The following is a 144,179-nucleotide window of genomic DNA, read 5'->3' as shown; positions in this document are numbered from 1 at the left end:
AGGCTAGTGACTCCTGATGAGGTTAGTTACTGACCGGTTCCTAAAAAGAGCTGGATGCAAAAATCACTGGGCAGAGCAACTGAAGAAGCAATATTTTATGCAGCATGTAAAGTCAGAGCCTTAACCCAGAGATCCTTTCGCCAGCTTTCACTGGTGCTGCTGCTAATTGCTCATCCGGCCCCTAAACCTTCTCCAAAGGATTGCCCAAGGGGCCACTTAAGAGCTCCCTGCAGCTGCAAGCCAGAGATCACCTGAAGCCATATTCTAGATTAGCTTCTTCCTCTTGTCTGTTGCTTGCCTCATTTCCCAGAAAAATTTCACCTGAAACCACCCTTAATCTATCACTTGCATCAGTCCCAGGCTCTGCTTCCAGGGAATCTAACCTAAAACATTCTGTGTCCTACTATTTCTGTCTCTTTCAGACTGCAAAGTTGTGGTTGTGTGGCTCAAGACAGGTTAGAGAGTCACAACCAGCACATTGAACAAACAAAAACAGAATAGGGCAGACTAGAAGAGAAAATATTAGACTGCATTGTGTTTAACAAATCATATGCATATATCATGGAACTTTCATTTCCATTGTGTGTGTGTAAATACGTGTGTATACATATATGTAAGATGTGTGTTTTTGAGTAGTGATGCAAAACTTCACAAACGGTTCTGACAACCACTCTCCCATCTCAGCTGATTCTGATTCTTTTACTTCATTAGATAGATCATACCCAAGGAGAGTAAAATAATTCAGTATAATTGATCATCCTCACAAATACAGACTTTCAGCTAATGAGGAAAAGGTCTTGTCTTGAAGAATAAAATTTGAAGAAAAGTTTGAGCAGCGCTTTCAGTCTTTAAAAAGTTACAGCCAAGAGTTCATTGCTTTCAGCAGCAGCAGCATTTTCCATTCTATGCTTCAGTTGGCTTCTATTCCAGTATCTCTGGGTAATGCTAACAGACTTACCTGAAATTCTTTATATTGATAACAAAGGCAGTTCTACCTAAGAATCTCCATATAAAATAAGATTATGGTTTTCAAGGATACATTGTTCTAATAATCATTGTCACTAAAGAGCACTTACTATGTGTCAGGCAATTTTTTAAGACTTTTTTCCATACATCAGATCCTTTAATGCTCTCAATGATCCTTCCAGTATTGTTTTTTCACATATTTCAGATGAGGCACACAGAAGTTAAATAACTTGTCTGGGGTCACACAGCTAGGAAGCAGTAGAACCATAATTCAAAACCAAGTAGAACTTCTCCAGAATTGCTGGACTTAACCACTTTGCCAAACTACCTGTAAATGTTATTTTTCTCAAAACAGCTCTTACTTTATCATGTAACAGAAAGTGCAAAGCCATAAAACAGCAAGTACCGAAGAGGAATGCACAAATCCCAGCAGGTGAAAAAAGTGATGCCCCTCAGGTTGTAGTTACACGGTGTTAGTTTTATCATTATTTATTAAACTAGACAAAAATGCTTTGTGCAGTTTCCATGTGGGTTATAGTCACCGGAAGGAAAAGGGGGGAAATCATGTTAGCTATTCCTTTACAAACTGGAATTAAGAAGTTCTCAGTTTTTATTTGGCTTCTTAATATTTTGTTTTAGTTTTTTTTAGGATAAGGGGGTTATTCGAAAACATTTTCAAAATAGTTCTCTTAAGGTTACATCAACTTGCATGTCAGTACAGTTTCATTTAAGTTATTGAAATCGAAGTATATGTACTTGAGAATTCATGAAGAGTAACCGCCGTGACTTTCAGACAGTTGGTTCTCACAGAAACCACACATGCAACCATAAATTGTAAATTTCTTAGGAACACTCAGTATAAAACTTGGTGTGTCACATTAATATTTGTGACAGTGTCAGTTGTGCTCACCAAACATTCCATCTGTTCATTCATATTTTCTAGCTCCTCTTGCTGTTAAGTGATGCCATGTGGCAAGTTCTGGCCTCGTGAACCAAACTGACAAAGGTTATTTCTAGACTTAGATGAAGGGCCTGTGTGTGCTCTCTCTGTCTCTGTCACGGGCACAAAGAAAGCCAGGTGTTCCTCATGCTACAGGCATGAGATGACATGCCATTGTCAACCAGGGTCCTGAGGGGTGGAGGCTGGACAGAGTCCCTGAAATGGACATGAAATATATGGGAGAAAGAAATGTTTGCCCTGTGAAGCCATTGGGTTGTTGGGGTTACTGTGTTACCTCAGCACAGCCTAGCCTAGCCTGACTAATGTGCTATTAAATTAATCCTGAATGTGCACTGGGGTTTAGTAATCATTTACTGTGTAATCCTTTTTCTTAGATGCTTCCAAACATACATGAAGGGAATTTTTCCAAACAAGATGAAATGATGATAGACTTAAGCATTCTGTCTTCCCCCAACTTCACACTCAAGATCCCTCTTGAAGAAAGTGCTGAGACTTCTAACTTCATTAGCTACATGCTGGAGAAAGCTGTGCAGCATTTTAAGAAACATTTTAAAACTTGGTAAGCAGAGTCACTGGTTAGACATGCCTTGTAGATAGGAATAGTCGATTCATAAAAGGAAAAGACAACAAAACCAGTTTTAAATACCTAGAAAATAGGGATGCCTGGCTGGCTCAATGGGAAGAGCATCTGACTCTTGATTTCAGGGTCATGAGTTCAGGCCCCCTGTTGGGGATGGAGCCAACTTAAAAAAAAAAATAAAAGACCTGGAAATATGTTCAACCTCATTAATAATCAAAGACATAAAAATGAAGACAAGATAGCAGTGTGTGCCTCTCAAATGTGTAAACTTTAAAAAATACAGGGACGCCTGGGTGGCTCAGTGGTTGAGTGTCTACCTTTGGCTCAAGTCATGATCCCAGGGTCCTGGGAACAAGTCCCACGTTGTGCTCCCCTCAGGAAGCCTGCTTCTCCCTCTGCCTCATTCAGTGTCTCTCATGAATAAACAATAAAATCTAAAAAATATATATATAAAAAATTATGATAGGAATGTGATGAAAGGGGAATTCTTATATGTTATTGGCAGGAACACAAACTGTTTTTGAAAATAGCTTTTTAAAAATATAATTTATTTATTCATGAGAGACAGAGAAGGCAGAGACATAGGCAGAGGGAGAAGCAGGTTCCTCCTAGGGAGTCTAATGCAGAACTCCATCCCAGGACCCCAGAATCACGGCCTCAGCCAAAGGCAGATGCTCAACCACTGAGATACTCAGGTGCCCCTGAAAATAGCTTTTTTTTTTTTTAAGATTTTATTTATTTATTCACGAGAGACACAGGCAGAGGGAGAAGCAGCCTCCATGCAGGAAGCCTGACATGGGACTTGATCCCGTGGCTCCAGGATCACGCCCTGGGCCGAAGGTGGCGCTAAACCACTGAGCCACCCCCGGCTGCCCCTGAAAATAAAAACTATTTGATTATGCATGTCAAGAGCCATAAAACTTCTTTTTGTTACAACAAATCAATTTCTGGAATTAATCCTAAGGAATAAATCTAAATTTGATTAAAAGGTGTGTGTCTATCATCTTCATCATTGTCCTCCCACTCCCCAGGGGTGCCTGGGTGGCTTAGTAGGCTAAGTGGACTCTTGATCTCAGCTCAGGTCTTGATCTCAGGGTCATAAGTTCCAGCCCTGTGTTGGGCTCCACCCTGGTCAGGGAGCTTTTTTTTTTTTAAAGTACCCTCAAGCCAAAATATATTATTTGCAAAATTATTTAAATTACTAAAAATTTTAAAACAATCTTAATGTCTAAAAGCAAGAGAACGGTTAATAGATTGTGGTTTAATATCTTCTGAATTAGTGGCACATTACTACTATATGTAACATTCTCTTTCAGTGACATGACCAATCTTAAATAATAATTAAATTTTAATTCATAAGGGACCTTGTTAGTAGGTCAATGTATAATTAAGCTAGATATTACATAATTTTCTGCCTGTCCCTTTACCTCTGAGTTTTGGAAAGCTTTTTTTCAAGTTGTTTTAGTCAAACAATCGATATCTTTTTAGTATCTCTTAAGTGAAGGCATAGAACCCAGGTATTGTAGTGGAGAAAATGATAAATTTGACAAGATTCTTTCCAAATAAGCTTCCTATCCAGCAGGGAATGGGGCAGAGGTTTATAAGACACACATATAACAGTGATGGAAGGTGGCATATAGCCAGTCCCAAGGCAGGGGGCCTCTGGGAAATGAGGAGGACACTTGACTTTCCAGAAAAGAATAAACTTCTCGACTGTATATATTTCCTTTTTCCTCTTCCTTTCCCACTGGCCTTCTATCTTCTTTCCTTTGTTCTTTCCCTACCCTCCTTCCCTCCCACCCTTTTTTTTTTCTTCTAAAAAAAATGGGTTTCCGGGATCCCTGGGTGGCGCAGCGGTTTGGCGCCTGTCTTTGGCCCAGGGCGCGATCCTGGAGACCCGGGATCGAATCCCACATCGGGCTCCCAGTGCATGGAGCCTGCTTCTCCCTCTGCCTGTGTCTCTGCCTCTCTCTCTCTCTCTGTGACTATCATAAATAAAATAAAAAAAAAAAATGGGTTTCCATCATTTTGGTAGTTTTTTTTTCAAAAGCCAAGAACATGTACTCTATTCTGAACTTTTACAAGGAAAAAATACTGTCTATAAAGAATTTATTAATATTTTGGTTTTTGCTGCTTTTTTTTTTTTAAGGTAAGATCTGAAGCATCCTATACCTGCCAAGTAGAATTATCTCTTCGGGTACCTCTGAGATCTGAAAATCCCAAATGTATAAGATAATGTAATAAATGAAATATCAGGGAAGCATGTCAGTTACATATTATGAACTACTGTTAATTTTCTTATGTTGAATGGCAGTTTCATAGCTATTGGAATTGAGTTAAAGTAAAATTCCTTTTTAAGAAAATCACATGTACACATTACTAAATTCTATGGTAGGTTAGTAGTTCTTTGTATATTAAATAAATCTAAAATTACCAACGTGACTGTTTTCTATCATTTCTACTACAAATATGCCAATTAACAAAGGACACTTCTTTCAATTTGCTTTTGAATTTACAATAATTGACATTTTGAAAAAAATCTATAATTCACTCCTTTGTTTAGTAAAAACCTGTAACTTCTGCATCTATTTTTTTTATTGTGGTAAAATATATAGAACAAACTGTATTATTTTAACCATTTTTAAGTGTACACTTCAGTAGCATTAAGTAAATTCACATTATTGTGCAGCTATCACTCCCATCCATCTCGAGCTGATTACATCTTCCCCAAACTAAACTCTATACCCATTAAACACTACTTCCCATTTATCTCTTCTCCCTTGTCCCTTTGAGCACTATTCTCCTTTCTGTGTCTATGAATTTGCCTCCTCTAGGCATTGTTTTTTAAAATTGGCACAACAGGGCAGCCTGGGTGGCTCAGCAGTTTAGCGCTGCCTTCAGCCCAGGGTGTGATCCTGGAGACCCTGGATCGAGTCCCAGAATCAAGTCCCGCATTGGGCTCCCTGCATGGAGCCTGCTTCTCCCTCTGTCTGTGTCTGTGCCTCTCTCTCTCTCTCATGTCTTTCATGAATAAATAAATACAATCTTTAAAAAAATAAATAGGGGGATCCCTCGGTGGCGCAGCGGTTTGGCGCCTGCCTTTGGCTCAGGGCGCAATCATGGAGACCCGGGATCGAATCCCATGTCGGGCTCACGGTGCATGGAGCTTGCTTCTCCCTCTGCCTATGTCTCTGCCTCTCTCTCTCTCTCATTGGATTTAAAAAAATAAATAAATACAAATAAAATAAAATTGGCACAACAGGGTTTCCTTAGAGCAAGGCCATACATATTTTATGGAAAATACAAGATGTCTTTGGGTGACACTTAACCTCATAATTTGAACCTTGGTGCAATATAATAATTGGAGAGTCATTTGCCAGTTTATGTCACTTAAGGTTACATTGGAAATATATTTATAGTCAGTCTTTCAAGTTATAGAAAGGAATACATATTGATCAAAATCACAAATATATCATACATTTCTATGACCATTAAACATATAAAATACAATTTTTAACAGAAATACATCTCTTAATGAGAAAGAAGAGCTTTTCCCCCTAATAAGTTAATGTATCCATTGATACAATTCTTTCCTAGAATAGCATAGGATTTAGCATCCATACTAGCCCTATTTTTTATTTTTTTTTATTTTTTTTCCAAAGATTTTATTTATTTATTCATGAGAGACACCGAGAGAGAGAGAGAAGCAGAGACACAGGCAGAGGGAGAAGCAGGCTCCACGCAGGGAGCCCAATGTTGGACTCAATCCCAGGTCTCCAGGATTACACCCTGGGCCGAAGGCAGGCACTAAACCGCTGGGCCACCCAGGGATCCCTATTTTTTATTTTCAAAGATGCAAGTGCTAGGAAACAGGCTAGCATGAATGCACTGGGGATTGGAATGTTTTTTCCCTCGGGGACCTAAAATAGTTCCTCTGTACAGTTATCTTGCTAAGCCCTGAATAATGTATAGAACTGTTGAAGCACTGTCTTGTAAACCTGAAACTAATATAACACAGTATGTTAACTATACTGGAATCAAAATTAAAACTAAAAAAAATTAAATAAAGTAGTTCCTCTGTACCTTCAGTAGCCCTTTACCGAGTTATGCAATCATCATAACACTTGTCACTATCTGCAGGTGTCTTGTTTGGGCACATATGCATTGTTTGTCTCTGCTAGAACATCAGTTTCTGTGAGAAGACCTTGTCTATTTTGCTCTATGTTGACATGCGGTAGGCATGTCATATGGGATATAAATTCTTCTTGGATGAATGAATAAATGATATGCTCATCTGAGAGGATCATTCACTTATGGAGCAGCCCCTGGGAAAGGAACCATTCTCTCTCTATTATCATCAAACCAGTACCCTCCAAGTACCACAGTAGAAGAGGCATCTCCACATGGGCAGGTGAACCTACTCTTATGTCTTGGGATTCTCCTTGTGGTACAACTGGTATTTATAACAAAAGAAGACTAAATACCGAGGGTAACATACAACTGGAAAATCTGGGATATTTTCAGCCCTGGGATCCTCCCCATGGCTGGAGATGTGTGGAGACACTTCTCAGTAGAGATTGGGTTGAAGGAATACCTGCAGTAAGCTGGCTTTCCACAGGCATGCCAAAGCCCTGCAATATGCAGGACAGTCCTGCCCAGCAAAGAACTCTGCATTTTCTGGCCCACCCAGGACCGTGCTTCCACATAGCATTTTAGCTTCTTATACCCAGGGGCACCCTCAAGATGGAGCAGACAACATGAGTCCCTGTTCCTGTCTAAAGTCTGTTTTCTGAGTTCAGGTTTTCTGACTAAGCACATCTTTTCCCAAATGCCCATCAAAAAGAATGCCGCCCCCCAAAAGAATGCCCACTGCCTCTGGTGCTACCCACCCTGTCCAAACAGAACAACACAACACAGGAGAGCCATCATTCCTAACAGAGGCAGGGGACTCTTTAAAACTATTAATACACTGGGATGGTCTAGGGTGGGAACCATGCTGCAAGAGAGGGAAATGAACTTAATGCTGGCCTATGAAAGACCAGCCTAGTACTGTGATGGATTAAATAGATTTAAAATATCTGCTATTCTGCAACCCAATGCAATTTTTACTGTGGCCTTTGTGAGGATGGCAAGAACGCACTTTCCAACTATGAGGCTTGTGAAATGTTCCCTGAAGCACTCCCTGAATCTCCTCATAGTATTTTCTCCCTCAATTAACCCAAAAGGCCAGGTATTTTATAAATTTTCTTTGAGAATTGATTTATTTTTTATAGGCTATATGTCACATAAAGGCGTGCAAGATTGTTCTCGCTGAGATTAATTTGAGCTGCAGATGAAAGATATTTACCTCTTCCTAGAATTTGTGTTACAGTTACAAAAATTTTAACCTTGATGTTGAAAGGTGCATCTTAGCAGAAAGAATCTTGCACAAATTCACTTGAGATAACCAGAAAACACAAACACATGTTGAATTTATTGAACAGCAAGAAATAGTGTTCGGTATGTTTCATTCAGAGCCAACATCGTATTTTTCACAATCCTAGGCCCAGTAACAAGAAATACATTGAACATCTACTGTGTGTTTAATAAACAGTTGTTGATTCAAAAGACTGCTTGTTGTATGTACATGTATTAGTACATTTTTAAAAGATTTTTATTTATTTATATGAGAGAGAGAGTGAGCAAGCACAAGTGGGTGGAGGGGCAGAAGGAGAAGCAGACTCCCTGCTGAGCAGGGAGCCTTACATGGGGTTCCATCCTGGGACCCTGGGACTGAGCCAAAGGCAGATGCTTAACCAACTGAGCCACTCATGCACCCCTATTTTATTTTTTAAAGATTTTATATATATATATATATATATATATATACTTTTTTAAAAAAAAGATTTTATTTATTTATTCATGAGAGACACACAGAGAGAGGGAGGCAGAGATACAGGCAGAGGGAGAAGCAGGCTCCGCGCAGGGAGCCTGATGCGGGACTGACTTCATCCTGGGTCTCCAGGATCACGCCCTGGGCCGAAGGGGGCGCTAAACCACTGAGCCACCTGGGCTGCCCTATATATACATTTTAAAAGGGGGTGTGGGAGGACTGGACAGAGGGAGAGTAGACAAAGAATCTCAAGCAGGCACCTCACTCAGCTCTGAGCCTATGCAGGCAGGGAGATCTTGACCTGAGCTGAGACCAAGAGTTAGAGGCTTAACCAAGTGAGCCACCCAGCCACCCGCCCCCCCCTCGCCCTTAACTTTAAGTCATCTCTACACCCAACATAGGGCTGGAACCTGCAACTCCTACATCAAGAGTCCCATGGTCTACTGACTGAGGGAGCCAAGAACCCCTAGCACATTTTAAACTCAGAGCTATCAAATAGCTCTGATCAGTGTTTTCGCTATAAACATCTCACAGTAAGTGCATATCTTAGTATTAAAAACTTGAAAATGGCTGGGTGTCATTAATCCAATATAAAAAGCTGCCTATTGGGCAGCCCAGGTGGGTCGGCGGTTTAGCGCCGCCTTTGGCCCAGGGCGTGACCCTGGAGACCCGGGATCGAGTCCCACCCAGGGCTCCCTGCAGGGAGCCTGCTTCTCCCTCTGCCTGTCTCTGCCTCTCTCTGTGTCTCTCATGAATAAAAATCTAAAAAAAAAAAAAAAAAAAAAAAAAAAACCTGCCCATTTCACTTGCTCCAGCTACTGGCCTTCGGTGAAGATGGCGAAAACAAATGCACACTGCTTGGCAGCATGACCCCCTTAGTTGCAGGGAACATACCTCAAAGAACAGAGTTTTGTTTTTAGGCTAATTAATTAATTAATTATTTACTCAGACACAGGGAGAGGCAGACACAGGCAGAGGGCGCCCACAGGGAGCCGGATGCGGGCCTCGATCCCAGGACCCCGGCATCACCACCTGAGCGGGAGGCTGACCCTCAACCATGGAGCCACCCAGGTGCCCCTGTTTTTAGATTTTCCGAGCACGTGGGGGCGTCGCAGGTTCCCCTTAGTGCTGAAAGGCGCGGCGGACCCGGACGCTTCCTAACCAGAGCAGCCTTTTTCAGCCAAGGCGCCGAGACCCAGGCTCAGGGCGACAGCGCTCAGGTCCCGCGAACCGCCGCCGCGCGGGAGCTCGGGGTGCGAGCGCGCGCCCGGCCCACCTGGGGCTCCGCCTCCGCCCGGGTCGCGGGGGGCGGCGCGGGGCCGACGTCACCAGGCCGGAAGGGGCGGAGTCGCCGCCACGGCGGCGGGAAAAGAGGCGCGCAGGAAGGCACGGCCCCGCGGCAGCCCGCCGCCCGCCGCCCGCCGCCCGCCGCCGCCGCCGCCGCCCGCGCCATGCCCGCCCCCGGCTCCGAGCTGCAGCGCCCGCCGTCGCCGCCCGCCGCGCAGAAGCCGCGCGCCCGGCCGCAGCCGCCTCCCCACGGGGAGCTGCAGTACCTGGGGCAGGTGGAGCACATCCTGAGCTGCGGGGCCCGGAAGCACGACCGCACGGGCACGGGCACGCTGTCGGTGTTCGGCATGCAGGCGCGCTACAGCCTGAGAGGTGACCGCGCGCGGCCGCTGGACTCGGGGCGGGCGCCGGAGGGGGCGGGCCGGGCCGGGCGCTGGGACCTCCGTAGCCCCGCTTTGCGGACCCCAAACCCGAGGCTCGCGTCAGGGAGCCGATTTGCGTAACGTCACGCGGACCGGGGTGACAGCAGTGGGAGGTGAAACCGGGTCCTTTGGCTCCGAGGCCTGTGCTCCAGATCATGCGTGGACACCGCGGACCACTGTGGCCCACGAGCGGACACGGTGTGGGGTTGTCTGCCTCCCACTAGAGACGGGGACGGGACCTGCCTGGGCTGGGCCACGGGCTTCGCTGCAGATCCCCCTTCTTTTTGTTATCGCTCCTCCTCCCGTCTCCCCGTCCTGGCCCTCGGTTTTGCAAAGTGTTTAAAAATTGGAGCGAACGAATAAGGTCGGGTCAGCGGCGCGCGGGAAGAGGGCGCGAACGGAGAGGGGCTGGGCCGGAACTTGCGGTTCCTGTCAGTTTTTCCGTCTGGGCCTCACGAACCAGCTCTCCGCTTAAACCCTGGAACAGGAACGCCAGAGTCCGACAAGTTCTTCTTCGCCCTTTCCATGCATACAGATGGCTCCGGGAAGCTTCTCGAGGGTTGTTAGAGTCCGGCTTCCAGGGGACACAGTGGGGGTGGGGCACAAGACAGGTACCCTTGACACAGGTCGGGGGTGGTGTTGAGGAGGGAAACTTTACTAATAGTATTTTTTAAAGATTTTATTTATTTATTTATTTATTTATTGATTGATTGATTGATTGATTGTACAGAGAAAGAGACCACCAGAGACACAGGCAGAGGGAGAAGCAGGCTCCACGCAGGAGGCCCGACGCGGGACTTGATCCCGGGACTCGGCCACCGGAGTGGGACGAAGGCCCTGGGACTAAGGCGGTGCTAAACCGCTGAGCCACCCGGGCTGCCCAGACTTTTCTATTAGTAAAGCTGATTCCCTCCACCCCAGGCCCATCCTGCATACCAGAGGCTGCCCAGGCCGCAGTGGCTGCTCGGCCTTAGACAGGGATCCACCTTCCTGCAGCTCCACACAGCCACCTGGGAGGAGCCACAGACCTCGATTTTCCTCCAGCCCATCTGCCTAGACCGTGGGCAAGTTACCTCTCTGGTCTTCAGCTTCCTCGTGTGCTTAAAATAGAGGAAATCAGGGATCCCTGGGTGGCACAGCGGTTTGGCGCCTGCCTTTGGCCCAGGGCGTGATCCTGGAGACCCGGGATCGAATCCCGCGTCAGGCTTCCGGTGCATGGAGCCTGTGTCTCTGCCTCTCTCTCTCTCTCTCTCTCTCTGTGACTATCATTAAAAAAAAAAAAATAGAGGAAATCAGCTCAGTAGGCAGTACTGATAAAAGTAGGTGCTTGAAAAGCACCTGTTACACAAATATCAGCCATAAAACCGATGAGGTGAACTGAATAGGTACCGAATTTAGAGAAAAGCTTTTACATTTTGATCTCTCTGTTGCTTGATGCAAATGTGTATCCCCCCCCCCCCCCCCCCCCCCCCCCCCCCCCGCCTGGAAGATGGAGATCTTAAGGATGTCTCAAGGAAGCTGGTTTTCAGGATTCAGTAGGGTCATGCATACCAAGTATTTAAGCAGTTACTATTTTACACTTAAATGATAGAGGTTAATTTGCCTTGCAAATAATGAAAACTGTTCTCTTTGGCTTTGGTTAGTGTGATATCTACTCTTCCCTGGACTTGAGCCAGTTTTCCTTGGCAGGATAATCATGGAATAGCCCTGGGAGCCTTCAGCCTTTGTCCTAGGGCGCATTTTGTTGTCTAAACACCTCCGCGAAGGAATCACATCAACTGGGAAATGGATGGTAGCTGTTTTCCTGTCCACATGGGCATGTGGCCAGCGCCCCATCTCACCGTGTGGAATTCTGTGGTGGTCAAGGATTGAGGAGGGCGGTCTCAGTCTGAATTGTGTCACTGAATTGCGCTGTAGCCTGGGAGCTCTACCCCATTCTGGGGCACCCATGTGATTGCAGTCACACTTTTCCAGTTGGTCCTGTGGCAGCTCAACAGCCTTAGGTCCCAGGACAGTCTTCCTCCACAGAGAAAGTTGGATGATGTGTTCTCTTTTCCCGTCTTGAAATTATCTTGCGAACTGTTTTTCAGATGAATTTCCTCTGCTGACAACCAAACGTGTATTCTGGAAGGGTGTTTTGGAGGAGTTGCTGTGGTTTATCAAGGTAAGGAAGCTGCTGCTATTGGAATCAGCAGTCTGTTCTCAACCCAGCTCCAGTGAAATCCTTTTACAAGCCCAACCATGTCACTCCTCACCTGTCGCCCTTAGTGGTTCCCATTTCATTCAGTAAGAGCTGGGGCCCTCACCTGAGGCCTTTGGCCTAGCTCTGGCTTCAGCAAAGTGGCACTCACTGTCCTCCACCCGTCTGGCCTCCTTGCTAATCTTTGAGTATGTCAGGACATTCCCACCTAGGTTCTGATGCTTGCCAGTCTTGCTCCCGAGAACCTTCCTCCCCTAGATGTAGCACGACTCACTCCCCTACCTTCAAGTCCCCACTGAATGAGCCTTCCCTCACCTCCCAATCTAAGACTGTGATTACCCCCCCCCCACACACACACACCCTACTCTTTGTTTTCTCCATAGAGAAACATCATCAGCTGATCTATAATGTCTACCCTCTCCCTTTCCCCATACAATGGGGAAGGTAGACAACAAGTAAACAAGTAAAATGTATTAGAAGCTTCATAAAGGCAGAAAATTTTGTTTTTTCTTCTTCATGTTTATATTCCCTGAGGCTAGAACACAGCCTACCATATAGTAGGTACTCAGCATAGATTGATCACTGAGTATAGATCCCAGCTATGTTCTCATATTTGTATAAGCTAGAAGGATCTGGAGTTACAAGCTGTACTTCTTCCAAAGGGCCAAGTAGGTACCTCAAGCAAAGGCTGGAGTGCTGTGACGATGGACAGCTTCCTCTCGCTCGGTCTCCCGGTCCAGATAAGTGATGTTCTGGCCAGTGCTGGTCAGAGGGTGCCTGAGGAAATGGGCCCAGTTGTGGGCCGTGTAGAAGCTGGGATCCCTCCTGCAGAGCATCAGTGTGGCTTATATGGCCTTTGGCCAAACCAGACCCAAGACTTCTTACTGCATTTTAGAAAGGGTTTATTTAGGTTTGAATCTAGTCTTCCTTACTTCCATGTCCTTGAGGTATTTCTTCTGTGTTATCTTACCTCAGCTGGCAGTGAGTATCTAGTTCAGGTGTGTCATCAGAAACCTCAGAAGAGGCCATTTGTAAACCAGCTAGAGCTCAGTCTGAATGGATGAAAGGGGAGGCATTAGAAGCAACATGGGAGGGAGCACTTAGATGGCTCAGTCAGTTAAGCATCCGACTCATGATTTCAGCTCAGGTCTTGATCTCAGGGTTGTGAATTCAAGTCTTACATTGGGCTCCACACTGGCCATGGAGCCTACTTTAAAAAAAAAAAAAGGAAGAAGGAGCAATATGAGAGAGATTGAAAAATTACTTATTGGAGGTGAAAAAAATAGTACAAACTCAGAAGGGTGGAAATGAGATGCTCAGAAATAAAATGCATTCACTGATTTTATCTTCATTTAGCTTGAATTCAGGATTCTAAGTACTCTTTACTCAGACTCACCTCTGGTAGAGTTGCTACCTGGGTAACTGGATGAAACACTGGGGTCAAGATGACCCCACACTGCATCTGGCATCTGTGGGCAAGATGGCAACGTGGGGCCTGTGCCGAGGTTCGGATCTGTCGAACACTGAGCACTTTGCTTGTGTTCTCTAACCCTCACAGTAAGATGTGTGGGGATAAGGCTGTGCTCTTCCACGGGTGGGGTAGCAAGGCTAGGGGGTCAGGGAGCTGTTAGGGGAGAGGGATGATGGAGGGCAGGCACGGTGTGTGTGCTTGCTTGCTTATCACCATTACAGCACATCATACCCAGAGGTTGCTGTGAGTTCTGTCTTTGACCTGGATGCATGATCAGGACACAGGTTAGGATGATATCAACCGAATCTAAGGAGATGACATAAAAGAAATAAACACAGGCTTATACTTGGGGAAAAAACAAAAGCCCACCTTAACTGCAAATACAGGTTGGAGTAAACATAATTTCACAGTGGTACACATGAGATAATATGACTGATAGATTTGTAAGAAAAGCCGATGCTGATTAGGCCAATTAAACATCCTATATACCAGATCTAAGATACATTGAACAGATTGTAGGTGAGGCCTTAAATGCATTTTGGGGGAATCACACTTAGACACAAAACACATTTGGTTGAAAAACAGAGCTGTTAGGTGAGGTGGGAATAATGAAAGGACTTGGAGGTGTTTGATCTAGAATGTTTGGTTGAGAGGAGTAGAAAAACGAGTTGAAAGGGTATTTCCAAGAATCACCTGTCCTGGAAGTGATTCTGGGAGACTGTCCTAGCGGCCTCCAAAAAGTTGGGGCCTTGACTGGCCCTTAAAGATAGGACACACTGTTCAGGACACGTTGAGTGCCTGTCTCTGGTATGTTAGCACAAGCCAGAGGGGAAATTGGTGGAGGCTCTTAGGGCGTCAACTCCTTATGGCTCAGTTCACTTGGATATCTCCTCTGCTCTCCTGTCTCTTCCAGGGATCCACAAACGCTAAGGAACTGTCTTCCAGGGGAGTGAAAATCTGGGATGCCAATGGGTCTCGAGACTTTTTGGACAGCCTGGGATTCGCCAACCGAGAAGAAGGGGATTTAGGCCCAATTTATGGCTTTCAGTGGAGGCATTTTGGGGCAGAATACAAAGATAAGGATTCAGGTGAGAAAACAAAAACGAAGCCTCAGATTTCCTGAGTACCCATCACAGCGTGAGTTTGCCCCATCGTTTTGAGTGAAGTTGCTTGCGGGTGGTAAGAAGCCTGTGTCTGGGGAGTTGATGTATAACTTTGACCTCGTGAGAGGCTGTTTCAAATTCAGGTAGAAGTCAGATCACACTCTTGGTTGTTAGCATTTATTGGGTGCTTGGTACTTTCCATACTGTGTTGTATTAGCAGATAGCAACATAGTTGGATGGTTGGATGCCATGCTGGAGGATAAGGTAGGGGAAGTTCATCTAGGGAACATAAAGCCTCGGGATTGCCTTATGGTGGCTTGATCTCCCTTTTTAAGACTGCGCCACCCAGCACATTTTAGCTGGTGTCTGTGTGATAGCGGTTTTTGGATCACCCTCTTCTCCCTGCCCTCCTGGGTTGGAAGAAGATGAAACATCTTATTCCTGGACGTCTACCTTCGTCAGTCACTTTGCTCTGGTTCTTTTCTGTCCTGCCTATCCATAGGTTGCAAAAGCTAATGCTTAGCTTCCTCAGGGTGTGTGTGTGTCTATGTGTGTGTACACACATGCATAGGAAGTATTAGCTTGCTGGTTAGATAGTAACCATTGCTAATTTTAGCACCTGTAGATTTATGTAAGCACCACAACCAAAAGCCAGAACTGTACTATCACAGTGCATCTTTTTCTTAATCTTTATTACTTTTTCTGAAGCTGTGATCGTGACAGGACTTTCTACCCCCCCCCCCCCCCCCCCGCCAAAGTTAAGAACTACTGGACAGAACATAGTCTGACACCAGTAAGAGGAGGTTTAACCTTCACATGAAGCTTCACATGAAGCTCTGCACTTCTCAGATGTTGCAGCTTTCCAGTTCCATTTCAGAAGGAAGGCGAGGAATTAAAGTCCAGAGACCAGAAATGGGAGAAAAGTACAAGGTGGTGTGAGAGTTACAGAGGTTTCTTGATGTTTATAAATCAGGTGTTTTGCTACTAGATTGTAATTTTAGAAGTGTTGGGAGAAGAGGATCTGGAGCATAGAAAGGAGTTCACAGTAAGATCCAGTACTTTCCGTGGCAGCAGAGTGTGACAAGAATGGTTGCTGGGCATAGAGATTGTCCAGTGGGAACCCCTGGAGGAAACTGATTGCTGGGATTAGAGAAAGTTAGCAATGGGGGAGGGGTGGCACGATGACAGATTAAATATTTAAGGGACTCTTTCACAGAAAAGAAAATAGACTTTGTTATGTCTCTAGAGGATAACAGCCTTACCCTACAAGATCTGAGGAATTTGTAGAGTACATTAAATATCCTGTAGCATGGCCACAGAGGGCTGTGGTAGGACAGTGATAGATGGCCTCTAAAGCCATCTCACAAGATTCTGTGATTGACATATAGGTGTGTCTTCTCTTTTTTGACAATTCTACAGATTATTCAGGTCAAGGAGTCGACCAGCTGCAAAAAGTGATTGACACAATCAAAACCAACCCTGACGACAGAAGGATTATTCTGTGTGGTTGGAATCCAAAAGGTTGAAACCATTCCAGTTATTCTCTTGTGTCCTAAATGTACCATTAGCACAAAGGGAAGTCATGTTGCCTTGCATGGAGGCCACTGCTAAGAGGCTGGACCCTGGGATCCACTCCCAGCCACATGGCTGGTGTGACCCTGGGCAAGTCCCACTTGGGCCCATTTTCAACTTCAGATGATGGAGCTGGGTGAAGATGATCTTAATGTGTGTATTTATACTTGTTTTACTTCAAGGGGCGGGGGGGGCTTTAAATTACCTATAAAAATATACCTAGGATTTTAAATACAGTTTAAACTGGGGCAGGTGAAGTTTCATATCTCCTCCATCTGGCTCTTAACCTTTTAACGTTATATTGTAAAATTAAACTCTACCAAGGTGTAATAAGTATTGGCCAGAGTGGAAGGTTTGCTTTAGGTTTGAATAGAGGAGGGTGTGCCAGTTTCCTGTGGCCCCTGGAAATGAATTCATTTCTCCCATACTGTAGTTTGGTGCCATGAAGGTGGCATTTGAGCTTGGATGATTGTTGCTTCAATTGTAAACATTATCTGCAGGAGTCTTCTGTTGATGGATGGGTCACTGTAGGCATTATACCATCCTCAGGATTGGAATGGGTGCTCTTGACATGGAGAGGGAGGTGTGGGTCATGGGGCAGTGGCCCAGGGGCTGTTTCTCATGATCTGCCCCGTATGACTTCGCTTCTGTTTCTCTCCTGTTTTAATTTGTGGGTAGCTGCATTCCTTAAAACCACGCATGCCTCATTTTCCTTTGTGCTGGCAGATCTTCCTCTGATGGCCCTACCTCCGTGCCATGCCCTCTGCCAGTTCTATGTGGTGAACGGTGAGCTGTCCTGCCAGCTATACCAGAGGTCAGGAGACATGGGGCTGGGCGTGCCCTTCAACATCGCCAGCTACGCCCTGCTCACCTACATGATCGCACACATCACAGGCCTGAAGGTGGGCTGCTCTCAGGAAAGAACGGCTGCTTCCAGCCGAAAGCGCTGAGCACTTAGATTATTTAATGTGGAAAGACTGATTGCAGAGAAGTCAGTGTCTGATTAATTTTAAAATGTGACGTTAGAAATCTAGTTGGTCACCTGGCAAGCTTCCAGGAAGCTATCCTGTCTTTGTGGTTTGTATAACAAACAGGTTTAGATAGGTTATTTATAACAAGACAACTTTTGTGAATATCAGCTTTTCTCAAAAGCTACACTGGTGAAATTATTTTCTGAAAAGCCTTGGAATGTCTGCATATCTACATAATGTGCTTTTTATTTTACATTAAAAGATTTTATTTCTTTATTCATGAGAGACACAGAAAGAGGCAGAGACATAGACAGAGGGAGAAGCAGGCCCCATGCAGGGAGCCTGATGCGGGATTCCATCCTAGGACCCCAGGATCATGACCTGAGCCAAAGGCAGACGCTCAACCCCTGAGCCACCCAGGCGCCCCCATAATGTGCTTTTAAATGATGTGTCTTAAATTGAAACTAAAACATTTACCATTTTGCTTGTTCTGGTGGGATCTAGCCAGGTGACTTCATACATACTTTGGGAGATGCGCATATTTACCTGAATCACATTGAGCCGCTGAAAATACAGGTAAGACTGTTATTTGTCACTATGGAGTTTGGTACCTTCTCTTGATAAAAGGCTCCCTTATAGAACATCCCTTGTGTAAACAGACTGCTCTGTGCTGGGGCAGAAATAAGATGCCCTGCTCTGGCTGCAGGGCTTCAGCTTAGGGGTGTGTGGTGGGCAGATGGGCAGGGACAAGGCAGACACATTTCAGCAACCACAGGCACTTAATGTGACAGTGCCCTGAGATACAAGAGACTACTGAGAGAGAGAGAGAGAGAGAGAGAGAGAAAGAGCCCGTAGTTAGACCGGTGGGTGTGGCACCTTCCCAAGGTAGCATCTCGACTTATTTTTACTTGGAGAATTTAAATGGTGATGTTTTCCCTTTATTATGTTAAATGCCATACACAGGTATTAACTTTCAAAAGTTTGTCCAAATCCCAAGTTAACAGCAGCCAACAAATGATTTGAAGTGGCAATTAAAATGTGTCTAATGCTTAATGAGTCCCCAGAAAAAAAAAAACTGAACCGAACCCTTTGAGCCCCTTCCAGATGAGATCCAGGTTTTGAAAGTTCCTCCTTTGTGTGGAGCTTGGCTGCTTTTGTGTAGAGGGTTACTTCAGGGTTTACCCAGTTGCTTCTCTGGCTGTCTGCTCCAGAGATGCTGGACGGAGTAATGTGAGGTTGGAACCCATGTCCACATCCTCATTGCCGCCATCTGTTCATGCCAGGAACCCTGGCTTGCATCCCTCTCTGTTGTCAACAGATGTCATCTTCCCTCACCCTCTTTGTCAGGGACAGTTGAGATAGGGATTATGGGACTCAAATAACCATACTTGAGTGCCTAATAGGAGTCACAAATATGAAAGTAAAGACTGTGTCCCATCCTTAATACATTTACCAAGAGCAGTCCATTATAAGATGAGCCAGTAGGCTCCTCAGCTGGTGTGCTACCACCCAGACATCCTTCATTCTCTACATGTGGTAAAGAAATCAGTTGGTTACATTCCAGAAGTGTTCCATAAGCAGGGGCAGGTGTCTGCACTATTACACTCCAGTGGAATAATATTTTGTTGATAAAATACTATGTACCTGTTTCACAAGGAGCAGAATTAAAGCAGGTTGTATGGATAATGGCAAAATAATGGTCTCCTATTGTTTTTAGCTGCAGCGAGAACCAAGGCCTTTCCCGAAGCTCAGAATCCTTCGAAGAGTTGAGACAATTGATGACTTCAAGGCTGAAGACTTTCAGATTGAGGGGTACAATCCTCACCCAACTATTAAAATGGAAATGGCTGTGTAAAGTGCTTTCAAAAGAGGTGATATTCAGTCTAGGGGTTGACTGAATGCCCAGGCTTTCACTGTTTGCCCTAGAGGGAGGAGGAGGAACTAGGTCAAAAATCTCTCGGTGACCAGCAGCTATTATTCATTAACTTGTAAGATTTTGCCACTGGCAAACATAATCTTGTGGCTTCTCTTAGTAACAAAAAGCTTTGAGTTTGGTTGACTCACTAAGGTGTGAAAGTGCCGAGTTTGGGAATAAAGTTAGGAAAGTGAACACTGAAATACACTTAAAACATGTACATGCATTTCAATCCGTTTTTATGAAGGTCTGCGAATTTCAAGAATTACACATCAGCTGTTCACCCCAAATTTAAGCAAGCTGAGTAACACCAGCATTCTTAATGTACAGTTGTGGCTATGAACATTTAAAGTTATTTGCTTTATATATTGCTATAATAAAGGTGTGTATTGCATTTGTGGTCTGCATTCATCTTTTTAAATTTTTTATTCTATATTGCCATTCTGCTCACTTCCTACCCTAAATAGATTTAACTGAACCCTCCTAAATAAACCTATGCTCTACTCTCATTTGGATACTGCTCAGAGGTTTAGTTTTTTTTTTTTTTAAAGGTATTTTTTTATTTATTCATGAGAGATGCAGAGACCAAGGCAGAGGGAGAAGCAGGGAGCCCCGAAATGGGTCTCAATCCTGAGACACTGAGACGGCAGCCGCTCAACTGCTGAGCCACCCAGGTGTCCCAAGATTTAGTATGTTTTTAAAATGCTAAGTATTTTGCCCTATATTTTTTCTGTGGTTCATCTAATTCTGGCTGCATTTATCATTAGCACATGATGATTATTTAGGATAAAGGTTTATTTAAAGATAATGGGAAAATAATGGATGAAATGCCATTTTCCTGCCCATTCCCGCTGCCATGGTTTCAGTATGGTATGAATCCTCTACTAACACACTTAGCCCTGGAGTAGTTTAGCCTTTCTCTTGCTCAGTCTAATCCTGTGAAAACCTTTTACCTTTGTTACACACCAGCTACCCCATGGTGCTGCAGAACTATTTTTACTATGCTAATTTTTGACAAGTGTTAGAATAAGGCATTGTTCCAATAATTGTGCAAGCTGCTGCTTATTTTCAAAGTACAGTTTAATGTCTAGGTACCAGCACTTGATAGAAATTTTGTTAACATCTTTCTAGACTTTGAATTCAATCTAAATTTGTTCAAGGATCAATTAGGAGAATATGTGTTTATTTGCTAAAAGAATCAAGGAATGACAACTGAGCTGATTTTTGAGGTTACGAGGACTTTTAGCTGAACTTGTTTTGATTGCTAGGATGATCCTTTCTCTTGTTTTCACAAAAGCATACCCAAAAAGTTTTTTAAGTTTTCACTTAGAAAAGAGTGTTAGGGCTGAACATTTAATTCTCTTGAGCAGCAAGGAGTTTCTTCCAGACTTCACCATCTGGATATTGGTGTTTCTTCACAGACTCCTCCTTCATTTCTGTTGAATAACCAGCATCCTATCAAACAAAGAGTTGAGTCGTGTCAATAACCACCTGGAACAAAACTCCTATATGTATCTCTGCTGCTCGTAGAAAGTTTTCAGATTGTTTGAAATGGAGAAGGATACACTTTACTGGCTACATCTTAAAGTATTAATCATACTTCCTTTGACAATTCAACTTCTGTGAGTGAAAATGACATCATGTCTTGGACATGATGAAGATAAATGGTCCAGATAACATCTGCAGTTAAGTGTTTCAGTTCAGTAACATGCTAGATGGTGTCAAGTTTTGTTTTTGTTGTTTGGGTTTTTTCGGGGGTCGGAGGCTTGCACAAGAAGTATACATTTTAATGCCTCAGCAGGTGTTGGGGAGAAAGGCTGGCATTAGAGAATCCTTTTCAGGGCAATTTCACCCTTGACCCCTGACCTTCAGGCCTTGGTTATTTGATATTGCTGTAATTTCTGATATTGCTGATATTCTGTAATTTCTAGATACTGAAAATTAGGAGATAGCTTTGCTCTAGTGTCCAACCTACAAGAACAAGTATACAGGGGCTGGTCCCTGGCCAAACTCACCTTAGGAGGCATGTAGGATGCCTTCTTGATTATCACAGGATACCTGAAATGTTCATGCAGGTGATCGACATACTCACACATCCTAGGAGGAAGGACTTGGATTAGGGCACTAATGTCCCGTTAGATCATTGGTGTGGCACTGTTAAAGCAAAGGGACAAGCAACACTAAAGAAAGGGCAGACTTCATCAGGCATGTGTTTCTATGCAAATCTTTCAACCTCTGCAGGTTCTTTCCCTCTGTAAAATAAAGCACTGTGAGGGGTCCGACGAAGTCTCGTGGGGGTAGGGGACCAAAGAGTTCTCTTGTAACCCTACAGATCATGCCTGACTTACCATGGTTTGACTTAAGATGTTTCGACTTCACGATGAAGCAAAAGCCATATGCATTCAGTAGAACCGTATTTCAAATTTGGAATTTGGATCTTTTCCCAGCTCGTCGTGATAGGCAAGCCGATCCTCCCTCTGATACTGGGCTGTGGCAGCAGTCCCATCAACCCACCAGCGTGAGGGTCGGCAGCCGATGCACTCGAGCGACTGTTTGAGCCACAACACCGTTCTGTCTCACACTCTCAGTATCCAGCAAATTACATGAGCTGTTCAACATTTTATTTATGTCAGATGATTCCGCCCAGACACAGGCTAATACGGGTATTCTTTTTTTCTCTTTTTAAAGATTTTATTTATTCATGAGAGAGAGGCAGAGACAGGCAGAGGGAGAAGCAGGCTCCATGCAGGGAGCTCGATGTGGGACTCGATCCCAGGACTCCAGGATTACGCCCTGGGCTGAAGGCAGGCGCTAAACCATCAAGCCACCCAAGGATCCCCTAATAACAGGTGTTCTGAGTATGTTTAAGGTGGGTTTGGCTAAGCTATGATGTTCAATAGGTTAGGTGCATTAAATACATCTTAAGGGATGCCTGGGTGGCTCAAGGATTGAGCATCTGGTTTCAGTGGACACAGATACTAAGTTACTGACTAGGATATGCGTTATGTATAATCTATAAAGGACAGGCTACAGAAGAGCCAACCCCATGGGAGAGGACATTCTGGCCCTAAAGAATGTGCAGGGACTGGGTGCTCCAGGCACAGAGCAGAGGTGCTCCGCTCACACGGTAGCAGCATTCCCGAGCAGAGCAGTGGCATGAGGCACCCTCGCCCACATGAGGGTGGTCACAGCACACCACGCTCTGGGTTTGCCCCTTTCTCAGCCCTCAAGACTTGCAGGACCTTGCAAGGTTGGACTGAACCTCCCCTTGGTCCCACCTTCAGGACTGAAGTGAGAAGGGGCAATAGCAGAATAACCCTGGAATGTTCACTTTTTATCATACATAGTATTTCCGAAATAAAAGCCAGCATCTACGTACTCAGCCTCCAACTTCAGAGAGAAACCATTACCTTATCACCGAGGCCCCCTACCAACCCTTACAGGTCCCATTTCTCTCCCATGGTCCCATACTTGGTATTTACTATTCCCATGCATGTATTAGTGCCTCCACCATATAAAGATCACGGCCAGTGATCTTTATGTGATACCACATTTAATTCTAGGAGGAAAGAAATGTGTAATTAAGCTGTATGTGGGGGTGTCCGGGTGGCTGAGTCGGTTAAGCAGCCAGCTCTTGATTTCAGCTCACCTCATGATCTCAGGGTCCTGGGGCCAAGCCCCATGTCCAGCTGGCTCTCGCTCACTCTCTCTCAATCTCTCCCCCTCTGCCCCTCCCCCTGCTCGCTCACTGTCTCTGAAATAAGTCAATCCTTAAAATAATGATAAAAATAAAGCCGTATGTGTGCAGATAACTGGAAGACTGTCTTAGAGTTCACCTGAGACACGTTGAGAAACAAGGTGGAACTAGATGCAGGCAGATTATAAAAGACTCCAGCACTGGCACCAGGACATTGGACAGAAGCAGAGAATATATGTATGATGAAAGCAAGGCTTTAAAAAGGAAAGAGTTCTGGGAGCTCAGTCGGTTGAGAGGCCGACTCGATCTCAGCTCAGGTCTTGATCTCAGGATCATGAGTTCAAACCCTGCACTGGGCTCCATGCTGGGTGTGGAGTCTACTTAAAAAAAGGAGTTCTGGTTTCCAAGGGTTCCTCTGTCCCACCCACCCACCATGTACTTAGAAGACAAAGGTGGCTCCCAAAAACCTGCCCCTCAAAGTTCTGTTCACTGCTGGGGCACCAGTGTAACTGCCCCATATGAGAAAGGGGAAGCAAAACCAGCTCGGCCTCTGAGTTCTAGGACATGGCAAAGGACAGAGCTCTCCTCGGGTCTCGAGAGCAGAGAGATGCAGAAGGTCTGGGTGGACTGCAAGACACTCCTGAAGTTCACTCCACATTACCTGTTCTGAAGGCTTGCAGAAACTGATATGAAGTCAAATATAATCAGGTGCTGAACCAGCTCACACAGGCCAACGCCACCAGCATGGGGGCAAACAGGAACTACAAGAAAGACAAATTTGTACTTAATGCCAAGCAGGGTGGGGGTGGGCGGATGAAAAGAAACCTGCGGGTTTTCTCATTGCCTGCAGGTGATTAGATCATTCTTTATTATTCAGGGATGAAATTCCAGGACCGAAATCATCAGTTTCCCTGATTAGGCTGAAAAGAGGGTCCCCACCAGCAGGCGTGCGGTGGGCGGGACGTGGAGCTTTGGTTTGGTGAGCAGCCCTTACTTTCAAATTTTTTGGCCATCAGCAACACTGAGAGGTTTTCATTGACACTTCCCAGCCTGCAGCTGTCAATCTGGAGAAACTGCAGGGCTTTTGCTTGTAGGAGTTGCTTAAATATCACTCTATTGTGGCACTGGAAACAGAAGTAAAATAAAACCAACAGAAGAGTCAGCTTTGGCTTTCAGGGCCTGCGAACCTGGCAATGCGCCAACGCCAAGGTGCTCAGCACGGGCCTTCAGGAAGCCGGGCATCTATCTATTCTTTGTTCTCACCTGGCACGAAGCAAGCCCTGACAGTACAGACCTTACTGCTCCCCGCTTCATCAATCTGCTAGTGGCGGGGTGTGAGTCACACCAAAGTCACGCCGGCCTGACATCTATTAAGGAATAACCGTCAGAGCGGCTGGCAAGTGGGAGGCGAAGCGGAGCATCAGGAAGAAATACGGCAACGGCGGATGAGCAGGTGGCTCAGATGCCAGAAAGCCACGGCTAAACAGCATTGCTCCTTTTGCTGGGAGAACCGAGAATCTGTTCCTTCACACTGCTCTGCTCGTGGGTGGACTGCCGCAGGTTTTGGCAGGCGTTGGGGCTTCGTTTATAAGCACAAAGAGTGAACGCAGTAATGTTTATTCAATTTGGAAGCTGGCTTTCCTAAAACCATTCAGTGCATCTTATGCCCTTGCAGGAGCAACTTTATTAAAGATTATTTATTTGAGAGAGAGAGAGAAAGAGAGAGAGAGAGAGAGAGAATGCAGGGGAAGAGGCAGAGGGAGAGAATCTTCAAGCAGACTATCTGCTGAGCGCAAAGCCCAATGTGGGGCTTGATCCAGGGACCCTGAGATCATGACCTGAGCCGAAATCAGACACTCAACCAGCCCAACCACCCAGGCGCCCCTGCAGAAGCAGCTTTAAATTGCTGCCTTGTAGATTTTAATTAGATACCTTGACAAAGATTAATGGCCTTACATCATATAAATCGTAGCAAAAAAATATAAACTTTTGACTGTATCTGACTCCAGGCTCTAATGATGTGCAGTAAAACATCCCAAGTTTGGAGATGAAAACTTCCCAACCCAAAGTAGCCCCGGTGACAGGGCTTAATGTACACTGGTGTCCTCAGTGGGTGGCCATGTGCACCGACCCCAAGGAGATGGCACTTACCTGTTCTCCTGTGGCAACACCAATTCCTAACGGGGCCAATGCCTATAAAATATAAGGCAACCTGGTGTTATTTTCCTAAGTCTTTGAACTGAAGCTCTCAATGTTTAAAAATATTTACAGTTGTTTAACTACTGAGAGCTGAAGAAGGAAACGTCCCTGCTGCGGGGCTGTGGGGCGTGTAAGGAATGACAGAAGGTCGGCCAGGGGCTGGGTGTGTCTGCCCGTGAGAAGGCCAGGGCCTGTTCAGGCGCTGCCATTAGCTCCTTCCTGGCCGTCCTTCTGCAGATTCTCCCCACCGCCCCCCTTCGGTGGTCCTTCTAGAACAATCTCCCTTCAAGCTCAGTGAGTGGCCTTAGATTCACTTTACAGGTCTGGCTGAGTTCACTCCTACAGGTGAAATCCTCACCTGGAGAATGCTGGAGTCTACCTGACACAGCACAGTTCTCTCTGTTTTCCCACCTCACCCCCTCCACCTAGGCTGGGGCTCTTCCCTTCCCGGCCCCACTGGGGATGCCACAGGCCCCTTCCTCAAGCACCTTCGGTTTCTGCCCAGCTTATCTCCCCATGTTTAGGGAGTAATAACAATGGCACCAACAGCTAACACCATCTGAGCTCTTACTGCCTGTCTGCTGGGGTTTGAAACCCTGACTGAATGACTCCCCGTCACAGCCCATCGGGATAGGGGCCACCATCGTCCCCATTTCACAGGTGAGAAACAGACGCAGGGCAAGTAAGCAGAGCTACAAAGGGTACAAAGCTACAAAGGTGTAGAACTGGGGATAGAACCCAGGCCAACACCATCGCCAGGGGAAGCATCTGAACCACTAGATAGGAAAACCTCCCTCTAGAAAAACCTTTAATTTGGGAGCCAGGTGTCCCCACCCCTGCTACCTGTCCTGCCTCTATGTGTGGACGGAGGTGAGTCATGGATCACCCAGAGCTTTGGCCTCCTTGTCCCCAGGTCAGGAGTTAAAGTGGATGGTCCCTGGGGCACCTTTTAGCTTCCTGGTATATGCTTCTTAGAAACCTCTAATTTAAATGAGTTCTCTATCTCAAAAAAACAGAGTGGGGAATACCAGCCTTATTCACTCTACCATTTTAGAGCATATGTTTCTGACACTAAATAGATATCAACTTTTATTTCTTCCTTTTAAATATTTCCTGAGGGCAGCCCTGGGTGGCCCAGCAGTTAGTTTAGCGCTGCCTACAGCCCAGGGCGTGATCCTGGAGACCCGGGATCGAGTCCCATGTCAGGCTCTCTGCATAGAACCTGCTTCTCCCTCTGCCTGTGTCTCTGCCTCTCTCTCTGTGTCTTTCATGAATAAATAAATAAAATCTTTAAAAAAATAAAAAATAAATATTTCCTGAACCTTCTATCGTCAGGCTGCTCTCTCCCTCACTGCCCACTCTCCGAGATCACTGGGAAAGCCTAGCTCTGCTTTCTGTCCGTACCACACTCCCCTGTTCTCCATCGCAATCCATCCGGCATGTTTTTTCCAGTCAAATCTTTAATCCCATCCTTTCCTTCAGAACAGTACAGTGGCTCACAGTGTTGGGCTGCGTCTTCTGCACAGATGGACTCATCCTCAGTCCCAGGGACCCGTGCTTCCCACAACCCCCCACGTATACCTCAACTGTGCTGGGTATCCCCACGGCCCCGCCTGTGCCTGCTGTCTCTGCAGCTTCCCCCTCCCCCCGCCCCGGTCTGTCTGTGCCCACTTCATGCAATGAGTGGATGGCCATCTCCACGGGCACAAAACCTCAGAGGGCTGAAGCCTGGATGAGCTTCCAAGGAGACTCGTCAGGTGGGGGTGGAGGGCAGGTGCAGGTCCTTGCTGTGTGGGCAAGCGGGCAGCACTAGGGCATGGCAACCCAGAAGAACCCCAAGGTGGAAGTCTTTGTCAAACTATGGCCTCTCACCAGATTCTCATTTCAGAACGACTCCTCAGAAGCTTTCAGGTCTGTTTAAGCCAACAGTCACCCCGACCTTGGTGCAATTCTGCTCAGGACCAGCTGTTGCCTTACCTCCCGAGGGCGCTCCACCGTCCTGGCCCACACCTGTGTCTCCCTTCAGTGACCTTCCTTCTACTCTCTCAGGACTCAGGGCCCCACCCAGCATGCCACCTATCTAGGATTCACATGTCTTCCTTTCTTTGCAGTGAGGCTGTGACATGGGAGGAACGGAGGGCATCCCTCGAACACAGGCTTCTGCGCAGGGCCTGACATCAGGAGCTCCTATGTTCATGGACTGAAAGGAATGGAGCAGGATGGCCCCAGGAGGACCCACAGCTTCACACAGGGCACACCAACGTGTCCCTCCCAGAACTTGGAACTGACTGTCCTCAGAGTGATCATTTTCAGAGTTGGGGAGAATATAGCAATGCAGAGTCAGCTCAGGGGGATCGTCTGCTCCCAGGCAGGCAGGAGTGGACTATAAGGCCAGCGAAGCTACGTAGGGGTGAGTGCTTCCCCGGGGAGGGGTGAGGCTTAAGACTCAGCACGCCCAGTGCCAGGGGCAGGCACATCCGCACTCTGTGGATGGATGCTTGGGGCCTCCTTGGATGACATGGTCGCATATTCACATCAACAACCTGCCCTGATTTCTCACTTATCCAAAAGCCTTTGGTTTAATGTGGCTCCTCAGGGATCTTGCTCTGGTCAGAGGATACAAAAATCTAGTGCTCCCAGAAGTTGGGAGTTCTCTTTATAAATTTATTACCTGGCATTCTGGCTTTATATACATCAGTGCCAGATACCTGGCTAAAGGGAGACGCTTCCTGAGAAAGGATGTTCCTCAGATATTCTGATGTATCCAGGTCTCCCTAAACCCGACAGGTAGGGAACCTGGGTGGATCTGTGATCTGTGCGGGAAGTGTCCCGGTGTGAGGGCTCTAGGCAGCCTTCTCTTGGGGCGGCCTGACCTTGGCCTTAGCTAAGCGAATCTCGTCTTTTGGGTCAACCAGAGGAATCTACACTTTTCATTCTGGGTGAGTAAAATATTTTAATATCAGTCAGATTTCTATAGTTACAAAGTATGGAGCCATGTCTATTAATCTTTGGATTGCTGGCAGCCTTTCAACTCTTAGCAATATACTATCTCTAAAATAAATAGAAATGTTAAAAGAAATAAGTGAAAGAATTTTAGATCTGTCATGGCCACTTCAGAAAACCAACCAACAACAACAAAAATTATCTATCTACCTATCTATCTCAGTAGTGTCAGGGGAAAGAGCAGTTTTTCTACCTTGGAAATGGCGGCATGTCCCAGAATGTCATCAGGGGAGGTGGGCTCCTCAATCCACAGTGGCTTGAACTCAGCCAGCTGTGACATCCACTTTACTGCCTCGGGCACATCCCAGCGCTGGTTGGCATCCATCATCTGCAAGAAGACAGAGAGAGACCCTTCACTGTGAGGTCTGCCTGGTGCTGACTTGTGACTATGGCTCTAAGCGAGGAAATGCCGTCACTTGGTGCCACTGACTACTGATAAGACTTCTGGAGGGAGCCTGACATTTCCTCCACGGAGGACCAGCATGCAGCCAGCACAAAGGTGGCCAAAGAGCAGCCACCAAGACTGGAACTGTGGCTCTTGGAGGAGATGCAAGTCACTCACAGAGCTACTGTGATGTCCTAAAGTGCCTTCTGGGCTAGACCCAGAAGTGCTCAATGGCCCTGGAGCTCTGGCCCAATCTTCACTTAGGTGGCACCCAATTACATTTGTCTTGCAGTATTCATTATTCTGGAAACCATTTTATCACATTCTGAATTATGCATCACCAATTCTGAATTTGATCACTGGTCATTTATCGACTACTGCTAACTATGAGTTTGGCACAATAATAAATAACCCAAACTCTACTATTAATGAAGCATCTACTTAACTGGCCATTTTACGGATTTTGCCCCCTTTAGTGTTTACAACAACTCTATGAAGCAGTTCATATTAACTCAGTTTACAGAAAAGAAAACTGACATGCAGAGCAGTTAAGGAATTGGTCAAGAACACTAAGTCACGTAAATGACCTTTGAACTCCTAGGTCCCGGCTCCCTGGAAGCCAGGTGCTGGGTGTGTAGACGCTAAGAAAGGGCCTCTCCATCCCTGACATTATCATGCTTACAGAAGACAGATATGGAGATGGACATGGTGGTGTGAGGTCCCTCAGGGGACACTATGAGGACCAGAGGACAATATATCTAGAATCAATCTGTATCACAAATTATTTGGATAACGATGGCCCCATAAGGCAAAAGTTGCAGTAACTCGTCTATAAATAGTAGCAGTTCTGATCCTAACTCAATGACTCGACTTTTATTTTTGTTAACTTATGAAATACACCTCCAAAAACTTCACAAAAACATTTCATTGTAACTTCATAAAAATATTTTGCATGGAATAAGAAACATCTTATAAAAATATGTACTCAGGAATGCGTGATCCTTACATTTATCTCAGAAAAGTTTGGCATTTCTTCAACCTTAGCTCCCCGAGAGCAGCCTACGTGATGAACCAGGCAGGACATATTTGTTAAGGGAAATTAAATAATGACACACCAGGACACCAAGGGGGGTCCTGTTTGCTCAGGTGTATCCGTGCTAGCAAGAAGGAACAGTCCCTAACCCAGATCTTACTTAAGGAGTTCTGCAGAACGGAAAAATTTAAAACTATCATCTCCCTCAGTTGCTTTTTGTCGTTGTTGCTTAAAGAGCTGGCCCACTGCAAGACCACAAAGATATGCTTCCTCTCACATTCAGCTTAAAATTCCCAATGTGCTTTACTCCTTGCTTGAAATAAGCTCTATTCTGGCCCAGGACACAGGCTTCATACGAAGCTGCTCTTTCTCCACGGGAGGGGAGGACATTTACCAACGTCTTTTCAGGTCCAATCATGTTCCGGATGAGGCGGCACCTACGGACGTCATCCTGGAGATCAGCACCCACTTTTACCTTAAACCTAGAAAATAAATGTGGTTTGGTAGTAGGGTCTGCCCCGGACGTGGCAAAGACATGCGGGTTCTCTGCAGAAGCGGCTGCCTCTGCTGGTAACTCACAGGTCATGTCTTCTAATAACCTCTTGCCCTCTTCCCACCGGTCTCAGACAAGCCACTTGAAAATGACCCTGTTCCTGCACAGGGGCAACAAGGCTAAATCACCCGCTGACCCTTAGTCGAGGGACCAGGAGAGCAGTCAGATCTCCACCCACACTGAGTTTTTGCTGCGGCAGGCCGAGCAGTGAGGAACAAGAAGCCACGTTCAGAACTAAGGCGAAGAGGGAGGCTGGGCAGAGGAGCCGGCCCGTCACATCCTGAATGTCTGTTTTTCTCTTTTTTTTTAAGATTTTATTTATTTATCCATGAGAGACTTAGAGAGGCAGAGACACAGGCAGAGGGAGAAGCAGGCCCCACGCAGGGAGCCGGATGTGGGCCCCGAGTCCGGGCCCCCAGGATCACGCCCGGGCTGAAGGCAGACGCCCAACCGCTGAGCCCCCGGGGCGCCACCACCTGCTGAAGGTCAAGAGTCTGATAAAACACCCCCCACCTGAGCAGCCCCTCGCCGCGGCCTCCCCCTTACTCCACCCAGCGAGAGGTGGGCCTCGGGGTGCGGCCAGGGCCGGAGGCCGGGCACTCACGTGACCTGGTCCCAGAATGAGACGCAGCAGAGGCCTCCTGTGCCTCATCACAGCTGGCCACTTACTGGGAGCCCCCTTCATCTGTTTTGATGCCCAAATATTCTCCAGAGCCGGGCCTCTGCTCCCTATGACCTCAGGCCTCGGGTCAGTCGTCAGGAGAGAGCGTGGCACTGCCTCACGGAGGCCAGCCTCCTGTCCCTCACTCAGGGATTGCTCGACATCCTCTGCTTTGCTCGATGCCCACAGAAACCGTGCTCACTGCATACACTGGCGTCTGCTGCTTCTCTCCCCCACTCAGCGCTAACGCACCAAAGACGCCGCTTCCCCCCCCACATGGGAGCTTCGGTATCCAGATGCCCGGCTTCTGTGCCAGGAGGCCTCCACCCTCACTCCTCAGCCTTCTGTGACTCACCGGCAACAGCTGTTCCCACCTTTCCTGGGCACATGGAGGGCAGGAAGGGATAGACTCTGACTGAGCACCTGTTATAAATCCCAGATATCGCAACTTTGAGGAGAATCATGAGTTAGCATTATTCCCATTTTATGGAGAAAGAAAACAGGTTTGCAGAGGTTGAACACGTTGCCCATGATCATACAGCAAGTACTTGCAGGGAAGAAGGGAAAAGCCAAGAGGTTGATTCCAAATCCATCACATCCCAAGCCTCTTTCCACTGCTTCATGTTGCCCTCTTCAAATTCTCGCTCCCCAGCTCTTTATTTAGTGGAGAAGTCAACAAGAATTCAGTGCCTCCCAAACTTGAACATCCACACAAATCACCCTTTAACATGGGATCTTGTTAAAAATGCAAATTCCTGAGCAGCAGGTCTGGGAAGAGGCTGCAGGGTGTGCATTTCTGACCAGCTCCCAGGAAATGCTGATGCTCCTGTTTCACAGGCCACACTTGAAGCGGCAGCAGGAGGTTGGAGGCCAGGCCGAGGGCCCTGCAGAGAGCCCGGTGAACTACCACAGGCAGGACATGGACTTTTTTTTTTTTTTTAATTTATGCCACTGAGAGGGATTAATTCTTCCATGAAATAAAACTATAGCACTCTGAACTGTCTATTTAGAGCTGCAATTCCATCCAAGATTTATGTTAAGATTTTTCTCTTCACTCAAAAACAAGACTCCCAAGAAAAAAAAACTCGGGAAAATATTGAGAGCCCTCCAAAATAATTAATTTTGTTTACTTCTGGAAATAAAGGCAGATGTTACCACTTTACACTGACAGGTGCCACACCATGGGCTCATCCACACAGGCTCCTCCTTATACAACTCGTACTGCACTTAAAATGATTTGACACCGAGAGGCTTATGGGGACCACCACATCACGAGATGATGGTCCCTCTGTGTCCTGCACTGTGGTAGGTTTGGGGGCCAATGACAATCACCATTTATCCAGAGGAAGACCCTCGGATGTCCAGGGGTCCATATTCACACAGGAGAGAGACAGGAGAGAAGAGCCAACAGCTGGTCTAGAGAGAACAGCATGAGGAGGACTGCCACTCGAGGAGAAGAGGAGGCACCTGGAGGCTCCACAGAAAACTGGAACCAGTGACTGGAAGTTCTATGGAAGGGAAAGGTTTTAACACACTGTGCTCTTTCTTTCTTTCTTTCTTTTTTTTTTAAAGATTTTTTTTAAATTTATTTATTCATGAGAGACAGACAGAGAAAGAGGCAGAGACACAGGCCGAGGGAGAAGCAGGCTCCATGCAGGAAGCCTGATGTGGGACTCAATCTGGGATCTGTAGGACCAGGCCCTGGGCTGAAGGTGGCGCTAAACCGCTGAGCCACCTGGGCTGCCCCACTGTGCTCTTTCTAATGCATGGAGCCCTCAAACGATGCAAAAGCACCTTACAAGTTAGGCTTGCTGCCTCTGCAGATTTTCAAGTGGAAGCTGAACCAATGCTTATTACTGACAGTAAAGAATGGATTTCTATGCTAGACTGATGCTTGAACGTGACAATCTTCAAGGTCTGTTTCAGATCTGATGTTCTAGGATTCTAAATAGGATTCACATCTCATCTTTGGAGAAAGAGACTGGCCTACGTTGAAACCTCTCCCATGTGTCCCTACGTGTCAGCCTGTTCCTGGATGAGTCCCTGGCCTCCTTGCTGCCTTTTGTTCCTGGCTCCTCTCCACTGCTAGCCTGTCATGTGGTCGATGGGAGAGTGAAATGCATCATCACACAAACAAGTTACCTGGTCCAGCCGGCCTTCAGTGCCTCTGTGCAGAGCTGTGGGGAAAGGAGCAGAGCCACCATCATACACCAGAAAGCTCTTTGGTCTTATTTTTTTTTTTTATGATTTTATTTATTTATTCATGAGCGACACAGAGATAGGCAGAGACATAGGCAGAGGGAGAAGGAGGCTCCCTGCGGGGAGCCTGATGTGGGACTCTATCCCAGGACCCTGGGATCATGACCTGAGCCAAAGGCAGACAGCCACTGAGTCACCTGGGTGCCCCAACTCTCTTGGGTCTAATGAGTACCCCACTTGTCTCTGATCTGGTTTCACGAACACTATGGCTGCAGCATGAACCAGATGAGCACCAGGCATTGGTGAATTAAGAGCCCAAATAGCTTAGCCAACAGACCATAACTCTTTGTACTTGTAGGATGACATTCTTTCCTCATCTCTATGGGAACAATTTCTTTAATTGTTCAAACATTCCTAGAAGAGAAATGGAGCATTTATAGCCCCTTCCTTAAAGCTAGGATATTCTGCAGCATCCACAGAACTTACTGGATGTAAGAGAAACAAACAGAAACCAGTCTTTCTCTCAGCTGTGAGTACAGCATGATGGGAGTCATAAATCAATCACACGCTGACCACAGTGTGTGTGCCAGCCACTGGGCTGCGGGTATCACAAAACTCAGAGCATTATTCTGAATCCCCCAAACCACCCACAAGATACGTATTATTTCCCCATTTCAGTGGGGAGACCAAGGCTCAGCATGGCTCAATGAACACTGCCCAATGTTACACTGCTGCCTCTGCCTGGAAATAAAATCCCAGGCTGTCACCTTCCAGAACCCGAGGTGGGACCTACTAGGTCACAGAGTCCCATACCTGCAATGTGAATGGCTTTACTTTGCTCCAGTATAAGTACTTTTGGAATAAGGCCTTGGATCCATAATGATTTAGAAAGGCTAACAAGAAAATTTCAGAAAGTCAGGAATATCTTTGTCTCCAAAACCAGGTTTGAATGCCCACCTGCTTCAGCGTGTCATCCGAGTACCCCAGCCAGGCACACGATGTGGTGTAGGCAGGGTAGCCATGCATCAGCATTTGCCCTTCTGTGGGAACACAGTGCTTGTCAACATTGTGTGCTTTCCAGGGACCTTCAGAATTACAACTGCCTTTAGGTAAGCTGCTGCCCCCAAAGAATCCAGCCTCCTTCTGATCCCGCCTTTCCAGGGTACCCAGCCCTAAGCCCAGCCTCTGGCCACATTCACGACCATGCAAATACCAAGGATGTCAAACTAGCCCAGGTCTTCCTATTTTGTCACATCTGGGAAGCTTCTTCATCCAGATGCAACCCTTTGTCAGAAGACCTGGCTGCTGGGCCCGGGGCATTGGGGAAGACAGTGTGAATGAAACCCAAGTGGACACAGACGCTCAAAAGGACAATGAGAGCAGAAACAATGAAGGAAATTTCCTCACCACCCACCTCTCTCTTTTTTGCCAACCTGACCTTTCTGCAGTATTTCTGGAAAAAAATAAGAAGTGTCATCACTTTTTTAGAAAACAAAGTGTGCTACTATGTTGTTTGTACATTGGCGTGTACCAGATAACTTTCAGTTCCATCATTTGAGTATGACTCACCATAGGCTTCCTCCTCGGTCAGGACGTCTGTGATGTATCTGAAATCAATGCAGGATAACAGCGTCCTGGGGTCCTGGCAGCGCGATGGCAGAGGGGAAAGGCCCAGAACAATTCACAAACAGCTTATGATTTAAGGATGGGTTTACCTTTTCTGGGAAAGGGCCTTCACAATTTGCGTTAAATTGTTTGGTTCTGTCGTTCCTTGGTGTAGAGTCCTTCAGAAGGTCAGTGCCGCCTTTCCAAGACCCTCGTGCTGTAACCCCCCACCCCCGCTGCCCTGTCCCTTCCCTCTCCTGACACCTAGGCTCTGGTCACCCTAACTAACCTGGCTGCTGGAGGACGGACCCAGCAGGAGGCAGGCACCCATGGCCCTCCGTGCATCACTGCTCCACACTCCGGGGCTGACCATGATCCGGGAGCAGCTCAGCAGGAGAGGCAAGAAGGCTGGCTGGTCTCAGAGCCAGGCCCTCCAGGGTCAACCCCGTGCCCACCGCTTATTAGCAGCCTGACTGTGGGCCATTTCCTCTGTTACACTGGGACAATTCGCCGACAGGAACAGAATGGATTCAACATGAGCAGCTCAGCACACGGCCTGGCCCCGGCCCATCAATGGCTGGCTGTTCTCACCCCACCTCTTCTTGCCCCTCGTCCATCGGTCTGGCCAGGCTGGCAGGGCTGACGTCCTCAGCTGGCCTCTGGCTGAGACCTCTCCTCATCCCAACCTAATGGTTGGGAAGCAACCAGTCGCTTCACTCCCACTCAGGTTTTACTGTCACCAGTAGTACTCCACTGGTCTATTAAAAATTGTAAAAGCTTTTTCAGTGCTGAGATTCTAACTCTTTCAAGACAACTGGCCCCTACTGAAACAGGAAATAGGATCCAAAAGAATGAAGGCACAGGCATCTCTCTAGAGGCCCGCAAATCATTCAGTTTTGGAAGCTGCCTCTTACACACCTCTGAAAGGCTGACCTTGAGCCTAAAGATAACTCACGTCCTTCCCCTTTGGATGGGGCCCCCATGTCACCTGCATCCATGTCAGATGTTGTGACATCCTCCTGTTTTTACTTGCTCTGAGAGAAGAAGCGATGTTTGTCTACCTACAGCCTGCAAGACCATGGTGGTCTTTTGTGTTTCCTTAGTGGGATGCCAGATAATAACAGGGCCTTCATCTGTTGACTACCAGAATTTTAGCAACCACACAAGACATTACCCTGAGGCAGCTGATGCTCAAAGAGGTTAAGTGACATGCCCAAGGTCAACCCACCAGCAAGTGGTAGAGCCCAGATTCAAAGCCAGGTCTGCCTAGATCTGAACTTGCCTAGACTTTTTTCCTCTTCAGATGCCAGGTGCTCGACCAGGCCAGAAACATGCCAAGGATAAAGGAAACATTGAGGTGCATATCTTTAGCATCTGGCTCCTTCCCTTCCGGAATCAGACAGTGGAGACTACAACAGTCTGATGTGTCACTTTCTTTTAAATTCAAAGTGACCAGATGATATCTTAATAATATACTAATATAACAATCACATTATGTTATATTATTACATGTTAATAATAACCACTTGCTTTTCAGGAAGCACTTTTATCAGTCGGTCTTCAAACAAATTCTTTAAGGTTCTCAGGGAAGTAAGTAATGACTATCCCCTTTTCATAGTCAGGAAACAGAGGCTCAGGGAATTTGCACTATGCGTGAAAACTCCACAGAGTAGGAGGCAGGACCTAAACTCTGCCTCCCTTGGACCACTGTGTGAGCACAGTCAGCTGTTACTTCAAATATCAGAAAACAAATATTAGAGTTTACTGGGTTTTTGCTTGATCATCATGACAGTGATCTAAAGACAATCCTGAATATATTTACTGATTATCAAAAGGCAAGTAATCCATGAAATCCATCTCCTTTACAACATTATTATAATTATTTAACATTATAATGTTAAAGAATTTACTTACCATGTCAACAAGCAACTTCCACAGAGGCTTGGAAAAAAAAAAGAATTATAAAATGTGTGTAAAGTACTCATTTTTTTCCTGAAAGTAAATACAACCTCCTATTTCAAACACCTGCCCCTGGCCCACCTGCATGCCAGGGTCTCCAATGCTGTCTCCTAACCCATTTCTTTCTCAGCCTTTTATAACCTACTCCTATAGTTTCCTAACTACTGTCAAGGAGAAAAAGAATCAAACACTTCTCTATATTTCTTTTGGAGGCCTGCTGTGTATGTCCTTTGTCTTCAGACGGCTGCTCACAGAAGAAGTGTTCGTCCCTCTGCCACGTGTTGGATTATTCCACAGAGCCTCACAAGTGCTCCTTTGATGAGTTACCTTTCCCTCCTGCTTGGCCCACAGGTCCCACACAGCGTTGAGAATGGCTGCGGTAGCCAGATGCACAACACCTTTCTCAGGACCGATCTGGTTAGGAAGCAAAACACACCAGAACTTCTTAGAAATGAAAGAGGTATTTAGGTCTCCTAGCCAGGGACACATTTCAAGAATTAGAAGGCATCAGTAAAAGCTCATGTAGAGGTTAAGCTTTTTTTTTTTTTTTAATAGTTTCTAACCTATAGAAAAGTTGCAAGAACAGCACAAAAAGCTCTTGTATATTCCCCCCATATGTGCATATGTATATACACATATATATACATATATATACACATATATATAAATAGAATATATATAATATAAAATAAAATTTATTTTACTGAACCATTTAATTTGCAGATATACATGCCTTTGGACCCTAAATACTTCTGGGTGTAGGTCCTAAAAACCAAAACATCCTCTCACATAACCATAATAGTACAATGATCAAATCTGGGGAAGATAACAATGATAGAATACTGTTGCTTAAAAGACAGTTCATAATCAAATTCTGCCAAATGTCTCAATAATGTACTTTATTAACATATTGTGTTCGGTTGTCCTCTTTAGTCTCTTTTTATGTGGAACAATTTTTATTTTTTAAAAAATGCTGTTGACATTTTTAAAGCACACAGGCTGGTTGACTTGTAACAGTGTCTCAATTTGGGTTGATCTGGGGTTCCTTCATGATTGGGATTCAGGTCATACTTTTTGGCACAAATTCTCAGTAGGCAATAATATTTTGTTTAGGGCTGTTATCTTTCATTACTTAGATAAGTCAGTGTCCACTGGGCTGTTCTATTGGAGATTACCATTTTCCCTTTCTAAGTAAGGAGATTAATACTGTCCCCAAATGTGGGCATCCACTGGTGATCCTTGCCTTGATCAATTATGGCTACAATATTTGCAATACAGTGATTGTCTAACATTATCCTTCCTTTTACAGTAAGTTTGTATTCTAAGGACAAGCTTTTCCTGGTTGCTTAAGACCTAAATGAACTCATGGATTCTTATGTTATTCAATGAGTTACAAGCCATTACTAACGTATTTATGTTGATTCTTGAATTGTCCCAGATTTGGCCTGTGGGAGCTTCTTCAAGGGAATGCCTTTATAAGCAAGTTCAACTTGCTTTGCAGAAAAGTTCAAAATAAAATCCAAGGCAATATGGAAAGTGTCTTCCCTTGTGCCTTTCTCCATGCATGGACAAGAGACTGAGCAAAGGTAGCAAAAGATAGAGCTGATGTCAGGAGACAAGGGCAAGGTCCCGGGTATTGGACTGAGCTTACTGTGATAAAATCCTTTCCTCTAGAGCTTCACTCTTTTCATGCCTTAAACTTAGGGTTCAAAATATAGACCTATATATGTAAAAGTGCCCTGGTCTCCATCTTCTTAACTTTATTCTTATGTTTCTGGATTTAATAACTTCCTTCCCCAACTCCAGGACTATCCACATTATCTCTCCTCTAGAAAGGATGCCCGATCAGTACTTTATCTTCTAGAGGGTCTAGAAAACTTCTTCCATTCAAGCAGTAGAGTGGAGAGGAGGTCCATAAGGCTCTCAGGATCCAAGTATGTCCAGATTCAAGTCTTACAGAAAGGAATCAATTAGCTCAAAACACTGTCTAAATGGTTGAAGCCCTAATTTATCTCAATACTATATTTTACCTTAAAATTGTAAGCCTGTTTCTGTTTTCACATTTGGTGCAAAGGACATCTTAGATCTTAGTAACATTACTTATAGAAGCATTTGTTAAAATAGGCCCCTTACCCATCTGAGCTGCCCATCACTTGTGAGCTGCCTGTAGAAGCCTCTGAAGTCACCAACAATGTCGCCGAGGTCCTTGTTAAGCACATGGTGGGCGAGGGCATTCACAGCACAGACAACTATTAAATAAAGATTCGATTCTTGTGTATGTTTTGGTATGAAGTCAAATTAAGACATGAAAACACCACAAACTAACGTGGGCATTTTATGAAAGAAACTTTAAACACAAAAGGTACGTGTTTTTAGAAACTGCCCCAGGGCACCCCCGTGGTTTAGCAGTTTAGCACCACCTTCAGCCCAGGGTGTGATCCTGGAGTCCTGCGTCGGGCTCCTTGTATGGAGCCTGCTTCTCCCTCTGTCTGTGTCTCTGCCTCTCTCTCTCTCTCTCTTTCTCTCTCTGTGGGTGTGTCTCTCATGAATAAATAAATAAAATCTTTTCAAAATTAAAAATTAAAAAAATAAAAACTGCCCCAAATACATCTTCTGTGTTTGCCATAAGTAATATCATACATGTAGAAGAGCTATTAATCCATATGATGAGCTTCATTTCTGAGTAGAGCTAACATATTTTGTATGTTTGCCAGGTGAAAAACAGAGCCATAGATACTAAGGTTTAAATCATATTCCCAATCTATTTTCTTGTTCACTTTGTAAAGTGTCTGTACAGTCAGTTTCAAAACCGAACCTTGCTAGTTCATTGTTCCTAAGGAATAAAAAGATTCTGACTTACCACCAAAAAAGGAACTACCTTCTAATTATTGTCAAGTATAGAAAATATCTTGAATTCATAATATAATACGCTATTTTTTAAAAGGTTTTATTTATTTATTCATGAGAGACACACACAGAGAGAGAGGCAGACACAGGCAGAGAGAGAAGCAGGCTCCATGCAGGAAGCTCGACCTGGGACTCCATCCTGGGTCTCCAGGGTCAGGCCCTGGGCCGAAGGCGACACTAAACCGCTGAGCCACCCGGGCTGCCCTATAACACACTATTAAAGATGAATTTGCAATAAGCATAATACATGTAAAATGTTAAAGTACATAGAAATACTTTTCTTAAATATTACATTTCTTCTTATTGACTTATGATATACTATGTTTTTATGAAGTAATTTGAAGGTTACATTTAATTTGGTTCAGCATGACAACTGATTTTTTTTTTTTAGTATTTTACTTAAAAAGGATTTATTGTGTTATTTTAGATGAAGAATAAGTAGCAAATTGAATGGGAAACAGCCTTCTACCATTTAGTCATTCCAGAAAACACTTAGTCTATGCATAAATGGACAAAATAATTGAATCAAGTCATCTACTTAGCCCCAAAGCATTTAATCTGTTATAAATTTTTTGAATAAACTTGTTGCTTGGTGTTGCCATTTCTGTAATATAACTCAGATCATTTCATAGGACAGAGGTGCAATTTTAACTATCTGCTAGATCCTAGGGAAAAGACTTTCGAACTATTAGAAACACGCTCTCAGGACATGTCTTGCCTCTATGTGGAACAGCACTCAGATGATTGCACACTTGATCTCAAAAGTAGCATTTGGGCTGGACCAACTATTCTGTGTTCTCTAGGGCTTTTGTTTTTTTCTTTTTCTTTCTTTTTTTTAAGATTTATTTATTTATTTATTCATGATAGACATAGAGAGAGAGAGAGAGAGAGAGAGAGAGAGGCAGAGACACAGGCAGAGGGAGAAGCAGGCTCCATGCCGGGAGCCAGAGGAGGGACTTGATCCCGGGACTCCAGGATCACGCCCTGGGCCAAAGGCAGGTGCCAAACCACTGAGCCACCCAGGGATTACCCTCTAGGGCTTTTGTTAATGGGATATAGAATCATTCCAGTTCAGACATGCATTCCCTAGAACTGTGAGAGGAGAGAATCCTCCTCATGCCTAAATGGCTGGTGCTCTTGGATCAAAGACCTCTGAAGAGTCTGTCAGCCACTCAGAGCTACACCATTATCGAGATAAAACCTCCATCTCATTGATGAGATGGCTGCTAGAAATCACTGATGAAACACCCCTCCAGTTGGCCCCACAAATGCAAATGCATTTAACACAAGTTGAGGATGATGTCCTCTTTTATAGCTTCTAAGAGATGCAGCACTCATACATTCATCTCTAGTATGCAGATGGTACTTGCTCAAAAGGAGGGTACTGCAAGAAGTTAACTAGAATTTGGTGCATTCGACAGAAATTTGGGTTGGTCATGGTCATCCAATGGATGGGACAGTCTACTTCAGGTGTGCTTGGCTGCCATGGGTGGGAAATTCATCTGGAAAAAACTAGGCATTGAAGGCAGTATCTTGCTGACCAACTCCTTGGGACCCCCTGGCACAGGAGGAACTAGTCAGTAAAGTCTGTGGATGACCATGGTGGTCTGAGCCCAAGGGCTGCTGTGAACCCTTATAGCTGCTTTTTTTTAAAAATCTCTTTAGAAATTCTTCTTTCTTCATCTTTTTTCCCTCTGTTTTAGAAGAACAGGGAAAAAAAAAAAAACAGGGCAGCTTGGGTGGCTCAGCGGTCTAGCGCCGCCTTCAGCCCAGGGTCTGATTCTGGAGACCCAGGATCGAGTCTCACATTGGGCTCCCTGCGTGGAGCCTACTTCTCCCTCTGTCTCTGTCTCTGTCTCTCTCTGTTTCTCATGAATAAATAAATAAAATCTTTAAAAACTATATTGTTTTATTCTATACATTAAAAAAATAACTGTAACCCTCCCTCCCTCTCACTCACACATACTAGAACTGCCTTCACAGTAATGAGGAAACCAGTCTTTTTTACTTTTCTTTTTTTCGATCATAAAAGAATAAACAGGTAAGTAAGCTTGATGGAGGCACAGAACTGTGATGAGCTAAGGGAATTTTTTTTCAACTTGAGTGCAAATGCCATGTAACACATGCAGATGGTGAGAGATTGTGGTAAACCACCTGAAATATGTAGCAAGGTCAAGGTCAAAATGGGTTCTATCAGTTTGTGGTCTGCAAAAGGGGGAGGCCAACGACATCACTGCAAAAGAGCCGTGTGTTAAAGGCCCAGAGAGCTGCATATGCACTAATTCCTGGCCGTGATGTCCATCAGGACAGCTGGGAGGAGATGGGGTCAGAGGAGGGAGAGGTCAGCAAAGACCCCAAAGCGCAGAGCTCAGCCAGCAGGGAGAGGAGCCCTCAGTCTCCTGTCTCAGTGACAGGTATGCAGGGTCCCTCCACTGTGTGCCCGAGTCAGCAAAGTCCAAAGTCTCGGCTATTAACAAAGTGGTTCTGATGGCCAGTCCCATAACATATTTCGTAAGCTTGCTGAGTTTATGTGACCTTTGGGGGCCGCCCAATATGGTCTGCAATATGGAGAGGGCAGCTTCGTAAGGCACTCAGCTGACACCAGAGACCATTAAAGTTGCAGCAGAAGCTAACACACAAACCTATCACGGTCAGCGGTCACTGCCTTAGGGAAAACATTAACAGCAAATGGTTGACTTAATGGAGAGGGGGACAGGGAATCATTGTTGAGCCTCGGCCTGCTGCCTGGCAAATTCCTAGCTACCCTTCAAGACTAATCTCAAAGGCTCACCTCCGTTCTGAAGCTGCCCAACACCCTTCCGGACAAGGAACTAACCTTCTCTCTGGGTAACTTGTACCAGCTTTTTAAAAACTGTCCTTCTCACACTGCATGATCGTTTCTTTTATGTCTGTGTCCCTGAGAAGTTTATTCATTTCTTCTCCGTATATGAGGGACTCTGTCTCCTTTCTGTCTCTGTTATTAAAATTATTTCTCCAGTGCCTGACACATGGGAGCACTTGGAAGAAGTCTGCTATGGAACTGGCTGAGAGCACGACTGAATGCCAGCCCTGTGAAGAATGGAACCTGGCCATCCTGGTGGTCTCCACTTAAAATGCAAGAAACATTCCCTGTTCTTATACACACATACATACACACACCTTTCCTCTCCTTGGTAATATTAAAATCCTTCAGTGGGGCAAGATTCATATTTTACATCTAAGGGAGAGCCAACAATGCAGATATCCATGGGAGAGGTACCGTATCACCACCAAAGGTAATCTGTTTCCTTCCTTCTTCCAACTGTCATCATTTGGCTTCAGACCCTAATGATCCATTGAAACTGATCTGGCAGAGGTCACCTTTTTGTATTTCTTGAATTTTGAACCTTGTGAATGGACTATGTATTTCAAAACAAAAATCAAACAAATAATCTGTGTTTAAATATTATGGGAAGAAAGCACTTCAGGCAGTGGCTAGCTGAGCAGCTGTCTGGGCCTCATGTTCCTTATCTTTAAAAAATGAGGAGCTTCAAGACCACCACTGAGCTCTCACCAACTCTAAGAGGGCTTCACTCACAGCTCAATGTGCCTTCTGCACAACATGCTTTGCCCAGATGACAGCTCTGAAACTGGACAGCCAGAGGCCCTTACGCCAAGAAGAGCAGTGAACCTGAAACTGCTGGGTGTGAAGTACTTTGAAGAGCTCACTGTGCACATCACAATAAGTCATGCCACACATGTGCCCATCTATCCCTGTCATGTCCCCCATCCGCCTGCCTCTCTCAGGCAGAGAAACAAGCCCAGATTCCCAGATACTTTGCAGTCTAACCACTGCAAGGATGCGGACCGAGTTCAGCCACCTTTTCATTTCTTCCAGTGAAACAAATAACCACAAAACATTGTTTTTACTCACCCTGAGCAGTGTAAATACAGAGAAAAGTATGGTCACAACTGGAATCTAAGTGAAAATTAAGCATTCTGGAACCTTACAAGGATGCTCAACTCACCAACTTCTGTGCCTTTTCCCAGAGTGAAGGTAATTCCATACCCCTTGAGCCCATCTTCAGCATCAGTCTCTAAGACGACATAGGCAGCCGAGTAGTCAGGGTCTGTGTGCTGCAGGAAAAATGTGCCCACCCCACCATGCAAACGTGAGAAATCCAAAGGTGTACCTCAGGACATCACATCCGATTAGAAAACACAACAGGGGATATACAAGAAGAGCTCCAGTCAGAAGGAAGCCTTGGTGTAACCCCAAAGGAAATGGAGGAGTTCTGAATGAACAAAGGGGAAAGTCTTCCTAAGGGATTTTTTTTTTTAACAAGGGCAATGTGTACAGTGACAATTATGCCTCCTCTGATGATCAGCTAAGATTTTAATCCAGGAGTTTTTGCCCAAGCTACCTCTGCCAGGTCTCTGCACAGAGCTGTATTCACAAGCAGCCTCCAGTGGAAGCAGCCAAGGCTTCAGAAAGCCTCACTGAAAATTAGACTTATCTCCGCTGCAGCCTGTAGCAGGGCTGAAAGGATAATAGCGCTGGTTCAGAGGAGGTCAGTGGGGGAAAACAAAGTATTAAAACCTCAAGACAAAGTAGCCCACTTTTGGTTTTGTTCTCTTTTTTAACTTTCCTTTAAAAAAATATTTTATTTATTTGAGAGAGTGAGCGAAAAGGAGCAGGGTGAGGGGCAGAGGCAGAGGGAGAAGCAGACTCCCTGCTAAGTAGGGAGCCCACTGCTGAGAGGCAGGATGTGGGGTAGGATGTGCGGCTCGATCCCAGGACTCTGACTCTGGGTTCACCACCTGAGCCCAAAGGCAGACGCTTAACTGACTGAGCCACCCAGGTGCCCCTTCACTTTCTACTATCATATGGTATTTTGCAAAGTGTTTACTGAGCGACTACTATGAAACTCAACACTACCTGTTGATATGAGGGATGCAGAAGTGGAAAACCAATCTGTCTCTAGAGACTTCTCAGAGTGGGGAGAAGAATCCAACATGCAAGAACCAAGTGAGGACAATTGCTATGACAGTGCAAGGTCATGCGTGGCTATGTGGTCAGTCAAGTACCACAGAAGAGCAAAGAGGAAGCAAAGAGGAAGCAGGGGACTAAGCCACGTGGATGGGCAAAGGGACAAGGGAAGGCACGGGGCAAGGGAGAACAAGATCAAAATCCCGCGCCTTGTGAGACAGAAGTGAAAAGGCCCCCGGGTGGCAAGAGAATGAAGACAAGACTGGATAGATATAGGTAGTGTGGGGCAGGTGATGGAGAGCGCCGAAGGCCAGGCACAAGGTCTGAATGCATCAGTAAGGAATGGAGGATGCGACTTTGATGAATTTTGCATAGGGTGATGATAACCAATTACTGGTTTTATTGTTATTATTCTGATTACTACACAATATTTGTTGTTCTGGCACACTATTTGAAAAGTGACTCGATTGAATTTAATCCTCACAACAATATTATAATGTAGGTACTATTATCCCTATCTGACAGATAAGGAAACTGAGTTTAAAGAGGCAGAACTTAAACCCCTGTGTTCAGGGAAGGGGAGGCACACATGGTAGACAGGAGGCCTCTGTCTGGCATCAAAGCCTTGTGGAGGGCATTCGGTGTGAAGGGTTGCTGAGCACCAGCTGTGTATCGGAGACTGTACAGTTTGCTGAGGTGACACAGACACATCTGCCCTTCAGAAAGTTATAGTGTAGAAGCCATGGTTACAGAAACTCTAATAACACGAGAACACAGTAAGTCTCTCGGAGAGATACAAACTGTGGGAGGCCGGCAGAGTGCTGGATGCACTTGAAGTTGCAGGAGGCTTTATGATGAAAATAGAATGTGAGCTGGTCGGTTGGTTGAGGATGGGGAACTTTCCAGCAGTGGGAGAGGGCATGAAGGACCTGGGACGGAAGGATAACTTAGGTGACCGTGGCAGTGAAGAGACAGAAATGGGAAAGACTGGAGTGTATTAAGGGTTGGTGACACCCTGGTTTGGCCACTGGGTTCTTGAGAGGGAAGATCCAGAAATGAGATCTGGGAATCACTGGCATACAAGTGGGCACTGAAGCTGTGCACACAGAGGGGGTCTTACTGGGAGTGGACAATGAGACAGGAGGGCCCTTGAGGCCTTCAACGAGGAAAGAAGGGGGCCAGTATAGGAAGCAGCAGCATCAGCCAGGATGCAGAGTGAGAGCAGAAAGAGGTGGCAGCAGATAATGTGACACCCAAAATAGGAGAAAGGACCCTGGGAGTAGAAATAACAAAGTCAATCCCAAGACAAAGAAGGAGACAGAAGGTGATTTCATATGAAGGAGGAAGTAAGTGTAAAGGTCGGAGGCAACAGGGATGAACCAGTAATTTAGAGTTTGGTGGGGAAGGAGCAGACACAGAAGGAAGAAGAGAGGTTAGGGTCAAGGAAAGGTGATTCCAAAGTGGGAATCCTTGTCTAGATGGGATAGACACAGAATCGCCAGGAAAAGAAATGGAGGAAGAAAACACTGGAGATGGAAGGGATGGGGACAGGGTGAGGGTGGGCTCGGCAGTCAGGAGGGTGGGACACAGCAGAAGAGATTTGACAGGACTCACAGAATAAAGGGGAAGAAAAGAGGGCTGTTTTGGAGACCGATGAGTGGAGATGGGGCCCATGGTGCCTTTGTCTCCAATCTTCTCGGTGATGTAGTGGGCACCCCTCTAACTTCTGGGGGTGCAGGAATGGAAGCTGGAGGAGGGATAGTGGTCCCGGAGCACAGCCACTCCCAGGAGCTCAGCAGACAATGAGGAAAGGAGAGGAAAAGTACAGCTGGCAAGTGGTGGGGGAGGTGGAGGAGGTGGGGGGGGTAAGCTGGGCTGTGAGCCCACAGCCCTGGAGTTGTCTGGAACTTTGATGAGTGTCTCGACAAGCAAGCAAAGTGTAAGTACAATGAGGGTCTGAGAACTCCCATTTCCTAAAAGGCCGATAAAAAAAAAAATCACAGCTGGAATCCTTTAACAGATTTAGGGACAGTTTCAGGACTCTTTCATGAAAATATCCTGCTTCTGATCAGGAAGGCTCACGCTGCTGCTAAGTGCTGAACAGAGCTGAACTGCTGAGTTCAGCACGCCAGGAGGGCTCGGGAAGCAACACGACCAAGAACTGCAAAGTCGCACCTTCTATTTAGAAAGCACATGAGAATCGGCACACAACATACCCCGTATCTCTGGAAGATATAAATATAAGTATTTATGAGTGTGCGATACAGGTTATCAGATGACCTCTCCTGATCCTGAGGTCATAAACGACTCAAGGATCAGAAACAAGTTCCATTTCTTAAATTATTCTACTTAAAAGCCAGGCTACTTTAACACTTCACAAATTCAAAGCAGAGGAAAATGTAGACCAGAGCCTCTTCGACTTTCGTTTCCTCATATGTAATAAGTAATTATGGCCAATATTTTTTGATGGCTTTCTCTGTGTCAGGCACTTTACAGGCATCTCATTTAATCCTTGAAGCAGATATTATTATGCCCATGTTACTGATAAAACCAAAGCTGAAGAGAGATTAAGTGGCTTACCTATAGCTGCGACACGTCAGAAGGGCAAAGTGGTTGCATTAGGTCAGGTGTTTGAATTTTACAAGCCGGTGAAATCCCAAACATTTATTTGCAGATCCACAAAGGATTGCCAACTGGGAGTTTTTTTTTTTTTTTTTAAGTCATTTAACATAATACAAGAAGGAACACGAAGATTTTAAAAATCGCGAATAATTTAATCTTAGGATAAAGGACATACTTTCAAATGTAATAGCTTTGTTTAGTCAGCCTTTTTTTACGAGCCTTTTTTTTTTTTTTTTTTTTTTTTAATATTTCAAGGGGCGCCTGGGTGGCTCAGTCCCTTGAGCGGCTGCCTTCTGCTCAGGTCCTGATCCCAAGGTCGGGGGAGGGAGCCCTGCATCAGGCTCCCTGCTCAGCGGGGAACCTGCTCCTCCCTCTCCCTCTGCCATTCACCCTGCTTGTGCTCTCTATCCCTCTCTCTCAAATAAATAAATAAAATCTTAAAAACATCTATTTCAAGTACACAAAGAGTATAGGTAATGTAATGATATCTGTGTGTCCTCCACCCACTTAGCCAACCAAGAGAAGGCGAATCAGAGGCCTCTGGTATGCATTCCCCGCTCTCCACTCAGGTACCCGTAACCATATCCTAACATGGATGCTTTTCACTTCCCAGCATTTGTTCATACATCCATTACAGACCCTTGTAAGTCTGTCTCCCTGGTGGACTGAGAGGGGCAGTGAGGATCCAGTGGGTGACGGCCCTCGGGGAGACCCAGGGCAGAACTCCTTCCTAGATTTGGGGGCCACTGCACTAGACCGTGGTAGGGATGGGGGGTGGCCCCCCACGGTCGATAAGCAAACACACCCTTCAGTATTCAGAAGGCTCCGTGCCTGGGCCGCATCTCCCGAGGCTGGCCGGCATTTGCCTCTCTACAGTGACAAATCCCTTCTAGCAACGTTTTCAGGCAATTTCACGAGAGCTCCCCTCCCGTGCCCAACGGCAGTGTGACTCCATTTCACAGATGGGCCCAAATGCCCAGGGAGGTTGGCGTCTTCTCTAGGTCGGTCACTCAGCGAGGTGCGGAGGGGGCAGCCCACCGCCACGAACCCCACCAAGGAGTCAGTGCAGAGGCGGTCGGGATGTGCCCTGGGGTTGCGTGGTTGGGGGTCCAACAAGAGCATCTCGCTGTTGCTGCGTATTACTCATTCTGCCAATTACAGCAAAATGCATTTCGTAAATTAACAACAGGAAATGTTAACGTCAACAAGGAGAAAACGAAGAACGAAAGAAAGAAAGAAAGAAAGAAAGAAAGAAAGAAAGAAAGAAAGAAAGAAAGAAAGAAAGAAAGAAAGAAAGAAAGAAAGCCCAGGAGGGCGGAGAGTTTCTGGTTCCTTGGATCCCCCTTCTCGGCCTCCCCCGCTGCAAGAGCAGCAGTCCAAAGCCGGGAACCTGCGCGACCCGCCGGGCTCCCCGCGCCGACCAGGGCGCCCGGGGCGGCTCAGCGCTTACCATGGCGTCCGAGCCGTGGCCGCCCAGCGACGTGGGGAAGCGCACGTCGCGCACCGACAGGCTGCAGATCCTGCCCCGCACCATGTCTCTGCGCGCCCGGAGCTGCCCGCGGGGCCCCGCGAGCGGCGGGAGGGGCGGAGCCCGCCTCCGCGGGCGCTGATTGGCTGCGCGGGCGCACCGAGGGGCGGGGCCGCCGGCTCCCCGCCCCGCCCCCGCGCCGACTCGCTCGGGGCCGCGGTGCACCGAGACCGGGGGGGGGGGGGGGGGGGGGGGAGCGTTCCGCGCGGCGTCGGCGCCCGGGCGCTGCGCCCGGCCAGGAAACTCCTGGAAGTAACCGTCCGGGAGCGGCGCCCGAGGGGAAGGAGCAGGGTCTGACTACAGTTTGATCGCCTGGAGCCACAGTTGGGCCACGAGCTCCAGGCTTGACCTGAGGCAGCGGTCATAGGGGTGCAGCCCGGGAGGCGCTATAAAATCTTAGGTGTGGGACGCCCGGGTGGCTCAGTGGTTGAGCGTCTCCCTTTGGCTCAGGGTGTGATCCCGGGGTCCTGGGATCCAGACTCCCCTCGGGCTCCCTGCAGGGAGCCTGCTTCTCCCTCTGCCTGTGTCTCTGCCTCTCTCTCATGAATACATTTTTTTTTTTTTTTAATCTTAGATGTCTTTCTTTAAGTTATCTCAGCCCCAGGTTGCTACCTGATAAATTAAGAAACAAGTCATCATATATTACACCCCTTCTGATGCAGTTACCTGCAATTTAGTACGTTTAAATACGTTATCTCCTACCGTCCAGCTCTGCAAGGTCATTTCCATTTTACTCGTGAAGAAATGGGACTCAAAGAAATTAGGTTGTTTAAGTGAGGCCACACAGCTAGTTAGGTTAAATGGTAGAGTGTTCTGGCTGCAAATCCTGGGCTCTGTCCTCTGGACTGGGACTCTAAGAGGGAACATGGTAAAAGCTACGGAGGCACACTGATCCTTTGCTTTCAGGTGCAGCACACCCCCTTTTATATCTTGTGGGGAAGGCTTTGAAGAATGAAATGTTTGGGAAGCACTGCTGTAGCTGTTATTCTATCAATTTGTGTCTCTGTGGGTAGGGCAGGGACATCTTCAGGGATGCTCACATCACCTCTGCTCCCCAAGGATGCATATAACCCTGCTGGATGAATTCCTTTGGCTTAAGGCTGCAGATCTGGGTCAACTCAAATGCCTACTGAGGCTGGGTGGGCCCCCACGGCAAATAGGAGGGAGTGAAGCAACAGGGCACTATGACTGCAGCTAAGGGCCTTTGCTGTCTGAAAGAAGTAGCCAGTCAGCTCCAGTTTTCATTTTCCCACAGAAGTCTGAAATCCAAATGTTAATATAAAAGTCTTTTTCCCTGTCCTGCTCTACCCACCTCTGTGTGTGTGTATGTGTGTGTGTGGCTGGAATATATGCTCAATTTTTTTCAAAATGGGTCTATAGCTTGGTTAATAAATTCTAAGTACTTTGTATTCTGAAGATGTCTTTTTTCTATTTGAATGTTGGTTTTACTATATAAAAGTCTTAGTTCAAACTAATACTTTAGTGTTAAAGTACCATTTTTTTTTCTCCAGAAGACAGGGGTGTGGGAGGGAGGGTGTGGGATTCTCTTAAGCACACTCCATGCCCAGTGTGGAGTCTGACATGAAGCTCCATCTCACAATCCTGAGATCATGACCTGAGCTGAAATCCAGAGTCCAATGCTTAACCAACAGCCTCCTAGGGGCCCCTGAGTCCCATTCTTTAAAAAATAAGCTGGGGTTTTCCCCTCTCTAGGAAATGTTTGGGTTTTCTCTTTGTGGCTTTAAAATATCACTATTTGGGGGATCCCTGGGTGGCGCAGCGGTTTGGCGCCTGCCTTTGGCCCAGGGCGCGATCCTGGAGACCCGGGATCAAATCCCACGTCAGGCTCCCGGTGCATGGAGCCTGCTTCTCCCTCCGCCTGTGTCTCTGCCTCTCTCTCTCTCTGTGACTATCATAAATAAATAAAAAATTAAAAAAAAATAAAATATCACTATTTGGGACTCCTGTGTGGCTCATCAGTTGAGCATCTGTCTTCAGCTCAGGGTGTGATCCTGGGATCCGGGATCAAGTCCAGCATCTGGCTCCCTGCCAGGAGCCTGCTTTTCCCTCTGCCTGTGTTTTTGCCACTCTCTCTCTCATGAATAAATAAATAATAAAATCTTCATATATATATATATATATATATATATATATATATATATATATATACCACTACTTATGTTGAGGATTAATTTGAAAATTATGTTCTGCAACTGAGGGATCCTTTCAACCAGAAGCAATACAGTTCTCTGGAAGAATTTTCTCTATTTTAATAGTTCTTCCTCTTTTCTAAAAAAGATTTTATTTATTCATTCATGAGACACACACAGACAGAAAGAGGCAGAGACATAGGCAGAGGGAGAAGCAGGCTCCCTATAGGGAGCCCAATCTTGATTCCAGGACCTGGGGATCACGACCTGAGCCAAAGGCAGACACTCAACCACTGAGCCAACCAGGTGTCCCCAATCTTTTTTTCTTCATCTGGAATTTAATTGGCCTGATACTGAACTTCTGAATCTATTATCCATACTTAAAAAAAAAAAAAATAACTTTTGGACTCTATTCTTTTGTACTGAATTCTGGATATATTCCTTAGCTTAATATTCCAACGTAGATTTGATCTCCAACTGTGTTCTTTTACTCACCCCAACTTTTGTCCTTTGGTGTTGGATTATTTTTCTTCCTTTTAAAGTTCCAAATTTTCTTTCTCATAGTACAGTTGTCCCCTCTTACCATCAGGGAACACATTCCAAGATCCCCCCGCAAATGGATGACTGAAACCACACCAAACCTTATATATACTATGTTTTCTTCTATACATACATACCTATGATAAAGTTTAACTTACAAATTAGGCACAGTAAGAGATTAATACTAGAATTATATCAATACATTAAAGTTATGTGAACATGGTCTCTCAAAATATCTTTACTGTACTCACCCTTCTTGTGATGCCGTGAGAGAAAATGTCTACATGATGGTGTGAAATGATTTGGATGACTAGGCATTTTCGCAGTATGTTAGGCTATTGACCTGTGGATTCATCGGGAAGAATGCTTCTGGTCAGCAGGCTGACCACAGGTGACTGAAATCAGGGAAAGCAAAACCAAAACCACAGATGAGGAGATCAGTGTACCTTCACCCTTTTTGAAAAAAATGGGATGCCATAGCTTCTCAAAACAAAGTTTTCATTTGTTTCCTCCATTAAGTTTGATTCCTCAAGTGTTAGTTCTTGGTTAATTTCTTTTATGGTGCTAATATAATACTTATTTTTTTAAAAAATATTTTATTTATGAGAGACAGAGAGGCAGAGACACAGGCAGAGGGAGGAACAGGCTCCATGCAGGGAGCCTGATGTGGGACTAGATCCCAGGTCTCCAGGATCGCGCCCTGGGCCAAAGGCAGGGGCCAAACCGCTGAGCCACCCAGGTATCCCCTGCCTGTTAGTATTTATTATTGAGAATCACATTTTGCCTTTTTGTGAAGCTAATATTTGAAGACCTGTCTCTGGTGATTGTGGAAGAGGGGGGCATGTGGCAGCACAGGTATATAAGTAGTTTTTCTTCTAGGTGAGGTGGCTCGTGTTCCTTCTGAGCTTTCAGAGTCATGTTCAGGGCTGGATCCCAGAGGTAAATATCAGAATAAACTAATCCATTTTCTGTTTTCCTTGTGGTAATCTGGGTTTACTTTAGGATCTGCTTGCTTTCCTCACTAGCCCCTGGATTCCATCCAGGACTCACCCAGGGCAAACTGTGAACTTTGTTTGGAAAACTGTTAGTACTGTTATCAGCTTACTATACTAGGACAGGCCTACCCTGCTATTCCAAATGTTGCCCTCTAATTTAATGACCCTAAAAACAAAAACCAAAAAACCCACTATAATAGCCCTGCTCTTTCTAGTGAAAATAAAATAACAAGGACAGGATTTATACTACCATCTTAGATGGCTAGAAAACCAGCTCAAATATTTGGAAGAAAGGACTTCAGGCAATGGACCATAGGGAGACCATACTCATCATCTCCAAGACTAGGGAAACAATGCACCCTACAATTGTACCAAATCACGGTCTACAGACTATAGTGCAAAGGCAGCGAAGGGGAAGGGGGAGGAGGCAGGCCCCCAAAAGAGCGCTGAAGTGTTACTGAGCTGAAGAGACAAAAATTAGTGTTTATTTTTATTAGCCCAGGGCCAATGTGGAGGTAGAGAACAGAAGAAGCCCTTCTAATCTTTGGCTGAATACTAACAGGCACATGAATGAGAAAAATTTGAGAGACACAAGGAAAAACAGGGAAGAAAATTATTGGCGGTTACACAGGATTAGGAATAGCACCTGTTCCTGATAAAAAAAAAAAAAAAAAAAAAAAAGATCTGGCAGTAATACATGGAGCATTAGGTAGATTCCTCAATAGGGCAGAGGAAAAATCTTCCAAGATTAAAGACTGCTTTGGACTGAGCTTTAATGAAAGGACTTAGCTTGAAAGGATTCAATGATTCCAAGTAAATAATAGACAAAACAATCCCTAAGGTTGCACAGGGCTTCGAATAATTCCTGTCCCCACCAGCCAGAGTAGAAAATGGCATGAAATCAAAATTCAATATTATTTAAAAGAATATTTTAAAAATTTCAGCAACCTAAAACTGTAATTTATAGTGATTAGTACCCAATCAAATTACTGGGCATATATAAAAGTAGGAACAGACAATCCAGGTGAAAGTACAACAGAAACAGACCCAATAGTCCCAATATCAAGATAAAAACCTTCAAGATGGTAGAGAACATTGTAACCACAGTGAAAAAAGGAATGAAAGATATAAAGAAAAAAATGAAAGCTAGTATTTCTGAGATTTAAAAAAAAATACTGTAATACTGTATGGGATTGAAAGCAGAATAGACACTACAAAAAAAAAAAAAAAAGACAATGCTCCAGGAACCCCTAAGTGGCTCAGCAGTTGAGTATCTGCTTTGGCTCACGGCGTGATCCCAGGGTCCGGGATCGAGTCCCACAACGGGCTTCTTGTGGGGAGCCCACCTCTCCTTCTGCCTGTGTCTCTGCCTCTCGCCTCTCTCTCTCTCTCTGTGTGTCTCTCATGAATAAATAAAATCTTAAAAAAAAAAAAGGGAAATGATACCAGATGGAAAAATGTTGAGTCAATGATCTAAGCTTCCATCGTAAAAAAAAAAAAAAAAAAAACTAGAAAAAGAAGAGGAACTATACCACAAAAACAAATAAATAAATTAATAACAAAGCAAATAAAACCCAGAAGGATGGATTAGTAAAGATCAGGGATCAATGAAATAAAACACACTTATGCACATGCACACATGCGTACATGCACACAACGTAGAGCAAATCGATGAAATAATATGCTGGTTCTATGAGAAAAATCACTAAAACTGATCAACCATAAGCTTGACAAAGGAGAAAAAAAAGGGAAGACACAAATTACCAAGATCATGAATGAAAGTGGAGGTATCCATACAGATACTATAGATATTGAAAGGATAATGGAAGATTATGAAATAACACCAGAGCTCATTCAAGAATAATCAACAGGGGCTCCTGGATGGCTCAGTGGTTGGGCATCTGCTTTCAGCTCAGGTCCTGATCCTGCGATCCTCAGGATCAAGTCCCGCATCAGGCTTCTTGCAGGGAGCCTGATTCTCCCTCTGCTGGTGTCTCCTCTCCCTCTCTCTCTCTCTGTCTCTCAAGAATAAATAAATAAAATCTTAAAAAAAAAAAAAAAAAGAATCAACAAAATGAAAAGGCAACCTATTGAATGGAAAAAATATTTGCAAGTCATGTATCTGATGAAAGAATAATACCCAAAACATAGAAATCCTACAGCTTAAAAACAAAACAAAAGGGACACCTGGATGGCTCAGCGGTTTAGCGCCTGCCTTCGGCCCAGGATCAAGTCCCACATCAGGCTGCCTGCATGGAGCCGGTTTCTCCCTCTGCCTATGTCTCTGCCTCTCTCTCTCTCTCTCTCTCTCTCTCTCTCTCATGAATAAATAAATAAAATCTTTAAAAAACAAAACCCATAAATAATCAAATTTAAAAAGAGTAGACCAGAATAGTCATTTTTCCCAAAGAAGCTACAGATAACAAGTATATGAAAATGTGCTCAATATCACCAATCATCAGGGAAATGCAAATCAAAACCTCAATGAGACATCACCTTACACCTGATAAAATAGCTATTATCAACAAGACAAGAGGTAACAAGTGTTGGCAAGAATGTGAAGAAAAGGGAACCCTTTTACATTGTCTGTGGGAATGTAAATTGGTGCAGCCACTGTGGAAAACAGTATGGACATTCCTCAAAAAATTAAAAACAGAACTACCATAAAATTCAGCAATTATACCTCTGGGTATTTATTTGAAGAAAATGAAAGCATTAACACAAAAAGTTATATACATCCCCACAGTCATTACAGCATTTAGAACCAAGATGTGGCAACAACTTAAGTGTCCATCAATGAATGAATGGATAAATAAAATGTGTATATATAATGGAATGTTACTGTCTTAAGAAAGGAATGAAATTTTTCCAGTTGAGACATGGATGGGCCCTAAGGGCATTATGCTAAGTGAAATCAGTCAGAGAAAGACAAATACTGTGTGATTTTACTTGTATATGGAATCCAAAACACAAATAAATCAACCTCACAGATACAGAAAACACACTGGTGGTTGCCAGAGGTGGGGGATGGAAATGGGTGAGGGAGTCAAAAGGTATAAACTTCCATTTTTAAACTTATAAAAATAAGTCAGAAAAAAAAATAAGTCAGCAGGACAGAATGTACAGCTTGGCAATGACAATTAATACCACCATACTGCATATCTGAGAGTTGCTAAGAGAGTAGATCTTCAAAGTTCTCATCAGAAGAAAAAAAATTGTTACTAGATTTATTGTGACCATTTTACAATATATACAAGTACCAAATCATATTCTGTACATCTAAAATATAATGTTGTGTTAATTTTACCTCAATTAAAAAAGATTTAGTATGTTCTTTCCAGTTAATAAGGTTTTACAGTAATTTTACACTACACTAAAATAAAATTTACTGTTACCAAAAATGTTACTATTTCATATAAACTGTCTTTGATGTAATAGTTTGTTACTTTCTACTGATAGTTAGTGTATGAGGAGTATCAATCAGGGTCCCAAATGGAAACAGCACATCAAATTAAGATGAATCAAGGATATTTACAAAAGGCAGGCAGGATAGGGTAATCACAGGATTAATTTAGTCACCAAATTAGCACTCTACCCCTAAGAAAAGATAAGGGATGGGAGCTGTTATCACTTCCCAAAAAGAGAGAAAATATATATTGAAAGGAACTTATGGTTGAAGGACATAGGCAACACAACCTCAAAAGGAGGAAATTAGGAAATAAATACCTTGACCTTTTAGATTTCCTCTCATCTTTTGCTAGAGCTCATCACTGGCTTACCCCCACCAAGAATCCAAAGTGAGAGAGCCCAGTGACAAGTACAGCAGAGTGGATGTGGAGGGGCAAATAGATAATGCCAGGCATGTGTTGCTTATTTTAATAAGTATTCCTTTCTGTATTGACATTTTTGACAATTTGAACATCAATTAGGACTGTGGTTGCTGGTGACAGAAACTCAACTTGATGTCATTTACTTATTTTTATTTCTTTTCTATTTTTTAAAATTTATTCGTGACAGACAGAGACGGGGGGGGGGGGCAGAGAGACAGGCAGAGGGAGAAGCAGACTCCACGCAGGGAGCACGATGTGGGACTTGATCCCAGGACTTCAGAATCACGCCCTGGGCCGAAGGCAGGTGCTAAACTGCTGGGCCACCTGGGGATCCCCTATTTCTCATTTTTTTAAAGATTTTATTTATTTATTCATAAGAGACAGAGAGGGGCAGAGACATAGGCAGAGGAAGAAGCAGGCTCCCTGTGGGGAGCCCTGATGCAGGACTTGAAGCCACCCCCCAACAGGGAACCACTGAGCCACTCAGGCGTCCATCAACTTGATGTCATTTAAACAAATAAAAGGAAAAATGGGAAGAAGGGCTAGAGAAGTGCTGAATGGAAACAAATGCCATTGGGGTACAATCTTCCTCAACCCCACAAGTTGGTTTCTTTTATAACAAAGTGGGGACCTGGTCTCCAGCAGCATTGGGGTGGCATCCTTAGAGAAGTATAAGGAGATGAGAGGAGACTCAGCTTCCAATTCCACAGAGAAAGGTCTTAGAGAAGGATTTTACAAAAATATGTCATAAACAGGCTAGGAAGACTGATTTGAAAGATGTTAATTCTTAGCAAATTATAAGCACAACCTAATCCTAACCAAAATGTCACTTGAATTTTTTGGGAATATGAAAAATAAACTCTAAACTTCATCAAGAATTTGCCAGAATACCAATTTAAAAAAAGAAGAAGAAGAAGAAGAAAAGGAATAGCATAGAGAACTTGTTCAATTATTAAAATACATTATCAAGTGATTAATAATTACAAGTGTTGAGGGAAGAATGGCAAGTTAATTGAAAACAGATGTGTGTAAATATGTGCATAGTAAGATCTCAAAGTAATGGGATAGGAATGAATTAACCAATAAATGGTGCAGGAAAAATTAACTATATAGGACAAAATCATGCTAGACCCTTAAAGGTCACATTTATACCCAGATAATTTGAGAGAAACATAAAAAAGAAAAGCATAAAATATTAATAGATAAGATGAATATTTAATCTTGGGATGCAAAAGACTTTTTAAGTAATAATAAAGGAGATTTTACAACATACAAATGTACAACTTAAATGTGAAAAAATTACATGCAAACTTAAAAGGCAAACAGCAAACTAGAAAAACATTCTTAAACCGAGGAACTATACTACACCATATAAAAACATTTAATATTCGTTTACTAAATGATGTGTTTGTTCATTAAATGTACTATTCTGAAATCATTAGGGAAAAACAAAGCTAATTATTTTAGATAATTGTAAAAGACAATAATATTACCTTATTGAAAATAAATGCTTTAGATTGGCCATTCATAATTTAGTATAACTTTATTTTCATTATACCTATAATAGAAGAGTGAAACACACACAGAAGTAAGGCTCACATATTTTTCATTTTTAGAAAATTAAGTCCCTTGTGGCCAAAAGTGGTCTTTTATATTATATCCTTCACTGTGAATAGCTTCACTCAAATAACCTAGGTTTTGCTGTACGATTGATACATTAACTGTAGTTGCTGGTATAATTAAAAAAAAAAAGAACTTGTAAAAATGTCACTCACCTGACATGGGTTATTAAACACATAAAATCAGATCATTACTGAACTCATTCTAATAAAGAATTGAAAAAAAAAAAGAACTGATTTAACTCTGCTCGAGTTATAACTGAACACTTTTTTCCTAATGGAAGAACAAATTCAGAATAATATGCTATAAATACCAATTTAAAAAAACTGATGAGAAAATATGAATAGTGGCTGAAAAGATAAATGGGTACATTCAATGAGAATCTTTATTTCAATTATCCACAAAACAATATTATAATACCTTATAAAAATATTAAGTTTTAGGCTACCATTATCCATTAAAAAAAAGAGTTTGTTTGTGCTAAAAGGTTGTTTTTGCCAACTTTCTTTTCTGGTGAGGGTTAAGTTCCACATTAAGACACTGAAGACGAAAAGCTGCTGGGAAAAAAAATCTTCAAATGTAGAAAGTTGTTTATTTTTCTTGGCAATTTAAAAATACATAACCATTTTAACTGAATACACATTAAGTTAGTGTTTTATTTCCTTACTATACAATTGATATAAGGAACTGCTCCATTTAGTTAAAACCTAATGAATACCATCAACTTTTCCTGACTTATTTTTCTGAACATAATTAGTACATAATTTTGCTATCCTTTTCAAATGCTTAAAAAATTATAGTATCATAGTTCACATAAAGCCCTTTAAAAATCAGACGGCCCAGGTTGTAGATGTCAGCATGTCATTTTTTTACATTTAAAAATGATGACGCAGTCTTCTTTGGAAGACCCTCTTGGAAGAGAGAGAGATTCAATACTAAACAGGTTACGTAAACATTAGAAATCTCCACAACTTTTAGTACCAGAACAATTACCAACTTGCATGAAGCTCATTTGTCACATTTTAAAATTGCCTGAATTTCAACACAGTTACCATGGCACAGAATTTTAAACTTAATGAGGAAAATGGATAAGTGATGGTAGTTAAAAAATTATAATTCTAGGGGTTGTTGGTTTTCAAGATCACAGTGGAACTACAGTAGGGTTAGGGGTTGTGAACAGGGCAAGTACACGATAAAGCTCACTGATCTTATAAGATTCAACCATTTTTCTTGAATAAATGTTGATGGGGTTTTTCATCATGAATCATAATTCTAAAATATGGGAACGTGACACATTGCTTTAAAAGTGTGACTATAAAAAATAAAAATAAAAAAAATAAAAGTGTGACTATAAAGAATATTTTAAGACATAAATACTAAACTTTTGTCAGATTCACCTTTGCTACACTTAAACTAGTAATGATGCCATTCACATTCATATTTTGGAATTTCTTTTTGAGTCAGTCATAAAACTTTTGGAGTTTTACTTCTATGCTCTGAATGGGCAAAGCCTGTCCCTCCTTCCCACCACTATTGTTATTCTCAATAAGTATTCCTCCTCAAATCAACTAAATTCTGAAAAGGGAAAAAATGATCAGCATTAAGTACATTTAAAAAGTTAATGCAGATTTAAACACAGATTTGAAAACTGGAGTTCTAAAACTTTTGCATAAAAGCTGTATCACTGGAATTAGTGGGAAGCCCTAACTTAGCTATTTGAGGCAGTAACACTCATTTAGTGTTTATGTTAAGTAAGATTAGTTTTAGTCATACCTGTAACTCTTAAAATCTCACAAAACAGGAGCTTTGAGTGCCAGCAAAGCCATTTTGTCACTCCTTAACACTAACATTAAGCATAGCATTCCATTCCTCTACTTGTAGAATTTTCACATTTTCTTTCCTCATATTTCTTTTAAATATTTTCCTCTTTGCCAGTCTATATTCAGGAAGAGCAAAAGTGCATTCAAGTCCCTGATGTAGTGATACTTTATATTTGTGGCACCCATCACCATAAGTACATACTAGAAATATCTCACAGTACCAGTCTGTTTTTTAAAAAGGACTGTTTAAATGCCAGGTCTTATTTTTTCATGCTATCTATAGATAAGAAGATTTCCCCTTGGATTGGACAGTACAACTTCAATTATATACTGCCTTAAAAAAAAATCAATGCAATCTTATAAAAGATTAACTCACTTCCTAGTTACCTTCATTATTCTAAACTGAGCTAATCAGAAAATGATTAAAGTGAAAAATTTCTTCTACTTTCCAGTTCCATGAGTGTATTACCATAGTGCATTATACTTTCAAATGTCACTACTGGAGTCTAACATTTAATCAAGTTTTAGATGCTGTTTATATTCCTTTTTGCTTCTAAAAACCTGGTGCATTTCCATGCAAAAGAAGGCAAATATTAATAAGATTGCATATTAACTGTTCAACTTAGAAAAAACTTGTGAGAACAATGAATGGAAGAATCTTTCAAAACTGGAATGGACTTGTTTGGTCCCATGAAGTTCCTTAACTTTAGATTTTATTATCGTATAAGTATTTTTATTTCCCAAGTTTTGTCTATAATGATACACAATTTTCTCTTATAAACTCTGAGTTTGGGGAATAAAAGAAAGGAAGTAATTCATAAAGAAGTAGCCTTGGTGCTCTTCACTGTCATGCTATCACTCACTGTCATCAATATCATAACTATACTTTCTTTGGACCCTGAAATAAGTTGGAAAATTCATCATTGGTATTTTAGAGTTTAATACTTGGAAAAAAAAAAGTGGTTTGTGCAACCATATCTGGAATTCCAGTTTACCATTAAAAACATGCAGAGTGAAGAAGACTTTCTTCTTTTGATTCCCGTATGTAAAGTAAGGAAGTCTACACAAGTTCTTTGCATTTTGGCAGATTTGTGCATATAAAAGGCTACTTGTATTATAAATTTTCTCCTGGCTGGTACTGTGGCTCTGTAGCAGTGAAGTAGTCTTCCAAGAAGGACTGAATATATTCAAATGTTGGTCTTTCATCAGGGTCCTTCTTCCAACAAAGATTCATCAATTCATGTAGGGATTCTGGGCAGCCCTGAGGGCAAGGCATCCTGTATCCTCGTTCCACCTGTTCTAGCACTTCACGGTTTACCATACCTAACACACAAGATTCAAACATTAAGAAGAGTGATCCCAAACACCACTAGCAAAACAGAACAAATCCCCTAGCCACTAACTGATTCAAAGTATAGTAAGTTTATTTAAAGAAAGGATTCTTTCAACAAAAAAATAAATTTTAAATGTCAAGTATATCAAGAGCTTAGAAAATGCTAATCTGTTTTTCAACATGTTTATTTTTTTTCATTCCACCTACAAAAAAGCCAACCCAATTTGGTTAATGAGAATTTAGAGTACTACTTTGAAGTACTGATACTTTGATATTAACTGTTTACAAGGACCAAATTTGGGTGAGGGATAGTGGCAAGACAATGTCTGAAAGAATTCCAAACAAATTCAGAATAAAGTTCTGGTCCTGTTTTGCTTAATGTATGAATTATGTAACTATATGGATGCACTTCCCTGAAAAAGTTTCCTTATCTAATATCACCTGTTTGCCTTTCTTGAAGTTATTATACACAATTCCTTTCTTGTATTCCTTTATAATCCTGCCCCCATCAGTAGCTCACCCTGTGTTATGATAGGCTAAGTATACCCCCCAATTATTGGGGGGTGGGAGGTACTGGGGAGATGACTCAAAATATTATTTAAGACATACTCATTATCTGAGAGAAGAGTAGAGATAAAAAGTCCTCTTGGAAATGGTACTGAGAAAGCTGAGGTTAATGTGGGGCACACCTCCTGTGTTTGCCCTATTCAAGGATTTTGATTCTCAAAGGCTGCTGTCCATCCAATGCCAAAATAATGAGACAGAGGGAGGAAAGAGAGAAGAAATAAAGGCCTTTCTACCCCTTACATTTTTTGCTCTTAATAAACTCCAGTTAAGGCTCTTTGGATAACCAAGAGCTAAAATGAAATGCAAGCTTACCTGGGTATGGTACTCTGCCCTTTGTTACCAGTTCTGTCTGTAGAATTCCAAATGACCATACATCAGACTTGATCGTAAATCGACCATATAGTGCAGCCTCAGGAGCTGTCCATTTGATTGGAAACTTTGCACCTAAAACAATGACCATCTTGCTTAAGTAAATTGCTTTTAGGAATCTATTTTTGTAAATATGGCATAAACGGACTAATCTTCTATTAATATCTTAATTGTATGTGTCATCAACAACAAATTCTTCAAAGGTACAAGATACATGGGAAAAATTCTTTAAAATGTGTATTAAAATAAATTATTTCTCCCTGATAAATCAAAGACATTAAAAAAAAAACAAATAAATATTGTGAGGACAGGAAAATGTTCAAAAAATAGAGGAACAGAGGGGTGCCTGGGTGACTCAGGTGATTGAGCATCCAACTCTTGCTCTGCTCAGATTTTGATCTCGGGATCATGATTTCAGGCCCTGTACTGGGCTCCACGCTGGGCGTGAAGCCTCTTTAAGAAAAAGGAAAAAACAGACGTATAAACTCTAATAAGCAACTAAAAACATGATTATAGGATCTATAACTTTTAATGAAGTCTAGCATCTAGTAGCTAGAGCAAACTATAGCAAACTATTGATGAGGGCAGTCTGTTGGATTCTAACTTTAAAAGCCTATATTTACTCAAATATGTAGTGTATGCTTTTTATACAGCAGACTTTTGCCAATCATTATGGGAGACATAAAAACACAGCCTTTGTGAAGCTCAGACATTTAGAGTGAAAATAACATTATAGGCGCCTTACATTCTTATTATATATATGTTGTGAAATAGTTCTTTAGATGTTCAGAAAAACAGATCAATTTTCACTTACAGTTACAGTTTCATTTAAAAAGCAGCAGCTAGGGGCACCTGGTAGCTTCAGTCTGTTCAGTCAGTTAAGCATCTGACTCTTGATTTCAGCTCAGATCAATTCTCAGGGTTGTGAGATTGAGCCTCAAGTCAGGCTCCATTCCTAGTAGGAGGCCTGCTTAAGATTCTCACTCTGCCTCTGCTCTGTCCCTCCTCCTGTCTCTCTCCCTCATAAATAAACAAATAAAATCAAAAGTAGCAGTTAACTTAAACTTTAAAGAATGGTTAGAATTTTTAGTTAAGGATTACAGAAGAATAGGAAGATATTTTAACTGGAAGGAATTGCACACAGGTACAGAGGCTGAAAAGAAAGCCTTGTGTGGAAGGCAGGGCTTCTTAACCTGGCACGACTGGCATTTGGGGATGGATAATTCTTTGTTTGGTGGGGGCTGGTTTGTACACCATAGGATGTTTAGCAGTATACCTGGCTTCTACCCACTAGATTTCAGCAGCAGTTTCTCAGCTATAACAACCAAAACTGTCTCAAGACCCTGCCAAATGTCCCCTGGGGGAACAATGTCACCCCTGGTTGAGAACATAGTTTAAGGCAACAGTTCCCAGTGGCCTGTGAACTAATGTGGTCACTGAAAAAAAAAGTCACAGTCACATATCAATTCACATAGCTAAAATTTTTAATTTATAGATAGGTCCTTTATCCTGATTATGTCCTTCCTACTTGGGATAGTATTAAAATGCTCTTTCTTTTATGAAAAGGTGATAACAGTTGATAGCTGAGAAAAAATTTTTGGTGTGTCTACTAAATAAATCTTTATTAATCTTTATGTTGGGCTTACTAGGATCGTATTGAAATAGTTTGTTTATAATTCAGTCTTAGACATTAGTCAGTGAGTTCGTCAATAGCAGAAACCATACTCTCCTATGGCCACGCCCTCATGCCTAGCACAAACATTTGTTAAAGGTAAGCCAGCACTGGGGCACCTGCATGGCTCAGTGGTTGAGCATCTGCCCTTGGCTCGGGTCATGATCCTGGGGTCCTGGGATGGAGTCCCGCATCGGGCTCACTGCAGGGAGCCTGCTTCTCCCTCTGCCTGTGTCTCTGCCTCTCTTTCTGTGTCTCTCATGAATAAAGACAGAAAATCTTTAAAAAAAAAAAAAAAAAAAAAGGTAAGCCAGCATGGAGACGTGGCATGCCAAGGTATCTCTCTCTTTTTTTGTTTTGGTAAGTTCTCTTTCTTTGTAGGTGTGGAGGGTGACTGAAGGTTTTCAAGCAAGATCGACAACCTATGTAGTGATTTGTTTTTGGACCTTACTCCATCTCTTCCTGTCAAAGTTACTCTCTTTTAGGGTTACCCGGGTGACTGTCAGTTAAGACCTGACTCTTGATTTTGGCTTGAGTCATGATCTCAGGGCCCTGAGATTAAGATCTGTATCAGGCTCTGCACTCAGCAGAGGGTCTGCCTGGGATTCTCTCTTCCCCTCTTCCCTTGTCCCTCGCCCCATGTTCTCTCTCAGATAAATCTTGAAAAAAAAGTTTATTTTGTCAAAGCCCTGCTTTCGAGCCATCACTCACATCTCTGAAGTCCTTCCTGTTATTTCCTTTTTCCCACAGTAATTTTCATATACTCTTTTGACATCGATTACACAATAACTTTATAGTTACACACACACACATCACCTATTAAATAAACAAATAAATACACACACACACACACACACACACACACACACTTCGCCTATTAAAATATAAGCTCTAATATTTACTGAGCATCTACTGTGTTAGGTAATGTCAGGCACAATACTTTATTTCACTAAAGTTCCACAACAATCTTTTTTTTTTAAATAATAAATTTATTTTTTATTGGTGTTCAATTTGCCAACATACAGAATAACACCCAGTGCTCATCCCGTCAAGCGCCACCCCCCAGTGCCCATCACCCATTCACCCCCAGTTCGCTTCCCAGAGTTAGGAGTCTTTATGTTCTGTCTCCCCCACAACAATCTTGAAGAGTAGATATTACCATCTAGTCTTTGTAAGTATGGAGACAGAGAACAGTCAAAAAAATGAGTTGGTTTCAACCAATTCAAATTGGTTGAAATTTCTGGGGTAATAAGAAATGGAACTGGTATTCAAAAACCCATACTCTTTCCAAGGGCATATATTGTATGTATGTTCAGGAAATATGTACTGAATGAAAGTTTGGAGAAACAGACAACAAAGAGAAGAATGACCTTATATTAATTTTCACAATTCCCTTCCCTCTGTACAGAGTCAATCTTCTAAACGTCTTTATTACAATTTTATATATAATATAAAGAATAACTGTAAATTTGATGTAAAGATGGTTTCCAAGGCCTTTATAAAATTGTATGCTATTTCTCAATTTATTAACTTTAAAAATACCTTTTCTGATACTTTGTGTAGTAAAATCTAGATGGTTCTGAAGTTCGTTACAAAAGGAATTTAAAAACGTTTATTTGTTGGCATGACAAAAGTAGTGAAAAAAGGAATGTACTACTTGTTAAATTTATAATGCAAAAAACAGCAAGTCAAGTTCCTCTTTGAGGGAAATAACTATCAGAAAGTCATGGTAACATATATTATATATAATTTTATGAATTAAATCAATGTTTCTATGACTCTTCTAAATAGACCTAGAGATATTATTGTGTAAAACCTAAATATTCAAAAGAATGGTAAGAAAATTCATTGAACATCAGGTTATAAGCATTTATTAAAAAGTAATTTTACCTTGTCTTGCTGTATATTCATTGTCTTCAATTAACCTTGCTAAACCAAAATCTGCTATTTTGCAGACAAGATTTTCTCCTACAAGAATGTTAGCAGCCCGAAGATCTCGGTGAATATAATTCATTCTTTCAATATATGCCATACCATCAGCAATCTTGAAAAGGAAAAAAAGAAAAAAAGATGTATGATACAAAGGGAAGGAGGAAGAGGGGGTGTCAGAAAAGGGAGAGCAGAAGAAACAAGAAATACCTATAGCCCACAAAGCCTAAAACATTCATATGGCCCTTTACAAAAAGGCTTTGCTGAACCCTACTGTGTTTAAAAGCTCTGAACACAGGGACACCTGGATGACTCAGTGGTTGAGCGTCTGCCTCCAGCTCAGGTCATGATCCTGGGACCCCGGGATACAGTCCTGCATCAGGATTCCTGCGGGGAGCCTGCTTCTCCTTCTGCCTATGTCTCTGCCTCTCACTCTATGTCTCCCATGAATAAATAAAATCCTTAAGAAAAAAAAAACAACAACCCTTGAACACAGGACCATGGACTAGGTTTGGCATATGCTAGAGCCTCACATGGACAGTTTCTTGGTGTAAAGTTTCTCTAAACTGTCAGATTCCATGGACATCTGGATGCTCACCAAGAAAGAGGTCTTAGGACCAATATGTTGACTAAAGCCAATCAAAGGTCCCTTGAACATCTACCATTTTTTTAATAGAAACTTTTAATAGTTTTCACTCATATTTAAAAACAAAGATTTAGGGGAATAAAAGGCACAGCAAAGGGAATGTAGTCAGTGATACTATAATAGCATCATATGGAAACAGATGGTAGCTATACTTATAAACACAATATAGACTTATTAAATCACTATGCCATATACCTAAAACTAATATAACATTGTGGTGACTATACTTAAATTTAAAAAAATTTTTTTAATATATAAAATTGCTAGAATATGATAATAACAATTTAAAAATAAATTTAAAAAATTCAGGAGATTAAAAATATCCCATTTTTGGGATTCCTGGGTGGCTCAGTGGTTTAGCCCCTGCCTTTGGCCCAGGGCGCAATCCTGGAGTCCCGGGATCGAGTCCCACGTCAGGCTCCCGGCATGAAGCCTGCTTCTCCCTCCTCCTGTGTCTCTGCCTCTCTCTCTCTCTGATAAATAAATAAATCTTTAAAAAAAAAAAATCCCATTTTTAAGTATAATTGCCATCTTCATTCTTGTTTTGGACTACATTAAATAAAAAGTTCAGCATACACTTTAGATTTCTAATATTTTCTTTAGCAATCCCTCATCTTAAATTTATCTGCTGATATATAAATACATATCGATTTCATATTTGTTAGTTCATAGGTTTCTGAAAGCCCATATTATACAGGACAGCACTATACTGGGAATTACATACTTCGTTCTAATATGAGTAAGTTATATGAATTAGATACCACAGGTCTTCAGATACTACATTATCTGTAACATAAGGAAATCAGACTCGATTATCTCTAACGTTCCTTCCAACTCTAAAATTCCATGATTTCACTATATAAACAACAGTCTTCCACTGATTATTTAACATTTTTATGTATACTTTCAAAGCAAATTGATGTATGTACAGATACACAAATACCTGAGCAGCCATATCAACCAGTTGTGGGAGCTTCAAATACTTTCCATCTCCTTCCTTCAGGAAATCCAATAAACTACCTGTGAGAGAGAGAAAAATGTTCATGGAACATAAGCAAATCTTAAATTAGGACTGAAATAAACATGCCAACTCCAAACAAGTCACCACATTACAATACAAAACTTAAACCTGTCATTCTTCAATATTTATTGCAGCTTTGGAATTTCTGAATAATTATCTTTAATATTCTAGAAGAGGTCCCTGAACTGAAATTTTAAGAACTTTTCTGGGGATCCCTGGGTGGCGCAACGGTTTGGCGCCTGCCTTTGGCCCAGGGCGCGATCCTGGAGACCCGGGATCAAATCCCACATCAGGCTCCCGGTGCATGGAGCCTGCTTCTTCCTCAGCCTGTGTCTCTGCCTCTCTCTCTCTCTCTCTGTGACTATCATAAATAAAAAAAAAAAAAAAAAAAGAACTTTTCTGATAACAAATGGAAAACTCAATAATCTCACTAGATTATAGACATTCTTTCCTTGCTTTGATCAAGATCAGTAATCCCAATTTTGATCCAAAAGCAGATACCTGTATATTTCTGTATATATATATTTTTATGTTTCTGTATATTTTTAAATCAATCTGAATCAAGAATGTAGACAACTGGGAATATTTTAGGGTTCTTAAAAAAATTTTTTTTTTAATTTTTATTTATTTATGATAGTCACACAGAGAGAGAGAAAGGCAGAGACATAGGCAGAGGGAGAAGCAGGCTCCATGCACCGGGAGCGTGACGTGGGATTCAATCCCGGGTCTCCAGGATCACGCCCTGGGCCAAAGGCAGGCGCCAAACCGCTGCGCCACCCAGGGTTCCCTAGGGTTCTTAAAAATTGAGCTAGGTAGCGGAGTTGACATTGAAGTGTTAGTCTAAATGAACTTCTCTCAATTTTAGCAGAAGATACCAGGAAACAGCAAAGTACTATGAATAACAGTTGCAAAGTACTATGCATAACAGATAACAGAAAGGTTAGAAAAGTCTAGTTGCTATTCTTGTATTGTTAGTTAAAAGCTTACCATGCAGATGAAGTTTATCAAGAAAAAATAAACGAAATTAAGATACATTTTTAAAAAGATTTTATTTATTTATTCATGAGAGATACACAGAGAGGCAGAGACATAGGAAGAAGGAGAAGAAGCATACTCCCTGCAGAGAGCCTGATGTAGAACTCACTCCCAGGACTCCAGCGTAATGACGTGAGCCAAAGGCAGATGCTCAACCACTGAGCCACTCGGGCATCCCTAAGGTACATTTTTAAAACAACTATACAGATCTTGTCAAAAATAACAATGTCATGAAAGCCAAAAAAAGAAGCTAAGAGAGGGACTGCTCCAGATTAAAGGACATCAAAGAAAAATGGTAACTAAAAGAAATCCAGGACCATGGACTGGATTCTGGATTGGGGAGGGGGAAGGGTGCTGTTAATTAAGGACATCACCAGGACAACTGATAAATGTGAAACATAGACTGATATCAGATAATGGAATTGTATCCATGTTACAGTCCTCCAATTTGATCACTGTAGTGTAGTTAGGTAAGACAATGATTCTGTCATTAGAAGACAAAACACTGAAGTATTTAGAGATAAAAGGAACATAATATTTACAATGTGCTCCCAGTTCAGGGAAAAATCCTTTTATGTATTAAGAGATACATACATAGTTGTTGGCAAATCTGGCTGAGGTATGTATGAGGATTTCTGTGTCTTATTTTTGTAACTTTTTAAAAAATATTTTATTTATTTATTCATGAGTGACAGAGAGAGAGAGAGACAGGTAAAGGGAGAAGCAGGCTCCTCACAGGGAGCCTGATGCAGGACTTGATCCCCAGATCCCGGGATTACGCCTTGAGCCGAAGGCAGATGCTCAACTGCTGAGCCACCAGGTGTCCCAACTTTAGTCTTTTTATATGAAGTTTTATGCTGAGAAGCAATACGATCAGATTTATATTTAAAAAGCAATCATTCCAATAGTAATATGGAAAATGAAATGGGGGCAAAACTGCATAAAAGGATTAAGTTTAAATGTTCCTGCAAGGGACACCTGGGTGGCTTAGTGGTTGAGCGTCTGCCTTCGGCTCAGGGCGTGATCCCAGGATTGAGTCCCGCATCGGGCTCCCCATGGGGAGCCTGCTTCTCCTCTGCTTGTGTGTCTCTGCCACTCTGTCTCTCATGAATAAATAAAATCTTTAAAAAAAATTTAAAAGTTCCTGCAATAGTCTAAGAAAGAGAGACTATTATGCTAAAATCTAGCAATGACAATGGGAATGGAGAGGAGATATTTTCCAGAGAGATGTGATAAATGGAATCAACCTCACTGAATGAACCATTAATACACAAGGTGGTGGGTAAGTGAAGACTGCTGGGCCCTATTGCCAGAGTTTGCATCTTGAAGTTTCAAGGTGATACTAATGTTGTTGCTATCCAGTGCACTAGAGATTCTGGTATATAGGCCAGAAGAGGGAAGCACAAGGACATTCACTGCAGCACTATCTGTTACAGTGACAAACTAGAAGCAATATAAATGCTCACTGGGAAAGAAATGAATAAACAATGGTATACTCATACAGAATCTCATTCAACAATTAACAAATATACAAATTATATCTTCCTTGTCCATATGAAAAAATCTCAAGAACATAATGTTGCATGAAAATAAAGCTAGATTTACCTAAATTAAAAACATACACATACTGTTAATAGGTAAATATATATCAATAGAAGTATGTTAATAGGAAGACAGATGGAAAAGTAAGCACCAGCTTCAAAATTAAGGTTACCTCTGGAAGGGAAATGGGCCTGAAAGAGCCTGAAGGGAGGGCTCAAATGAGAATGGGCTCAAGGAGGGGTAAAAACAAAGATGGAGGGATCCCTGGGTGGTGCAGTGGTTTGGCGCCTGCCTTTGGCCCAGGGTGCGATCCTGGAGACCCGGGATCGAATCCCACGTCAGGCTCCCGGTGCATGGAGCCTGCTTCTCCATCTGCCTGTGTCTCTGCCCCCCCCTCTCTCTCTCTGTGTGACTATCATGGATAAATAGAAATTTAAAAAAAAAAAAAAAAAAAAAAACAAAGATGGAATTAGATCTGTAATGTTTTGTTTTCTTAGTAGAGAGATCAGACAGAAGCAAATACGGCAAAGTGTAAACATTAGTTAAATTTGGATGGCAGGGACATGGTTGTTATGGTATTCTATGTTTGAAATATTCCACAATAAAAAAAAATCTATGAAAAGTGTTGACATTAAATAAACTTAAATAGTTTTTAAAAAGAGTAAATGGCTGGTTAGGAAGTGAAGACAAGAGTATTTCTTAAAAAAATCTTGGGTGTGAAGGGAAACAACACAGAGCAGTAGGTGAAAAGCAGATGTTGATACCAAGGAAGGGTTTTCTTTTTAGATGTACGGAAGGATCAAAAACACAGGTAAAGAAATTGTTCTTAAACAGGGGAAGGGACATTTCTTTTCTTCACTTCCTTTTCTGTAAGATAAACAGACACCACATAAATACTTCTACATGATAACACAGAGTATATAGAAATAAACAGAAGATACAGTTCTTTGTTTCAGGATAACGAATCTAAATAAGGTACTATGATCTATACATTAAGTAGAACATTATTCAGTGTAACAACAGATAATTGCTAAAATAGTGCAAAACTGCAACATACAGAAATCTAATAATGGAATTGGTGTCATCTTGACAATTCCTTTTCTCTGTCTGATCTTTAATCAAAGACAACAAATCCTATTCCCACTCAAATGTGGCTTATATCCATTTATCATCGAACATTTGGAATCTTAAACAGTGGTCCTTAACCCTTTTTTGTTCATGAGTTACTTTGAAACTCTGACAAAAACTATAGAATCTCTTTGCAGGAAAACATATAAGTATGTAAAAGCTTGACACAGAACTTCAGGGGTAGTTCATGGACCCTTTGAAGCTCATTCATAACCCTGGCAGAGGGGAGGTACTCAATAAGTAATAGTGAAATGAATTCCCAAAAGCCTTAAATTTGTCTCACATACATTTTTTTTTTGTTTTTTTAAGATTTTATTTATTTATTCATGAGAGACAGAGAGAGAGAGAGAGACACAGGCAGAGGGAGAAGCAGGCTCCACACAGGGAGCCCGACGTGGGGACTCCATCCTGGGTCTCCAGGATCACGCCCTGGGCTGAAGGCAGCACCAAACCGCTGAGCCACCCAGGTTGCCCCCTCACATACCTTTCTAGCCTATTTCCAACTAGTTGCCTTCTGTACTTTCCACTTCCCATGGTTCTGTTCCTCATTTCCTCATATCCTCTTAGCTCTGCAGAAATACCCATACCTTTCTCTTTACCCATTCATAGCATTTATAACTTTAAAGGTCAGTTTAAGACTTGACTTTTCTACTAATTTTTCTCAACTTATTCTAGCCTACGTGACCTCTTCCTCATTTCTATTCTTATTGAATTGGTGAACACCTGGAAATTCATTATGCTTTGATCTGTAGCTTATTTGTTTACTCAGAGTGAGCTATTATTTACTCTTATACTGAAAATTAACTCATTAGAAGGTTGAGTCTTTTCTCCGCAAATTCAACGTAGATTATTTGGGTGGCTTTATTTCTTTGATACCTCATAATGACTAGCAGAGTCTCCTATAAATTAGAGGTATTCAATACAGTTTGGTTGTTAATTTATAGGATAGTCTGATTAAAAACATTTCAAAAAATATAATGATCACGACCAAAATGGATATTAATAGTAGGGCTTCAAACACTTGACTTAAGTACAATCTGAAGGAAGTATGGTTGATGGACTGGTTAAGTGATAGGGAAACCAAATTTCAGATGAAAGTTTTGAAAAGAATCATGGAAACCAGAAGTAGTAAGAAGACTTGTCTAGCCGGGAAATTGGGTTTATTTGGGAGCACACGAAGCAATGAGTTTGAATGGATTGTTGAGGGTAAACTATTGTGTACCTGAAGTAAGATGGGAAATTATGGAGTTTTAAAACCAGAAGGGTCATTTGTGATCTTGCATTCTAAATCTCCCATCTAGAAATAATCCTAACCCAGCAATCTGACAACAGAGATGTCTATCATGTTCCCCCATTTAAATAATTCTTGAAATCAATATACAAAACTAAATGGACCATTAGCTTTACCTCCAATATATTCTTGTGCTATCAATACCTTGATTTAAACTTCCTCCTTGTCCCTTTTCTCTCCTCCTCACAGAGTTCATCCAATGCACTCTGAAAGGGGTTATTTGGCAGTTGTCTGCAGAAGAGATTCCTTCATGAAAGTGCCATGTGCCTTGGGGCTTTACGTATGTTTTGGCTATCAATTAGGCAGGCCACCTCAATTCTTCACTTTTGGTTTTTTTACTCCTTTGGGAGGAAGGGGGTAGATTTCCTACAGTAAATATGTAGCTTGCAGTTGGTCCTGTCACCACTAGATGGAACTACATTGTTGGCTAAAATGGACTACTGGAGGGGGATGACACAATCAGAAACTTTAATTATGAGTGATTAAGATTTAGGGGGGAGGGGAGAGTTAAAATTCAAGAGGGCAAAAACAGGACTGTCAACATACTTAGAGCTTAGGTTCCTCTTCTAAAGCATCATCTGTCCCTTCTCTTTATCCTGGTTCTAACAACCAATTCTGTTACTAAAGATGGCACCTTGGGGTCTAGAGTTTGGAATAATGGAGAAATTTTAACAAATGATAGTGCAAAAAAAGTTTCTTGAACTCTGACTATGGAGACTATGATTACACTAAAATAAAATAAAGATTAATTTCCTTTACTTGATGTCTTTGCTTTAGGAATAAAGATACAAATATCTTTCTAATTGCATTATTTTAATTTATAGAAATACTTTTCCCATTTTCCTTAGCTATTCCATTTTCTTTAGTCAAATGGAATAAAAAACTACTTACTTTCTTTTTTTTTTAATTTAAAGATTTTATTTATTTATTCATGAGAGACACAAAGAGAGAGGCAGAGACACAGAGGGAGAAGCAGGCTCCATGCAGAGAGCCCGACGTGAGACTCGATCCCAGGTCTCCAGGATCACACCCTGGGCTGAATGCGGCGCTAAACCACTGAGCCACTCAGGCTGCCCAAAACTACTTACTTTCAACATAAATTAAACTGCCCTAATTTTCCTTTTAAACTTTGTACCATCCTCTGGAATAACTGGAACTAATTGCTATTCCATTACATGAAATGTCAGATTTTCTCTTTCCAATGTCTACATAAAAATCTTAAATTAGAGAACACTACACAATAAAAATTTGTAGGCATAAAAACAGAAATGCAGACTTATTTTTTTTTAAATTTGTCAACATGGCTCAGTGGTTTAGCGCCATCTTTGGCCCAGGGCCTGATCCTGGAGACCTGGGATCAAGTCCCACGTCAGGCTCCCTGCATGGAGCCTGCTTCTCCCTCTGCCTGTGTCTCTGCCTCTCTCTCTGTGTGTCTCTCATGAATAAATAAAATCTTAAAAAAAAAAAAATTTGTCAACATGAATACACTAAAAGAAATATACACATACCTTTTGACATAAATTCAGTGACAATGTAAATTGGCTCTTCAGAAACAACAGCATATAGTGGAACAAGTTTATCATGTCTTAATTTTTTCATTATCTGAGCCTCTTGAAGAAAAGCTTCTGGCATCATTGTACCTGGCTTTAGTGTTTTGATTGCTACTTTTGTGGTTCCATTCCATGTTCCTAGAGAAACAAGACAGACTACTATTTTAATCTCAATATTAAGAGATTTTAAGTCTAACCTTAATGACCAGCGGTCATTAAAGTGGTCAATGACCACCTTAAATACTTCAATATATCTTATCATAAATTATGCTGTTTTAATCTATAGTAAAGAAATGACAAAGAAACAAAAGTTCAGGCTTCTTACCCATCCATACTTCACCAAAACATCCTTGTCCTAATTTAACCTCTAGTCGCAAAGATTCTCGAGGGATTTCCCAAGCATCTTTTGCTAGACCTTGAGTCTGGGGTTTCACAGTTGGACACACGGTTGTTAACTTATGGCATAAACCATCAGCATGTTCTAGATAAATGAATAAACTATACTGTAAAATGAATTACTTATAAAAATTCAGGTACTCTATAGTACATTACTGTTTTTGAATGTTTAAATTGAAGAAAACAAAAACAATGTTTTCTCAGCTTTACTCAAAAAAAAAAAAAAGGGAACTGTATGTATATAAGAAGCAAAACATACAAGAGGTGAAACATTAAAAAAAAAAGAGGTGAAACATTTTTTGTTAAATACATTTCTGAGGTTATAATTTATTGAATACTTACTATGTCTCAGCTATTGTGCTAATTCAGTACCTTAAAAATATCTCATATAAATAAATCTCAAAAAACTTAAGTGACTTTCTTAATGTCACCCAGTAAGGGATGGAAAAGGAATTCAAACCATAGTTCTGGTTGCCCTCAAAGTTCTATTTTTGACCACTGTGTTTTATTTCTTCCCAAAGAGAATGCTACCATTAATTGCTATTTCTAATAATTAACCACTAATGTAAGAAGCACACCAAAAATTAAGGAAAAAATCTCATTTAAGATACTGATTTTCAAATAAGGGAGACACAAAAACAGGGACTCCCAAATTCACAATGGCTTGACTTGTGAATCCTGCTTATACAATCTTTCTTGTTATAAATAAGATACATCCTGTCACGTGTCCAAGTAACCACACAAATCCACATTCTAGAAAGTGCAATTATAACTGATATCACTGCTTGGCAATATGTGTGATCAATGTCAAGACTGATGGTTGCCTTGACAGACTGTAGCTAGCTGTCACTGAAGAAGAGACTGCCATGCAAACTTCCCCTCCCCTTGTATCAATAATTTTAAAACTCTCAGATGCATTCACATATCAAACTGGCAATGCAAAATTTTGAGACAAAAGAATATAATACTGAATACCTTCCAAAGGTCCTTGAAAGACTAGAAGAATGTCTACAGTTGCTATAAGTTAATTTTCCAGGAAAAAAAAAATGCATCTTCAGATTAAATTTCATTAGACTTATACTTTAAGAAGTTTTATGTGGTCCAGCTCATGCAGAGGAAGGCAACCCAAAGGACATCTGATAGAGCTTTTTACATTAAGTATTCAGTTTTACCTACTTAACAAACGTCCTTAAAAAATATTTGCTTTTATGTTTTTTTATTTATTGTCATAATCTATCTTGGCATTTAATTACCATGAAATGAAATTCCAATGTAAACACTATGCCAGTAAGATACAGGGACTCAAATAATGGTAGTAAGATTTTCGCCCATTTAAGAACCTAATTCAGGTAATAATACTACCTGTTCCTCATTTTAAAACTAGAATACAATAGACATCTATAAAGCACACTCTTGGTATAAAGTACCAAACTAAACCATTAGAGACATGAAGACAGAGATTCTATCCTCATGAAACAGAACATCAAGAAATAATTTTCACCTGTGAAATATTCACATACCTGTGTAGTGTTTTACCAACTTTTGCAGAGTATCAAATTGTGCTCTGGTTGTGATATAGTATCCACCATTGTCCAGTTTCCTAATTTTGTAGTGTTTCACATTGTCACCTCTTACCTCATCCCAATCACGAATAGAGAGAGAATAAGCACCTAGTTGGGGAAACAAATACTTTTTCTGTATCTTTCTCAAAATACTGTTCAAGAAAATTTTATACTTGGATTACATTATAATTACCTTTAGTAGTTTCACTCTCTCTTACTAAGAAAATACCTCGTTGATTCCCAGGATTCAGAAGTAATCTTTCAGCATCTTTTCTCCCCATTTTGCCAAAATACCATCTGGAAAAAATAGTGCTCTGAGTTAGAAATATGGAAGGGTCAGAAAGATTATAAATAAGGATTAGTAAGAAGGGAGCAAGAGGATGACAATAAAGAACTACACAGCTTAAAAACACAGCAAAACACAACAAAGTATCTTTATTAAATAGAATTATTACAGATACTACTGTCAGAATATACTGTCCTAGTATTTCCATGTATTAGCTACTCAACCAGTAGTTAATACACAGAAACTCCATGTATTAATTCAACTCCATCTGCAAGTCACAGGACTGGTAAATGGAGAAGGAAAGGCAATAACAGAGAACCCCTCAATCACTGATAGATGGAAATGTTAAGACTGTAGCAGGAAGAACAGACATGGTCCTCTGGTAAGAGTGTGATCATCTATTTTCATAAGGTGCAAGTGAACTATATTCAAATTATTAACAACTCTAAATTAGCACAGCTTTGATTTAATATAGCTTTTGTGAATAAAAGGGAGTATCTCCTTTGGAGAAAATCACAGAATAAAACAGGAAGTTAACAAGTGTGAAGCAGAACAGAGTTATGGAGACAAATTACATATGGTAAAAGCAAATAAATATTGATAGAGCACCTACTATGTGCAAGGCACTGTGTTAACTATTGTGATATGAAAACAAGTATTTGTGAATCCCAGATATTCTTGATTTGACCTAAAAAAATGTCACTGAAGATGAAATTTTTTAAAAGTTGTGAGAATAGCACATAGAACTTTCATATACCCTCCACCCAAATTTCTCAACTGTTATAATTTTACTTTGTCGTATTCTTTCTTTCTCTGTATGCATTTTTTTTTTCTGAGCTGATTGAGAGTAAGTTGCAAATATTCTGAATCATGACCCCTAAATACTTCAGTGTGCTTCCTCAAGACAAGGATACTCTCCTACATAACCACAGACCAAGCACCTAAGTCAAGAAATTAACTCTGATAAAATACTATCAACTGGGGGTAAATTTTTGAAGTGAAAGATCTATAGAATATAAAAAGGGTTAATATAATTTTTTAAGTGAAAATATAAAGGATACAGACTAGGCATAATAGTATTATTAATGCAGATTCATTTATGATCCTACTATAAGCAAATAGTATGGCATTAATTATTAATTTTCAAGTAACATCTCTTATTAATGTGATGTATTAGCTGTATTAAGACTGGTATGTAATTGTGTGTGTGTAAAATTGTGGCTAAGTAGAATGTGCATTAAAACATTTTTAAAAATCAAAGTAATTAATAAAATATGAAGTAGTATCATACTCTTCTGCCTGAATGGAATCTGCAGGGGCTACATAATTGCTAGGGATATAGCCATTCTTTCCTGTAGCAATTGATCTTGCTTCCCACCAGTCTCCTTCCCTGTAACATATAAAACAACAATTACCACACGGTAGATGACTGCTCAAAACACAATTTATTGCAGTGTTGCCTGGTATCTATGTAGAGAAAAGGTTTCACTTTAAATTTTTATGCACTTATTTGATAAAAAAATAAACTCAAAAGAATAATATTTAAATATGTGTTACATGAATTAAAGGAATAAGGCTAAGCAAAAGCACAAATGCATACATATTTCAGCTCCAAACAAAAAAGTAAAAAGTTAGTTTAATTTTAGTTATTAATCCTTTTTTACGTAACTCCTTCAACCTAAAACAATAAACTATATTGAACAAAACAATTTCAGAGATAAACCTTTTAAATTACTCAGTTTCAACTGAATGTTTTCTTTTTTAAAAGCTTTACTGATAAATAATTTGCATACCACAAGTTTCCCCCTTTAAGATATATAATTTAATGGATTTTAATATATTCACACAGTTGTGCCACCATTACCACAATCAATTTTAGAACATTTCATCACTCCCCCACCCCCGGGCAAAGAAACCCTGTACCCATTAAAAGTCACTCTCTACTCCTCTACTCACTTCCCCCCATATTGCCAAACACTAAATCTGCTTTCTGTTCCTATGGATATGACTATTGTGGGTATTTCATATAAATAGAATCATATAATATGTGGTATGGTCTTTTGGACTGGTTTCTTTCACTTAGCATAATTTTTTCACAGTTCACCTATGTTGTAGCATGTTATTAGTTCATTCTTTATTGTCAAATGCTTTTAATCATACATAAAATCATAATGTTCTTTTTTAGTCATTTTAGTATCAGGATGTCCTAAAACTCCTGTAGACAAAATATTTGCAACAGGCAAGGATAATAAAAAATTTAATTCCTACAATTAAGTTTACAAAAATGTTATCATAAATATTTAAGTAAGACTAAAATCAATTCAGAACATGAGAACTATATATAGTTTGCAATATCTAAGCCTTGACTTTTCCAAAATTAATGTGAAAAAGAGCAAAAATTATCAGTCTCTAATGAGGAAGACATACAAAATGTGGGTTCTGCCACTAAAAATTAAATGCACATTATGGCCCTTTCACGAAGATGGCACCGAAGGCGAAGAAGGAAGCCCCTGCCCCTCCCAAAGCTGAAGCCAAAGCAAAGGCTTTGAAAGCTAAGAAAGCGGTGCTGAAAGATGTGCACAGTCACCAAAAAAAGAAGATCCGTATGTCACCTACATTCCGACGACCCAAGACCCTGCGTCTCCCCGAAGGCAGTCCAAATATCCTCGAAAGAGTGCCCCCAGGAGAAACAAGCTTGATCACTATGCCATCAAGTTCCCCCTAACTACTGAGTCAGCCATGAAGAAAATAGAAGAGAACAACACACTTGTGTTCATTGTGGATGTCAAGGCCAATAAGCACCAGATCAAACAGGCTGTGAAGGAGCTCTATGACATTGATGTAGCCAAGGTCAACACCTTGATCAGGCCTGGTGGAGAGAAGAAAGCATATGTTCGACTGGCTCCTGACTATGATGCTTTGGATGTTGCCAACAAAATTGGGATCATCTAAACTGAGTCCAGCAGGCTATAAATCTAAATTTTTTCACCATAAAAAAAATGCACATTATGCTTTGCCAGAGAAAAGTACTGAAAATATTTTACCTAAATTGAAATTTTATAAATGATTGAGGGGAATCTGTTCTCCAGAAAAACGATGAAAAATCCTTTGGCAATTTAAATATTGACAAACACACACTTGGTTTGTAGGTTCCTGGTATGTATTAAGCACTTTCAGATATACAAACTGAAAACTCTGCATTTGTGCTAACTATTCGTGACTCATTCAAGCATTTATTGAATACCATTTAAGTGATAAAGAGAGGGTATGCTAGAACAGAGGTAAAAAGTCTGTACCTTCAAGAAACTCCGCCTAGAGCAGAATTTCTCAACCTTAGCACTACTGACTCTTTGAGCTGGATGATTCTTTGTTGTTGGGGGCTGTCCTGTGCACTGGAGGATGTTCAGCAATATCCCTAACCTTCACTGACTAGAAAACAGTGGAGACACCCTAACTGTAACAACCAAAAATGTCTCCAGACATTGCCAAATGTCTTCTGGGCAATTTTTCCCTGGATTCAGAGCCACTGGTCTGAAAGAATGAAAAGCACATGATCAACTATAATTCAAAGTAGTGACGGTAGCTACGACTGACGTTTGCACAGGGTGCGACAAGAACATGCAAGATAGATACCTAATCCAGTCGGAGATGAGGTGTGGGCCAGGTGGGAGAGAAAGAATGTCAAGAAAGGCTTCCTTGAGAAATCACATAGGAATATACATTTTGAAGGATAAATGGGGGTGGCCAGATAAAAGAAAAAAAAATGGAGAGACAGGAAGTCACATTCCAGAAAAAAGAAACTGTATGTGTGAAGGCATGGGAAGGTGAGAAACCCCAGTGTATTCATGAAATTACAAGCAATTTAGTACAGCTAGGCAGTTTAATGAGGAACGGGAAGCAACTGGTGACTGATGTCCACCATTGTTATTGCTTTTCTTTTATCTCGATAGCAAGGCAAATGGTAGCTACTGAAAAACGACTTTAAAGCAGACAGACATGTCCATATTTTATGTTCTGGAATAATGGATAGCAAATGGAACAAGAATGTTAGGAAATATGACAGGAAGTAAAGAGACCATAATATATATTTTGAGAAGTTACGAAGTGGTTGCTATGCCTCCTAATGAAATTATGAGATCTATTTTTCATAACAAGCACTGAATTTTCAATTCAAACATTGATTTTTTTTAGTAGGCCACTAAATAACGAAAGCCATTTAGTGGCCCACTAAAAGTCTAGAAGTCATCCCAGACTAAAAGTCTTACACAAAAAGTCTGAGTCACCTAAGGAAAAAGCAACTTAATGTGGTCAGGTTGGGACTGCAGGGGTTCCCTACCTGGCCTTTTTCCTTTTTTTTTTTTAAGAGAAAGAAATAAGATCCTTAAATCATCTTATGCTTGAATAGGAACAAATAATTCTCTTTATAAAGATTTTTTTTTAAAGTAATGTATTTACTTGCATATATTCCCTCTAAATTCACTCTTATATGTCTACTGTTTATGGCAGAACCACACACTGCAGCACAATTTGTAGAAGTCATAATTTCTGGCTACAGAAGTAGTTATTATGCTATGTGTCTAAAGAAACCAAATACATCATCCAAACCAGTGGGCAGAGACCTATGCCTCACCACTCTCAGCAATGAATCAACCAGCTAAGTGGCTTCAGCATGAAGAGTAGGTTTCTGTCAGTACTTTTCCCTCACAAAACATTCCCAACTTACGTGTTGTTAATAATTTGAAACCGTTCACCCTTCTTGAATGAAAGGTCTTCTGTAGTTCTAGCTTCATAATCATATAAGGCCACAAATATAGTAACACCACCTATTGGAGCAAAAAAAAAAGACCAATGTAAATTACATAATTAATAAAAGAAAAATGTCAGCAAAAAAGCTTAAGCATAATTTTCTTCCTAGTCTCCAGAATCTATTTTTAATGAAGACTTGGGCAGCTAGAGTTTAAGCTAATGAGATGCTCTACAGAAGGCCTTCCATGAAACTACTGGATGCTACAAATTCTAAAATTCTATATACCTACAGAAACAAATTAATTTTGATTCATAGTTAACAATATCTGTGACTTGGAAATACAGTAGAGATTCAAATCAATTCTTTGGCAGAAAAAGTATTAACAAGTACTATAAACTACTGGCACTGATCATCCCAATTTCTTATGAACAAGGAGTAAACATTTCCACCCTTAAGACTGATCCTCAGTAGCAATAACTAGGATTTAGTAAGGTCAGTTATTATAATGAACTCTTAAAATGGCTTGTTTTTCTTAAAAATTTAATAATATGGCTGATACGAATTATAAATTCCAAGAATAACTGTCATACACAGAATTGTACAGAGCTGTTTAAGAGATTACAACACTAAACTATTACCTGCAAGCTGAAGAATAGAATGGATTATTTATTTACCATTCTCCACTGAGTTCCAGTCATGTATTAACCGCCTATTTGACATCTCTACTTGAATGTCTAAGCAAATGGTACTACCATCTAATCGGGTACTCGAGTTAAGTCCCTTTATTAGCACAGGTAGTTCTACCTCTAAAATACTTTGTATCTATTTTCTTTTCCACTTCCATTGCTGCCACCCTAATCTAAATCCTTGTTATCTCTCACTGAGTCTGCTGAGACTGTTGAGGAGGACTAGTCTCCTAACCCACTTGTGTACCTGCTTTCCTCAATTCTCCACAAGGCTAGTTGCCAGAGTGAGGTTTTAAAAAAGGAAATTCAATTATGCAAATCCTTTATTTAAAACTCTTCAATTGCTTCTTCTTGGTCTTGAATAAAATCCAAACTTCTTACCAGAGTTTACAAGGTCCTGAGTAATCCTGACTCTCCAGTCTCATATACAATTCTACCTCTGGTGTCCTCATAACCACCAGGTTTGTCTGTATCTCCTAAATTCTGCATTTGTTCTTCTCTCTTCCCAGAAAAGCTCTCTTCCCAGTTCTGCACATATAAATATCATTCTCATCAATCAAACCTCAGCTCAAATGATTGTTCCTCAAGATGACTTTCCCTGATCATCTAAAGGGCTTTTACCAATCACTCTGGTCAGTTCTTCATAGCATCTTATACCATTACTAACCCTGTTTAATTGTTTATTCACTAATTATTGCCCAACTTTCATTATAATATAAACAAAAGACAGAAACCTTGTTTCTCTTGCTTTTTTTTTTTTAATTTTTATTTATTTATGATAGTCATGAGAGAGAGAGAGAGAGAGAGAGAGAGAGGCAGAGACAGAGGGAGAAGCAGGCTCCATGCACCGGGAGCCCGACGTGGGATTCGATCCCGGGTCTCCAGGATCGCGCCCTGGGCCAAAGGCAGGCGCTAAACCGCTGCGCCACCCAGGGATCCCTGCTTTCAATTCTCTATTGGTGGCACACAGACACTCCATATGTGCTAACAGATGTATATCCACGGATAGACTTTTCACATAAGTAAAGTATTTAGGTAAGTAAGTATATCTTTAAGTACCAAGATTTACTTGAATTGTTTTGGATTACTGTCTTTCCCAAACATATAATCCTGAAAATTTGGCCGATGACTGAGAACACTATCATGGCTATTTTTACTGAGGTATTTAGAGTTAGGCAGTTAGAATTCAGACTATAATTGACCCTTTGATGTCCATAACTTCTCAAATGAACAGTCTCATAGAATTTACTTATGGCATTTCTTTAGCACTTTTATTGTTCAGGAGGTTAAGCCAACTGAAAGGACAAATTTATAGTCCAAGCCTGTAGAATAGATTCCTTTTTTGACCCTTCTGGTTGTTAGTAAGGATACATGTTGCTCAATTTGATGCTAGCAGCTGTTTTGCCAAGCCTAAGGTTAAAGCTGATTTACTCTAGGGGCTACCAGAAAGAGATCAAGGACTTGGGTCCTTGATGACATCAAGAAACTTCTACTGTATCAAGGAATCCTAGAGCTCACCCTACCTTTTTTTTTTTTTTTAAAGATTTATTTATTTATTCATTCAGAGAGAGAGAGAGGCAGAGACACAGGCAGAGGGAGAAGCAGGCTCCATGTAGGGAGCCCGATGTGGGATTCGATCCCGGGTTTCCAGGATCACACCCTTGGCTGCAGGCAGTGCTAAACCGCTGTACCACCGGGGCTGCCCTCACCCTACCTTTTTTAAGGCAGTTATATTTTGTTACTCAAGGGACAAGGTACCCTGATTTGGAAACCCCACAAAAGACCTCTTCTTTTCAAAGTTTGACTACTTTTTAAAATGCATTTCTGACTCCATGAAAGTGTCCGTTGTCACTTCTCACTTGTTCTCAGAAAGGATATCATAATGTAAGAAAGGGATATCTGGCACAGGACATTAAATCTGGGCTCTCTTGCTTATTATCTGTGACTCTGAAAAAAAAAAAACATTTAACTCTAAGCCTCAGGACTTTTTTTTTTTTTTTTAAGATTTTTATTTATTTATTCATGAGAGACACAGAGAAAGAGAGAGGCAGAGACACAGGCAGAGGGAGAAGCAGGCTCCATGCAGGGAGCCTGATGTGGGACTCGACCCCGGGTCTCCAGGATCACACCCCAAGCTGAAGGTGGCGTTAAACCGCTGAGCCACAAGGGCTGCCCAAGGACTTTCATTTTTTAAATCAATATCTGATAGTAAAACTGTATTATCATCGTAGTATTGCCATTTAATTAATATTATGGAACTACTAGAATACTTTAATATCGGATAGTACTTTATAAACCTGAAAAATCATAACATTCTTGAGGAAGGGGGGTATGTTTTTAATCTTTATATCCCCAGTGCCTGCCACATAGTAGGCACTTAATAATTACTTGAAAAATGAATTAATGAAATAACGGTATAACCGGTAGATAATCATCAATTTATTCCCAAATTTTCCAGAACAATATCCATGTATAACATATAGCTTTAATTTTTAGGTTAGAAGCTTTAATTCATATAAACTTATATAAATCCCCAGTAAGTTATTTTTCTTACGTCAGGCCAAAACTTTGTGTACTGCCTGCCTAAGGTCACATTCTCAAACTGACAACAGAATTGTCCATTTAAATCTCACCTGTTAAACCAGCAGGATATGAACTTGGCACCACTGAGAATGAAGAAGATGCTCCTCCAAAAGGTGTCACTCCTGAGGATCCTCCAAATGGCGTCATGGAAAGACTGCTAAAATTAACAGATGCTCCCTTTGTCGAAGATGATGGTGCCACTGCAGTGTGTTCTGTTCCATAATGGCTGACACTTGTACTTACAGGTTCTGCAGTATTTTCAGTTCTATATTTAATGGTTGGACTTTTGTTTTCTTTACTTTTAATGCAGCCCATTATCAAATCTATAAGGTGACAGGCAAATATTTTGAGAAGTGGTTAATATAAAGTATACTTCAAAAAAATACAATTCAAAACTTCACCTTAAACAAGGAATTTTTCTCCTGCAAAAAAAGTAACATTAATAAAATAAAGCAAACAAAAGACTAGACAGCTAAAAATGAAGTTCCTTCTCCTCACTTATCTTTATTACCATTCTGCTGAAGCATCATTCCAACCATGTCATTCTCCAGCTCAACCATCTTAAATGGTCCAATGACAACATTAAATAATGTGCTAGGAAAGCCCCTGGATCTGAAGCCAAGAGGCCCAGTGGGAATCCTGGCTTCCTACTCAGTAGTGGAGTGATTTCAGGTATGTTGCTCGACCTCTCTATACCCCAGTTACTTGAAAAAGAATAATAATAATAATAATAATAATAATAATAATAACAACAACAACAACACCTACTTCATAAGGCTTTCTATGAGGTTTAACTTAAACTTATTACAAGTTCTAGGCAATATGTAGCATGAAGTAAGCACTAGCAAATACTGGTTGTATTCCTTCTATCTGTACCAGCCCTCTGTGACAGAAATATAATCTGAGCCACATATATAATTCTCAATCTTCTAGCAGCCACATTTTTTAAAAAAAGGAATAGGTAAAATGGATTTTAACAATATATTTTATTTAATCTAGTACATCTAAAATATAATTTCAACATGTCATCAATATAAAAAAATTTTAATGAGTTTTTTTGTACTAAGTCTCAGAAATCCATTATGTATTTTAAACTTACAGTATATCTCAATTTTGGACCAAGTATACTTCAAGTGTTCAATATGTATTTGTAGCTAGCAGTAACCATTTATAGGACCAGGTAGCTCTGTAGCTTTTCCTTATCTACAGTCATACTCCCAATGCTTACCAAATTTGATCCCAATCTACCTTTCCAACTTTATCTCCTATTATTTCCTCATGCTTATCTATATACACACACTTTCCTGTTTCCCCAATACATATGCCCTACGCTTTCCCAAGTGTGTAGGGATTTTACATCTAAAACTTCTCTACCTGCTAATGTTCTATCCAATCACTAAAGATCATCACAAATGCTATTTTCCATTCAAGTTTTCACCCTCATTATCCTTAAAACCTCCAATGTACTTTGGGGAGTTTTTTTTTTATGGGACTCTTTCATCTTATTCCATTTGGTATCTTGTTTTTTGCTTCCTGGACTAATTCCCACCTTATCCTCAAATTACTGGCAATACATTTCTTAAATATCAAGAGTTACTCATCTTTTACAAACTGTCTGGCTTACCAAGGTTACCAATATTGCAAAATCTGAATTATTATATTCACTTCCTGTGGGAGCACTGAATGGAACTTTCATTAATTTACTTACTTTTAAAGGTCATTCTTGTTTTACAGCTTTTCCTTTCTTATGTGGCATTCAAAAAGAAGTAGATCAGTGATAAGATGACTGACTCTTAAATTCTCAAAGAAGGAGTGAACATTTATAACCCTGGCTATAAAACATTTAAGAGGTAGCTATACTGCAGTAATCAGACAAGAATTAAGGGCATCCAAATTGGTAAGGAAGAAGCGAAAATGTCACTACTTGCAGATGACATGATACAATATATAGAAACTCTAAGGGCTCCAACAAAAAACTATTAGAACTAATAAATGAACTCGGTTAAGCTGCAGGATACAAAACTAAGTTACAGAAATCTGTTGCACTTCTACACAGTAATAATTAAATAGCAGAAAGAGAATGAAGAAAATAATCTCATTTGTAATTGTACCAAAAAGAATAGAACACCTCAGAATAAATTTAACCAGAGGTGAAAGACTGATATACTGGAAGTTATAAGACATTAATGAAAGAAACTGAAGACAGTGCAAACAAATGTCAAGGTATACCATGTTCATGGATTGTAAGAATTAATATTGGTAAAATGTCTATAACACCCAAAGCAATCTATGGATTCAATGAAATCCCAATCAAAATACCAATAGAATTTTCCACAGAATTAGAATAATTCTAATATTTGTTGGATGGAACTACGAAAGACCTGAATAGCCAAAGCAAACTTGAGAAAGAACAACAATGCTGAGGATGTCATACTCACAGACTTCAAGGTATACTACAGAGTTATAGTAATCAAAACAGTATGGTACTGGCACAAAACCAGACCCATAGGTCAATAGAATGAATAGAACAGGGAGCTCAATATAATCCCATGCTTATATGGTCAATTCATCTATGACAAAGGAGGAAAGAATATACAATGGGGAAAAGACAGTCTTTTCAATAAATGGTGCTAGGAAAACTGGACAGCTACACACAAAAGAATGGAACTGGGCCACTTATACTATACACAACAATAAATTCAAAATGGATTAAAAACCTAAATGTGAGACCTGAAGCCATAAAATTCCTAATATAAAAACAACTTAAGGGCAGCCTCGGTGGCACAGCGGTTTAGCGCCGCCTGCAGCCCAGGGCATGATCCTGGAGACCCTGGATCAAGTCCCACGTCAGGCTCTCTGCATGGAACCTGCTTCTCCCTCTGCCTATGTCTCTGCCTCTCTCTCTCTCTCTCTCTGTGTGTCTCTATGAATAAATAAAATCTTAAAAAAAAAAAAACATAAGCAGTAATCTCTTTGACATCAGCCTTAGCAACATATTTTTGGATATATCCCCTCAGGTAAGGGAAACAAAAGCAAACATAAACTATATCAAAATAAAAAGCTTTTGCACAGCAAAGGAAACCATCAACAAAACAAAAAGGTAACTCAGTGAATGAAAGATATGTGCAAGTTATATTCCTGATAAGGGATTAGTATGCAAAATATATAAAGAACTCATACAACCTAACAGCAAAATAACAAATAATGTCGTTGACAAATGGGCAGAAGAACCAAACATTTTTCCAAAGAAGACACACATGTGAAAAGACATAAGACACATGAAAAGATGCTCAACATCACCAGTCATGAGGGAAAGTCAAATCAAAACCAAAATGAGAAATCACCTCCTCGCAGTCAGAATGATTAATATAAAAAAGAAATAAGAAGTGTTGATGAAGATGTAGAGGAAAGGAACCCTCCTGCGCCATTAGTGTAACGTAAATTGGTGTAGCCACTGTGGAAAACAGTATGGAGGTTTCTCTAAAACTTAAAAATAGTACTATGTGATCTACTATGTACACTAATGGGTATTTACCCAAAGAAAACAAAAACACTAATTTAGAAAGCTATATGCCATTATTTACAATAGCAAAGATCCAGAAGCAACCTAAGTGTCCATTAATAGATAAATGGATAGGGGTGCCTGTGTGGCTGTCAGTTAAGCACCCAACTCCTGATCTCAGCTCATGTCGGGATCTCAAGGTCATGAACTTCAGCCCCATGTTGGGCTCCACGCTGGATGTGAGGCCTACTTAAAGAATTTTTTAAATAGATAAATGGGGCACCTGGGTGGTTCAATCAGTTAAGTATCTACCTTTGGCTCAGGTCACGATCCCAGGGTTCTGGGACCGGGTCCTGCTCAGCAGGGAGTCTGCTTCTCCCCCACTCTACCCCTCCCCACTGCTCGTGTTCTCTCTCTCAAATAAATAACACCTTTTAAAAAAACAAAATAAAATAGATAAATGGATAAAGATATGATATGTACATACACACACGCACGCACGCACACACACACACACACACAGAGGAATATAACTCAGCAACAAAAAAGAATGAGATCTTGACATCTGCAACAACATGGATGGACCTAGTAGGTATTATGCTAAGTGACATAAATGACCAATTCTCGATTTTTCTTGTTACACTTCAGTAAGTTAAAGCTTTTGAGATTTGTCTAATTATCCAAATTATTAAATTTATATTAGCATAAAGTTGTTTGTAATGTTTCTTTATAATTACACAATCTTTGGGGGTTTCTATTAAGAGTTCTGAATGATCAACAAAGATTTTTTTCCTCTAGCTAGAAAAAATTCAAATGCCCACCGCCCCTGCCCCATGACCTCAAAGGGCTATTAGCTCATATCAACCTGGTCAACTTTTTGCCTGGCTTTACTCGTTTCACTCTACATACATACATTCCAGAATTCAGAGAAAAATAAAATATTAGACTCCTAGAGAAGCTTTTAGAATTATTTTTCTACACAGTGTCCTTTTGGAATTTTGCACTGCAACTTTCAGCTGCCTCAGCCTCCATGAATTCTGATCTCTGTCTTCTCAACTTGTTGAGACCACTGTCCTTTGCTCAAGAATCCTCTTGCTGCTCTGTAATTCAGACTATGCCTATAGGCAGGAAGTTGGAGTGATTAGGTGATCATACAGCTCACTTGTTTGTTTCCCTCATTTCAGGGATCACAGTCCTGCACTGCTGTTGTCTTAACATCTGAAAACAGTTGTTTTATATATTTCATCCAGATTTTCAGTTTTTAGGGGTTTTTTCTGGGGGGGGGGGGAGCAGGGACGGTAAATCCATCATGGCTACTTAAAATGTTCTTAAAAATTAATCCCTAGAAAAAACATTTCATTCTCTGGTTTTAATGTCATTAAAGTACAAAGGGTATTAATTTCCAAATAAATTTGTACTTCAGTTTATATAACAGATTTATTCTTTAATAATGATCACTTTCAAACAAATGAACATTTTAAGTGTTTTACTATAATTGCTTAAAGTACTCTGTGGGATTTTTCTTTTAATTTCAAGAAAATAAAATAATTTTTAAAGTATCATTTCCATATGTGCCCACACAGTAAGTCTAAAATTTATACTTAGGGGGCAGCCCCGGTGGCGCAGCGGTTTAGCGCCGCCTGCAGCCCAGGGCGTGATCCTGGAGACCCTGGATTGAGTCCCACATCAGGCCCTCTGTATGATGCCTGCTTCTCCCTCTGCCTGTGTCTCTGCCTCTCTCTCTGTCACAATGAATAAATAAATAAAATCTTTAAAAAATGAAATTTATACTTAGCTTAATGCACGGAAAGCTGTTCTGAACTCAAGAAAGGGTTTTAATCTAAAGATAAAAATGGTAATGGGCAGAAGGTAAAAAATCTCATAAGTCAGAAACTACAGAACAATGTGATCATACAGATTAATCACCAAAGGCTGGTGTTTCAGTTTGAATGCGTATCTTGACAGTACGTTATCACTGCTTTATTGCTAGGAGCTTATTACTTCCTGGATTCAGCATCTCTATTTCAGTGCTCCTGATGCTTTAACCAGCTCTTTTGCTCTACTGGGATAGCTGTTCCCTACCTCATAACTTCTACTTACTTATAATTTTGATTCATTTGTGGTCTATCCAGGTTCCCGCAATTTCCCAGAGCCACTGCTTGATTTGTCCAAGTTTGCAACGATATGAAGGAGAATAAAAGCAAAAGCCCTAACTTGCTGACCAATTATGGTTTAGCCATCAGGTGCTTACTCCATGGTTCTCCTTTAATGACTGTGAGTCTAGAAGGTACCATCATGACTATTCTGTTTAGCATAAATTCTTGCTTTTAGCTATACAGATGCACATTTTAGCAAAATGTAGAGTGAAAACCTTTCAAATTGAAATAAATTTTTGTGCTAAAATCAGGTTAATACAAGTTGACTCCAACCACACAGGTTTGATTGCACAGGTCTACTTATACACAGGTTTTTTAGAGTACTGTAAATATTTTCTCTTCCTTGTGATATTAACATTTTCTCTTTATTGTAAAAATACAGCATTTAATACATGTAGCATACAAAACATGTGTTAACTATTTGTGTTATTGTTAAGGTTCCTGGTTAATTGTAGACTATCAGTCGTTAAGTTTTAGGGGATTCAAAAGTTATACATGAATTTGACTGTGTGGGGGCTCAGCACTCCAAACCCCTAAATTGTTCAAGGGTCAAATGTATATGCAAAGTTTTACCTTGATTCCTCAACACACCTGAACTACTTTCTCATTTTCCCTGGATAATGGGCAAGAAAAAGTGTGGAACTAAAAATATCAACAGTTTTGCTGAAGAGGCAAGTTTTCAGGAGCAGAGAAGTAAAATGGGTCCTTACTATTTCTCATATGACTGTCCACCACTTAGCTGTGTGAGCTTTGGCAAGCTACTCAACCTTTCTGTGTCTCAGTTTCCTCAACTATAAAATGAGGATAATAAAAGTAAGCCTCCTGGAATTGAGGAGTTATCTGTAATGCACCTAAAACAGTACCTGGCATATATAACTCATTAATGTTTGCTATCATGGTGATGATTTTGATAATGAGGGCTCCCCTCTCCAGAATATAAGAATGGGAAAATTGAAAAAAAGTATTAAGTATAACACATACAAATGTAGACCTCAATGAATTAGCAGAAACGGAATACCAATGTAACTCATCACTCAGATCAGGAAACATACTGACAGCAACCATTGTACTGGAAATATGCCTTGCAGTAGATAGATTACTGGGTCACAGGGTATACACTGCTGGACAGTTTTCCAGGGTGGCTGTACCAGCTTATACTCCCAACAGCAGAGTGTGAGAGTTACCATTTTCACATCTTCACAAGTACTTAGCATTTTCAATCTGTCTGGTGGATGTATGGTGGTCTCTTGTGATTTTAACTTTACATTCACAATTACTAATGATATGAGTGCCTTTACATGTTTACTGGCCATTCTCCTTTGTGAGAGGTCTGTTCAAGACTTGTTCATTTTTCTATAGGGTTTTCTTTTTCTTATGATCTATAGGCATTCTTTGTATTTTCTAAATATTAGAGGAGTGGAATTTTTATCACCTTCACTCCTCTATTCCCTTAGAATAAAGCTAAGAACATAATAAGCATCAATAAATTTTTCAATAAATGCTTATTTTGTCTGTCTTCAGATCACCTCCATTTCTACAATTCTGCTTCACATTTTGGCAATTTATGGTGATACTCAACCTCTAATTCTACCAAAAGCGTTTCTAACATGTTGACTACCTAATAATCTTAAAAGTAAAGATTTATAAAGACTTTTATAAATATTTATAGAGGTACTCCAGATTAATTTCCCCAATTTACTTTCCTAACCTGCTTTCCCCAACACTGTTCAAATTCCAAAATACAGACTTAGGGCTAGGGAAGACAAAAAAGCCAATTAGAAGTTAACTACACAAATCAAAAACTGTGTTTTAGGTGGAAATAGCAGGATGTTCAAAAGCACACAGACAAGAGAAAACAAAGTGGATTTTGAAACCACAGAGTTCGGTGCTGAAGTACAATATAAAAGAAGAAGAAGAAGAAAGAAGAGGCCAGAATAAATAGCAACAGGGAACAGAGCATATGTCACAAGGTTTTCTTTTTTTAAAAAGACTTTATTGAGATCCCTGGATGGCGCAGCGGTTTAGCGCCTGCCTTTGGCCCAGAACATGATCCTGGAATCCTGGGATCGAATGCCACATCAGGCTACCTGCATGGAGCCTGCTTCTCTCTCTGCTTGTGTCTCTGCCTCTCTGTATCTCTCATGAATAAATAAAATAAAATCTTTAAAAAAGACTTTATTTATTGAAAGTGCCCGTGAATGCAGGAGGGGTAGAGGGAGAGGGAGGAAGAGAACCTCAAATAGACTCCATACTGAGTGTGTAGCCTGACAAAGAGCTTTCTCTCACGACTCCAAGAATAACCAGAGCCAAAATCAAGAGTTAAGCGCTTAACCGACTGAGCTACCAAGGAGTCTTGCAAGTATATTTCCTTCTAATTAAACTACTTTAGATATATGAACATTAATTTCATTTTTGTTGAAAGAATAAATTACTGAATTGAAATGTGGCCCTGAATAATCTATCCAACAACCCAACAAGTTGTTTCCCTCCAAAGGGCCAACCATAGCAAAAATTCTATAAATATTTGCAGGTTTTCCAACCATTTCCTTTTTTTTTTTTTTTTTTTAAATGATAGTCACACAGAGAGAGAGAGAGAGAGGCAGAGACACAGGCAGAGGGAGAAGCAGGCTCCATGCACTGGGAGCCCGACGTGGGACTCGATCCCGGGTCTCCAGGACCGCGCCCTGGGCCAAAGGCAGGCGCTAAACCACTGTGCCACCCAGGGATCCCTTTCCAACCATTTCCTAACATCAATTCCAAAGGTCAGAAAAAAATGTTTTTCAACTTTATACATATGTACGTGGTCATATAGCAGAACTGCCTATATTGAACCTGCTTTGTTACAGTGTGACTAGTAGAGCTGGAGCAAATTTGATATATTTTTTAATGCATCTGGCTCAATCATTACCAGGTAACACACTGTGCAGTGTGTTGAGGTATTTCGTTTTAAAAATATTTTATATATGGGACACCTAGGTGGCTCAGCGGTTGAGTGTCTGCCTTTGACTCGGAGTGTGATCCCAGAGTCCCCGGATCAAGTCCCACATTGGGCTCCTTGCAGGGAGCCTGCTTCTCCTCCCTCTGCCTATGTCTCTGCCTCTCTAGGTCTCTCAAGAATAAATAAACAAAATCTTTTTTTAAAAATGTATACTTTGAAAAAAAAATGTATACTTTGACGATGCTTTGTTTCCAAAGTACTTTATTACTTAATTTGATCCCACAATAATCCTAGTATGTTACCAGCAAAAGAATAAGGATAATCTCTACATCATATAAGGAACCTGAGGCCTGGGGAGATTGACTTACTCTAGGAGTTGAGGCTGTCTTCTGAGTTACCTTCTCTCCTCTACCCATACAGAGCCTCTAGGAAAGCTTTCTGTGTTCTTTGATTAAGTTACTAAACATTAGCCTTTAGAAAATGTTACAAACATGATACACTATTGGCAGTCAGCTTCACTGCCCCACCTACTATACAAGTCTAACTGAAAACAGTACCCCACCCCTCTGCACCATGACCATGTTGCCTTATTAACAGTGATTAATATTTCTCAGATAACTTAACATACCTTTGAACTGTTAAAAAAAAAAAAAACACATCTACATTGTATCTGTAAACTACCTCTAGCAAGCTGAGCAATTATTATATGCTGTATCCAGGGGAAGAGGGAGCCCTAGTTTGTCATTTTGCCCAAATAGCTCCAGTTTACAACTAAGTTTTAAATCTGTAAGAAATCCCAAAGAAATAAATTTATAGAATTAATCATAAGATTTGAAATGATCAGTTCTCCACAGGTCATAATGCTCTATAGACCATAAACATAAAGAAGGATTTTTCTTCAACTTTCATTTTTAAATCTCTTCCCTTTAGCATAAAGCACAAAGGGCAAGCAGGACTAGGAAAGAATAGAAAACATAGATGGAAAGGAGGAAACAGCAGACTACTAAAGGGCGTGCACTTTGTCTTATAAAAGCAAACAAAGAACTTAATTTTCCAAGAGGCAAAGGAGAACAGAACAGAAAATGTGAGCAATGGAAAACTGAGCTTGCAGGGCTCACTGATAGCAATTTTCTACTTTTTTTTTTTTTTTCAGTTTAGATATACCAACAATTCACCTTAAAGAAAAAGTAAGCCCAATCGTTCTAAATTCCTCATGGTTCCTTATGGTTTCTTTAACGAAATCTGGCATCAGATCAGCCATAAGACCTAATGTAAGATATATATAAAGAATACCTAAAATGTATTATATTAGGAATTGTAATAAAAAAAATCACTTATGAATTAATGTAAAGTCCCAAGATTTTTAAAAACCAATTATATTAAACATGGAATAGATCTGAGTTATGAAGCCTCCAGGTAAAAGTTAGCTACTTCTGGCCACTTTAGGCAATCATTAAAAACAGTTTGTTAGTAGAACACTTGTAAATACTTACCAGGCATCATTCCCTCTACAAATTCAGTCAACTTTTGAAAAAAGCCAATTTTATACCTATCTTAAAAATTTTATCCTCTGATTTTCACACTTTATCTACTACTTCTTTACCAAGACTTTATACCTGCTATTAGAGTAAATAATTAGATATTATTTTCAAGTCGTAAAGTCAATTAAATGCTCCTCAGGCACTGTTTGGATTCTTCTTTAGTTGAGAATTTTAAAACTTAACATATCATGCAACTATTTAAAAATGTATATACCCCCCCCCCCCCCCGTTTTATCTCCTTAAGACTAAAGAGCAAGAGAAACTGGATACACACTTATTTTTAGAAAGGTTATTAAATTGACCTGAAAGTCTTTAATTTTCCTCAAAATTGCATATTTACTTTATTCCCATCATGCTTTTGCTGTAATAATACCTTGACTTTCAATGTATGCTTTAGCTAATAGACTTAAAACTTAAAAATTTAACTGGTATATAAATGGAATATACAACTGTACACATGAAATTAACACAGAAGATTTGGGGAGAAGGAGCTTTCAGCAATAGAAGTAAAAAGCAAGGAGTAGTCAGATGTGCTTCAAAAACCAAAGTAAGTTACATCAATCAAGTGAAGGGGAGCATAGCTGGACATGAGCTGGGAAATAAGGCAAGAAGTAATCAGTTTAATCTGTTACAGTTCTCAGAAACTAGGAATCTTTCTGATCTTTGATACCTTTGATACCTTTTTGGTCTTGTATTCTGTTCAACCACTAGCCTTTTCTCAGGAATTAGCAGAAGGTATGACCTTGCCTCTCATACTCAAGCTACTATTTCTAGTAATAGGAGTAAAAAAATTTTTTTTAAGTTTTAACTGATATCCAAGAATGTAATCTGTTCATATTATCTAAAAACACTTTTTTCCAGTTATAAAAAAACTTTATTTTGAAATTTTAGATGTACAGAAGTTATAAACACATTTTGAGTATATGTGCTGCCAAAGCCAGCACAACAAATGTTTCTTTTTTTAAAGATTTTATTCATTCATTCATTCATTCATGAGAGAGAGAGAGGCAGAGACACAGGCAGAGGGAGAAGCAGGGTCCATGCAGGGAGCCCGATGTGGGACTCGATCCTGGAACCCCAGGATCATGCGCTGAGCCAAAGGCAGACGCTTAACCGCTGAGCCACCCAGGCGTCCCATGTTCCTTTAAAATATTGTACTTTTTAGCTTATTTTCCTACCTAATACCCTTTTCACAAGCAAGATGATATATATATTTTTTTAAGATTGTAATTATTTATTCATGAGACACACACACACATAGGCAGAGGGAGAAGCAGGCTCCATGCAGGGAGCCCGATGTGGAACTCGATCCGGAATGCCGGGATCATGCCCCAAGCCAAAGGCAGATGCTCAACCTGCTGAGCCACCCAGGCATCCCAAGATGATATATTATTATATGTAGTTTATTTTGCTAGAATTTGATACAAATTAAATATCTGCTTCAAAATTTTAATTGCCAAATGTTAAAAGGTTTTTTAATTTTTTTAACTTTAAGAAAATTCTATCCTGTCATCAATAAATAAAAAAGTATGGTTTTGGTGTACACTAGGTATTTAAATGTTTGTTGTTCAATTTTAGCCTGTTTCAGTCAAAATCAATGCCAATATAACTGTCTGGATATCTACTAGGTAAATGGGTATGTTAAATACTGATTTTGCCTTTAAATAGGCCTCTTTCTGGGCACCTGGTTAAGCGTCTGCCTTTGACTCAGGTCATGATCCCAGGGTCTTGAGATCGAGTCCCACATTGGGCTCCCTGCTCAGTGGGAAGCCTGCTTCCACTTCTCCCTTTGCCCCTCCCCTCTGCTGATGCTCTTTCTCTCACTCTCCATCTCAAATAAATAGTATCTTTAAAAAATAAATTTAAAAAAATAGGCCTCTTTTTTCCTCTACAGTCTACAGAATAGTAGTAATTGTAAAGTAGAAGGGCAAAGGCAAGCAATGACTTTCTAGCAATTTGTTGCAAGAGAACATGGTTTTACTTTTTTAAATTAACAGAAGTCTCAGATCTTCTAAAATATCAAAATTTATTATATATATACCTACAGGCATTCTCTCCCAGAAACATAGAAGATGAAAAATTAGTTCTAGTTTTGCCAAAATACCCACTCACTATGAGTCTCTTTTAACTGGCTTTTAGCTGGGCAGCCACTGTTAACACCTTCCAAGAATCTCAAATTTACTGTCTCCAAAATGGGATCTGTCATCTTTCTCATCAACACCCACTCTTCTTTCTCTATTACCCATGTTTCAATTAATGGTAAGTAGACACTACCTTAGACTCCTGAGAGTCATTTTTAACTCATACTCCATATATCTAATCAGTCACCAGGAGCTGACCACACTACCCTGTAATCTCCAAAATTCTTCTACTTCTCCAATTAAATTACTACCTCACTTGGCTACTAATCATTTGTATTAATGCAAAAGCTTCCTTAACTGACCTCCATACCTCTTGTGTTACAGTCTTTCCGTCTTTATTTTATTTTTTTATTTATCCATGAGAGACACAGAGAGATGCAAAGAGAGAGGCAGAGACACAGGCAGAGGGAGAAGCAGGCTTTATGCAGGGAGCCCGAAGTGGGACTCAATCCAAGGTCTCCAGGATCACACCCTGGGCTGAAGGCAACGCTAAACTGCTGAGCCACCCAGGATGCCCTCTTTCCATCTTTTCTGGTTGTAGTGTGAAGATGTGTCTTCTACAAAGAAAATCTGATTAGGAATGTGAAAATGAATAAAGGAAACCTCATTTCAAATGGAATTGGGAGGCCAGAAGGGGAGTTCTCATGCCCTACAGCTTTTCCCCCATTGTGGGCCCCAATAGGAAAAGACAGACCTCTCACTTCCAACAGGAAGCCTACTTCTCCAACGGGAGGAAAGAAGAATTTCTCCTTGCTCAGCAACAAGCTCAGCCAATAAGAAAATACAACTCAGCCAATGAGAAATCTCACCACTCTGAAGTCTCAATTTTCCCTAAAGGACTTTTGTTCAACTTCCAACTTTCTCCTTTTCTCTACAAAGTAATACTCTTCTCTTTTGATCTCGACTTGCCCATGGTGTCTCAAATTGCAATGCTCTGCTATACCCGAATAAATCCATTTTCCTGGTCAAAATAACTGACAGTTATAAAGGTTAACAGGAGCCTTCAATGGCCCTAATTCCCTCTTGCTCCTAAAACACCTTAACATGAAATAGAAGGCTCTGCATGATTTTTTTTAACCTCTTCTGATATCTCTTTCCATTCATCTCCTGCATTCTATGTTTCTCATATTAAACACACCATGGTTCTTTTCATACATACTTGGCAAAACCTACTTTTTCAAAAAAAAAAAAACAACCTGCCTTTTCTTATGCTTGACTTAAGACTACCCAACTTTCAGGTCTTAGCTTAAAGATTCAAGGAATCTTCCCTGAATTCTCAAGTACTCTTACAACATATTTTATTCCCTCCCCCAACCATTTACTACCCTGAATTGTCATTGCTTGTTTGTCTCTATCTTCCTCTGAACTGTAAACTCTGGGACAGCAAATTTTTTGTCTCTATTGTAGCTTGGCCTACTATCTACCCCACAGCTAACATCCAGTATTTTTAGAGTGAATGAGTTAAGAACTAGCTTTGGAGTAAGACCTGAATTTCAATCCTGGTTCTGTCATTTATTAGCTAACTGTGCTCCTTTATCAAATTACTTAAATTGCTCTGAAACCCAAAGCTCCTTTTTTTTCCCCAGGATTAATAATATGTATCTTGCAAGGTTGTGACAATTAACCGACATTATATGGAGAGTAGCTAACACATACTCGAACAAAGCCATGTATCTGCATTGGTTAAGACTCTTCTAGCTACAAGGACAGAATTTTTTTTTTTTTAAGATTTTATTTATTCATGAGAGACACACAGAGAGGCAGAGACATAGGCAGAGGGAGAAGCCAGCTCCCTGCAGGGAGCCTGATGTGGGACTCAATTCCAGGACTCCAGGATCACAACCTGAGCCAAAGGCAGCCCTCAACCGCTAAGCCACCCAGGTGCCCCACAAGGACAGAATTTGACTAATGGTAGCTGAAGCAAAAAGGAAAATTTTTATAAAGCATACAGGAATTTCTCATTGAATTTAGTCATAGGGAAAGACTAGAACCAAGAACTTAAATAACAGAAAGCATATTTATTTGTTTTTCCTGGTCCTTCTGTCTGTCCCACTTCCAGACCTGTCTTCCCCATCTCCTCCTCCCCTTCCTACTTACTGATCTCTCTCTCCTCCTTCCCCTTTGTCTGTTTGTTTCACTCTCTCTCCAACCTTTCACCTCTGCTACCCTGTTCATCTGCGTCCTTTTTCTCTCCAATGGCAAAATGGCTTTTTCGACTCTTTACATGGCTGCCAATAGTTCCAGAGTTACAGATCTTCATTTTAGAGTGATTCTAAGTATGAACTCCACAAATTCCTACAGGACTTCTAGCCCGGACCCCTCCAGCCAGTGGCATCACCATCAAAACATGGCAGATGGGGAAGATCTTAGAAAATAAGAGAGTCTAGGCAATCAAAACACTAGGGGCTTACTACTTCACCCATTAAGTAAATGCTACTAATGTTTCACAAGAATTATTTTACTTAAGTGAATTAGCCATGGTAAGACTATTTTAGTAATTCGTCAAGTTTTAAGTTAAACTTCTCTGATTTTTATATATGAATGGAAAATGTGACATCAACACACATGTAAAAAGGATTATCCTCTTTAACTCCCCGAACTTGTGATCTGAACAGCTAATGATGTAAGACAGACTACAAAGTTATACTTTTTTATATACATTAATTAAAAAAAGACTTAAGGACATTCTAAGAAAGTTTCAAATTATACAGCACACCTTTAGCTAGAAACCCAAAGAGAGGTGGGAAAATATCTCAAAAACATCTTTTAAAATTTGGATTAGCACTCTCTAAATGCCTTCCTCATATCTTGTTCCAAACTGAACAGAAAACTTTATATAAAGTAGAAAAACCACGGCAGCCCTGGTGGCTCAGCGGTTTAGCGCCGCCTTCAGCCCAGGGCATGATCCTGGGGACTGGGGATCGAGTCCCACGTCAGGCTCCCTGCATGGAGCCTGCTCCTCCCTCTGCCTGTGTCTCTGCCTCTTTCTTTCTCTCTCTCTCTCTGTCTCATGAGTAAATAAAATATTTAAAAAAAAATAAAGTAGAAAAAACATCTGGGAAAAAATCATCATATAACCTTTTACAGATCTCTATACAATAAGTATAAATCCAATGTTATAATAAAACTAAATCTGAGAGCTCAACTTAGTTGAATTGGAAAAAACAGCATAAAACAGTAAGAAGTGAGTTAATTTATCTACTTCTCTGCCTCTATACAAATGTATCTAAGTTTCTACACATACCACTTACTGGTTAATTTTTCACCTGACATTAATATTTGTAATATACAATGAAAAAGTTTTTTAGCAGCATCCCTGGGTGGTTCAGCGGTTTAGCGCCTGCCTCCAGCCCGTGATCCTGAAGTCCTGGGATCAAGTCCCACATTGGGCTCCCTACATGGAGTCTGCTTCTCCCTCTGCCTGTGTCTCTGCCTCTCTCTCTCTCTCTCTCTCTCTCTGTCATGAACAAATAAAACCTTTAAAAAAATGTTTTTTAGCTGTTTCCTTTAATAATAAACATAAATTATTTCATTAAAGAAAGCAGGAATGCTAAATTATTAACTGAGTCTTCCCAAATTTCTTATTGGCAAAGAATGCCAATTTTTTGACAATTTTGAGACACATTTTGTCATATATGTGTCATATATATGGCCAAAACTTTTCTTACAATTTTAAGTGTCCAGAGGACATTAAACACAATTTTCTTTTCTTTCTTTTCTTTTCTTTTTTCTTTTCTTTTCATTTATTTATGATAGTCACACAGAGAGAGAGAGAGAGGCAGAGACACAGGCAGAGGGAGAAGCAGGCTCCATGCACCGGGAGCCCAATGTGGGATTCGATCCCAGGTCTCCAGGATCGCGCCCTGGGCCAAAGGCAGGCGCTAAACCGCTGCGCCACCCAGGGATCCCCTAAACAGAATTTTCTAACTTCTTCTTGTATTAAGAGAAAGTTTTTAATTTCCTCCATGCTCACTATATTAAAATTTAAATAACAGACGTGGGGCACCTGGGTGGCTCAGTCAGTAGCATCCAACTACTGATCTCAGTTCAGGTATTGACCTCAAGCCCCATACTGGGCCCCACGTTGGGTTCCACACTGGGTGTGGAGCCTATCTTAAAAATAAATAAATAAATAAAATAAAACAAAATTTAGATAACAGATATAAAGTAAAAAGGTGTTGGATTGGGACGCCTGGGTGGCTCAGCAGTTGAGCGTCTGCCTTTGCCTCAGGACATGATCCTGGAGTCCCGGATCAAGTCCCACACTGGGCTTCCTACATAGAGCCTGCTTCTCCCTCTATGTCTCTGTCTCTTACGAATAAATAAAATCTTTAAAAAAAAAAAAAAAAAGGTGTTGGATGCACTAATTCAGACAGCAACTACTGAACATACATGCATTACTCCTGTTTTATAAATGAGGAAATTAAAACCTGAGATTAAGTAACTTGGTTCTATGTCACAAAGCTAGTAATAGACAGAGCCAGAGGTAGAATGAACTCAGATTTTGTCTGGATTTTTTTTTTTTTTTTTGTCTGTTTTCTACTTCAACTTCAGCCAAAACAAATTACCTATTTCTATTGCTACCATAACAAACTGTCACAAACTTGGTAGATTTAGGGATGCCTGGGTAGCTCAGTGGTTGATTGTCTGCCTTGGGCTCAGGTCATAATCCCGGGGTCCTGGGTTCAAGTTCCACATCAGTCTCCCTGTAGAGACCCTGCTTCTCCCTCTGCCTGTGTCTCTGCCCCTATTTCTCATGAATAAATAAAATCTTAAAAAAACAACAACAACAACACTTGGGCAGCCCAGGTGGCTCAGTGGTTTAGTGCCGCCTTCAGCCCAGGGCATGATCTTGGAGACCTAGGATGGAGTCCTAGGTCGGGCTCCCTGCATGGAGCCTGTTTCTCCCTCTGCCTGTGATCTGCCCCTCTCTCTCTTTCTCGCTCGCTCTCTCTCTCTGTCTCTCATGAATAAATAAAATCTTAAAAAAAAAAAAAAAAACTTAGTAGATTTAAACAACACAAATTTATTACCTTACCATTCAGAAGCCTGACATTGGTATCACTAGGCTAAAATCAAGGTGTCAGCAGGATGGCATTCTCTCCTAGAGAATCTGTAAGAATTCGTTTTCTTGCCTTTTCCAACTTCTGAGAGCTGCCTGCATTCCTTGGCTCATGGAATAGTCTTTTCATCTTCAAAGCCAGCAATGCTGCATGGCTAAGCTTCTGCCTGTTACATTTCTTTGACTCTTCTGCTTTCCTTTTCCACTCTTAAAAACCCTTGTTACTAAACTGGACCCACCTAGATAATACAGGCTAATTCTCCGTACTTTAAAATCAGTTACTTAGCCACCTTAATTCCATCAGCAACTGTAATTCCCCTCAGCTATGTAACCTAATACATTCACAGGTCCTGTGAATTAGATGTGGATTTTTTTGGGAAGCCATAATTCTGCCTATCACAGTGCCTATATTTGTAATAAATAGGCTACCAAAATTATAATGTTATGGTTTAGACAGTGAGCATGTTTTGGCTCAAAATGTATCATATGTTAGTTAATTAGGTACTAAGGAACATAATTTTTCTAAATTAGGAGAATGGTTTAATTTATTTAGCTCTCAAAGTAAAACAAAGTGGTTGAGTCAACTGAATGAACTCACTCATCTAACTAGGTCTTAGAGGGAAATAAGCCAATAAGAGATACCATCTTCCTCTTCCCTTATCAAGCCTCTGAAGCACTAGCCTTGGGGGGCAGAAAGAAAAGAGTAAAGCTGGCCTTGTTCTAAGTATCTGGAAGGAGACAAAGCATTGTAAAAGGCCTGAATTCTGGTAACAGGACTGTGGTTGGCATAAACCTGTTTGGAAGGCACTGGACCCAACTGTTCTTCAAAGACACCCTAATGAGAATTTGACAGGAAACTGGTCTCAGGAGCAGTTACCAAAATTATCAGGGATTTAAAGATGGGAGACTTTGGGTGAGTACATGGGTGACTTCCTTCTTTGTTACACCACCAAACATGGAGGGATTTTCTTTTTTTCCTTCCCTGGAGAAAGGTGCTGAATTGCTATGAATACTTAATTTGAGTGAATTATTTGTGAGTTAGCCTACTCTATTAAGATTTATCAGTAAACACCCAAATCAAGGCTCATGTCGTTTTATGTGGTCATTTGCACATATGCGCAGAGCTGTGAAAATTTAAGTTGACAGATCCACATGTCCCCAGCTCATGTCAAATGAGGCTCTCATACCATAAACAGGTGTCCTTTCAGCAGTCTATCTAGTGTCACTTTGTGTTTTATTGGTGATGTTACTGTTTAAAATGGCTCCCAGGTGTCAATTCCCAAGTGCTGTCTAGGGTACCGTAAACCAAGAAGGCTATGGTGTGCCTCACAGAAAATACATTATATAAGCTTCACTTGGACATCAGTTATAGTGCTGTGAGTTCAATATTAATGAATCAACAGTATACATTAAATATTACATATGGAACAGAAGCACAAATGGGACAAGATAAATTGATCAGTTGACAAAAATGTTGTAACCAGAGGCTCACTGGAACCTAACCTTGTAACTCCTCTACGAGCAAGGAGTCAGTATTCACTAATTCAGTGTTCACAGTGACTTTCTAAAACATAACTATTGCAAAAAATGACAACTGACTGTATATAAACACTTCAATAGGGAAGATTTCTAGGCGTCAAAAGTTGATGCTTTTCTAAAGTTTTGATACAGAGGCACCTGGGTAGCTCAGTGGTTGAGCATCTGCCTTTGGCTCAGGGCGTGATCCCAGGGTCTGGTCCCGCTTTTCCCTCTGCCTGTGTCTCTGCCTCTCTCTGTGTGTCTCTCATGAATAATTAAAATCTTTTTTTTTTAAGATTTTATTTATTTATTCATGAGACACACACACAGAGAGAGAGAGAGAGGCAGAGACACAGGCAGAGGGAGAAGCAGGCTCCATGCAGGGATCCCGGGACTCCAGGATCACGCCCTGGGCTGAAGGCATGCGCTAAACCGCTGAGCCACCCAGGGATCCCAAATAAATAAAATCTTCAAAAAAAAAAAGTTGTGATATGTACTGTCAAATTTCCCTCTAAAAAAAATTTCCCTCCAATAACAAATTTTTAAAAGAAAAATCTAAGATGCTGTACCTTTAAAAGTATATCTTATTTGTTCTATTTTTAGTTTTTTAAAGATTTTATTTATTAGAGAGCAAGCGAGAGCACAGGCAGAGTGAGGGGCAGAGGGAGAAGCAGACTCCCCACTGAAAAGGAAGCCCATTGTGGGGTTTGATTCCCAAACTCCAGGATCATGACCTGAAGGCAGACACCTAACCAACTGAGCCGCCCAGGGTACCTATTCTATTGTTAAATTATATCTTTAAATGACTTGAAACCCCCAACAATATTCATACCACTTTTGCATTTTTAAGTGAATTAACATTCATTCAAATGAATTGTTCTATTGCTTTGCCTCAAGCAGGAAAAGTACTGAATTTGCTAACCATGTATTTCATTACCAAACACTAAAATAAAAACCAATGTGAGCAAATTGAGAACAAGTACGACATTCATATTTTATATGTATATTTAATAATGTACGCATTCACTACATTTCTTTTTTTTTTTTTTTTTTTTTTATTCACTACATTTCAAAGCGTTTTGATGAATAAACAGGTAAAGGACGGAAGTAAACAGAAGGTAGTATACCAAGTAGTCTAATTAAGCAAGTAGGGTAGAATAAACTAATGAACTGACTTATAATCTAGTAAAAAATATATATATTTTTCTTAGATGACAATAGCTACAAAACAGATGACTTTTACTGAGCAATTTCTACATTATAGCCACTGTGCTTAATACTTAAAATGGCTTATCCCATTTAAGTCTCAAAATATCCTAAAAATAATTACTGTTACTCTTCATATTTACAGATGCAGAACCTGATACACGGAGTTACTTGTCCAAGGTCACATAGCAAATGAGGCAGTAAGATTCCAGAACTCCAGTAGTTTTTTACTAGTGTCAAAAAGAACACGTTTAAAGCTTCAAGTTGTACAAATGTGTCCCTACAATAATCTCAGGTACTTATTTAACAAATGGATTCCTGGCTCTCAGTCTTGGTTTACTGAATTCGAATTTCTAGAGGTAGAATATAGGAGTCTACATTTCAACAGACATCCCAGGTGATGAGTAGCAACAGTGAAATTTGAAAGCCACCACTTTTAAGTATGTGACTGATCCCCTTAGTCCTATGCTAGACACACATATATTCCTGTGCTAGAAGCACACTATAACCAAAAAGAATCTTGCCAAAAAAAAAAAAAAAAAGAATCTTGCCTTTGCCATCTTCTTTGTGTCTTTGTTCATATTATTGTTCCTCTGCAATGTACATTTTATTTATCCTTCAAAACATACTCAAATCCCACCTCTGCCACGCTTTCCCTGAATGTTTGTTTCTCTTTTCTTGAAATGCCATTGAACTTTAAGCCTCCAATACAAAATTCCTTACAGGTCTGTAGTAGCATATTTAGCTAATAAAAAGAGTAGAGTTTCCTTTTTATCTCCTAAAAAGTTATATTAATTAACAAGGTGCCTTGTTTTTTCTTTTGAAGTTTGTTGAAATGAATTACAAATCCTTTCCTAATCAATGTTTACAACTTAACCCAAAAGATAAATATTAGCCAAAAAATTAATGTTTGAATCTGGCTCCTTTAACTGAAGGGAGTATAGATAAAAATACTGTACTTAAGATTTAAAAAATTAATTCAAAAAAAAATTAATTCAACCCACAGTAAATTAACATATCAGATTAATTTAATAATTACCTACATCCCCTTTAAGCTCTAAGACTTGACAATGCTATGACTTCAAAAACTGCTCTAACCTCAAATGTCAGTATAAAATGGGTGAGAAGAAAACAGCAGCTATATTAGAAAGGCAAAATGCACAGTGACCATTTCCAGATACCTCTGACATCATCTTATCAATTCAAGGTGGCAAAAGCAATTGATAATATTAGTTTTTGCATTGCTTATTACTTAGCAACAGCTATTATTTCCATGTAGAAATATTATAGATTAAAAAAAAGAAATATTATAGATACTTGAATGAATTAAATTTTATGGGGAAAAAAAGAATTTGATACATATCAAATTTTTAAATAATTGAGCTCCATGGACTGTATCTGTATCATAAAAACAAATATATCTGCTTGACATATGTTCTGAAGAACTTCATTCCATCTATAATTTGAATCTCCAAAGAATATGAAGTTGCCTACTTTTACTTTCTGAAGTAAAAAATTACTGTGGAAATAGTATGAAGTAAAAAATTACTGTGGAAATTGTGTGAATGTTCTAATCTGATAAAGCTGTTGCATTAAAAGATCAAGTTCTCAATTAAAGAAAACCTGATGTTTTCATTCCTTCTACCTTCATACTGTATGATAAGCCTTTTACCCTGAGCTAAGAATGATCACTTATTTGAGTTCCTTAGCATAACTTTAAGAATTAAAGCCAAAATCTTGGTACAATATTTCTGAACTATTCCTTACCTCTGTACTATTGAATCCTGATAGCATTTTTTAAAGACATGTAAAACTATGTGAATATAAAACATTTTCTAAAGTCTTATTAAAAAAAAAAACATGTTTGGGACGCCTGGGTGGCTCAACAGTTGAGCATCTGCCTTTGGCTCAGGTTGTGATCCCGGGGTCCGGGGATCTAGTCCTGCATCCGGCTCTCTGCAAAGTGCCTGCTTCTCCCTCTGTCTATGTCTATGTCTCTGCCTCTCTCTGTGTGTCTCTCATGAATAAACAAAATCTTAACAAAAATAAATAAAAATAAAAAATAAAACATGTTTGATTTTCAAGGTTTCTCAGAGGAGTGGAAGTTTCCAACTAAGAATTTTTTTTTACTCTCCAATAACTACCTTATGCTATTACCAGAATCTTAACATATTAGCAGTATTTGCTTGCTCAGAGCAAGTATGTAAAAAAGTTTGCTTAACTTAATAATTATATCAACATTTGTCATATAATTATGGCCCACATTTTATAGTATTTCTGGTTTGGAGAATAGATATTGAAATCTATTTAAATCATCCATATATACATGAATACATTACTTCTGACTGGAACAATTTTTTGATGTTTTTATCATTTATTGCGTATTGACAACAGAATACATGCTATAAAACCTAAGGAAATGATAACACAAGAATGTTCTGTTTGAGGCACCGACTGGTTCAGTTGATAGAGCATGCAATTCTTGGTCTTAGGGTCATGAGTTCCAGCTCCACATTAGGTGTAAAGATTTAAAAAAAAAAAATGTCCCCAAGTTTTCCTAAATGAGTATATAAGCTTTTTCATGATCCAACACTTGTGTCAAAGAAGAAACAGACTAAGTTATAAAATAAAAAGAATAACAACTTTCTACCTCATAAGTGAGCTGCAGTAAAGGCTATATTCAGAGCAAAGTTCATAGCCTTACACATTTACTACCAAAAAGGAATTAAAAAATAAAAGCCAGAAAAAAAAACCCAAAAAGGAGTATTTGTAAATCATAATGAAATTTCCTTTTCTGTTGTTTCTAATTCATTAACTTTTCTTTTTTCTGTTCTTTCACTATTATAATAAAAAATTCAAATAAATATGGTTTACAAATAAAAATCAGTGAAATACATTGCTAGATTTAATCTTATCAAAAAACAAAACAAAAAACATAGTATTAGGTCTAAGAAGAGTGCTAAAGCCTTTGAGGATTTGAAAAGACCACAAAAGGGAACTTTGTATAACACCCTAATAAAATTTTAACTAGATGAAAAGGATGAGTATCTAGACATACAGAAATTAATAAAATTAGCTCAAAGAACCTAAAGAAATCAACAAGTATGAAAATACTTCAAACCTTTTCCAAAAAACATTAAAACAGTATGTATTTCATGGGTAAATTAAATTTTCTGACACATGAATAAATTAATCCTATGCTCTTTAATCTCTTCCAAAGCATTCAAGAAAAAGCTTCCTTATCTTTTTAGTGATAGCCAAATACTGATAGAGCCAAAAAATTGGGGGAACAAGGGCAAGATCTAGTGAAGACGTTCTCAGTAAGGTAAATCTCTTTCTTCCTATGCTCAGGAATCCTTTCTTGCATAGCTAGCAAATATAAGTACTACTTAGTCACTAGCTAATTAGTCTTCCCGAGAAGTAACTGCACTGAAAATCCCTTGTATTCTATAACCACCAAGGACCAGCAGCAGCATTCTCTCCTCTCCCACCATATTTGATCACTGATGTTTTGGTCAACAATGTTTTGTTTTTCAGATTTAGAGTCTAGGACAGCCCTGAAAACGCAGCACAAAGAATAAAATAATGTAGCTTTTCTACTCTCTCATCTTAAAACATATCTAACTGGTCCTTCAATTTTTCTAACCTTTTGATATAAAGATTTAACCTAACAGATAGGTAGAGGCCATTTGTCTTTTAGTGAATGCAATTTTCTTGGTTGTAGTACTGTTTCAACAGATATTCTGGGTTATCAAAATACCTGCTTCCCAACCACTCATAACCCAGAAGAATAGGTACCAGAAGAATGCTAGAGCCAATGAGCTGACATAGAACTCCTAAAAACCCTTGGGATTTCCTAAGTGGTAAAAGGAACACCTTTTGATCCTCATAATAAGTCTCTTTCAACCACATCTGAGTTTATGTTAATATGGTGATTTCTGGAAAGCCCCTAAGGGTAGGGGGCTGGTCACCAGAGGACCAACCATGCATGATTAGGTGGTTAGGACTTTCAGCCCACTGTACACTCTCATTTCATGGAAGGGAAAAGAAGCTGGAGGTTAAGCTAATAACCAACAGTCAGTGATTTAACCAGCTATTTCTATGTAAAGAAGAGTCCATAAAAATCCTAACTGATTTTTTCACGAAGATGGCGCCGAAGGCGAAGAAGGAAGCCCCTGCCCCTCCCAAAGCCGAAGCCAAAGCAAAGGATTTGAAAGCTAAGAAAGCGGTGCTGAAAGGCGTGCACAGTCACAAAAAAAAAAAAGAAGATCCGCACGTCACCTATATTCCGAAGACCCAAGACCCTGAGTCTCCGAAGGCAGCCCAAATATCCTCGAAAGAGAGCCCCCAGGAGAAACAAGCTTGATCACTATGCCATCATCAAGTTCCCCTTAACTACTGAGTCAGCCATGAAGAAAACAGAAGACAACACACTTGTGTTCATTGTGGATGTCAAGGCCAATAAGCACCAGATCAAACAGGCTGTGAAGAAGCTCTATGACATTGATGTGGCCAAGGTCAACACCTTGATCAGGCCTGATGGAGAGAAGAAAGCATATGTTCGACTGGCTCCTGACTATGATGCTTTGGATGTTGCCAACAAAATTGGGATCATCTAAACTGAGTCCAGCCGGCTATAAATCTAAATATAAATTTTTTCACCATAAAAAAAAAAATCCTAACTGAAAGGGCTCAAAGACCTTCCAGGTTGGTGAACATTGGGAGGTGCTAGAAGGGTGGCTTTCCTGGAAATTCATGCCCTTTCCCACATGCTTTGCCTTATGCATCTCTTCCACCTGGTGGTTCCTGAGTTGTATTCTTTTGTAATAAACCATTAATCTCGTAAATCAACTGTTTTCCAGAGATCTGTTAGCCATTCTAGCAAATTATCAAACCTGAGGAGGGAGTTGCTGGAACTCCCAATTCATAACCTTGTTGGATAGAAGCTGTGGGCAATCTGAGAATCCATTATTTGCAACTGGCACTTGAGATTGAGGGTAAGGGAGCAGTCTTGAAAAACTGAGCTTTTAATCTGTAGGATCTAATGCTAACTCCAGGTAAATAGTGTCAGAATTGAACTAAAGAACACCCAGCTGGTGTTGGTTAAATTAGCTGGTATGGGAAAAAACCCGTATGTCTGTTAACCAGAGTATTCTGTGGGTACTGTACAGAGGAAACAGAGTTCTCCTTCAGCTTGTTTTTTTTCCCCCTTGACTACTATACTGGACAGTGCTCATAACCACTGTTGTGTACTTCTCTACTAAAAAAATATGTAGTTTATTCTCAGAATCTAAGGATAGGTTTTTTTTAAAAGATTTTATTTATTTATTCATGAGAGGCACACACAGAGAGAGAGGCAGAGACACAGGCAGAGAGAGAAGCAGGCTCCACGCACAGAACCCGAAGTGGGACTCGATCCCGGGACCCCAGGATCATGCCCTAGGCCAAAGGCAGGCACCAAACTGCTGAGCCACCCAAGGATCCCCATAAGGACAGTTTTGTATTAGGATGTCTATTCATAATTCATAGTATTAAAAAATAAGAAAAGTTATCTATTTCAAAATAAATTAAAAAATTAAGTCAGTATCCACTCCTACTTAGTAAGATGAAACATGACACAGAAATAGAAAAATCCTAGAGTGGGTGGCTCAGTCAGTTAAGCATCTGCCTTCAACTCAAGTCACAATCCCTGAAGCTCCCTGCTTCTGCCCCTCCCCCTGCTCCTTCTTTCTCTCTCTCTCTCAATGAATAAATAAAATCTTTAAAAATATATATATAAGAATCCTTCTATTATATATCTAGAGCTAAAGCTCAAATAAACTCTGGCATCATGGCTTAATGGCAAACCTTAGAAACAGTCTTACTAAATTTATAATAATACTTTGACCTGTTCTGAAAGTACTAAACAATGCAATTAGATAACATACCAAATAAGATGGATACTAGAAATGAGTTGGGTCAGAATAATTATTTATGCATGATTATTTATATGGAAAAAAACTAGAAAAATTAAACGAAGTACCATCAAAAACATAGATTTTTTTTTTTTTAAGATTTTATTTGACAGAGAGAGCACAAGCAGGGGGAGTAGTAAGCAGAGAAAAGGGAGAAGCAGGCCCCTTGCAGAGCAGGGAGCCGGATGCGGGGCTTGATCCCAGGATCATGACCTAAGCCGAAGGCAGATGCTTAACCAACTAAGCTATCCAGGTGCCCCATAAACAAGAGATTTATATAAACCAATTACAAAATACTTACAGCAATTACAAAATTTCTATACAAAATTCTATATACAATTACAAAATATATATAGAAATAGCTTTTACATACTAAAAACAGCCAATTATAAAAATACACCTTAAAAACAAACCATTCAAAACCATAGATACCTGCTAAAAGGAATCAATGCTTCTTGAGTAAACAATCAGAGCAAGGTAAGTACAAGATGAGCCTGAGACATCTCACACCAAAAAAATAAAGTAGTACTCAGAAAATGATGGGAATATACCAAAGTACATGGGGCCATCTTGAAGACCTTGCTGACCAAAAACAATAAATTTGAGCATCAAAATGAATAAGCACAGGGGTGCCTGGGTGGCTCAGTTGGATAATCAACCTTAAGTTGGTTAAGGTTGATTTCGGCTTAGGTCATCATCTCGGGGTCCTGGGATTGAGCCCCATGGGCTCCCCCACTCAGTGGGGAGTCTGCTTCTCTCTCTCCCTCTGCCCCTCCCCTCTCTCACATGTGGTCTCTTTCAAATAAAATCTCTTTAAAAAAATGAATAAGGACAGGGACGCCTGGGTGGCTCAGTAGTTGAGCATCTGCAGGTGTGATCCTGAGGTCCGAGATCGAGTCCCACATCAGGCTCCCTGCCTGGAGCCTACTTCTCCCTCTGCCTGTATCTCTGCTTCGTTGTGTCCCTCTGAATAAATAAAATCTTTTAAAAAAAGTTTTGTTTTCTTTTTTAAGATTTTATTTATTTATTCATGAGGGACACAAAGAGAGAGAGAGAGAGGCAAAGACACAGGCAGAGGGAGAAGCAGGCTCCAGGCAGGAAGCCCGATGTGGGACTCGATCCCGGGACTTCAAAATCACACCCTGGGCCGAAGGTAGCATTAAACTGCTGAGCCACCCAGGGATCCCCAAAACAAAACTATTTTTGGGAGAACACAATTCAACCTACAACTGTATATTGGATAATTATAAAATAGCTTTGTTAAAATCTCTAAATTTAATCACTGTATTGCAGTTAAGAAAACATCCCTGTATTTAGGAAATAAAAGCTAAAGTATTACTTAAGGGTAATAATAAGACATGATATTTGCAACTGTTTTTCAAGTGGAGGGGGTGGGAATGTCTAGCTTGTACAGGAGTAAATGTAACTTCTTGGGTGCCTGGGGTTGTTTAGTTAAGCGATGGACTCTTCACCTCAACTCTTTTTTTTTTTTTTTAAAGATTTCATTTATTTATTCATAGAGACACACGGGGGCGGGGGAGAGGGGGAGACACAGAGGGAGAAGCAGGCCCCATGCAGGGAGCCCAGCGTGGGACTCGACCCGGGTCTCCAGGATCACACCCCAGGCTGCAGGCGGCGCTGAACTACTGCGCCACCCCCGGGGCTGCCCTTCACCTCAACTCTTGATCTCAGGCTTGTGAGTTCAAGCACCAAGTTGGACTCCATGCTGAATGAGGAGCCTACTTAAAAAAAAAAAAAAAAAGTAACTTCTCACAGCTTTATATCTTCATCTGTAAAAATACAGATATTAAGAACACTAACTCAGAGCACCTGGATGGCTCAGTCAGTATGCACCTGACTTGATTTTGACTCAGGTCGTGATCTCAGGATCCTGAGACTGAGTCTCATGACTGGCTCCATGCTCAGCAGGGAGTCTGCTCAAGATTTTCTCTCTCTGGGACGCCTGGATGGCTCAGCGGTTGAGCATCTGCCTTTGGCTCAGGGCGTGATCCCACAGTCCCAGGATGAAGTCCTACGTCGGGCTCCCTGCATGGAGCCTGCTTCTCCCTTTGCCTATGTCTCTGCCTCTCTCTCTCTGTCTCTCATGAATAAATAGATAAAATCTTTAAAAAAAAAAAAACTTTTTTTCTCTCTCCCTCTGCACATGTGTGCATGCTCTTTCTCTCAAATAAGTAAATGTCTTTAAAAAAAGAAACTCAGTGCTCACTTTGAGAGCATATATACTAAAACTGGAAAGATGCAAAGAATAGCACAGCCTGTAGACAATGATGAAACAAATTTGTGCAGGATTCTGTATTTTTTTAAATCCTTTCATTAAATAAAATTACTAAATGTCAGAATACTTAAGTCAGATTTTCAAAAGAAAAATACTTAACTCATAGAGTTTTGTCAGAAGTGAACTACTTAAAATATCCAGTATTTATCACTGTGACTGGCATGCAGGCAATACTCAATGAACATTAACTGCTCTTCTTGCTGCTGTTTTCATGGTCCTCATCATTCATGTATGTAGTATTGGCACAAGAATAAACAATATTTGGGAAAGAATGAAAGCCCAGAAACAGACATGAAAGTAAACAAACCCCATTTAAGGTATTGTTTAATGTGGTTTTTTTTTGTGTTTGTGTGTGTGTGTGTGTGTGTGTGTGTGTTTTGAAACATCTACCTGTCTCTGTGATTTCTCTATTATTTCTCTATTATATCAGAAATGTCTTTCAGGACACTCACACAGAATTCTTCTGGACCTAGAAGCTAGATGACCCCTTAGCCATTATCTACTTTCTTATTCTCTTTTCTAATTTTTTTTTTTAAGATTTTATTTACTTATTCATTGGAGACACAAGAGAGAGGGGCAGAAACACAGGCAGAGGCAGAAGCAGGCTTCATGCAGGAAGCTCGATGTGGGACTTGATCCTGAGACTCCAAGATCACGCCCTGAGCCAAAGGCAGATGCTCAACCACTGAGCTACCCAGGTGTCCCTAGCTTTTCTAATTTAAAGGGCATCCTCTTGTTACAGAAGTCAGGAGATAAAAAGAAGACATGCTAGGCATTTCCTGTTATCTATTATGTCACCTTCCCTAAGTTGTGCATCTGTGGCTTCCTTCTAGCTTTGAATTTATCTCTAAGAATCATCTACATTGTCATTTTTTTTTCTAGGTATCAGTCATTCTAAAAATCCTATTCATCTTCTGACAACATCCTAAGAGGTTCTTGACCTTCTCCTCTATTTGACCTTTATCATGAGTTCCTCCTTCTGACTAAAGTTCTGGTCATTAAAAAAAAAAAAAAAAAATCAAACAATCACAGCAGAAGAAGAAGAAGAAGAAGAAAAAAAAAAATCCCAGCAGGAGAAGCTAAGGGGGTGAGGAGTAATGAGATGAGATGGGGGTAGGGCTTTAGCTCCATCATAACCTGCCACTATTCCTACCAAATTCTTTGATATTGCTAATTACTATCATTTCTCAATCACTAAAAGGACTACATAAATGCAGATACAATCCATAATTCTTTTCTGACCCGCTCCCACATACAGTGCTTCTCAAGCTCTTCATATAAAAAGTTTGGGACATTTTTAGACTTTTCATCCTTTTAGGTGGTATACCGTGTGTCAGAATCTGAAATCACAGACTCTTACTGGTTTTCATACATTTCCTAAAGCCCAGGGCATACATCTTCTTGAAGTCCAGAACTACTTTTCCTGTTACTTTTAATATAAACCCAGGACAAAATGGTCCCTACTCCAAGAGTTCTTTCTATAATTTTCATATAACTTTTTTCTACTGGCCATAATTAAGTTCAAAACAGCAAATACTTTTATAGCTTCTTTTACCACCTAAAACATGAAATTGTATTTTTACATGCTCTGCTTGCAAAAAAGCAAACTTCCAGAAGGTGCTGGGATATTTGACTTTTTCCATCATAATTAGTTTGCTTCTGTACTAACATGTTAAATAAGAAGATAGCATCTCAGGGGCACCTAGCTGGCTGGCTCAGTCAGTAAATCATGCAACTCTTGATCTCGGGGTCATGAGGGTGTTCACCACAGCGCTTACTTTAAAAACAAAAAAAGGTATCATCTTCATCCACAACTTTCAAATATTCTACCCGTTTCTACAACCAAATAGCATATTTCCATACAGATGTCTAACTTTTTTAACTGATAGGTTACTTTCTCTCCCCTTCTGTGGCAAAAACAACTACTCTTCCACCAAAAATTCATTTTTCCCTTCTAAGGTTGTCACTGGAAGGTAGCCCTGCCAAAAGACTATTTTTCTTAGCTCTACTTGCAACCAGATATATGCATGTAACTCATTCACCTCAACATAATGTAAGAGGAACTGATGCGTGCCAGAGTTTTTAAGAAGTACAGCTGCTACCTGGGTGGCTCAGCGGTTTAGCGCCGCCTTCAGGCCAGGGCGTGATCCTGGGGACTAAAGATGGAGTCCCACATCAGGCTCCCTGCATGGAGCCTGTTTCTGCCTCTCTCTCTCTCTCTCTCTGTGTGTGTGTGTGTGTGTGTGTGTGTGTCTCATGAATAAATAAATAAAATCTAAAAAAAAAAAAAAAGGAAAGTACAGCTGCTAGGGATATAAGAATAAAATATAAAGAAAAGAAATCCCCTTGTTGTATATACTTTTTTTTTTTTACTGCTTTTTAAGACTTACAAGTCACTGCCAAATCAAACTTCAGTTTCTCCATTAGATTTAAGTACAATGGGGATCCCTGGGTGGCGCAGCGGTTTGGCGCCTGCCTTTGGCCCAGGGCGCGATCCTGGAGATCCTGGATCGAATCCCACATCGGGCTCCCGGTGCATGGAGCCTGCTTCTCCCTCTGCCTGTGTCTCTGCCTCTCTCTCTATCTCTCTGTGACTATCATAAATAAATAAAAAAAAAAAATTAAAAAAAAAAAGATTTAAGTACAATGTTTAGGGGATCCCTGGGTGGCTTAGCGGTTTGGCGCCTGCCTTTGGCCCAGGGCGCGATCCTGGAGTCCCGGGGTCAAGTCCCACGTCGGGCTCCTGGTGTGGAACCTGCTTCTCCGTCCTCCTGTGTCTCTGCCTCTCTCCTTCTCTCTGTACATCTATCATGAATAAATAAATAAATAAATCTTAAAAAAAAAAGGTACAATGTTTATTTGAATTCAACCTGAGCACTGATGCCACTAGTTTAGCTCTAGGCCTGCCACTCCACGGAGCCCTGAGTAAAAAGCAACTGTGGTTACTGCATGAGGTTCTAATGAGGAACTAGCTATTTGTTGACATTTCTTTCTCCCATGCCCATGATAAGCAAACACTGCCAGCAGACTGTTACACTGTCATACAATTTAAAGCATTTAATTAGTGCTGCTTACTCTGTGCTATTGTTCTGGATGCTTGGGATAACTTCTGTAACCAAAACAAAGATCCCTCCCTACCTTCATAGAGTTTACATTCTGGTAGCAGCCACTCTTATCATTTAGACTTGGCACAACAATTTAAAACCTATCTGCCAATACTTATGTAGACTTAATAAACATGGGCAATGATGGAACTGTTGGGAGTGATGTGTAAAAAAGTTGTACGATAGATATTCTATGTGGAATAATAATCCTATAAAATCAACCTAGCATTTCTATTAGAAAACAATGCTCCAGGGACACCTGGGTGGCTCAGCAGTTAAGCGCCTGCCTTCAGCCCAGGGTGTGATCCTGGAGACCGGGGATCGAGTCCCGCATTGGGCTCCCTGCATGGAGCCTGCTTCTCCCTCTGTGTCTCTGCCACTCTCTCTCTCATGAATAAATAAATAAAATCTTAAAAGAAAACAATGCTTCAGCTTATTAAAGAGGACAAAGGGGGGACGCCTGGGTAGCTCAGCCGTTTGAGCCTTGGGCTCCCTACAGGGAGCCTGCTTCTCCCTCTGTCTATGTCTCTGCCTCTCAGTGTCTCTCATGAATAAATAACTACATCTTAAAAAAAAAAAAAAAAAAAAGAGGACAAAGGGTACATTCTTAGATACAACTGAAGAAATAAAAGGAAGGAAAAGAAGAAAAGACTTCTAAGATCTTTAAGGAAATCTTTGTCAATGAAATTTGACACTGTAGTAAATCAGTAGCAAACAAAATTTCCATTTGGAGCTTTAGATGAGACTTTTCATCCAGAAAGTAAGGAATTTGTGTAACAATAATATTCACAGGAACAAGCCAGTATGGAAGAATCCTAGTTTCTTTCAGAAGGAAGGGAAGCTTTGAATGGCTGATGAGTCTGTACCAAGGTGTAGGAAACTGCCATTTAAACTGGGCAAATTAAAAAATAATAATAATAAAAATAAATAAATAAATAAACTGGGCAAATTTAAAAGCATGCTCTCTTTCTCTAGCATATCCAAAATGTGACGTAGGACCATTCAGACAATGCAGATCTTCCATGTATTTCTACCAACTCATCTAGGAATAAATGATTTAATTAGTAGAAATAAAGGCAATGTTGCATATTAGAAATTTGAGCCAGCTTTAGAGTCAGTCATGTTTGAGCATAAACTCAATGTAGGGGAGAGGAGTGTCAGGGAAAGACAGAAGCTGACTATATACACACAGACTCCACATATATTTTACAAACCCAAACTTACAAGTGGACAGCATTTTCTACAGTTTAGTCTAATACCCAATCTTTTGCCTGCTTTGTTTTTTTGATAAATCAAATTTAGATCTAAAAAAACAAAACAAAACAAAAAAAACTTGATTGGAAAAGACATCCAAACATTGTCTCTTTGTTAATCTGGGCTGAACATCTTATTATTAAAAGATAAAGAATGCTTTGGAATTAGTATAACAATTTTTCATGACAAAGCCAAATCTACAAAAAGAAAGCATTTACTACAGTTTAGTGTAATAATACATCTTTTTCAGTTCATATAATATCTGACCTTGATTGCCATTATGAAATATGTATCACAAAGCTACTTCAACTAAAAAGAAAACTGTAAGTGGTTGAAAATTCTCAGCCCCAACAAAAATGTACAGTTTAAGGAATAAGGAAAAAGAAATCCTCCTTTCCATCACTCTCTTTATCCCTAAGGAAGTTGTCTTATAGGGAACAGGCTTATTGTCAAGTAAATTCAGTTCCACTAGTCATCACTAGTCATGTGACCTTAGCAAACTACATATATTTTCTTTTTTTTTTTTTTTTAAGATTTTATTTATTTATTAGAGACACAGGGGGTGGGGGTGCAGAGATACAGGCAGAGGGAGAAGCAGGCTCCGTGTGGGGAGCCTGACGTGGGATTCGATTCCGGGTCTCCAGGATCATGCCCTGGGCTGAAGGCGGCACTAAACCTCTAAGCCACCGGGGCTGCCCTACATACATTTTCTGATCCTTAGTTTCTTCACATGTAATAAATAACTATCTCATTCACAATTTTTTTTTTTTTGTATTTTGAAAAGGTATTTCAAATACCTAACCGTGATAATACATATGAACTACAAGTGGAGCATACCATCTGCTACAAAACAGGTTTTCTTCCTTCTTAATGCCTATGACAAGTAAACGGGTGGGAAACAGGAAAAAAAAAAAAGGGACAAACTTCGACATTAGATTAATTCCTCATTTTACCAAGCCTTTTTTTCTACTTTCCTCATTTCTATTTCTCACTTCCAATCTTTTGAAGCTTTCCCATTTTTCACATGTCCTACAGGTATAGAGTAGGAGACAGGCTTAAAGTGCCTGGAACAAGCAGGTGAGAGAACTAAGGCAGACCTCTCCGCCCACCCCCCCCCCCCGCCCCCCCCATACTTAAATTCAGCTTAACAGCAAGGCCTCACTGGGAGGGTCCTGGCATCCTAATAAGAAACTCATAACAATGATTTTTAAATGGTGAAGAGCTGGGAAGGTGAGAAGGTAACTGGCAAGGCAATGGGATCACCTCCCGTATAATCAAAACATTTAGTAGACCAAACATTTCAGATGTTAAGAGCTCTGGTTTAAAAAAAAACAAAAACCTGAAAATCAATCAGAACACATTTGCCAATGAAACACTATTAAATGTTTGTCAAATTCTTATAAACTCGAATGGTCTGCCTGGAAATCTAACCAAAAAAGGCTAACCTCCCCGAAAAGACCTTCTGGGAAAAGATTTTGATTTTCAAAAACCCAAATGACAAACTCTGAGAACACATCTACTTAGAATTTTAGTGGCTTTTTCTTTTTCCTTTTTTTAAAAATCTTTTTTGCAAACCTTAAACAGCTAACCATTTTCTAATGTCTATGCTTATTTTGTTCTAACTAGTAACTAAATGTGTTAAAGAAAAAATTCCAGAACAATTACTTTTTTTTATCAATTAAAAATTTTTAATGTTTTAATGATAGTGGCTATTTTCCTGATATAATGCAGCAAAGCTATCATCCAAATAATAATTATCTGTTAACTGATATTGCATCTACCTCAATGAATATAAAGCCCTTATCTTTATAATTTTGCTGCAAAATAAATCTGAAATGTTTTTTAAAGGCCTTATTTTCCAATGCACCTTACAGTAAAACTTCTATATAAGAATTGTGAACCTGCATTTATGTCATACCTATCTGTAATGAAATGTCTAGAAAATTAAATCAAGTCTTCCTGTCTAGAGAATTGAGTCCGTTTACTTGAGGCTACACGTATCTAGTGCAAAAGGATTCATTAAAGTTTCAGAGGTATCACACACTAATACCATCAAAAACCAGAGAAGTGTTGTACTGGATTACCACACTAAAAAGATCTACTAATCTATGAAATTTATAACAGTTTCATAATCTCAGCCAGTCCCACCCAATTTCTAAAAGGCCGTAGTCATGCTGCAAACATTTTTATAACATCAAAACTAGCACAGTATTTTTTACACCACTGGTTTAATAAATATCCACTTAGGGCAGCCTGGGTGGCTCAGCGGTTTAAGCACCCAGGGGGTGATCCTGGAGTCCCAGGATCGAGTCCCATGTCAGGCTCCTTGCATGGAGCCTGCTTCTCCCTCTGCCTGTGTTTCTGCCTTCCTCCCTCTCTCTCTCTCTATGTCTATCATGAATAAATAAATAAAATCTTTAAAAATAATAATAATAATAATAATAATAATAAATATCCACTTAATGAAATAACACTACCTTTGCTAGAGAAAAGTCCCCTGCCAAGTCTATGGATCAGTTCTTTTACGACAACCCTTATTTACCTATTACTTAATTTTATTCCAAATTCTAGATTCTGAAATGTTTCCTTAAAATGTTATCAATATAAAAACTTCAACTGTGGGGATTCCTGGGTGGCTCAGCAGTTTAGCACCTGCCTTTGGCCCAGGACACGATCCTGGAGTCCCGGGATCGAGTCCCACGTTGGGCTCCCCGCATGAAGCCTGCTTCTCCCTCCTCCTGTGTCTCTGCCTCTCTCTCTCTCTCTCTCTATGTCTATCATAAATAAATAAATAAATAAATAAATAAATAAATAAATAAATAAATAAATCTTTAAAAAAAAGAAAAAGAATTTGCTTTAAAAAAAAAAAACTTCAACTGTAATAGAATCCCACATTGATATTTATATAAGGCTGAAAGGATATTAGAAACCATCTGGCCCAACTACCTCCTGTCTCAAATAGTGAAACTGAGGTGCGGGGAACTGACTGAACTAACCAAGGCCACACAGCTTTTTATTGTCCCTAGTGGCATTAAAATCCAGATGGCCTTCTACCTTGTAGTCCTTTCCTTATATCATGTTGCCTTCTCTGCTCCTTTCAAATATCTGACGGTTAGTAGTCTAAAAATGCCCTTATCTGTAAAATACTAATTGCATAAGAACAAATGTAAGAAATAAACTTGCCAAAGAACAATTATAAGTATTAAATTATGCAGCAAAAGCTACCAACTTTCTCCACTTCACTACCATTTCTACTTAATGCTAACAAACTGCTACATTATAAAAAAAAAAATTAGGGGATCCCTGGGTGGCTCAGTGGTTTAGCGCCTGCCTTCAGCCCAGGGCGTGATCCTGGAGACCTGGGATCGGGTCCCACATTGGGCTTCCTGCCTGGAGCCTGCTTCTCCCTCTGCCTGTGTCTCTGCCTCTCTCTCTCTCTGTGTCTCTCATGAATAAGTAAATAAACTCTTAAAAAATAAATAAATAAATAAATAAATAAAATTAGAGAAATGACTAGCCTTCATAATTAGTTTAAGAAAATCTAGAGTTTATGGGCAACCCAGGTGGCTCAGCGGTTTAGTGCCACTTTCAGTCCAGGGCCTGATCCTGGAGACCTGGAATGGAGTCCACGTCGGGCTCCCTGCATGGAGCCTGCTTCTCCCTCTCCCTGTGTCTCTGCCTCTCTCTCTCTCTCATGAATGAATAAATAAAATCTTTAAAAAAAAAGAAAAGAAAATCTAGAGTTTACACACTACTAAGAACATTAAGCTGAAACCAATCTTTAAGTTTCAGTGGTCAGTCCTTTCCTTCCAGTACTTCCTGATTTTACTCACATCCACAGTAACAGCAGACATATCCTATAAACTTTGCATTCTTTTACACGCCATTACGTCAAGAAAATAAGGACTTTTTTCTTTCTGTCCTTGATTATAATATTGATTGCTATTAGTAACACGATAGGATAACAAATATATTTTAGAAAAAAAACTAGGTTTTCTTTTCCTTTCTTTCCTTTTTTTTTTTGTGGTGGATAGCTTGGGCTTTCTATATTCATTAAAACAGTAAAATATATTTATTTGAAATAAATCTTTAAAGACTAGTTTAACTTCAACTACAGTTTCCAGTTTATTAGGAATAGCAAAATGACGTTTAAATTCACATTTGCAAGTGTGTACAGTTTTATAAAATCATTTTCTAAAACAAAACTTTGAGTGTAAAAATCTAAAGAATTTTTTTTTCCTTTTTTTTTTAATTTATTTATGATAGTCACAGAGAGAGAGAGAGGCAGAGACACAGGCAGAGGGAGGAGAAGCAGGCTCCATGCACCGGGAACCCGACGTGGGATTCGATCCCGGGTCTCTAGGATCGCGCCCTGGGCCAAAGGCAGGCGCCAAACCGCTGCGCCACCCAGGGATCCCAAAATCTAAAGAATTTAACAATAGCTTATGAAAAAGCACTAAGTTTTATAAAAGTTTAGTAGAGAGAGTTTTGTTTTTTTTGTTTGTTTTTATTCTTGAGAGACACAGAGAGAGAGGTAGAGACAGACAGAGGGAGAAGCAGGCTCCTCACAGGGAGCCCGATGCAGGACTTGCTCCCTGGACTAGGGATCACGCCCTGAGCCCAAGGCAGATGCTCAACCGCTGAGCCACCCAGGTGCCCCGAGATAGATCTTCAAAATATGTGTAGCAAAATCTGTATTTATAAAGTCATAAATACACACAGAACTACATCTCTGTATAGAACTCAAAATTTATTAAGCATTTATTCTACTAGAGACTGTTCTCAATTATTCATATAAAACAGTTCCTTGCCACGTATATCACAGTCATAGAAAGAAATCATCATAATGTAAGGAGAATGTGCTTTCATACTGGAGGAGTTTTGTAGGAGCACAAAGATAAGAGCCAATATGCCAGTTTTTTACTAAGTATGCGCCACAATGACAATGTGTACTTGTTAATATTCAGGAGTTCAGTCTTCTGTACCTCTTCCTTCCTTCTAGCCATACAAGTTCAAGCACGGATTATCCCAATGCTCCCGATTACCCATCCCAAATTAGCCAACCCCAAAAGAAGTTCCAAAGCCTGGAATCAGCAAAAGGATTGTCTCTGTAGATTTTCTGACAGTCATGGTAAAAGAGAGGACAAGATGCTGCTGCTCTTTGTTTAGCATGTTTATAAAATGAGTAACATTTCAGGAGCAGCACAATTTGACTATGGCACCTTCCAGTCTGGGGCTTGCCACATACAGCTGATAATGTATCTGCGTTTGTTGATGTCCATCTTCTCATACTTCAGGAATACAGAACAACAGAAAAAAAGAATCTAGGGCTCCTACTTGCAAAATTCAGGCAGACACAGGGGATATACTGTGTGCCACTAGTTCTAGAAATAGTCCCCTTTGAGGGTCTTCCACTTCCTGGGAGAAAGTAGGATGTCCAAAGAACCTGCATATAAGCTCTCCTGCCATCCCACAAAAAGTAACTGCAGCAGCACTTCTATATGACACAGCTTAAAGCAGCAGGGAGTATACGGTATAAACTTCAGGGAGCCCCATATATGCACTCAAACCAAGGAAACTGAAGGGTGCTGCTCTCCTGGGCTGGTAATTCAGGCCATCAGTAACATCCTGTACTTTGAAATAATAGGATTCTCTCTCTTTCCTGTAGTGAGCTTCAAGATTTTAAAGAGAAACATCAGGTAAACTCAATCCAGACCAGGATATGTTGCCATCAAGTCTGCTAGTTCCAAGACAACAGTAGTGCTGCCGCAGCCAACAATTCCTTGGCACAGAAACATGCTAAAATGATATTGGCAGCAGCACCGGCTCTTCTCTTTCACCCTGTGCTGTTACTATAGCTCCTTTTGCTAAATCTGCCTCTGAGTTTAGACAGGAGCTGGATGGTTCATAATCACCCAGCAGCTGCAGCTGAGCAATACTCAGCCTAATTGTGGCACTGGAGCAGCTGAGAGGAAGAAAAGCGATAATACATACCCTACCATAGCCGCACACAAACTGCCATACACACTACATTCAATAAGATTACCAAGATAATTTAATAGGCACAGATTATCACCCTTAAAGAAAAGCAGTTATACTTCTCTGGAAGAACTCTGGATTTATATAATAGACCTGTTTAAATCTGAACTGAAGGTGACCTAAGCCATGTAGAGGTCTTAACAATGGAAGATCTTAACTAAAACTTCCTGTAAATATTCATATAACAAAGCCAGTGCCACAAACATCACCTTTATAACATGACTGAAAGTTCCTATAAGAATCTGGCAGAGATGTGATCTCTTCTTTAACTCTACATTGCAACAATGCAAAGCAATAAAATCAACATCTAAAACAGCAAGCAATCCATTACATAAAGCAAGTAGCATAATACAATGATTCCCAGAATTTTTGAAACTCCAACACCATACTGTCATTCGCTTTCTTGAAACAAAACATACTCTTCTGTTAGGTGCCATATGGCACATCTTCACAAAGCTTAAGTAAACGAAAACTTATTATGCTGAGAATTTCATGACATCCTTAAGAATATCAAAACTCAGGCCAAAATTACTCATCCAAAGAATTACTGTTACAGAAAACAGAAAATGGGGAGTGCTTGGGTGGCTCAGTTGGTTAAGTGTTTGCCTTCGGTTCAGGTCATGATCTCAGGGTTCTGGGATGGAGCTGGGACTCAACTGGATTCCGACTCCACTCCTCCACTCCGACTCCCACTCCGGACTCCCTGCTCAGTGTCTGCTTCTCCCTCTCCCTTTGCCCCTCCCCGCAGCTTGTGCTCCAGTGTGCCCATGCTCTCTCTCAAATATATAAAATCTTTTAAAAAAAGAAAACAAAATGGTTAAAAGACTTATTACCTTGATGCGATTTTGTCGCATTTACATAATTTTGTCACTTATATAATTTTATGAAAAATAAGCTGTATTTTACTGACAAAATAGTATCCATTAGTTTAATACACATTTTGACTACTTAATATTTATCATTCACAATTAAGCTAAAGAGGATTTAAAGTTAGTAATATCTGGTTTGTCTTCCCTCAAAACATTAATTAATGTATTATTTATATGTCAAAGTAGCGATAAACACTAGCTAAAATATGACAATTATGATTTAATAAGGCTAATCCTGTTTGCAAAGGATAGCCCAGGCAGTGTTCTAAAGGCAGTCACTAAATGTTAAGTTCTTTACCCAAGCACCTTATATAGTACATTACAGTCTTCTTAAAAAAAAAAAAAAAAAAAACACCCTTGGAATCACCAGCAGGTTAAAACTTTCTCACCACTACAGAAGCTGGGTCCCAATCACAACTTCCTCCCACCTCCCATATCTTTACTTGTAAAGAAATCACTTCCTTGCAGGTTTTTTTTTTTTTAATTATACTTTTATTTCCCAAGTTTGCATTCCCAGATACCAGAGTTTAGTAGTGCTTTTTGATATTAGGTGCTTTTTAAAATTGAAGTACAAATGACATACAACATCCTACCAGCTTCAACTGTATACATCATAGTGATTTGATATTTTTTTATTTGATATTTTTATATATTATGAAACAATTCCCTAAGTCTAATTACCACCTGTCACCGTACAAAGTTATTACAATATTATTGACTATATTCCCTATGCTGTACCTTACATTCTTCTGACCTATTTTGTAACTAAGTTTGTACCTCTTTTTAATATAATGCTAAAAGGATAAATGACATCTACACTGAACACTAGATCGAGTTAAACACGTTTATAAAGAAAAATTACTCACGTTAACAAATTTACTGCCTAAAAAGATGCAAATCTGGACTTTGTATAAATAAATCTTATACCACAGGTTGGTAATATTTCACTTAATACTGCATTGTTGCTATTAGCTTGTAACATTTATTCTTTCAACATTACATATCATGAAGGAGATCTATTTGCATGGACACTGATTTTTTTAGCTTGAGATTTTCCTGAATTAAAAAAAAGAAAACTCCACCCATATATTAATATTATACTTCAGTCATAAGACAAATTCCACCTATCACAGGAAGACGAGTCAAAGTCATAATTTCGCTTTCAGTAGACTAGAAAGGAGTCAATCTTGTGGTTTATGAAGTCAGCAAAAACATACTGCAAAATTAAAAGCTATTATAACGTTATGGTGGTTATACCAGAGTACATATTTTAAAAGCTTTTTTTTTTTCTTTTATTCTGGAAACATGGATACGAATGGTCTTGTATTTAGATTCGAATCAAAGGCAAGTTTCGTTTTATTTTTCAATCTTAAGACCCTATGAATTGGGTCAACCAGCATTCAAAATCGCCACTGAGGTTTGGGTAATGTCCAAAATTTACAATAATTAGACTTCCTTTTCTTAAATGTCAACTAGGACAGTGGTCTCACATATCAGTAAAACAAAGCAGATGTATGACTGAAGTGAAATAAAACTTTCTTACAGAATGTACGAAATATATATATATATATGTATGACGCACACAAAATCCTCGTTCTCCTACATGACACTCCTTCCTTACCTGCCCATTCAAAATGCTTTCTGTCCACCGTGAGCCACTGCCCTAGTTATCAGATTTACCAGGTACTATGCTTTAAGTACACAGTCACATGTACCCACTTAGTAGTGTTTTCCTTAGTCCGTAACTTTAGAAATTTACCAGGATGTTTCACAAATACTCAGAGTTATCGAGATACCGCTGGCACTGCAATCCTAGAGTTATGAGGACACACGTATACTACAATCTTACGCATGTATATGTCAAATCATGTATGTGAAAGCACACCAGGAAACACACATACATAATGGCATGAACATCAAGCTGCGATGCCATTAGAGACTTCTCGTTCCTTTAACGATTTATAAACTGCTAGACCGTTTCACCTAATTACGCAGAAAATAATTCAACCGAATCCCAACTATGTTGTGTCCCTCCCACCCACCACAAAACAAAAATTAAAGCAGTCCCTGCCCTGGACTTATTCGCCACTCATCAGAAGGCAAAAATCAAAGCCATCCCTACACCGGACTTGGTTTTCAAAGAGCTTCCGAAAACGACGCTAACCCCATGCCCGATAAAGCAAAAGCTGGAAGCGATTACCAAGAAGGAAAACACACTTCAAACCAAAATTTTCTGCAACATGTGGACAGAGAAGCGAGCCCAATGGGAGGCGGCGCGGCATCACACTGTAAAAGCGGACGCTGAATGGCATACTTCCCAACCCCCAACCCAAAACAAAGGAAAACTTTAAACATGTTGCGGTTTTCAATCAAACCAAGTAAAGCGAGAGGCTCCCCCCTCGCCCCCACACACGCCCACGTCCGCTCTCCCAGCACAGTTGCCACCCGGCGTCAGCTACACGGGGACCCTCCAGCTCCGGGACCGAAGGCGGCCGCGGGAGCCACCGGCGACCTCGCCCCCGGGCACCGCCGGGAGGTAGCGCACCGCTCCCAGGACCTGCGGTCGGACCTGGGCGGGCCCGGGAACGACTGGACGGGGCGGAGACCGAGTCAGGGGGGCGAGCAGGTAGCGCCGGGAAGGAGACACGCCCGCCGGGCCAGCCGGGACGGGGGAGGGGAGAACTTTCTCCCCAACTTCCCGACTCCGAGCCTGCCGGGGCGGGGAGCGCCGGCGCCTCGGGGCGCGGGCGGGCGGGCGGGCGCCGGGGCCTAGCGCTGCCCGGGCCGGGGTCGGCCGCCTCCGCCCGCGGGGCCCCGCCGGGTCCTTACCTGCCCTCCAGCCGCGCTCTCATGAGTCGCCGCTACCGCGGCCCGGGGCGGCGAGGAGGGGGCGGTGGGCGGAGGCGAGGCCCGCGGGGCCCTCTCCCTCCTCCACCTCCTCGTCCCGAGCGCCCGGCCGCAGCGACGACGGCACAGCCGCCCCGCACTCGCCACTTCAGGAGGAGGGAATTCCCGGGCTCCCCCACCCTTCGGCCTCACTCTCCACCTCCACTCGGCGCGGCGCCCGCCCTCACTCCCGGCTCCGCCCCTCCGCGGCGGGGGCGGGGCGGGGGCGGGGGCGGGGGCGAGGGCGAGGGCGGGGGGGGCGGCTACCTGCGCGCGCGGCCGGCCCGCTCACCGGAACTCACGCCGCGCCCCCCGCCTTCCGGCGCCGGCGCGCTCGGCCGGCTGCGGGCTGCGGGCCGTTCCCCCCCCCCCACGCCGTCCCAGTCGGCTGCGAGTCCGGGTCACTTATCCGGACCCAACATGGCGGCGGGGCCCGGGGCGGATTCCCGAGGCGGCGCAGGCTGAGGGGGCGTGAGGAGGCGGAGCGCGGACGCACAGCGCCCCCCCCACCTTCCGCGGACCCTGCGGCCGCGGACTCCCCGGCCCCGGGAGGTGGAGTGAGGGCGAGGCTCCCGCCCCTCCTTCTGGGTTCCCTTTGCCCCGCGCCGTCGTGCCGAGGGCTTGGGGGCTTTGTGTGGGGAGGACAGGGCTGAGTGCGTGCTTCTAGGACGAGGCTTCCGCACCCTTTGTCGCTGGTAGTAAAATCTCAGCCCCGCCGCGTGAGCCCGGGGCGCGTCGCTAACGCGCTCGTCGCCGGCCTGGTCGCCGTCCAGAAACGCTCGCGTCTGGCCTCCTTCCGAGCCGGGGATCCTGTCCCAGCGCGGGAGCTTCCTGTTGACTGTTGGTCGAACCAGCCTTGCCGGGCGGGGGAACCGGAGCCGAGTTCTCCTGGCGAGCTCCCGGGAACGGTGGCCTTGGCTTGTCCCCCGGCAGCCTCCCCCTGGGGGACAGGTGCGCGTACCCGGCCTGACGGCTGCGACCCCGAAAGTGCGGCGGCCCCGGCGAGGACCCCGCTCAGGGAATCCGGGCACCGTTCCCGTGTGCTCGGCGGCCGGAGGCTGGAGGAGAAGGGAGAGGGTCCGGAAGGGACAGACCGAGCCCGCAGGCTCTCCTGCCGAAGCCACTGCCGCGCTGTGCGACTCCAGACTGACTTCCCCCTGCACTTCCTCCTTGGTGGGGTTGTCAGGGCTATTAGTGTGGGTCTCTTGGTTTCCTTTGTGGTTTTCAGTGAAATTCGGAGTCCTCCTTGACAAATAAGAAATGATACAATCGTATGTGTCAGTATTCTGGCATTCTAGGAACTTAGGAAATGAACATAAAGGTTTGGATTTTTTTTTCTTCTTCAGCTTACTAAGATGAAGCAAAGGTAAGCCTAGGCGTTCCCGTTGACAAAAAGGTACCCATCGTATGGCATGGTGCTTTAATTTGATTTAGCTACTGGAATTTCATTTCCCCTTAACTGTATTGGGGATTAAACATTTTCATGCAGGTTTATAGTCCGGTTTTTGTTGTTGTTGTTGTTGTTGTTTTGTTTTGTTTTGTTTTTTTATTAGAAAATAAGATGGGCAGCCCGAGTGGCCCAGCAGTTGAGCGCCACCTTCAGCCCGGGGTGTGATCCCAGGGACCCGGGATCGAGTCCCGCATCGGACTCCCTGCATGGAGCCTGCTTCTCCCTCTGCCTGTGTCTCTGCCTCTCTCTCTCTCTCTCTGTGTCTCTCATGAATAAATGAATAAAATCTTTAAAAAAAAAGAAAAGAAGCTTTTGAGCTGTTACTTTTCTAGACTTCTAGATGAAATACAGGTAACATTTGTTGTCCTAAACTCACGCCCTCAAAAAAGTGAACTCTAACATACTGATGTACCCCAGTTTAAGGGATGAGTTGGCTTTGAAGATGTTCTGTATAGAGGTTGTCCTTTTTTTTTTTTTTTTTTTTTTTTAAGATTTTGTTTTTATTTTTATTTAAGAAGCAAGCTCCATGCAGGGAGCCGGATGTGGGACTCGATCCCAGGTCCCCAGGATCGTGCCCTGGGCTGAAGGCGGCGCCAAACCGCTGGGCCATCGCGGCCGCCCACCCTCATATTCTTTTTGCTTGTTATCTCCTTGTTTTATATTTTTGGAATATTCATCTCACAATATCAAGTTTTACTCTGTAAATAACCTGGAGACTCCAATTTTTAGACTCAATGGTTCACTTATTTCCAAGGGTATTTAAAACAACAAAGCAAACCACCAACAACAAAACAACCAAAAACCCACACTAACACCACCAACAGCAACAAAAGAGAGGAAGAGAATCCCCTAAAGTCTTGCTGAGTTTGTTACGATAGAAATTGCTTTTAAGTGAAAATCTGTTCATTCAGGAAGACAAATGAAGTGTACCCATGTCCCTCCCACACAGTATGGAGGTCTGGTATGTATGTGTTAAGGAGTGATAAGGGATCTAAGTCTTGGAATCCCTGGGAGAGTCTGCTGGGTGAAGAAGCTAGGGGAACGCTTGAAACAAAAGTAATGAAATATGTTAAGTCCCTACAGAAGTGACGGCATCATTTATTCAAGTTTGTTAATGCTTCCTGAATGCTTTGAGTAACTGAAAGTTTAAAAGATTCAGAGCTTAGCTGGGGCATATCCAGTCTCACCCTAGAACATGTGATTTTTGCCAGGAAATGTTTGTAGGATAAATCTACCTGCTGCTGCTGCTTCCATTACTGAGGCTGTGATGGTGATTTTCTTTTCTGATAACTAGAAAGCCTGCAGTCCTACATGGGCGCATGCACTGGTCTCTGCTCTCTAATTACCATCCCACTACAACCCCCCTCAAAATGCCTTCCACCGGACTTGTGGACCTTCTCATGTCCACTCAGTGCCCAAAGTTACCTACAGCACGTTAGCTCTGCCTCCTCCACCTGGCCAAAACTGCTCGTAAGCCCAAACAGGAAGAATATAAGGACCACTCTTAACAAAGATCTGGAAAATCAGGCAAATGGAAAGTACTCAGCGTTGAATATTAGGCTCGTTGTGCCAAGCTTAGGGAGAGGTGCGATATAACCCATCAATTTCTGAACACTCCTGATGCCTTTCTTTGTTGCCTCCAGGACTGCTGCTGGTGTATTCTACTTTTTACTTCCCCTCAACTGGGCAAGGCCTAAGAGGACCAATTTGTTGGATGTGTACGGATACATCCTGCAATCAATAGATGTTACAAATGCCAACCTTATATGTATAAGCTTCAGCAAATCCAGCCCATCTTTCTGCTCTGTTTTGTTCTCTCCAGCTTCTAAACGTGGCTACCTGGTCTAAAATAGAATTCCACCCTGTGCCCTATGTGCCTCTCGGGCTCCAGGATTATTTTTTGGAAGTGTAATCTTTGGGTTAGAATTTACTTTGGGGTCATCTCTTGGTTGGTTTCTCTAACTTATGCTCTTTCTAGTTCTCCCGCAGTTTGGTCCCAGGCCTGTTATACCTAGGAAAACCCCTAGTTTCTGCTCCAGCTCCTGATACCCACTCTGCCTATTCCTAGATAGCCTTACCTATAACTTTAAACTTTTACACTCTCAACTTAGGTCTGTGTCAGCAGTTTCTTTCTTTCTTTCTTTCTTTCTTTCTTTCTTTCTTTCTTTCTTTCTTTCTTTCTTTTCTTTCTTTCAAGATTTTATTTATTTATTCCTGAGAGATAGAGGGAGAGAGAGAGAGAGAGAGAGGCAAAGACACAGGTAGAGGGAGAAGCAGGCCCCATGCAAGGAGCCCGATGCGGGACTCGATCCCAGGACTCCAGGATCACACCCTGGACTGAAGGCAGGCGCTAAACCACTGAGCTACCCAGGGATCCCTGTGTCAGCAGTTTCTAAGCTGGATGATGCATGGCATCTTCTCATACGCCTTCCACCTAGCAGAATATAGCATGAGGTAGATACCTTTTTGAGGGTATTGTTGAACTCAAGATCCTTTTCTCTGAGAATGAATCCTCTACTGATAGCAGGAATGGAGCCCTATGATCTGAATACCACTATTCCCAGGCTTCAGGTTGAAATTTTGAATTTTGAGGGAGTGACACAAAGGTGACTCTGATTATTCATGGTGGCTCTGGTATTGAGAATCCAGTGGCAGAAGACTGATGTCTAGGGGTAGGGGAGTCTAGTAGCTGTAGGCAAGTATCCAAACCTGATGATGGTGCCTGCATCCTAAGCAGACCATCACTATGGCAAGACCTGGACTCTGCCCCGCCCTCCTTGGCTCCTGCCTGAGTGTGCTCCACCAATCTTCCTGTGCCTTCTCAACTTCCAAAGAAAATTATTTCTCTGATTAAGTATAGACCTCTGTTCTTTGCAAATGAAAACCACTACTCAGTCTCTGTTACTCATCTGTACCACTCACAGAAAACTCAAACGGTGTAAGGGAAGCATCTCCTGTCTCATGCACATAGACAGGTGGGTATGGGATGGGGGAACTGTTTTTTTAGAGAGAGGATGAAGTAGATGCATAGCAAAAAAGCAGGCATAAAATATAGTAGGACCCCAATGCTGGATCTAATTGCCTTGAGCCACATGTAAGACCCCAAACCTAGAATAGAGCTGGCATATCCTGCCTGCACAGGGCAGGCATTGCTCTTAGATCACAGTATACTACACACCCTTCTCCCAGAGCACTCTAACTCCCATCCTCAAAATCCTCAATGCAACAATTTAAGCAAATTGGTTTTAGATGTTGAAACTCATTTGATATCTCTGCCCTGTAAGGCTTGTAACTTCCTCCCAAGATCTATATTTGCAATTCCTGTAGTCATTACCAAGCATTTGGCCTTTACTTTTCTCGTACATTAAGCCGGTGTGTGGTCATAATTATGTCAGTGTCTCTGACATTGAGTTTAAGAATGAGTAAAATTGCTACCAGATTGCTATTTCCTGGAAATCTTTACAAGTGGGTTATGAAAAGTAGAACATAACTTTGCTTGAAGGCAAGAAGTTAGAATGTTTACCTACACCAAAGTTTTGGAAAAGAAACTATAAATCAGGCATGCTCTTATCTTTTAAGTTAACTGACATCAGATTATGAAACACAAAGTGTTGGTATTAGGAAATTTGTTAATTGTTAGATATTTTACAAGCTAACATTGTGGTTGGCTTTTTTTAAAAAAAATGTGTTGAAAATAAATCTATGCTTTTGAAAACCTTTCATATCCTTTTTTAGCTAAATCTTTTTGTATTTTCAGTGGTAGAATTATTTTTCACATTTGTGAAAATTAAATTAAATCTGAGCAAATTAAAATCTGACCAGATCTTACTATGTGATGTAAGCCATAATGCATTTAATCCTTTAGTAAAGTGTATTTACACTCCTTTTGATTTGTATATAAATAGGGCTTTTGGGCACTTAAAATAGCTACTTAGTTTTTCTTCTTTCTAAGGGAATACATAGGCGACAAATAAGATATTTGCTTTGGTGAAATGTTTTAGGTTATGTGAATTAATTGATGAGATTGGCAACACAGATCCTTGGACTGGTAACAAGAGTAACAATGGCCATCTTTTATTAAGCCCTCACTGTACTTAACCAATGCCAAGTGCTTTACCTACATCATTCACTGAATCCGCATAATCACTCTGAGGTTGATAGTATTATCCCTGATTACAGTTTGGATTCCTCCGAGCTAGAGAGGTTAAGCAGCACACAATAAGAGGAAAGTTTCCAAAACCTATTCTACTGAAAGTCTTTGTGATTGCAAAAAGGAAATTAGTTTTTAATGTTAGTTCAATGGCCCTGAAAACAGCCTTTATTTCTCCAAGTTCTGGAATAGTTAAAACTGGTAAATTGCTTGTATAAATGGGAATCTATAAATAAGAAATGTGGAATTCTATAGATTTGTAGGAAATTCTTTATCATCTTATATCCCTAAGAAAGGCATTGGGGCAAACGGAAAAAGATATACGAGACTAAGCCTAAAAAGAATAATTCAAAACAACAACAACAACAACATGTATTAAGTATAACTTTCTGGAGATTAGCATTTGACATCTATTGTCAATCTTCCAATGACATCTCCCTCATAGTTACGGTCTTCAGACAGAGAACCAAATGTCTCTAAGAAATGACTACATGTACAACATACTTACCTTGCCAAATACAAAATATCTAGGGTTAAGTCAATATTAAGATTTACATTTAATCTGCCCAAGGCTAGGTAATTGTAATTAAGTTCTTCCCTAGTAACCATAATTCAGTGGTTAGAGTCAGTAAACAGTTAATAACCCAACACTAGGAGAGGTTGCTTAATACTTTTTAAATCAACTTTTTCATCCATTCATAAAGCACCCTTACAATATCTCCTGATAAATTCTGTATATTTTAGTATATATTGTATTTAAAGGGTCTTAGGACTTAACTAGGAGAACTAGAAATTAATGGTAGGATATTTTCTTTGTGTTAAAATCCAAGGAATATAAACCAAGGAATATAAATATTAATAGGCGTTCAGAGCTTTTACTGGGACTTTTTTTTTCCGGAGAAAAAGGAATTAATATCCTGTCAAATTTAATTTAAAATACATGGTTTTGACTGGGTGATGGGCACTGAGGGGGGCACTTGATGGGATGAGCACTGGGTGTCATGCTATATGTTGGCAAATTGAACTCCAATAAAAAATTTAATTAAAAAATGAAAAAATACATGGTTTTCAAAAAATACATGGTTTTCTTTTGGAAATTTTCATTAGAGATGAAAAATCAGTTTTTACAGTTTATACCTAATTTGATTAATTATTTTTATTTTGCTTATGAGAACTAGCTACCATATTTTTTAAATTATTTTTTTTGCTTGATTGTCATTATTATCATTTTAATTTCTTTATAGTGGACTAATCTACAACCATTTCAAATTTTTTAAGGCCTGAGATCTTTTTTTTTTTTTTTTTTTTTGTAGCCCTGAGTTCTGAATCATTAATTTGCATGGGCTTATGTCCTTATGATACTTGAAACTGTGTTTACTAAAGAATCAACAATCCTGCACTGAAGAACCAAAAAAATATACAATGACTCACACTTTAGAGAATACTATTTAAATAATCCAAATGTGACAGAGAATTTTCTTTTAGAGGCCTGGTGATTTTGGCATAAAATAAAAAATTGACACTCATGTTCATTTTATGTGAAATTAATTCCAACATGTTAGAAGCAAAGCTAGAGACCAAGGGATATGGGATATTTTAAAAAACCAAAGTGAAAATTTTGGTTTATATTAATGAAGCACTTTTAAAATTTATTTGAATTCCTATTCAAGAAAATATTTTGATTCTCCTTAGACCTCTTAAGGACCTATTGTCTACTGAATTTTATTTGAAAACCTTGAAAGAGAAAAAAAAAATTCCTCCTTTTGTGAAAGGCTCCAAGTCTCACATACTCTCTCTAAAAGTCACTAGTCTCATTTCCTTTGAGATGATGAGCTATACCTCCAAAAACCAAAACATTTCCTGAGTCTGTTTAGAATACATAGTGTTTGTCATATATCCTTAAGAATATGGTAGATACTAAAATATATATTTATGTATGTATACAGAAATTTATATAAAATCTTGAAATGGTTAATAGCACAGAATTATGCAAAGTCCTAGCAAGTATTTGATAAATTTGGTCATTTAGACATGTCAACACTTATTAAACTTTATTTACCTTAGGATAATCAGTTTGGAAATTCATATAAAGCTTTGACAGTGGAAAGATCTTTGGTCTGCAAGTAAATATTAATTCTGGTTCCACTGCTACTGGATGTGGGGTTTCTTTTGTTGTTATGAAAATATTCTGGAATTACTGATAAACATTGCACAACTATGTGAATATACTAAAAATCACTGAATTGTACACTTAAGGCTGAATTTTATGGTATATAAATTATATCTCTAATTCTGGCCCCAGAATTTTATGCCCTTATGTAGCTATGTAATCTTCATCCTCAGCTTTATTGAGATATAATTGACATATAACTTTATATAAGTTTAAAGTAGAGAACATGATGATTTGATACATGTGTCTATTGTGGAATGATTACCACAACAAGGTCAGTTAGCATATCAATCACCATTAATACTATATAGAATTGATCAAAGGTATAAAGTACATAAATATAGGAAATAAACCACTATTAATGTAATTTCCAATGGAAGGAACTATCTGAGGAAAAATTTGCCTACAAAATTTGTGCACATTTATTGGCCTTTAATATTTCTAATTTTGTGAATTGTCCTTTATCAACTTTGCAATTAGGTGTGATTGTTCTTTCTTTATGAATCTGTAAGTGTTCTATTTTTTTTTTTAATATTTTGGTTTTTTTAAATTCATAGAGACACAGAGAGAGAGGCAGAGACATAGGCAGGAGGAGAAGCTGGCTCGCTACTGGGAGCCCAATGGAGAATTCACCGGGATCACGCCCTGAGCCTAAGGCAGACTCTCAACCACTGAGCCATCTAGGTGTCCCTGTTCTTTATATTTTAATGTTTGAATTCTTTAATTTTCATAAATAATGGCAATATTTCCCCCACATTTTCATGTGCCATTTAACTTTATTTGTGGATTTTCTTTTAATACGGAGAAATTGAAAAATAATTTTTTATCAATATCCTTCTTTTTGGTTTCTTTTAAATTGGCAGTCTCAAAATTTCATTTCTATCCTAAAATTATTTATACATTATCTACTATTTTTGTGATTTCCTTTTACATTAAAATATTCAGTGCATTTGAATATGTTTGATATTGTTGTAGAATAGGAAATAGTGCTCTAACTTTTCTCTTTTTCCAAATGGATGGCCAGTTGTCCCCATATTCTATTCTTTCCACTGGAAATTACATTTGTTTATTTTTCTTGACTAATTGTTCTGACTAGGACTTCCAGTATTATGTTGAAAAGGAGCTGTGAGAGTGGGCACTTTTGTCTTATTCCTGATTTGAGAGGAAAAGCTTTCAGCTTTTCACCATTGAGTATGATGTTAGCTTTGAGTTTGTCTTTATTATGTTGAAGTATGTTCTTTCTATACTTGATTTGTTCAGAGCTTTTATCATGAAATGGTTGGATTTTGTTAAATGCCTTTTTCTATATCTATGGAGAGGATTATATAATTTTTATCCTTTATTCCATTAATGTGGTGAATTGTGATTTCTAGCTATGTAATCTTAAATAAGTTTCCCAATTTCTTAAGACTCCAGTTTTCTCCATTGTAAAGTGAAGACATCTTATTGGATCAACTTTTTCACACTGTGGGTTGTAATTCCTCAGTAAGTAGCAAACTAATTTAGTAGATGGCAACCATCATCTTTTAGAAAATGAAACAAAGAAATATGAAAGTGAACTACGTAAATATTATTTTGCCTAACTCATTTCCTTACAAATGTGTACATACTGAGATACTGAGTCATGATGTAAGATTTTTTTTTCACTATGTGTTACAATTTAAAAGTTGGCAATCCAAATCAGTGTTAGCTGATTTTTTTTAGCTGATTTTTTTAAAGATTTTATTTATTTATTCATGGGAGATACAGAAAGAGAGGCAGAGACATAGGCAGAGGGAGAAGCAAGCTCCTCACAAGGAGCCCTTTGCGGGACTCGATCCCTGGACTTGGATCACGCTCTGAGCCACAGGCAAATGTTCAATGACTGAGCCACCCAAGCATCTCTGTGTTAACTGATTTGTAATGTCTCTCCTTCTATAAAATTCTTTCAACTTACACTATTTGATTTGACAGTAGCAAAATTTCTATGTGACCTTGTAAAATGTACAGGCAACATTCTTTGAACACTATGGTATAGAAGTAGCTGTTCTGAACTCTTTTATGTATTAACAAATCCTCACTGCGAACTATAAAGCTGTACAATTATTATAACCCTTCCTATCTTAGATGCAAAGAAAATGAAGGAAAAAGAAAGTCCTAACTAAGACAAAAACATAGAGCTGGAAGTTAAACTCAACTAGTTTAATTCTAGAGCCAACATGTTTAACCACTATGTCATTCTATTACAACAAATGCTAGATTCTCTGTCTTCTTTTTTTCCCTTTTTGATGATAGCTATGTTCTGTTGCACACATACATACTTACTCTTCTACTAATTCAGCAAGCACAAAAATTATTTTAACATGGTCCCTACTTCTCAAGGAGCTTCCTATCTCTTGGCAATAAAAATTGGAAACTATCATTTGTTGAGTGTTTGTTCCTTATTTACCAGGTACTTGCCCTGATTTATATGCTAACTCATTAAATTCGTCTTCTCCACCATCTGTGAAGTTACTCCCTCCTTTTTTTTTTTTTTTAAGATTTTATTTATTTATTCAGGAGAGAAACAGAGAGAGAGAGGCAGAGACACAGGCAGAGGGAGAAGCAGGCATCATACAGAGAGCCTGATGTGGGACTCGATCCAGGGTCTCCAGGATCACACCCTGGGCTGCAGGTGGCGCTAAACCGCTGCGCCACCGGGGCTGCCCACTCCCCTCCTTTTAAACTGAAACTTAATTAAAATAATTTGGTATTAAAAAATAATAATAATTTGGTATTAAAAGATTCCTCTCAGTTAAGCCCCAGATTCTCTGAGCCACACCTGATAGTTTGTCCCACTATGCACCTTTGAAGTATTGCTCTTCCCCCCTGTATATAGTATACATGGATTTAGTATGTTTTCTGTTGTTGCAATTATTTGAAACAAATATTAATACTCTCATTCTTTGGTTTCCATCTGCTTGGGATCTGTATTTTACTATAATCAGCTATTTAGAATATTTACTTTAAATACAGGGACTATTATCATTCTTTTTTACCTTTGGTTCAGCTCAAATCATGAATATTTCCTTTATATTTACAATTACATGTACATTTTTCACATTTCCTTTTTAATGCTTCACTGTGAATTATTAAATTTAAATCCTGCTGCTAATGCCTAGTAGGCCAGGAATAATGTAGCTATTTAGTTAGAATTTTGCAAATTCATCATGGAACCTAAAGAGGAAGGGAGACCCCTGGTTAAGTTTCTTTTTTTTTTTTTTTTTTAATTTTTATTTATTTATGATAGTCACAGAGAGAGAGAGAGGGGGGCAGAGATACAGGCAGAGGGAGAAGCAGGCTCCATGCACCGGGAGCCTGACGTGGGATTCGATCCTGGGTCTCCAGGATCGCGCCCTGGGCCAAAGGCAGGCACCAAACCGCTGCGCCACCCAGGGATCCCAAGTTTCTTTTAATAAAAACCTCTATAAAAAAAAAAAAAAAAAAAAAAAAACCTCTATAATCACACCCTTGGAGCAATGCTTGAGATAATGATCCAGACAAAGAACACTAAATAATGTAAAGTAAAAGCATATGTATAAAGCATAACAGAGATAAACTTCTAACCTATAAAACATATTTTGGAAATATCAGATTATGAACTTCTTCAAGGTAGAGGAAGAACACATTTAACAGAGATTTCAGCATTGTAGGGAAAATGCAGAACTGGTATGAAGAATTTAGTGTGACCAGCCACATATAAGCTTTCTGGCCATTTACTTTCTAAACCAATGTTAAAAAAAATTCAACAGGGTAAATTTAAAGATCAAACAGGTTTTATTCAGTGATTCCTGAATCAAGCAGTAGCCCTTTGAGCAAAGAGGAGCTCTGAAGAGCTGAACAAAATAGGGGAATTTTATTTATTTTTATTTTTTAAGATTTTTTAAAAAGATTTATTTTTAAGTAATCTTTACCTCCAATGTGTGGCTTGAACTCACAACCCTGAGATCAAGAGTCATATGCTCTACCAAATGATACAGTCAGGTGCCCCATGGGGAGACTTTTATAAGCAGATGGGACAGAGACAGGGAAAGGGTGGATTACTTCTTCTTTCTTTGGAGGATGGAAAGGATCTGTGGGATGGATTACCTCACTACTGCTGACCAGGAAATTCCAGATTGACTAGTTCAAAATGACATTTTTAAGAGTGGTAGAAATTGCAAATAGGTTGGGTATCAAGTCTTGGTGTGCTGAGGTAGGCTTAGCACAAGGGACTCTATTTTGGGCTGTTGTCTCTTCTTAATAACAGGTACCATTTATTTCACAATCACTAAGTACCAGGTGAATTACTAGTACTTCACATCATCATAGCTCATTTAATCCCTAATAACATTTCTAACAAATTTGGATATTAATGAGATTCAACTGTTCTGAGAGTTAGAAATATTCTCCTCTGATGCATATCCTTTTCAATTTATACCAAATAAAAAGAGAATAAAATTCGAATTTATGAATTTTCATTATGAAACTTAGTAAGGCTAATTTGTCCAACGTTGTGCAGTTATATCAGGTAGTATCATTATTATAATCTGAATCTGATTCATAATCACTTTTCTCCACTGCTTCCACAAATTAAAAGGTGCTCCAAGTCCTGCCTGTTTTCTTAGCTCAGTTCCTTAATCACATATCAATAAATTGAACTGCAAATTGTATCTGGCTTAGGCATTTTTCAAACATTAGAATTTAACTACTGAATATAAATTAGAATCTTTACATAAGGGGATACTTATGGATATTTGTCATGGACAGAAAATATCTAATCTCAGTAACAGAAGTTGATTAATTTCCTTATTGTCATAATGACATTATGAACAATTATTATATATATAACCTCCTACTTAAATTTTTCCCTCTTGGTAACAAAAAATACTTTACATAGAATTCCCATTATCAGTATTTTCTTCACTATATAGATTATGAAAAGTCAGGACATTGAAAGAAGATGATTCCCCAGTTTCTCTTTGCTAATCAATAGAAATCATTTTTGTTTCTCAAGAAATGTTCACTGTACTGAATGAAACAAAGAAATAAAAATATTCTGCTTTTAGAAGTTTAACACCTAGAATATTATACATGACGATGAATAATAGCTCATATCTGATATAATGAAGAGCATAAAAAATAAAAACGTTGGGAAATTAGAGGGAGATCTGGTTAGGTAGTTGAAAGAACTTTGAAAAGGCAGTGGGACATAATGGAGAGATCTATTTCATAAAGACATTCCTCAAGTGGAAGAAGATGACTTAAGCAGAGTTTCAGAGCCCAAAATGTGTGTGGAAATAGAGTGCAAACAATGACAGAAGTAGGGAGTTTACATGAGGGATAGAGTATGATATGAGATAAAGGAGTCTGGTGATTCAACATTACAACTGTTGACTTTGGAGATGAATTTTTCTATCAAATGCCTCCAGCTCTCGGTTTACAGAATTTTTAATTTTTTTTTAATTTTTAATTTTTTAAAAGATTTTATTTATTTATTCATGAGAGACAGAGAGAGAGAGGCAGAGACACAGGCAGAGGGAGAAGCAGGCCTCATGCAGGAAGCCTGATGTGGGACTTGATCCTGGGACTCCAAGATCATGCCCTGGGCCAAAGGCAGGCGTTAAACCACTGAGCCACCCAGGGATCCCCTACTGAATTTTTTAAAGGTGGGGCTTTATCTTATCTACTCTGATATCTTTAGTGCCTAACACAGTATACTCAGTGCCTGGCACAAAAAAGACTTTCTGAAAGTATTTGGTGAATGAATGAATGAATGAATGAATGAGTCTCAGGTAGATTAAGTGAATTATTCAAGGTCAAACAACTAGAAAGTGATAGAGTTGTACTGGAATAGACCATTTGTTTTTATCCTATTCAAATATGAACTGTAAAATGTTACAGAATCATTATTTTTCCATTCTTGACTTTTTGGACATTTTCTTGGGTGGGCCTTAAGTTTTTATTAGTCAAGGTTCTCCAGGGAAACTGAGACATAGAACTAACAGGATATGTATGTGTGTATGTGTGTGTGCACATGCATATATGTATATGTATTGAGACAGAGAGAGAGAGAGAGAGACAGAAATTATGAGGAATTGGCTCATGCAATTATGGAGGTTGACAAGTTCCAAAATCTGCAGGATAAGTCAGTAAGCTGGAGACCTGGAAGAGCCAATGCTATAGTTTCAATATGATTCTCAAGGCCTGAGAACCATGACAAGCTGATGTTTCAGTTCCAGTTTGAAGACAGGGAAAAGTCTCAGTTTGAAGTCAATCATGCAGGAGCAATTCTCTCTTACTTGGGTCAGCCCTTTTGTTCTAGGGCCTTCAACTGATTGGATGAGGCCCACTCACACCAGGCAGGACAATCTGCTTTACTCACTCTACCAATTTAAATGTTAATCTCATTTAGAAGCACTCACACGGATACGCCCAGGATAATATTTAACCAAATATCTTGGGATCACATGGTCCAGCAAGTTGACATGTAAAATTAACCATCACAATGCTTCGCTATTCACTAGTAACATTATCAGTTGAATATCCCAAATCTATTCCATTAAAATGCCATGTTCTAGAAATTTAATTCTATCTTTATTTATTTTTTTTAAAGATTTTATTTATTTATTCATGAAAGACCCATAGAGAGAGGCAGAGACATAGGCAGAGGGAGAAGCAGGCTCCTTCTGGAGAGCTCCATGTGGGACTCAATCCCAGGACCCCAGGATCATGACCTGAGCCAAAGGCATACGCTTAACTGCTGAACCACCCAGGTGTCTCTATAAATTTAAGTTCCTTTTGCTAAAAAAAAAAAAAAAAAAAAAAAAAAAAAAGTTCCTTTTGCTGAAGTAGTACAATATGGTGGTGAAGGACACCTCTGCTTGGGGTCAAATTCCAGTTATTATAGATGTGTGACCTTGATAAGCTACTTCTGTTTTGTCACTTTCTTTATCTACATTAGGAATAATAATTTTCCCTTCATCATACAGTTGTTGTTTTGAGGATGAAATAAAATAAGTGCATAAAGCACTTAGTACAGGGCATGGCTCATAGTAGGCACTGAATAAGTGATGGTTACTAATTTTTAAAAAAATATTAATAAAAACTTAATGAATGGGGCATACCACTACTACACCTTTGATTCTATCACATAAATATTCTTTTAAAATGCCAAATTGTTTTTAATTTAATTTTATTATTTTTTATTTTTTTATTTTTAAAGATTTATTTATTTATTTATGAGAGAGAGAGAGAGAGGCACAGAGACACAGGAGGAGGGAGAAGCAGGCTTCATGCCAGGAGCCTGATGTGGGACTTGATCCAGGTTCTCCAGGATTGTGCCCTGGGACAAAGGCAAGCACTAAACTGCTGAGCCACCCAGGGATCCCTGTTTTTAATTTTAAACACTCAAGTAAAATAATAATACTCTCCTTGGCAGGTATCAGTCATACATATTTCTGTTTTTAATTTCTAGTATCATGCCTAACACATAGTAAGTCCATGATACAAATTTTAGGGATAGTTAATACTGTTATGTTGAAAAATATGATTTGGGGTACTTGGATTCTGTAACTCCAAAAGTACACATTTTGAGAATAACTAATATTTTCTTATTAACAAATGCTAATTTGATTAGAAATGAAATATTTGAAGAAGTTGTATGAGCAGAAGGCAGGTATTTTCATTTACTTTGTATCTGTTCATTCTGTTGCCTTAGAAACCTGTATGTCTAAAACAGTTTCCATAAACAACACGAACTTTTAGTTGACTTATTCAATAAAATATATGATTTGTATTATGACACCTTTAAATTTCAGTGGCATAAATGTAATAATACTTTACACTGAATAACACTTTACAGTTTTCAAATTATTTGACTATATGATCACATTTGTTTCTTATAACAATCTCAAAGAGTGGGTAGGTGGATGTCACCATCCCTGTTTTACAGGTGAGGAAACTGAGAAATGAGAGATCCAAAAATTAAGATGCAAACTATCACATAACATTAATGACTGAGCTTGAAAATTTAACTTGGCATGCTTTCTTTTCTTTTTTTTTAAAGATTTATATATATATATATATTTATTATTTATTTATTATAGACACACAGAGAGAGAGAGAGAGAGAGAGAGAGGCAGAGACACAGGAGGAGGGAGAAGCAGGGTCTATGCCGGGAGCCCAACGTGGGACTCGATCCTGAGACTCCAGGATCATGCCCTGGGCCAAAGGCAGGCACCAAACCGCTGAGCCACCCAGGGATCCCCAGCTTGGTATGCTTTCTAATAACCAAACTTCATTAGACTAAATTCCAAATTCCTAAGTATAAAATATCAGCACAGGGATGCCTGGGTGGCTCAGTGATGGAACGTCTGTGTGCCTTCAGGCTCAGGGCATGATCCCAGGATTTGGGATCCAGTCCCACATCGGGCTCCCTGTGAGGAGACTGCTTTTCCCTCTGCCTGTGTCTCTGTCTCTGTCTCTCTCTCTCTCTCTGTGTCTCTTATGAATAAATAAATAAATCTTAAAAAGAAAACTTTTTTAAAAATAGGAGCTTGGTATGCAGTGGAAATAAGAACAGTTTTTGTAATCTGGTATAATATGCTTAACACCAATTTAAGACTCAAATTTTTTAAAGTGAAGTTATGGTCATTTTGTGTGTGTGTGTGTGTGTGTGTGTGTGTTTTAAAGTAATCTCTATGTCCAACGTGGGGCTTGAACTCACAACCCCCATATCAGGAGTCACGGGCTCTATTGACTGAGCCAACCACAACCCCTGAAGTTATAGTCCTGACAAGATGATAAAGTAATTAGAATTACCCCAAATCTGCCACTCTGATGGTATAGTTATTTGGGAACCTTACATAATTTTCTTCTGCAATTCTGTCTCTAAAGGAGAGTGAATTCCAGTTGGATTCACAAAGCCCCAACTTGAATGGCTTCCTGGTAGTTTTGAGGGTAATGTTCATGTCTTTTACTATGTTTATACTCCTTCTTATGGTGCCCAGAACACTGGCTGGCAGGCAAAGGTGAGTAATCTATTCTCAAGATATATATATATATATAAATGGAATTGGAATTGGCTTGGAAGAGAAATGGGGAAGTCTGGGATAGAGGAACGGGAAGACTGTCCCTGTTAGAAGTAAAGTCGAGTAGGGATGGCTGGGTTGCTCAGTGGTTGGCGTCTGCCTTTGGCTCAGGGTGTGATCCTGGGGTCTTGGGATCAAGTCCCACATTGCGCTCCCTGTGAGGAGCCTGCTTCTCCCTCTGTCTGTGTCTCTGCCTCTCTGTGTGTGTCTCTCAAGAATAAATACCTAAAATCTTTATTAAAAAAAAGAAGAAGTTGAGTAGATATCTCAACACTGGGACATCAGAAATGACAATCCTGTGTGGTCACTGATGAAGAGAAGCTGAAAATAAGGGGGAAATGGAGTAGAGGCAGGCATGGAGGCAGTCGAGGAAGTGAAGGCGAGCTTTGACCATGAGACTAAAGACAAGGGGGTGTTTGGAAAGGGAGTGATGTCATCAGAACAACAATAGAGGAAGACAGCTTTGGCAGCAGCTTTTGAATAGACTTTGAAGAAAAAAAATTAGAGAGAGGGGAAAAAGGAAACGGGAAAGGGAAGTGTGCTCAGAACTCAGCATGACATTTAGAGTGGGTGGGGAGCTTCCTGTCACAGCTTGATGTTTGGAACATCTGGTCACCTCTTATAATAACTAACTGAGCCTTACAAACTTCGGCTTTCTCTTAGAAATGTATGGATTCCGTGGCCTAATGGTCATCACTGGTGGACAGGCCGATCTGAAGAAAAAATAAATACAGATGGGAAACAAACTCTTCTCTTAATGCTCCCAGTAGTCTTCCAAGGCAAGTATTCATGTTTGTAAATGTATATGCTTTGCGTGTTGGGGGAATTTATTGGTTTTGTATTAAAATTAAAGTGCTGCAGATTCACTTTTAATTAAATGATCTTAGATGGTGACATGTAGATAACGGATTTACAA

At 40.5% G+C, this 144,179-nt stretch overlaps 4 protein-coding genes and 1 pseudogene across 12 annotated transcripts in view; 3 read left to right on the top strand and 2 right to left on the bottom strand.

Annotated features, from left to right (window-relative positions):
* Positions 1 to 2,777, top strand: part of CLUL1 (clusterin like 1) — a 24,739-nt gene extending 21,962 nt beyond the window's left edge. Inside the window, exon 7 of the mRNA XM_026006470.2 lies at positions 2,302 to 2,777. Coding sequence (XP_025862255.2) covers positions 2,302 to 2,490 — 189 coding nt within the window. The 3' untranslated portion in view covers positions 2,491 to 2,777. The remainder of the gene's footprint in view (positions 1 to 2,301) is intronic.
* A 7,015-nt stretch (positions 2,778 to 9,792) lies between these two features.
* TYMS (thymidylate synthetase) lies at positions 9,793 to 19,714 on the top strand. 2 transcript variants are annotated; one of them, XM_026006560.2, is made up of 7 exons: positions 9,793 to 10,038; positions 12,179 to 12,252; positions 14,673 to 14,847; positions 16,282 to 16,383; positions 17,161 to 17,336; positions 17,910 to 17,981; positions 19,123 to 19,714. In XM_026006560.2, exons 1-7 carry the CDS (start codon positions 9,831 to 9,833, stop codon positions 19,258 to 19,260), a joined length of 945 nt encoding a protein of 314 aa, XP_025862345.2. In that variant the 5' UTR covers positions 9,793 to 9,830; the 3' UTR covers positions 19,261 to 19,714. The 2 variants fall into 2 exon arrangements, with proteins under 2 accessions (XP_025862345.2, XP_025862346.2); XM_026006561.2 differs by lacking the exon at positions 9,793 to 10,038 and adding an exon at positions 10,069 to 10,699.
* Positions 19,715 to 20,382: 668 nt separating this feature from the next.
* ENOSF1 (enolase superfamily member 1) lies at positions 20,383 to 48,718 on the bottom strand. Of its 7 annotated transcripts, none has more exons than XR_011996737.1 (17): positions 48,563 to 48,711; positions 43,529 to 43,637; positions 38,748 to 38,863; positions 36,942 to 37,028; positions 36,570 to 36,596; positions 34,620 to 34,692; positions 34,465 to 34,503; positions 34,008 to 34,090; positions 32,994 to 33,028; positions 32,184 to 32,267; positions 30,032 to 30,119; positions 28,413 to 28,547; positions 25,169 to 25,210; positions 24,012 to 24,141; positions 23,679 to 23,778; positions 21,336 to 21,474; positions 20,383 to 20,775 (listed from the first exon to the last, which is right to left on the bottom strand). XR_011996737.1 is itself a non-coding variant. In XM_072735050.1 (17 exons), exons 1-17 carry the CDS (start codon positions 48,644 to 48,646, stop codon positions 20,674 to 20,676), a joined length of 1,416 nt encoding a protein of 471 aa, XP_072591151.1. In that variant the 5' UTR covers positions 48,647 to 48,711; the 3' UTR covers positions 20,383 to 20,673. The 7 variants fall into 7 exon arrangements, 5 of the variants coding, with proteins under 5 accessions (XP_072591151.1, XP_025862342.1, XP_072591152.1 ...); XM_072735050.1 differs by having other exon boundaries at positions 21,336 to 21,417; XR_011996738.1 differs by lacking the exon at positions 32,184 to 32,267.
* Positions 48,719 to 57,350: 8,632 nt separating this feature from the next.
* YES1 (YES proto-oncogene 1, Src family tyrosine kinase) lies at positions 57,351 to 126,803 on the bottom strand. 2 transcript variants are annotated; one of them, XM_072735048.1, is made up of 12 exons: positions 126,348 to 126,803; positions 83,989 to 84,261; positions 80,646 to 80,745; positions 77,214 to 77,312; positions 75,830 to 75,933; positions 75,595 to 75,744; positions 74,004 to 74,159; positions 73,637 to 73,816; positions 67,055 to 67,131; positions 65,427 to 65,580; positions 61,808 to 61,939; positions 57,351 to 60,918 (listed from the first exon to the last, which is right to left on the bottom strand). In XM_072735048.1, exons 2-12 carry the CDS (start codon positions 84,251 to 84,253, stop codon positions 60,710 to 60,712), a joined length of 1,626 nt encoding a protein of 541 aa, XP_072591149.1. In that variant the 5' UTR covers positions 84,254 to 84,261; positions 126,348 to 126,803; the 3' UTR covers positions 57,351 to 60,709. The 2 variants fall into 2 exon arrangements, with proteins under 2 accessions (XP_072591149.1, XP_072591150.1); XM_072735049.1 differs by having other exon boundaries at positions 126,672 to 126,770.
* Positions 108,148 to 108,672, top strand: LOC112925744 (large ribosomal subunit protein uL23 pseudogene; annotated as a pseudogene).
* Positions 126,804 to 144,179: the final 17,376 nt, after the last annotated feature.

Source organism: Vulpes vulpes, chromosome 13 (assembly GCF_048418805.1).
Source record: "Vulpes vulpes isolate BD-2025 chromosome 13, VulVul3, whole genome shotgun sequence".
NCBI lineage: Eukaryota > Metazoa > Chordata > Mammalia > Carnivora > Canidae > Vulpes > Vulpes vulpes.
Note: the sequence above shows the minus strand (reverse complement) of the source record. Positions and strands in the feature narration are given on the sequence as shown.

Coding starts and splice junctions, on each gene's coding strand:
- TYMS (XM_026006560.2), top strand. CDS start 9,831: ATGCCCGCCCCCGGCTCCGAGCTGCAGCGCCCGCCGTCGCCGCCCGCC. Junction 10,039..12,178: donor GGCGCGCTACAGCCTGAGAG/GTGACCGCGCGC, acceptor ACTGTTTTTCAG/ATGAATTTCCTCTGCTGACA. Junction 17,982..19,122: donor TTGAGCCGCTGAAAATACAG/GTAAGACTGTTA, acceptor TATTGTTTTTAG/CTGCAGCGAGAACCAAGGCC.
- ENOSF1 (XM_072735050.1), bottom strand. CDS start 48,646: ATGGTGCGGGGCAGGATCTGCAGCCTGTCGGTGCGCGACGTGCGCTTC. Junction 43,638..48,562: donor GCCACGGCTCGGACGCCATG/GTAAGCGCTGAG, acceptor TTTTTCCTGCAG/CACACAGACCCTGACTACTC. Junction 36,597..36,941: donor GGGCCAAGCAGGAGGGAAAG/GTAACTCATCAA, acceptor TTTTTTTCCAAG/CCTCTGTGGAAGTTGCTTGT.
- YES1 (XM_072735048.1), bottom strand. CDS start 84,253: ATGGGCTGCATTAAAAGTAAAGAAAACAAAAGTCCAACCATTAAATAT. Junction 75,934..77,213: donor GATTCCATTCAGGCAGAAGA/GTATGATACTAC, acceptor TATTTTTTCCAG/ATGGTATTTTGGCAAAATGG. Junction 60,919..61,807: donor GGGCAGAGTACCATACCCAG/GTAAGCTTGCAT, acceptor CTTGTGTGTTAG/GTATGGTAAACCGTGAAGTG.